General features: G+C 42.6%; 1 protein-coding gene across 1 annotated transcript; it reads right to left on the bottom strand.

Moving 5' to 3' along the window:
- Positions 1 to 64,012: 64,012 nt before the first annotated feature.
- On the bottom strand, positions 64,013 to 120,867 carry KBTBD11 (kelch repeat and BTB domain containing 11). Its single transcript, XM_082251767.1, has 2 exons — positions 120,464 to 120,867; positions 64,013 to 67,935 (listed from the first exon to the last, which is right to left on the bottom strand). The coding sequence occupies exon 2, from the start codon at positions 67,199 to 67,201 to the stop codon at positions 65,267 to 65,269; it is 1,935 nt and encodes a 644-aa protein (XP_082107893.1). The 5' UTR covers positions 67,202 to 67,935; positions 120,464 to 120,867; the 3' UTR covers positions 64,013 to 65,266.
- Between the last annotated feature and the right edge of the window lie 23,312 nt (positions 120,868 to 144,179).

Here is a 144,179-nt window from a genome sequence, read left to right as displayed (position 1 = left end):
TCCATTTAGTCAAAGTAGAGCACCCCTTTATCTCTTCTCTATATCCAATCATGATTATAATTATAATTAGGTATAAGGCCCATACTTACTTCTGGGGCAATATAGATTGGTTACCCTGCTTATCCATTAATTCCTCTAGTCACATTTACTCCCCTCACTGACATTCCAAAATCCGCAATTCTGGAGTGGCTGGCAATATCTAAGAGGATGTTTCCTGGCTTCAGATCTCTGTGAACGATCTCCTTGGCATGCAGGAAATGCAATGTGGCATCTTTATTAAGTGCTTCCTGGGGGAATTCTGGAAAACTGGACAGTGGAGAAACGTAGACCACCATCGCTGGAATATTTTTATTACTACTAGTTTTGTCTGGCTGTTAAGTTGATCCAATGACTTCCATACTTTGGCTTACCATCCAGGAAAATGCATGTAGATCAGGAGTCCTGACTTCTTGTCTTGCTAGTTGCAGACTTCTTCTGGCTCAGTGACTCAAAGTTTTGAGGCCAGAGACAGACAGGTAGCTAGCCTCTACTCTGTACAGTTTACTTCACCAAGCTCCACACTGTCATCCCATGGTGAAAAGGGATGCTTAGCCTTGTGTAAGGTTTGAATCCCCAAAAAAGTCACTATTTGCATTACTATTGTAGAGGTTCTGGAACAGTGCAGGGAAGAGATGAAGAAATTGGGAGAAGAAGGTGAAGCTTTCCACATATAGTTTGTATGACTGGCCCTTCCTGACACTGCTGGATGGGACCAGTTCAGGGTGTCTTCTTGTTCATAGTGGGGATGGGCGGAGTTGGAAAAGATTTTTTACTTTCAACATCCCTGTATCCGGAACTTTCTAAAGGTTAGTGATTCAATGCTTCACTGTTGAATGCACACTGTAGATTCAGCTCAAGCAGCATGGCTCCAAGATGTGAAGCCACCACAGATGATGGTTTGAAAGTCTTTTCCTCTTTCTGGAGCTGGCGAATTAAGCCAAAAATATGTTTTCAACTTCACTCCTTCTAACTACTTTCACTAGTTAGAAGGAGTGACCAGATTTTGCTGGTCCTCCTTAACTTTATCCAAATTGGTGAGTTTATTCTCACTGGTGGATGGAACCAGTGTTTTCTCACCTTCCATGGTGTATGAAGCGACCAGACATTGCAGGTCTTCCATTACTGTGTCCAGTTTGGTTATTATACTCTCACTGGTGATAGTAGCCAGTGGGGTTTTCTCACTGTCCTTTGGGAATGGGATGACTAGATATTACTGGTCTTTCACAGTCAGAGAAACATAGAAACATAGAATGTGTCGGCAGATAAGAACCATTTGGCCCATCTAGTCTGCCCAATATATCTGAATCCTATGAATAGTCCCTGGCCCTATCTTATATGAAGGATAGCCTTATGCCTATCCCATGCATGCTTAAACTCCTTCACTGTATTTGCAGCTACCACTTCTGCAGGAAGGTTATTCCATGCATCCACTACTCTCTCAGTAAAGTAATTCTTCCTCATATTACTTTTAAACCTTTGCCCCTCTAATTTAAAACGGTGTCCTCTTGTGGTAGTTTTTCTTCTTTTAAATATGCTCTCCTCCTTTACCGAGTTGATTCCCTTTATGTATTTAAAAGTTTCTATCATATCCCCTCTGTCTCTTCTTTCTTCCAAGCTATACATGTTAAGGTCCTTTAACCTTTCCTGGTACGTTTTTTCCTGCAATCCATGTACTAGTTTAGTAGCTCTTCTCTGAACTCTCTCTAGAGTATCTATATCCTTCTGGAGATATGGCCTCCAGTACTGCGCACAATACTCCAAGTGAGGTCTCACCAGTGTTCTGTACAGCGGCATAAGCACTTCTCTCTTTCTACTGCTTATACCTCTCCCTATACATCCAAGCATTCTGCTGGCATTTCGTGCTGCTCTATTACATTGTCTTCCCACCTTTAAGTCTTCTGAAATAATTACTCCTAAATCCCTTTCCTCAGATACTGAGGTCAGGACTGTGTCAAATATTCTATATTCTGCCCTTGGGTTTTTACGCCCCAGGTGCATTATCTTGCACTTATCCACATTAAATTTCAGTTGCCAGAGTTCTGACCATTCTTCTAGTTTTCCTAAATCCTTTTCCATTTGGCGTTTCCCTCCAGGAACATCAACCCTGTTACATATCTTTGTGTCATCAGCAAAAAGACAAACCTTACCATCGAGGCCTTTTGCAATATGACTTATGAAGATATGAAACAAAATTGGTCCCAGTACAGATCCCTGAGGTACCCCACTGGTAACACGACCTTGTTCTGAATGTTCTCCATTGACTACAACCCTCTGTTGTCTGTCACTCAGCCACTGCCTAATCCACTCAACAATATGGGAGTCCATGCTCAATGACTGCAGTTTATTGATAAGTCTTCAGAGATACTATGGTTGCTTCATCCTCACTGGTGGAGTCATAGATATGTCATTGCCTCTCTGTCAGTGGTGGATTAAACCAGTGCAGATTTTTCACCCTCTATGGTGGATGGGGTGGCCACACTTTGTTGGTCCTCCAAAGTCATAGATATTGCCATTGTCTCTCTGTCACTGGTGGATGGAACCAGTGCAGTTCTCTCATCCTTAGTGGTGGATGGGGTGACTGCACTTTGTTGGTTCTCCAGTCATAGATGGTGTTGCCTCTCTGTTGCTGGTAGATTGAACCATTGCAATTTTCTTACCCTCCATGGTGAATAGGGTGCCTGCACTTTGTTGGTCCTCCACAGTCATAGATGATGTCATTGCCTCTCTGTCACTGGTGGATGGAACCAATGCAGTTTTCACACCCTCCATGGTGGATAGGGTAACTGCACTTTGTTGGTTCTCCACAGTCATAGATGGTGTTGTTGCCTCTCTGTCACTAGTGGATTGAACCAGTGGGTTTTTTTGTCACCCTCCAGGGTGGAAGTGGAGCATCTGAGAGATGATGGATCATTTTTTCCTGGACAGAGAGAAAAAAATGATTATTTAATTTCTTCTGAGGACATTAAAATGTATTTTCTTGTTGCACGTTAATAGCTTCTATATACATGGACAATATTGTTATTATCAGTCCGGGAGTCCATTCCCAGCGCATGGCTTTTTGTGGCAGAACAAGTTAATGTTAAAGTGCTTTAAAAAGTCCTCATGACATCCCTAACAGATATTCAACCCCTGAATGTCCAGACTTAAACTTTTAAGCCACCAAGACATAGCAATCCTAATGTGATATCTCACCGCACTGAAATCTTGGTGCCAGAGACCACTAATCTGCTACAAGGGGGGCGCCAAATTGATTCATTATGTATGCAGGCTGTGCTGTCTGCTTAGTAGTGCTTGTGCTGTAATGTTGCTTCCCCTCAATGCAATTTCATCATTCTGATAAATCCTAAATAATATTGATCCTAGTATTCTGTATTTGTTTTTTTTTCAGTAGTCATGCAGCAAGGGTGCTATCTGAACTTTTTGCGTGCTCTAAATATTAAATTTTTAACCTGTAATGTGTGTATCGCTCCCCGCTGAGAGAGAAGGACGGTCAGCTGTTGTAAGCACAGCTGACCGTTGTTCTCTCTGAAATTATCACAGAGCGCCTGTGATCCTTCTATATAGGAACACAGGTCTTTATGGTCATTTCACAAGCCCCTCCTCCATACAGTTAGAAAACACCACCTAGGCTCACACTTAACCCTTTGATCACCCCCCGGGTTAACCCCTTCCCTCCCAGTATCATTATTACAGTAACAGTGCATATTTGTAGCACTGATTACTGTAGTAATGTCACTGGTACCCCCAAAAGAGTCAAACATTTCAGGGGTCCAATCTGTCCGCCGCAATGTCGCAGTCCCGCTAAAAATCTATTAATAGTAAAAAAAAAATAAAAAAATAAAAATTTCATAAATCTTTCCCCTAGTTTGTAGACGCAATAACTTTTGTGCAAACCAATCAATATACACTTATTGGTATTTTTTTTTACCAAAAATATGTAGCAGAATACAAATTGGCCTAAAAGGATGACAAAATTAGATTTTTACATTTTTATGGGGGAATGTTATATAGCAGAATGTGAAAAACAATATTTTTTTTCAGAATTGTTGCTCTTTATTTGTTTATAACGCAATAAATAAAAATCACACAGGTGATCAAATACCACCAAAAGAAAGCTCAATTTGTGAGAAAAAAAGGACATTCACTTTTTTAAGGTACAGTCTTGCATGACCATGCAATTGTCCTTTAAATTAATGAAGTCCTGAATCACAAAAAATGGCCTGGTCATTAAGCGGGAAAATCTTCCAGGGCTGCGGGCATGGTGCAGGGGCTGCAGGCATGGTACAGGAGATGCAGGGGTTGCTGGCATGGTGTAGGGGCTGCGGACATGGTACAGGAGATGCAGGCATAGTGCAGGGACTGCGGACATGGTACAGGAGATGCAGGGGTTGTGGGCATAGTGCAGGGGCTGCAGACATGGTACAGGAGATGCAGGGGTTGCAGGCATAGTGCAGGGGCTGCAGACATGTTATAGGAGATGCAGGGGTTGTGGGCATGGTGCAGGGGCTGTGGACACAGTACAAGAGATGCGGTGCTGCGGCATGGTACAAGCATGGTACAGGAGATGCAGGGCTGTGGGCAGCATGGTACAGGAGATGCAGGGCTGTGGGCACTGGGCAGCATGATACAGGAGATGCAGAGCTCGGTTTGGGAAGGTAAAGAAACTCCCAAATTGCACCACAGCACCACTCCTCTCTTCTGGCCTCAACCTTCAACATGATTCCCCGGGTAACATAGGGGTAGTCATAGCAATACTCCAGGGCCACCTTCCTCTGAATCAGACGCTGGCATCTTAAGAACCTGGGGAGGGTTTGTCTCTTTCCTCTCCCAGGTGGGGAGTTAAGGGTCTCTTGTCTCCTGATGAGTTTTTCATAGGCCTCATTTTGATCCCGAGCCCGGGTGTAGGTATGAGGTGGGGACAGATCTGAAACCCGTGTAGCATAGGCCTCACAGAACCCCAAATTCCTGGCACACTGCATGCGTACCATTGCATCCCTTGTCTCCTCATCAGGAAAACTGGGACTTGTAGAGCTGTCCCTCTCATCTGCTCCCGAGTCCCACTCTGTCTCTTCCTCAGACTTCCAGACATCTATCCCCTCCTCCAAGGATCCAAACCGATGCTGAAAGCTGGGGGACCCTGTGTCAATAGCTCCAGCCTCCCCTTCACTCAACACATTGGGACCCTCTCTCTGTGCAGCCCATTGGTTCCCCTCTGCTTTGATAGAAGCTGTGGACTCTGCTCGTACAGGTGTGACTGGCCCTTGGCCGCGACTTGGCCTGTACCACCTGGGTACACTTTACCTCGGAGGTGTGAGTCTCCCTGGTCTGACATATGGCAGTGTAGGTCTGCACTACTGGCCCCGGCTCCAGCAGCGCCCTCAGCACTCCCCTACCTCTGCCTACAGGGATCTTCATGGGCACCAGCAACTCCTGAGTAACTCCGGTCTCCCAACTCACATACAGCTTCCTGGGCCGACACTTACTCTGCACCGCCTGTATGAGCATATCACCACAGTGTCCACACTGACTCCAGGCCTGCAGCCGCATAGACACATTCAAGCACCAGTGTAATGTTCCGGTACCTTTGGTACCCTAATTACTCTTTTCATAAGTGTATGCGCCCCACCATTCTCTTTTGGAAAGGTGCGCATACACCTTTAAGACTGAAGCTGTCATCACTCAGCGCCGGACTGGATGGCTATTTAGATCGCCGGCTCTCACTCACATGTGTTCGTTCAAACACCCTTGTTACCTAGATGCTAACATAGCTTGAAGCTCTCGTGCTTGCAAGCAGACCTCGCTGACGGAACCACGCTGCGCTGATCCCTGTATCCCGCTACTGGATCATCCGCTCTTCTTGAACCACCCCATGGCTATATTGCTATTAGTGTTAAGTACCCCGCAGGGGAGACCTCTATAACTTTATACTAAAGCTTACACTATCTAGCTCTGCATAGTAAGGACTGTTATCACATCTGCATGTCTAGATTGCTAGCTCTTGAGATTACTGCTAACTATTCCTGCACTGGGTTGATCTCTCTTGTATGTCCACCTGCTACTCTGTCATCTGCTACCATACATGATTGCTAAACCTATCTGCATCCATCTGCTACTATCTTTCCTTCAAGTGTCTGTCATCTACCATCTCCACCCAACCTGTCTCTTCAGTCTAACATCACTGTGTTACTATATACATAAAGTCACTCTAGGAACCATCTTGTAGAGTGTGTGTATTTACTGGCTGAATTAAGACCTTCCACACATGATGAGTCATTGAGGGTTGGGAATGGTATCTCAGCATTTCTCTTACATGACTACTGAAGTGGAATATTTCTGCAGCTAAAAATCCACACCATACATGAAACGCAGGAGCGTTACAACCAGCTACATACCAGCCCGAGATGCTCCTTGTCCTTCCCGCTGCACAGCGCTAGTCTTCCACTGCGCACCTTCCGAACTTCGGTGTCCCACAGGTCTGATTCAAGTGATTCTATGAGTTTCACATTTTCTCCACCAACATGTGGGATAGCCCAAGCGCTCTGGCTCACTCCGGCATCTGCCATCATGCTCCTCCACACACATTTCTGCTCCTCAGCTACACCCGAAGGCGGAAGTGATTTTTCATCTCTTTTTCTCCATTCGCAATGGCAGTCTGTGGGCACCAACCCCGCCCAAAACTCCAGGCTAGCTGACTCTCTGGGGGTGGCTCCTCCTGTTAGGCAGATCTCTTCAGTGCGTGCTTTCCCGCGCGGTGCAGTAACCTCTTCACTGCTGCTCTTCTGCTCAGCCAGCATGAAGATCACTGCCTAGCAGATTGTGTTCCTCAATCCACACACATCCGCCATCTTTGTCTGTACTTGGGCCTCAGCTACACTTCCATCTCGCCAAGCCAACTGACCTCCCACACTGTTTATGAAAATTGTCCCGCTGCCAGGCATTGCACGGTCGACACTTTTCTCCACAGCACATGTACAGACATGACTTCCCATACTGTTTCAGAAAACAGTCCCGCTGTCATAAATTGCACTTTTAGATCAACACTTTTCTTTGCAGTATATGCACAGAAATCACTCTCCACACTATTTAATCAAATTGTTCCGCTGTCATAAATTGCACGGTCAACACTTTTCTTCATAGTGCATGCAGGCTGTGCTGTCTGCTTAGTAGTGCTTGTGCTGTAATGTTGCTTCCTCTCAATGCAATTTCATCATGACCCCCGACACACCAATGACCCCCGACACACCAATCCCTGTGTCCCGGGTCACTACTTTCTTCATCCACACTTGCACCGATTACTGTAAAGCAGACACAGTCCTTTTGTACAATACAGTTCATCTCCTCTTCATCAACTCTCCTGCATTTTACTTGTACAGACAGGCTGTTTCTCTGACGAAAGTCCATCATTGCAAACTTGACTTATCATCCCACTCTCCCTAATCCCTGTAGAGCAGACATCACTCTTTCCGCTGGCACTCCAGTACATTTCTTGAGAAAGCATGACATTACTTTGCAAGATTTTCCAGCTGTTGCCGTTAGCAACCGTTACAATAACCCAGAGGCGAATCCTGGACGACGCAACTAAATGTAGCACTGCCCCCTTGAGGACTGCTGGATTGTTCACCTTGGGATCCCCCTGGGTTACTGATAGCAACTGCAGCATGCACAATTTAACTCTTTACTCTCTGGCTCAGTCAATGAACAGTCTAGGGGATGTAGTTGTTTTTGTGGTTTTATTTAAATTGGGGATGGGAGAAGAGAAGAGAAGAGTGGGATACCCCAACTTGAACTATTCACAGATGAGGACAGCCAGGCTGCAGATTCACCTTGCCACTTAGATGAATTTAGGATTAAGTCTTTCACTCCACCTTCTGACACCCGTCTTCTGACTATCCTACACCGGGGTGGCCCCCCTCAGGTGAGGCCCCTAGACACGATCCCCTGTACTTAGGATATGATTTTTTCTAGGGTGTCCAGTGTCTCTACCCCTTCAGTTAGCTCTCATGGACCTCTGGGTTCAGCTCCTTCCTTCTGGTCCCCTGGCTGACTGCCTGTGACTGCGTGGCACTGCTACAACGGGGGAGGCAGCCGCCACCCTCCCTCCAGGACTCTGTTCACCAGCCAAAGACCCCGCAACACATGTGCTCCTGGCTTTTATACCACATCCACATGCACTGAGACCATCAGTACCCATTGGTCAGATTTCAACAAAAATACTGACCTAAATCAGTGAGTCAGCGCTCACTGTACCACAATGAAAGGAACCGCATGAACGGTGGTACCACAGATGTGGATAAAAATTGTAAATTCAAATAAAAAATAAAATGAATATGGAGGAATATAAATGAAAATAAATTAAAATAATATAAGACAATTGAAGTGAATACAGGGCAGTCATAAATGCATGAACCTCAACTGTGAAGAAGTCCTTTTCCATCATATGGCTGTCCTCTGGAATGCCTGTTTTTAACATGTAAGTTGCTACATTAAAATTTTAATTTGTTCATTCACCTTTGTGACTTGGCGCCCTTGTTCCTTTTCTTTTTTTGCTTTGCATTGGTCAGATTTCCTCCACTGTCCAATATGCCTCCCTATTGGACCAGTGTGAAACACTCCCTAGACCAGATGAATCCCACACTGGGCACTATGAGCAGACCTAACTCACAGATCCTGCTCTCTGGCAGGCAGAATGCAATATAGATTTGCCTGTTGCTCCACTGATAGGCAGACAGAGCCAAAATCTATACTCTCTCACTAGCACCTACCTAGGAGGGTGCCACATGTTATTTTCTTGGTAGTGGGCTAATTAATCTATTTTCTCTTCCTTTCCCTTTTTCTCCAGTGTTCAAACAAATAGTTACTGAAAAAACACAGCTAATGGTTGGTGCAGATTTCCAGAAAAAAATATGTGTGACAATCTCAGAAAATGGAAACACGCCTATTTCAAATTTTATAGTGATTTTGTTACCCACACCTAAGGGCATTATATTAAGCATTGTCACGAAAGTTAGAGGTTGGGAGTCCGATATTGGAATGCAAATGGAAATATATTGTGTTCAACCAAAATCAGATAGTTAATTTGACCAGGTGGCCCTTGTTACATCCAGGGAGGTTAGCCAGACACTATAGTGAGAATACTCTGAAAAAAAAACTGGAGAAAAAGTCAGCCTGTGCAGGCCCAAAAGAGGAGCAAAGCCCCGTACACACGTACCGATTGTCGGCCGTAAATATTCGGCGGTAAATATTCAGCCGACGACCGATCTGCCGATTGTAGGCTTGTTAGTATGATGCTTCTGACAGCTGACAGCCGACAGCGCATTTTCGGCCGAACAGAATCTGTCGTGCAGGCATTAAAATTTTTGTTGGCCAACACCAGAACGGCCGATTGTTCGCCAGTCAGTACAGATTTCGGCCGACAAACAGCAAATTAGCAAGACTGGGCATGCTCAGAAAAGAAAAAAGACAAGGAAAGTTAACCATCACATGACATCACTTCTGCAGTCGGCTGTTGTTGGCTGACAAAATTCGTGTGCAGTCTTTTGCAGTTTTCAACAGACACGACAGCCCTGGACAAAAGATGGCCGATCGTTCGGCCGACGATCAGTACGTGTGTACGGGGCTTAACTAATCAAAATGTGTTAAAACATTTCTATTAATTTACGTTTCAAATATTAAAAGATCATTGATGTCAACATGAACATCTATAATAAAAAAAAAAATAAAATAATCGAGCACAACAGCCACAACGATGATGTCCTCATTTTGTGGTCTGGTTCGATCCATGACTTTCAGGAGTTCTTCCACAAACTTGAAGATAACTCGTTTAACCTGAAATTTATCAAGTCATACAGTAAGAAACAAATAGATTTTATAGACACAACCCTGGTTTTGCAAAAAGATGGGTCTATTGGTACTTCTCTCTATAAAAAAACCTATGGCAGAAAATACTATATTACACGTCGAGAGTGCACATCCACATCCACTTATTAAGAGTTTTCCACAGGGCAACTCTGGCTCAGGCCCTCTGCTCCCTGCTAAACACAAAAGAATGGCTTCAGTGTTTACAAGTGACAGCTTGTCTTCCAATGGCTCCCACAGATCTGATCTCCTAAGTGGCTTACTGCTGAGTGTAGGATGGGCACAAGGGATATGCAGGTGCTCAGGCATAGCGTGGATGTCTACACCCCTACTGGATGATCTCCCTGCAAGTGAGAGAGGCAGAGATCATCCAGCTTAATAAAGGAATAAAAGTAAGACATATGGAAGATGGTGGAGCTTTAAAGGAGGGGAGAAGATGGGGGCAGTGGAGGACGGGGGGGGGGGGGGTTGGCAATCAGAGGTCAGAGCTGAAGAGGGGTGAAAGTGAGATGGGGATAGGGATGGGGAATGCAGGGGTAAGCATGTGTGGAAGAAGGCTGAACTCTGCACTCTATATGCACTTTTATGTACTCTACACTATACATAACGCAACCCTACACTGTACATAACGCAACCCCAATCTCTGCACATAGCGTTCCCCTTCTGCACTCTGTGTGTACACCACGCCAAACTCTGCACTTGGTACCCAGGGCACTCCTTGGGTTTGGGGGATCGTGGTTAAGTTCCTGCACCTATTTTCAGAGAAAAAAAAGCCCTGGTTTTCCAAATTCACAACACTTAAGGTTAAGGCGCAATTGCTCTTCCGATGATATGTTTATAACTGAAGCTATTAAATTATGCAACAGCCTGCTGACTAGAGGTTACACTAAAACCATACTACAAAAAACCTTTAACAAAGCGAGATTAAATCTTGACACAAATTACTCTTTAATAAGGACACAAAACAAAATACTAGGGGTGAAAATGAAAAAACGAGATTGTTTACCACATTTTAAAATCAACATATGCAAATTAGGAACATATTGCAAAAAAAACAAGTAACCCAATTCCCAGTAAATACTAGGGGAACTTACTGGATGATCCACTTTGTTTAGGGACCGGATGGTCCGCAGCCATTATAGTAGACCGAATATGAACAACAATGAAAATCTTGAACAATTCAAATGTGGGAGATGCTTGTTTTGCCCGTGGATCTTGGTGGGATCATCCCTCATATTACCAAACGGCAAAACTCTATTAGTATGCGTATGTGTCTAATCATCAACGTGGGTCTCGCACGCTCACATATGGCTGCAATGGATTGTACTATGTTATATAAACAATGTAATTAGATCACATGCATTTCTAAATATGATTATAAATTGCATTTTTTTCCTTCATAGATGAATACTGTTTGGTCTTCATAGGCCCTGATTAAGCAGTGGCGAAACATGTCAGCACGTGAGGCCCTACAGGTCAGTGCTCATTCTTTTGCTACATAATTCTTTGCAGTAAACTGCTTATTGTGGCTGTTGTACTCGATTATTTTATTATAGATGTTCATTTTGACATCAATGTTCTTTTAATATTTTATACCTAAATAAATATAAATGTTTTAACAAATTTTGAATGGCTACTCCTCTTTTGGGCCTGCAGAGTTTGACTTTTTCTCCAATTTTTTCTACTGTATACATCACGAATGATGGCCATGAATGTAACTTCTACTAATTAATACTCTGATAATCACTTATTTGCTATTTAAGAAGCAAAAATGTACTGGGCAAACTAGTGGCTAATGTGATCTTTTCATTTCATTCATTTTTCTTTTACAAGAACCTTTAGGTCTCCTTCATACGGGCGATGACAGGTATACCTGAACAGTTGCTGCCTGCAAACAGTGATGGCTCCTCTCAGCCTGTCATTGTTCTGCACAGGCTAAGAGGCCGCTGCTGTTCGCATACACCTGTGATTCCATCTTCAAAAATCGTGTTTCTTGCTGATGGAATCTGGTGTATGCATGTAATCACCCTTAAAGTGAAAATATAGTGTATTTTTAATGAGCACATGTTCTGGGTTTTGGCTGTGGTGCTTTCTTTTTCTGCACTTGCTCTCCCATTACCAATGTAGAAATTTGTAGATTAGACTAACCACTAGGCAGTTTAGTTTAGCCTCTATATTCTGTTTTACCATCCTACTTAACAACTGTTGAGATAAGACAGCGGCCTAATGGATAGTGCATTACTTTTCTTGGGACTGAATTACAACCTACCTCAGGCCTGTGATTGGACAGTGATGAGGTATCCTTCATCTCACCCTGTTGTGTCCTCTTGTCAGAATTCCCCCGGGTCAGATCATGTGCACTGATTGACTCTTTTAAAAAGCTAAAATATATAACAATTATGTTTATATCTACATGTAATGGAACAGGGTGGAAATAATTTGTATATGCTGATAGTGGAGACAGAAAATATCAGTAATGTCTGATAACAGTCCTACTGAACGTAATCCTATCACGAATACGCACCATGGTCAATGAGTGACTAATAAACACAGCTGGAAGATGACACACATTCACAGTAATCATACCAGGTGGACTAGGGTATAAAACAGCCAAATCTTTTTCGATCTGATAACCCACAAGTTTGATATAAAGTGGACCTGTATTTCATCCTTCAGGATTACGGTGATAGCGATATACAAGGCCACCTTTAGAAATCATTGGGCCTCATACAGCTTACCCGACAGGGCCCCCCTCCTTTCCCCCTCTTGACGTAACTGTAGTGTCAGCGCGGATCAGGAGTATCACATAAAGGAAGGTATTTAAAAAAAAAAAAAATACATAGGGGGGCCTCTGTGGGATGGGTGATCACTAAGAGAGAGAGCCTGAAACTTGGAACCCAGAGTTGAGCAAGAAGAAAAACAAATTGCCTGTGGAGTCCTAGCAATAGGCTACAGCTACGTATATTATTTGAATTGATTGTTAACAAAAGATATAACTTCTTGTTGACAGAAACTTATGTGATACATTGATTTCAATTCAACTGCAGCTGAGAGCACTAGGTAAATGTTAACACGTGATTTAACTCTCACATGTTGAGTCTGAAAACATTTGTGAAAATCATTTCATTTGTAGCACATTATTTTCAATGTGTTGCAAGTGAGGACATACCCAAAAGGCCAGTGAATATCTTAAAGTGGAGTTCCAGCCTTAAAAGTCATTTTTCCCCATCTGCTTGCTCTCTTTCACCTGAAAAATAAATGGATTTTTTTTTCTTTACTTACCTTGTTTTAGAAGAAAATATACTCACCTTACTTCCTCTTCCTCTCTCTTCGGCCGTGGCCCGCGCCGTCACTTCCTACTCGCACTGATTCCTGGGAGCTGAGCGTCATCCCTCCCAGGAATCAATGCGCCTGCACCGGCCCCCGCTTGTCAGTTCCGGTGCAGGCACGTCATTCACTGCTAAACAGCTTCTGGGCATGCCCAGAAGCTGTGCAGGAATGACGTGCCTGCACTGGACATGACGAGCGGGGCCGGTGCAGGCGCATTGATTCCGGGGCGAAGAGGACACAGAAGAGGACCCAGAAGAGGACGCGCTGGCTTCAGCTGCCCACACCTGAGATGGCAGCGCTGGACAAGACATTTTCAAGGTAAGTATTTCTTCTAAAAGGTAAGTGGGACCCGGGACAGTTCAGAGGCTATCCATTGTGGAATGCACTAGCCCTGACTGTCCCGGGGGTATTTTTATTAAAAAAAACTTTCCGAGGGTGGAACTCCGCTTTAATAGCACTGTTGTGATGGATACATTAAAAAACAAAATAAACACCTAGCAACATTTATAATATATATCGGTTGTGTAATGTACTGACTTCCTGGAACTGCTAGCGGGAAGATTCACCATGAAAATGAGTCAGAAAATAGTCAGTTTAGATAAGAAAAAAAAAATCATTGGTAATTATGCAATACATCTTCCTTTTGTCCTTTAATATTGCTTCATGCATTTCACACTGTTATGTAGTTTCCTGGGAAACTGTGTTTTTTCTGTCTGTTCTATTGCCTCATAGTATAAGTGGGTAGGGAACAGCTATGTATTGCCAACAAGTGTATATACCAATAGTTACACCTAGTAACCCCATATGGTGCAGATATTAATCTGAAAACTGTTTTATAAGAAATTCATTTCATATTCTATTGTCAAATTAAAAATATCATCACATCCACCCAAGATACTGCTATAGAGCACTTATGGTTTAGTCTAAAACCTTGTACTGTATGTCTCTTTATTTTTTTTTTTGCATTCTTTATTTATACATAAACACATGAAGTAAAGAGAGCAAGAAAAACAACAGAAAAAGATAGGGCGAATAAATGAATCCATGTATAACATGTAATGTTTAACATACTGCAAATGGCTGATGTTGTAATTGTCAATTTTATTTTGAACTTATAGCTGCAAGTAAGTGATGCCGCCACTGACCACCAAGGTAAAGGAATATATAGTGGTGCATTATAGACCATAGTCAGCCACCAGTGTTTAAAATACAGGTTTAGCTTTACAAAAACTTACAGAAACACACACACACATGCACATGCACACACACAATCCTTTTGCTATCTTGGGCGAAACTGCACTAACCAACCACATCCTAGCTGCTTACTCACCTCTGTGTCACAGCTGTGGCCTGATACATTGTCTACTTCCTCTGCAAATAAATTATTTCCGGTGCTAGCCACTTAGCCAGCCCCATTTTAAGTCCCCATAAACTTGAATGGGGCTGTGTAGGAAGTGGCCATGTTGCAATTCCTTGTGTGGTCACTAGAGAGCTCCCATTTTCCTAGAGGAAGGTATATATGAGGCTGTGAAGTGGGGGGTCGGAGGATTTTGTCTCTGTGCCAGATGCAGGTAACTTGGAAAGAGGGCTTTCCCCAGCTGGGGATCACCCTGAATATCTACCTCATTCTCTTTGGGTTTAGCCAGGGAGGCAGTAGTTGTGATGCACCCCCATGACAGGGCAAGTGGGAAATATCACCTATATTATGAATGGAAATATGTGGCTGATCATGTTCTGTGTTGGACAGTGGTTATACTAAAGATGTCTGAATTTCTCTTGTTACTCAGTATAAGGAAGGAACCATTGGACTGGACTTTACTTTGTGTTGTCGCCAATAACTGGAAAATTGTAAGTAAAGTAAGCCTATGAATCTTCCATAGAAGGGGCAGAAGATGATGGTGCTTATACTTTGATTTAAAAGGACACACATTTTTGATACATTGACCCCCTCCGGGAGTAGAGGGTTCATATTAGTGCACCTGGAAATAGTACTGGCTAATCATATCTAAGAAGCCAAAGTGGCATACTTGTTGTTATTATTATTATTTTAATTGTAATACAGGATTTTTATAGCACCAAAAATTTGCGCAGTGCTTGTTCTCTTGGTCCCTTCCTACAGCTGCATACTGGGACTGTGGACTTTCAGTGTAGGGCCCTATTTAAATTATTTGGATGTGTGGAGGCTCGCAAAGGCACAGGTAGTGCCGAAAAGGACTTCTTAGCATAGGAGGAAAACACTGGAGAAGGCTGCTGATGTAATACAGAGGTAAGAAAACAGCTGGAATGGGGAAGGGATTAGTATCAGAGGTTAACATAATATCTGTACAGACTTTGCAGCTGTAAAGGGCCTTCTAGGAGTGAGCAATATATTTATACTATATGTGGGGCACCAGGCAGGTGCTGGGATCTGGGTGGCCTTCACTGCTTGGCCCTAGTCATATATTAAACCCTTTGAGAATGTTGTATACCAACAAAATGCGTTCCTTATTTGTAGCATGCCAGAGGAGATGAACAGTGTGGATTAGTCAGAAGTGTGAGAGCGGCTGCTTACATTGTGTACACTTTCTGACAGCTGCCAAGATCGGATAAGTCTGTTGCACTGCTATCTGTATTCTGGTCATTTTGCTTGGTTTTATGTGAGTGCAAATTTTAATAAAAGTAGTAAGCTTTTGACGGTTTTATGCTGTGAGGTTTTATTATCTCTTGGGAAATCCTTGTATGCTTGGTAATGAGGTGACGTTGGGAGAGACCTAGAGTGAAGATTGAATGGGAAAATGTGGTGTGGCTTCAATCAATCAATCCATCCATATGAGATCTCATGCTGTTTGAACCCAACTTACCCCAATTTGGGCATTCCTAGCTGGTCAGTGCATGTCCGTATTTTGATGGTGGGCTGCACTTGTATATTCTGGTTATGGTGGTGATAGCAAGAAATAAAAAACAAGAAGTCACTCTGAGTTTGCTCACATAGAGGTAAATGTGGATGTGGGCTTTGTTTATGCTAAATGGACACTTTGTTGTATTAAATGGACACTGAGTATTTATAATGATACCATGTATTTGAGTGTGTTACCATTGGGGGATTCAGATTTTTTTTTATATAGAATTTTTTTATGTTATTGTGTTTCATTATTGAAGTTTTGGAGTACACATATTTATTTTTTAATAGAGTGACAGATTTTTTACATATTCTATTTGGTTATATAGTGCTGTATAAAATAAGGGATAGCTTTATATAGTTATCATCATTCAAGGGTTTTTATATACGGCTGCTATTTTTCAGAGTTTCGAATGTGTTAGCTTTTACTTTTTGAGCGTGAAGTGGAGACCTATTTTATTTATTTTATTGAGCATGGAACACAGTTTGTCATGGATCCAGCTGCCTTGCTCCCAACACCATAGTGACCAATGATGCTCTATAGCCAGTATGCATGGGGTCATTTTTCGCTATGGTGATGGCATCCATCTTGCCCGCACAATGGCAATACATGACTCTGATCCCAGGCAAGAGGCTTGGAGGATTTCCCCCAGCATTCAGGAAAAGTTGAAATTACACCTCCTATAGACCTCCTCCACCTCTGCCATGCTGCTGAAGTTGAAAGGTAGGGCTCTGATATGAAGTGATTGGAGGGGAAGGTTCTGTAATCGGGAAATCCGTGATTGAGGGGCTCTGTTGTGATAGTGGACTCTGATGTGATAGGGAGGCTTTGATGTAATGGGGGATTCTGTTGTGATCGGGGAACTCATGTATAGGGGCAACTCTGATATGATGGAGGGTTCTCATGTATAATGGAACTCTGATTTGTTGGGGGGTCTCTGGTGTGAAGCAGTGACTCTGACAGGAAGGGGAGGTTCTGATGTGATAGGCAGACTCTATTGTGATGGGAGTATTTATGTGTAGGGGCCTCGAATGTACAGGGATAACTCTGATGTGATGGGGGCTCTCCTGTATAGGGGAAACCGATGTGATTGGGGCCTCTCTCTGGGAAGTGGGGACTCTGGTGTAAAGGGGGGCTCTGATGTGAATCTAACTTAATTTAATCAAGACAGCTGTATGCATTGTCCTAGGTTAAGAGTTCTGGTTGATAAGGAGTATTTACCTTTTTTATATTTGAGACTGGGGTATCTTGATATTTGGAATACTTTTTTAGGGTGCCATGAAGAAAAGGTTGAGAAACGCTGGCTTAGATAAAGATAAACCTTTCTTTTAAGCAGTTGTTATTAACAAAGCAATATAGGCCTCGTACTACCAGTTTTAAAGGTGACTATTAGTCCATTGATAATCAACTGACTTACATATAACAACTGTGGAGACACACAGATTATGCAATATTTTTGTGAGCTGATTTCCATTACCTTACTGTTGCTAATAATTAATGAGAATGTTGAAGAATGTACAGTAACCACACTGGTTTTCTATATTGGCAATGTTAATATATTCTGGAAAATTCAATAAAATGATTGAAAAATAAATGTGGCTATTATGAAGGAGTGCTATATATCCTATAGAAAAAAATATATTTACTTTCCATTTCAGGATCAAGAATGAAACAATAAAGCTGTCATGCAAAGCAATTAGGTATTGCTCATGTAAGAAAAATCGTAATGTTATACAGATCAAACATTTTCATTTCCCTATTTATTTTCCAGGGCTTATCACAAGCACATCATTTAGGTATCAGGCCATTTAATGTGACACAATTCTGATTTTTACTCACTGGTATGAAGGTTTTGCTCCAAAACACTGCCACTTAAAGTTGCAATGTGAAATGTAAAATTTTAACAAGAAAACAGACTTGTAAAAACAGGAAAATCCAATGAAATGGAACAAAATCAAAGGAGAATTTCTCCAGGTATAGAATGGCATAGCTTTTTGACATGCTTTTTAGAAGAAAAGGTAAAAAGTTTATGTTGTACTGAATTTTCCTGGATTATGTTCACCTTTGGTAAAACCTAGCAAATTGACGTTAGAAATTGCAAAGATGCTTCATAAATTGGTAAAACAGCTGCTATCAGTATTTTCCTAAAATATATAAATGCCCCCATAATGTATTATCTTGGTTATTTTCTCTCTCCTTACTAAAGGTAATGCAGCACGTTTTATCCGGTACATTATTACCTGACACAGAATGCCAGGTGTAATTCTGTATGTAGGTCATCTAATGTGTTTAGCTGTGGATTATAAACAGAGCTGGAAGATTTTTCCATCAATGACAAATAATTGTAGACTGTCCCTCATTTTTTTTTTTTTCTTGAGACAGCTTCAAGTTTGATAATTTGACCTTTGAAATTTTCCTTTTTTTGGCTTTGATCCTTTTGACCATTATTGATATTTTTTTAAGTTTTGAAATCCATTTTGGTAGGGGAGCTTCTTTTAAAAGCAATATAAAAACACAGTTGGGCATTTATCTTTTTGTGGTCATTTGAAGACCATGTAAAGCATTCCAAGCTGACACACTTAGTAGCTGAGTTTCCCTGGATTTTTTTTTTCACATGTTGGCAACTATATTAAAGAGATTATGTTGCCAGACCATATAATTTAACAACAGTCTTCCCATAAAATTGAATGCACATTTACCTATTTTATGCATTTTATTCACTTGCAAAGACCTCCCTTGTGTAGACATCCAAATGCCCTGAGACTGCTGCTGGATACTGCCATTTTGGATGCAATGTCAGAAACCCCAGCTGACTTAGAGCTGTCACTCAAGTCAAACATAGTATGTTATGCGTTCCCCGAGCTGTGATTAACCACTTCAATACCGGGCACTTTTACTCCCCTCCTGCCCAAGCCAATTTTCAGCTTTCAGCGCTGTCGCACCTTACACTGTACCCATATTAAATTTTTGTCCTTTTTTCACACAAATTGAGCTTTCTTTTGGTGAGTTTTAATCACCACTGGGTTTTTTTTTTTTCTTCATTTTTCAATTTTTTTTTTCCTGTTAAAACATTTTGCAGATAAATCTTACTTCATAGATGTATGCCAAAATGTATTCTGCTACATTATTTTGGTGAAAAAATTAACCAAATTAGTGTATATTATTTAGTTTGAAGGAAAGTTATAGAGTCCACAAACTATGGTATAAAGCAGGGGTGTCAAACTTAATTTCATTGTGGGCAGCATCAGCATTAGGGTTGTCCTCAAAGGGCCGTTTGTATCCATAAAGCCTTGTACTCACGCACCGATTGTTGGCCGTAAATTTTCGGCCAACGTCCGATCGGCCAATTGTCGGCTTGTTAGTATGACCAACTGCGATTTTTCGGCCGAACAAAATCTGGTGTGCATGCTATAAAATTTTTGTTGTACAGATTTCGGCAGACAAAAATCAGATGAGCAAGACTGGGCATGCTCAGAGAAGAAAAAACACACGGAAGGTAAACCATCACGTGACTTCACTTCTGAAGTTGGTTTTTGTTGGCCGAAAAAATTTGTGTGCAGTTTAGAGCACATTTCAACTAACACAACAACACTGGACAAAAGTCAGCCGATCGGTCGGCCAACAATCGGTGCGTGTGTACGAGGCTTTAGACTATGCATCTACTTAGATACTTAGAAGTATGCAGTGTACAGAGTGTAGAGTTCATGAGTGTGCTACATACAGATTGCAGAGTTAAGGGGTGTGCTATCTACAGACTGCAGGGTTGAGGAGTTTATGACATACAGAGTGCAGGGTTTATGGGTGCGCTATGTACAGAGTGCAGAGATAAGAAGTTTGCGGTGTGCAGAGTTCAGGAGTGTGCGGAGTACAGAGTGCCTACCCCCCAAAAAGCTTCCTTACATCTCATCTGCTTGGCTCTAGTACTCCCGGCAGTGTAGGTGCCTCTGTGTCTCTCTCTCCCTCTCTCACTTGAATAGAGATCATTGGTCAGCACTGCTGTGCCCTGCTGTGAGTGCAAGCAGGGTAGGCAAGGATCTGCAAGAGTTGGAAGTGGCAGAACGGAGTTCCACCATGTTCCATGTTCCAGCTGAAAAAAGCACTGGGTGCGAGGGCCACATGAAATTGCCTGGCGGGCCTTGTTTTTGACACCTGTAGTATACAGTATATCTGAAAATCGATCTGTCCTGATGTACTGATGGCTCATTTTCTGAGGCCTGAAAGTACTAGGACAGTACAAATATCCCCCAAATTACCCTTTTTGGGAAAGTAGAAAGTTTAAGGTATTTAGTAAGAGGCATGCTGAGTAGGGTTGAGCGGACACCTAGATGTCCGTGTTCGACGGGTTCGGCCGAACTTTAAAAAAAAGTCCGGGTCCGTGTCCCGGACTTTTACCGAACTTTTCCAGGACACCGAACCCCATTGAAGTCAATGGGGACCCGAACTTTAAGGCACTAAAATGGCTCTAAAACACCAATGGAAAGGGCTAGAGTGCTGCAAATGGCAGCAAAACGTAGTTAAGAGCATGGCAAGTGCTCTGCAAACAAATGTGGATAGGGAAATAACTTAAAACAACAAAAAAAAAAACAGAAAAATAAAACAATGTTCTTCATCTCTGAAGGACGAGGCCCATATGGAGTAGGAGGGAGGTTGAGGTGGTGGTGGATGTGGCGGTCTCATAGGCGTGCGCACAGGGTGTGCCTGGTGTACCTGGGCACACCCTAATCACCTAGGGCACATAGCATTATCGCTCTGTTTGCCAGTGAGGAGATGGGAAAGATCTCCCTCGCACCTGCTCTGCTCTATTTCTCTTTGCCAGCAGGGAGAGTAATGTATCGGGGCCATGTACATGTAGGCAAACACATGCATGTGTATTTCAACTTTGGGGTGCACACCCTAATGCAATAGGCTGCGCACACCTATGGGCGGTGTAGGTGGAAGCGGTGGTGGAGGAGGACCAGGGCCGGATTAAGAGCATCATGGTCTTGGTGCTGAGGATTTTGAAGGGCCTTAAGGGCCGTGCCTTGGCATGCACCCAGAGGAGGAAGGGTGCAGCCATGCATGCCTATTTCAACATGGGATGCTGTCTCTGAAGCCCATAAACACATCCATGCATCGGCAACTGTCCCTCCTTGTCCGGCCTTCGCGCTGTGTGGGGAGGTTCTGAGGGTGCTGCCTGGGGAAGCGAGCATAGAAGCCAGACTTCTGTGTTTACAAGTGACAGAAGAGCGGTCACAGTGAATATGGCCAACCCGGGGCCTATATAAAAGGTAGGGGCCTGCATGGAGCTGCAGCTCCAATAGCCCCTACGTTAATCTGGCCCTGAGGAGGAGGACGAGGTAGCCAACACTGCTTCTTTTCACAAATTTTAAATGAGGGTACACCCCAAAAGAGTGAGAAAGAGCAAAAATGGAACAATGGCTGGGTAAGGTCGGTATCCATTGCTATTCTGCACAAGGTACGGAAAAGTCCCGTGGGATCCATGCCTGGTTCATTTTAATGAACGTGAGCTTGTCCACATTGTCTCTGGACAGGCGGCTGCGCTTGTCTGTTATAACACCCCCAGCCGTGCTAAATACCCGTTCAGATAATACACTGGCTGCAGGGCACGCCAGCACCTCCAAGGCGTAAAGGGCAAGCTCAGGCCATGTGCCCAATTTGGAGACCCAGAAGTTGAAGGGGGCAGACCCCTCATTCACTACATGTAGGCGTGTGCACACATACTGCTCCACCATGTTGGTAAAATGCTGCCTCCTGCTAAGACGTTCCATCTGAGCTGCTGGTGCTGCTGTTTGTTGTGGCGTGCTGACAAAGCTTTTCCACATTTCGGCCATGCTAACCCTGCCTTCTGAGGTGCTGGCGGTGCCCTGGTTGAGTTGGCGACCTCCTCCTCCTCCTCCTCTGCCTTGTGCTTCCACTGTGGCCCCGCTGTCAGATGGGAATGCCAGCAGCATCGCGTCTACCAGCGTGCGCTTGTACTCGCGCATCTTGCGATCGCGCTCCAGTGAGTGAATTAAGGACGGTACGTTGTCCTTGTAACGGGGATCCAGCAGCGTGGCCACCCAGTAATCAGCACAAGTTAGAATGTGGGCAACTCGGCGGTCGTTGTGGAGACACTGCAGCATGTAATCGCTCATGTGTGCCAGGCTGCCCAGAGGCGACGAAAGGCTGTCCTCTGTGGGAGGTGTATCGTCCGTGTCCTCTGTATCCCCCCAGCCACGCACCAGTGATGGCCATGAGCTGGCCTGGGTGCCACCCTGCTGTGAACATGGTTCCATCTCCTCCTCCAGCTCCTCCTCCTCCTCATCCTCCTCATCCTCCAGAACTGTGCCCCTGCTGGACAATTATGTCCCTGGCGTTTGTGTGTGCAGGAACCCACCCTCGGAGCCCCTTGCGAATGACTGCCCTGAAAGCCTTTGAAATGTTACCTCTTCATCCTCCTCCTCCTCCTCATCCTGTGCCACATCCTCTTCCATCATCGCCCGAATTGTTTTTTCAAGGAGGCATAGAAGTGGGATAGTTAAGCTGAGAACGGCGTCATTGCCACTGGCCATGTTGGTGGAGTACTCAAAACAGCGCAACAAGGCACACAGGTCTCGCATGGAGGCCCAGTTATTGGTGGTGAAGTGGTGCTGTTCCGCAGAGCGACTCACGCGTGCGTGCTGCAGCTGAAACTCCACTATGGCCTGCTGCTGCTCGCACAGTCTTTCCAGCATGTGCAAGGTGGAGTTCCACCTTGTGGGCACGTCACATATGAGGCGGTGAGCGGGAAGGCCGAAGTTACGCTGCAGCGCTGCCAGGCGAGCAGCAGCAGGGTGAGAACGCCGAAAGTGCGCACAAACGGCCCGCACTTTCTGCAGCAGCTCTGACATATCGAGGTAGTTTTTAAGGAACCTCTGCACCACCAAATTCAGCACATGCGCCAGGCAAGGGATGTGCGTCAAACCGGCTAGGCCTAGAGCTGCTATGAGATTTCTCCCATTATCGCACACCACCAGGCCGGGCTTGAGGCTCGCTGGCAGCAACCACTCATTTGTCTGCTGTTCCATACTCCTCCACAACTCCTGCGCGGTGTGTGGTTTGTCCCCCAAACAGGCAAGTTGTAAAACTGCCTGCTGTCGTTTACCCCTGGCCGTGCTGAAGTTGGTGGTGAAGGTGTTACGCTGTCCGGATGAGGAGGCGGTAGAGGATGAGGAAGCGGAGTAGGAGGAGTTAGGAACAGGAGGCAAACTGAAGCGCCCTGCAATCCTCGGTGGTGGAAGGACATGCGCCAAATTGCTATCCGCCTCAGGCCCATCCGCCACTGCATTTACCCAGTGTGCCGTTAGGGAGATATAACGCCCCTGACCGTGCTTACTGGTCCACGTATCGGTAGTTAGGTGGACCTTGGCACAGATGGCGTTGCGCAGTGCACACCTGATTTTTTTCCCCCACTTGGTTGTGCAGGGAAGGGATGGCTTGCCTGGAAAAGTAGTGGCGTCTGGGCATGACGTACTGTGGGACAGCCACCGACATAAGGTTTTTAAAACTGTGCGTCTCCACCAGACGGAATGACAGCATTTCAAAGGGAGCAGGGTGCAGAAGCGGAGCGGCCGTGCCCTAGACACTACGCCCGCTACTGCCCAACGCAGCAAGGGAACGAGCGCACCAAAGTCAGCTCAAAGGAGTTCTCTAGCGTGGAAGTTCTTTAGAAAATGTGCTGATGACAGGACACGAGTGGTTTGCACCCTGTGCAATCAGAGCTTGAAGCGAGGCATAAACCTTCTCAACCTGAGCACAACCTGCATGATCAGGCATCTAAGTGCAAAGCACGAGCTGCAGTGGAGTACACACCTTCAAAACCAAGAAACGTCTCTGGCTCATCCTGCTTCCTCTTCTGCTGCAGTCTCGGCCGCTCCAGCCACATCTGTAGTGATACCGGCACCTGCCACCCCGCAAACAGACGATCTGTCAGCAACACCACCACCTGGGTCACCAACAACCATCTCCACAATGTCCCGTGGAAGCGTTCAGCTTTCCATCTCCCAAACACTTGAGAGGAAGAGGAAGTACCCCCCTACCCACCCGCGATCCCTGGCCCTGAATGCCAGCATTTCAAAATTATTGGCCTTTGAAATGCTGTCATTCCGTCTGGTGGAGACGCACAGTTTTAAAAACCTTATGTCGGTGGCTGTCCCACAGTACGTCGTGCCCAGCCACCACTACTTTTCCAGGCAAGCCATCCCTTCCCTGCACAACCAAGTGGGGGAAAAAATCAGGTGTGCACTGCGCAACGCCATCTGTGCCAAGGTCCACCTAACTACCGATACGTGGACCAGTAAGCACGGTCAGGGGCGTTATATCTCCCTAACGGCACACTGGGTAAATGCAGTGGCGGATGGGCCTGAGGCGGATAGCAATTTGGCGCATGTCCTTCCACCACCGAGGATTGCAGGGCGCTTCAGTTTGCCTCCTGTTCCTAACTCCTCCTACTCCGCTTCCTCATCCTCTACCGCCTCCTCATCCGGACAGCGTAACACCTTCACCACCAACTTCAGCACGGCCAGGGGTAAACGACAGCAGGCAGTTTTACAACTTGCACCCCACAAGGATTGTCTTCACTGCACCCCACAAGGATTGTCTTCACTGCACCCCACAAAGATTGTGTTCACTGTACCCCACAAAGATTTTGTTCACTGCACCCCACAAAGATTGTGTTCACTGTACCCCACAAAGATTTTGTTCACTGCACTCCAAAAGGATTGTCTTCACTGCACCCCACAAAGATTGTGTTCACTGTACCCCACAAAGGTTTTGTTCACTGCACCCCACAAAGATTGTGTTCACTGTACCCCACAAAGGTTTTGTTCACTGCACCCCACAAAGATTGTGTTCACTGTACCCCACAAAGATTGTGTTCACTGTACCCCACAAAGATTGTGTTCACTGCACTCCAAAAGGATTGTCTTCACTGCACCCCACAAAGATTGTGTTCACTGTACCCCACAAAGGTTTTGTTCACTGCACCCCACAAAGATTGTGTTCACTGTACCCCACAAAGGTTTTGTTCACTGCACCCCACAAAGATTGTGTTCACTGTACCCCCCAAAGATTTTGTTCACTGCACCCCACAAGGATTGTCTTCACTGCACCCCACAAGGATTGTCTTCACTGCACCCCACAAAGATTGTGTTCACTGTACCCCACAAAGATTTTGTTCACTGCACCCCACAAAGATTGTGTTCACTGTACCCCACAAAGATTTTGTTCATTGCACTCCAAAAGGATTGTCTTCACTGCACCCCACAAATATTGTGTTCACTGTACCCCACAAAGGTTTTGTTCACTGCACCCCACAAAGATTGTGTTCACTGTACCCCACAAAGGTTTTGTTCACTGCACCCCACAAAGATTGTGTTCACTGTACCCCCCAAAGATTTTGTTCACTGCACCCCACAAGGATTGTCTTCACTGCACCCCACAAGGATTGTCTTCACTGCACCCCACAAAGATTGTGTTCACTGTACCCCACAAAGATTTTGTTCACTGCACCCCACAAAGATTGTGTTCACTGTACCCCACAAAGATTTTGTTCACTGCACCCCACAAAGATTGTGTTCACTGTACCCCACAAAGATTGTGTTCACTGTACCCCACAAAGGTTTTGTTCACTGCACCCCACAAAGATTGTGTTCACTGTACCCCCCAAAGATTTTGTTCACTGCACCCCACAAGGATTGTCTTCACTGCACCCCACAAGGATTGTCTTCACTGCACCCCACAAAGATTGTGTTCACTGTACCCCACAAAGGTTTTGTTCACTGCACCCCACAAAGATTGTGTTCACTGTACCCCACAAAGGTTTTGTTCACTGCACCCCACAAAGATTGTGTTCACTGTACCCCACAAATATTGTGTTCACTGTACCCCACAAAGCTTTTGTTCACTGCACCCCACAAAGATTGTGTTCACTGTACCCCACAAAGGTTGTGTTCACTGCACCCCACAAAGGTTTTGTTCACTGCACCCCACAAAGATTGTGTTCACTGCACCCCACAAAGATTGTGTTCACTGTACCCCACAAAGGTTTTGTTCACTGCACCCCACAAAGATTGTGTTCACTGTACCCCACAAAGATTGTGTTCACTGCACTCCAAAAGGATTGTCTTCACTGCACCCCACAAAGATTGTGTTCACTGTACCCCACAAAGGTTTTGTTCACTGCACCCCACAAAGATTGTGTTCACTGTACCCCACAAAGGTTTTGTTCACTGCACCCCACAAAGATTGTGTTCACTGTACCCCCCAAAGATTTTGTTCACTGCACCCCACAAGGATTGTCTTCACTGCACCCCACAAGGATTGTCTTCACTGCACCCCACAAAGATTGTGTTCACTGCACCCCACAAAGGTTTTGTTCACTGCACCCCACAAAGATTGTGTTCACTGTACCCCCCAAAGATTTTGTTCACTGCACCCCACAAGGATTGTCTTCACTGCACCCCACAAGGATTGTCTTCACTGCACCCCACAAAGATTGTGTTCACTGTACCCCCACAAAGGTTTTGTTCACTGCACCCCACAAAGATTTTGTTCACTGCACTCCAAAAGGATTGTGTTCACTGCACCCCAAAAAGATTGTGTTCACTGTACCCCACAAAGGTTTTGTTCACTGCACCCCACAAAGATTGTGTTCACTGTACCCCACAAAGGTTTTGTTCACTGCACCCCACAAAGATTGTGTTCACTGTACCCCACAAATATTGTGTTCACTGTACCCCACAAAGCTTTTGTTCACTGCACCCCACAAAGATTGTGTTCACTGTACCCCACAAAGGTTGTGTTCACTGCACCCAACAAAGGTTTTGTTCACTGCACCCCACAAAGATTGTGTTCACTGCACCCCACAAAGGTTTTGTTCACTGCACCCCACAAAGATTGTGTTCACTGTACCCCACAAAGATTGTGTTCACTGCACTCCAAAAGGATTGTCTTCACTGCACCCCACAAAGATTGTGTTCACTGTACCCCACAAAGGTTTTGTTCACTGCACCCCACAAAGATTGTGTTCACTGTACCCCACAAAGGTTTTGTTCACTGCACCCCACAAAGATTGTGTTCACTGTACCCCCCAAAGATTTTGTTCACTGCACCCCACAAGGATTGTCTTCACTGCACCCCACAAGGATTGTCTTCACTGCACCCCACAAAGATTGTGTTCACTGCACCCCACAAAGGTTTTTTTCACTGCACCCCACAAAGATTGTGTTCACTGTACCCCCCAAAGATTTTGTTCACTGCACCCCACAAGGATTGTCTTCACTGCACCCCACAAGGATTGTCTTCACTGCACCCCACAAAGATTGTGTTCACTGTACCCCCACAAAGGTTTTGTTCACTGCACCCCACAAAGATTTTGTTCACTGCACTCCAAAAGGATTGTGTTCACTGCACCCCAAAAAGATTGTGTTCACTGTACCCCACAAAGGTTTTGTTCACTGCACCCCACAAAGATTGTGTTCACTGTACCCCCCAAAGATTTTGTTCACTGCACTCCAAAAGGATTGTGTTCACTGCACCCCAAAAAGATTGTGTTCACTGCAGCCCACACACAGAAAAATGGATGTGGATCACTGACACCTGCCTATCTCCTATCCCACACCACACAGCAATATCGATTGTAGTTTGTAGAACACACTTTCCCTAAAATTCAGCAGACTCTGTCCCTAACAGGATTGAGAAGAGATCGTAGATCAGGAGAACTAAGTGCAGACCCCACCCCACACAGCAATATCGATTGTAGTTTGTAGAACACTCTGACCCTAAAATTCAGCAGCAGCCTCTCCCTAACAGGATTGAGAAGAGATCGTAGATCAGGATTGAGTGCAGACCCCACCCCCCACACAGCAATATCGATTGTAGTTTGTAGAAGACACTGACACTATAATTCAGCAGACTCTATCCCTAAAATGCCTACAACTCGCCCTGCCTAAACACTCCGACCTGTCCCTCAATTCTATCCGGACACAAATGTTTTTTTCCTGCCTATCTTTCCCTAATCAGCAGCCAGCACGTTGATGTGTGCTCTCTCCCTGATCTAAGCAGCATAATGACGCCGCTGCGGCTGCCTCGAACTTATAAAGACTTGGTCACATGCTTCAGACGGCCAATCACAGTTACTGAGACATTTGCAGGCATGGCTGGGATGGCTTAAGGCACACCAGTTAAACGATTGTTGATTGGCTGTTGAAAGCCCGCCATGAAAAGAGCGCCAAAGCATGCAAAACCCGGAAATAAAACGACCGAACACGGATTTTTACCCGAATATACAGTAAAGTGTCCGTGTTCGTGTTCGGGTAACAAAAATCCAATTATTCGGTACGAACACGAATAATACAGTCCGTGTTCGCTCAACACTAATGCTGAGTTTTTGGAGTTGTAATTTTTTGTCACATTTTTTTGAAAAATAAGGAAATTTAAAAAGAAAAATCACTTTTTTTTAAAAATACTTTTACTAATGCAGTACTTTGTTATCATATACAGGTGCATCTCAAAAAATTAGAATACCATCAAAAAGTTAATTTATTACAGTAATTTCATTCAAAAAGTAAAACTCATATATTTTTTATAGATGCAATACAAACAGAGTGATATTTTTCAAGCATTTCCTACTTTTAATTGTGATGATTATTGTTTACAGCTAGTGAAAGCCCAGTGTGTGATGGTTTGGGGAGCCATGTCATCTGCTGGTGCTGGTCCACTGTGTTTTATCAAGCCAAAAGTCAGCACAGCCCTCTACCAGGAAATTCTAGAGCACTTCATGCTTCCCTCTGCTGAACAGCTTTGGAGATGTGGATTTCATTTTCCAGCAGCACTTGGCACCTGCCCACACTGCTAAAAGCAGGAATACCTAGTTTAATGATCATGTATTACTGTGCTTGATTGGCCAGCAAACTCACCTGACCTAAACCCCATAGAGAATCTGTGGGGTACTGTCAAGACGAAGATGAGAGACACCAGACCCAACAATGCAGATGAGCTGAAAGCAACTATCAAAGCAACCTTGGCTTCCATAACACCTCAGCAGTGCCACAGGCTGATCACCTCTATGCCACACCATAATAATGCTGTAATTCATGCAAAAGAAGCCCCGACCAAGTATTGAGTACATACTATACTGTACATGGACATACTTTTTGGTAAGCCAACATTTCTGTATTAAAAATCCTTTTTTTTAAATGGTCTTTAATTGGTCCTTGGTCTCTCATAATATTCTAGTTTTCTGAGATACTGAATTTTGGGTTTTCACTAGCTGTAAGCCGTAATCATTAAAAATTAAAGGAAAGAAATGCTTGAAATATATCACTCTTTGTGTAACGCATCTATATAAAATATATGAGTTTAACTTTTTTAATTGAATTACTGAAATAAATTAACTTTTTGATGATATTCTAGATTTGAGATGCACCTGTAATGGGTTTGATGGTGATCAGGGACATTGGTGACAGTATGTAAAAAAAAAAAAAAATAATCATTTCTTTTCATTTTGGTTACATTATTTTTTCTCTCTTTTTATATTTATATTTATATATATATGTATTGGGGTTTATTTACTAAAGCTAGAGAGGGCAATTAGTCACAGTTCTGCAGAGAAAACAATCAGCTTCCAGGTTTTATTGCTAAACCATATTTAAACAAGCTGAGGTTAGAAGCTGATTGGTTTCTCTGCAAAATTGTGACTAATTTTGCCCTCTCTAGCTTTAATAAATAAATACCACTGTGACAAGAGCAATTCGGTGTTACCATAGTAACATGTTACTACTCTGGGGAAGTGATCAGGATTTTTTTTTACACATTATGATTGTTTATACCAGTGAATTTAACTGGTATAAGCAACCATTTTTACTAAATACAACTGATTCATTCCGTGTGTTTTGTAGTGATTAGCTGTGATTGGTCACAGCTAATCAAATCACATGGTACAGATGGGCTGTGATTGGTCCTGTTTGTACCATGTGATCACTGTGACCAATCAAAGCCAACAACACAATTGTGCACAATGAATGGCATGAAAGGAAGCCATCCATTGTTTACAAATGTGACCAATCGCAGCAGATCACATGACACACTGATCAGTCATCAGCTGCATCCAATGGACACAGCCTGTGACAGATCATGCCACAGCAAGGCCCCACCTGGGAGGATGTCATATGAAGTCCTCCTGGATCGACGAAAGTCCCAGGCGGCCATCATTTTGCTATAGGCTGGGCAGGAACTGGTTAATTGACTTCCCAACTGATGGTGTCTGCATAGTTCTAAGTCCAACACCACTTGGCAGAGTCAGTGGCATAAATATAAGGGTGGCATTCTAACCACCATTATAAGGGGGCACACTTTTTCACTGATCACCAATATAAAGGGCATATTACCAATGAACCCTGACTGACTAATTTTAGTAGGGGTTCCCTAAAAGCTGCAAATTATTTGAAGGGTTTCTCTGGGGTAAAAATGAGAAAGGCTGCTCTATAGTATTCTCAAATGGGGTATAATGTCCTCTCCTCAGCTGTTATTGATGAAGCAATTCACATCCCAAGGCTTTCAGTTTGATCAGCCCAGTATACAGCCATCCTTCTGTGGTTGGAACATACTACTCTTGAGATCCTGTTTGCTTCCTGTCTTTTACCTTTGTTCAGTAAGGAGATTGGAGTGTCACTGTGGTGGAGTGTTTTTCCACCCACACTGAAACTGATGCGGGGTCTTATCTTCATTCCCTCTTTCCTCCATCTGTATTATGGACTGCCATTATTATTCATTTTTTAGCGCTGCATTCAAACTTTTTATTATGATGCAGTGACCTCTGGGTGCGCTCTCCTCCAACAGTTCCCCAAAAGCTCCCAGCATTCACTCCATTCCTGCCGGTGCCATGTAATCTTCCTCTTCCTCCGGTTAAGCTGCCTTCTTGCTCTGCCCACTGGACAGGCACTGATGATATAACTCCTGTGCATGCATGCTGGATTTAAATAATTTGGAACTCAGATGCCATACCAACATTTGTAAGATGCCGGGATAGTACGATTTACTGTGTATGCACAGCAGTTAGTGTACATATTGGAAAAAAGTTGCTAGGAGGTAACTACCTGCTAGGAAATTTGTTTTCTGAGTTTATATCATTTTTAAGGATACCACCAGACTTATATATACTTCGGTATGCTTATAGGAAGTTTACAATCAATATCCAATAAGGTTGTTTTTCAGTGTCTGAAAATATTTAAACTGTACTGTATAAAACTAAAAACACTGTATAATTAGAATGGAAATATATAACGAATGAGCTATGATGTTTGCTTGTATCACTCTGTCATGTAAATTTAATAAAATGCCGATTTAGTTTTAACCTGTCCAGCATTACCTTTATTTGCCAGTCTAAACTCTTCTTGTATTTTTGCACTGTTATAAAATAACTACATAAAAAGGTCACACGGGAGAAATTATAGAAGGTTTTTGATCCTGCCTGATAGCTATTTTTTTGGAGAAGCCTTGGCCAGCAGTGTGTTTTTAGGTACACAATGTACAGTACATGAGATCTCCTCCCAATCTGATAAAAAATAACAGCTTAGATGACTGCTAATGTCATCAGAGCTCCATAAACTGAGATTTTACAAATGACTACCAAATACAGAAAACATTGTCATGTGGGTACTTAATACAGTAGGAAAGATAAAAACGAGAATTCCATTAGTGGGCTTACTTTTCTTATTTCTGAGAGACACTTTAAAACATAATCTCTAATGCCACTAATAGTTCTTTGGAACTGTGTACATTGCATATACAGTACCAGTCGCTTATAATACTCTTTTCTCCTGGTAAATTTCTATCTCCATGTCCCGTGTTAACTCACTGTTAACCATCCTTTAGTAATATGTACATTTCCAGGTCCCCCTTGTCATACAGTTGGGAAAAAAAGTATTTAATTCCCCACTGATTTTGTACATTTGCCCCCTGACAAAGAAATGATCAGACTATAATTGTGATGGTGGGTTTATTTTAACAGTGAGAGGCAGAATAACAACAAAAAAACTCAGAAAAACGCATTTCAAAAAAGTTAAAAATGTATTTGCATTTTAATGAGTGAAATAAGTATTTGACCCCTTCGCAAAACATGACTTAGTACTTGGTGGCTAAACCCTTGTCAGAGGTCAGACGTTTATTGTAGTTGGCCACCAGGTTTGCACACATCTCAGGAGGGATTTTGTCCCACTCCTCTTTGCAGATCCTCTCCAAGTCATTAAGGTTTCAAGGCTGACATTTGGTAACTCGAACATTCAGCTCCTGCCACATACAGTATTTTCTGTGGGAGAAAGGTCTGAAGACTGGCTAGGCCATTCCAGGGCCTTAATGTGCTTCTGCTTGGGCCACTCCTTTGTTGACTAGGCCGTGTATTTTGGGTCATTGCCATGCTTGAATACCCATCCATGACCAATTTTCAATGCCCTTGCTGGGGGAAGGAGGTTCTCACCCAAGATTTGACGGTACATAGCCCCGCCCCTCGTCCCCTTGATGTGGTGACATTGTACTGTCCCTTTATCATAAAAACACCCCCCAAAGCATAATATTTCCACCTCCATGTTTGACTGTGGGGATGGTGTTCTTGGGTTCATAGGCAGCATTCCTCCTCCTCTAAACACAGCGAGTTGAGATGATGCCAAAGAGCCTGTATTTGGTCTTATCTGACCACAACACTTTCACCCAGTTTTCCTCTGAATCAATCAGATGTTCATTGGCAAACTTCAGACAGGCCTGTACATGTACTGTTTTGAGCAGGGGGGCCCTGCAGGCGCTGCAGAATTTCAGCCCTTCACGGCGTAGTGTGTTACCAATTATTTTTGTTGACTATGGTCCCTGCTGCCTTGAGTTTATTGACAAGATTTTCCTGTGTAGTTCTGGGCTAATTCCTCACTGTTCTCATGATCATTGAAACTCCAGTTTCCAATTGTTGTCACCCTCTCATCAAACTGGTCTACAATCTTGTCCCTGACATCCTTGGACAGTTTTTTTGGTCTTGGCCATGGTGGAGAGATTGGAATCTGATTGATTGATTAATTGCTTCTTTTATACAGGTAACAAGCTGAGATTTGGAGCCTCTTTTTAAGAGAGTGCTTCTAATTTCAGTTTGTTACATGTATAGAAGACACCTGGGAGCCAGAAATCTTGCTGTTTGATAGGGGATCAAATACTTATTTCACTCATTAAAATGTAAATCAATGTATAACTTTTTTGAAATGCGTTTTTCTGGATTTTTTGTTGTTATTCTATCTCTCACTGTGAAAATAAACCTAACATTAAAATTATAGGCTGATCATTTCTTTGACAGTAGGCAAGCATACAAAATCAGCAGGGGATCAAATACTTTTTCCCCTCACTGTATTACCTTTGCATTCAAGAATGTACTGGATAAATGGTTGGGGGTTGGGACTTTAAGTATTTAAATGACACCCCATCTAAAATTTTATCTTGAAAATCTCTTAAAATAGAACACGAAAATGTCCAGATCTGTATTTCCCATGATTTCTTCTGTCTCTGAATCAGACTAAAAGAAGTCTATGGGACACCCAGGTACAAGAAGCTGGGAGACAGTTGAAGTGCAAGATTTTTACAGTTGCTCTTGTTAAACATGTTTAACAGCATAGACAAGTAAAGGTACACATCAATCCGATCAAGAGGTCAATAAACAACAAAATAAACAATTAATTGGTCAGAGTTAAAAGAAGAGGGACAAGGAGAACAGAGGGGTATGGTAAGTAAGGGGTAAAGGAACAAGGGGGAGAAAGAGAGGGGGGGGGAGAGGAAAAGGGGAGGGGAGGGAGACTGAAGAGAAGGGAGGGGGGAAGATGAGAAGTGCAAGATTAGATTAACAAACAACATTGATTCACAAAACTCATACTTTCTACCTGCGTAAAATACAATTTATTATTCATTTTAACAATATTATAAGATTTTCTAATCTTACAATATATTACTGATGGTTTGCCAGTAATGCCTCTCATGTCCATGATATACGGCATAACTATCTTTCACATCTTTCTGGAATAGAGTACATTAGTAGGACCGAGAGAAGAAAAAAGGATATTCAGTGTATTGAACATAGCAGTCCATTCAATTCATGCTGTCATTTTTCTAGTAGAGTTAGAAAATGCATGCAAACATTTTATTTGTTACCATGTACAATGCCCCCAATTTACTTTTCTCTCTGACAGTTGTGATTGTAGACAACAATGGACCTTTGAACAGAAACATGTGTTGGAGCCACTATGGTGGGTTGATTTACTAAAGGAAAAAGCAAAAAAAATGTTCAATTTCCAAGGGACGTTTCACTTTGCAAGGACATTTCCCCCAGAGTTAAATAATTGAGGCAAAGTTCTGCTGACTTCCACACCTCAAATATTTACAAGAAAACTAAGTTTGTACACGATTGGGTATTCTTTGCAAATTGAAATTCCACCACATTCACTAAGCCCCCTTGCAAAGTGCACCTTTCCCTGCTAAGTGAACAGTGTATTTGCCTTTGGTAAATAAAAACCTTTTTTTTTATGTTCCTGACCTTCCTACCACTTTGTGCCCATTCCCTGTCATGTGCCTGGGTGTGTCATTGTCAGTGTAAAAAGTATTGTTCACCCTTCATCTATAGAATCAAAGTGGTTGTAAACCCCATTCGTATCGTTTCTCTCTGGTGCTTCTGTTATCAGTATGAGTCACTTCTGACAAGTTCTCCGACACATGAGAAAACATGAAAAAAGTGTGAAGCAAGACCAGGAAAACGAAAAAATGTGGGAATGAAAAGATCCTAAATTGTTATGAAGACCCGCTACTACTCTAATGTCCCAATAAACAAGGACTTCTCAAATATAACAAGATATGAAAAGGTGCTTATCTCATACCAATGTGCAAAAAAATCTATAATAAATTTAATCAGAGGTTCCCCTGTTGACGTCAGTGTTTGATGAATTGAGTAGGGGCATAGCCTACACCAGTGATGGCGAACCTTGGCACCCCAGATGTTTTGGAACTACATTTCCAATGATGTCCAACTACACTGCAGAGTGGATGAGCATCACGGGGAATGTAGTTCCAAAACATCTGGGGTGCCAATGTTCGCCTTCACTGGCCTACACCATTGAGGCATGCTTCGATCAGACTCAGTACTGTTGTCGGCTGCAGTTTATGTGTTACACACTTGAGGAAATCTTCTGTATGTAAGCGCAATACTTGATGGTATTAAACAATATTTCTAAAAGAGGAGTGAGTAGAGATTTGTAAGCTGTTTGCTGAACCTGAGATAAACACAATTGTTTGCTGCTGTGACAAGCACCTCTATCTGATCTCATGTGTATTATGACCATTCGGAATTAAACAGTCATGGTGTTCTGGTAAGCGGCTCGTGATCTCTTTTTGCTCAGTGGTGGAGTTACACAGAAGCCTAACTATTGGTTTCCAGCTTGGGACACAGGTTCTCCTTTTCCATCTGGACTTTTCTAATACATATAATTTTCATATTTAGAGTATATGGACATTGCTTTATATTATATGCACGTTGCACTTATGCTTGTAATTTATGACATAGCGCTGTCTATGTCTATCTTTTACCTGAATTGATTATCCCTTGTATTATTAATTATTTGTTATGTCGGTGTATGCACAAATTGCACTTTATGTAGGAATCAAAGATTTTTTTCTTAATTAATCTTATTATCAGACTTTTTTGCACATTGGTATGAGATGAGCATATGAGATACTATGAGCTCACAATTTGTGGGAGAGGGAGATAAGCAGGAAGCTTGTCTATTTAGAATACCACTCTGCATGTTCTTTTGTTCCTCTGCTCATGTGGAGGGGAGGGTGTGTCCCTTTCCTTGAATAAGCTCTCACAGAGTGTAAGTCCAGTCTCCCCACCCACCCCTATGTACTATTGAAAGATGAAGAACATTTTTTAACACAATCTGCACTTGTCAAAGGGTGTAGAAAGGGGACGACAGCAGATATACAAGTAAAACTTATGTAGGAAGATCAGTTTAATCTCTGTGTATCATCTGAAGCTGTTCACTTCACTGGGTATATGTAAGGATTTACAACCACTTCAAAGTGATTGTAAACGATCACCTTGTAAAACAGCCCATTCAGTTTAAAATTGAAAGAAAAGGCAAAACATTTGTGTATAGATATTAAAAAAAAACATTATAAATTTAAGGCGCATTGTAACTGAAATGTGCAGGTTTACTAACACATTATCAAAGTTAATTTTTATTGCAAGAAGTTCCTTTTTTCTGCCACAAGATGGAGCTTTATGAACTTGGATTCATCATCAGTTAAGAGGATTGCATTTTGGGAGTTGTGGTCCCAGACAGAAAGAACTCCATGGTTAAATAAACACAAAAAGACTTCAAAGTCCAGAATTCTGGTATAGAGGAGGGGTTATATGAATTAGAGAACCCGTAAAGCCAGAGGGGGGGTCTGGGAAAAGAGACTGGTGTGTAAAGAAGAGCAGGCCCTGTCTGGGACAGAAACAGGGAGAAAGATACAGGAGAAGACTGCGCCTTACTGTAGAAACGGTATTTGCTTCTACAAATACTGTGCTGTTGGTTAGTGGAATAGTAATCCTTAGTGTCACACTGACTGACTCTGTAGGGAAATCTATTGAAAGACAAAACACACTTTCCCTCCTAAAGGTACCACCAACTATCCCTTGATTTTCTGCAACCGTTTTGCTGCTCAGAATTTTAACCCTGAACATCTGAGATACATCTAACATTATATTCCTGATAATTAACCCTTTGCTGTACACTTTGCCACTCAGTACCCTAAGGAAATCAGTGCTCTAGAACCGTTTCTTTATTGCAGAAAGCATTCTCTTTATTTCTTAAACTTCTTCAAGAGCTCCAACGTGACTGGCCGAAAAATTTACTTTGAAGACTGCGTTAGAGCGCTTGTTACCCTGTTCAGTCAAGAGTTTATAGTTATTGTAACAAAAGAAACACAGCGCTAAAGACAGTGTATATATTGAAAAAATACAAACTGTGCCTTACTTTTTGAGAATAGGTGCAAAAAAATGTGAGCAATAGTGCATAAATATATATGCACTCCCAGTGCTATTGAATACAAAATGAGGTTGAAGGATTGTAAGAGGTGCATGAAAGTCAGCCAGCCCCCAGTCTGATGTACTCACCCTCCAGTCTGTCACCAACCAAATAAAACCTGTCTCTTGGTACAAAGAACAGGGGTTTAGTTGACACACATTTGCAAACGCATGTGAAAGCTGCAGAGCCACTTCACGGCACCCTGTTAAATCTGCAGTCCTACACTCTTAATTTAGTGTCCTCACACTGGAGGCACATGGCCGCTAATGGATGGATGGGGAACAGGTGAGAGGGAGACAGCCCAACCTCCCCCAACCCATCCACGACTGGCTGTGGTCTCAAAGACTCAAATAATTAGGTTATAACCATGGTGCAAACTGGAAAAGACCAGCTGAAAAGCATTACACCTCCATCCCCTTGGTGGATGCAGTATATAGATAGGAAGGGATTTTATGTATGGGGCATGGCCTGTAAACCCCTGTTCTTTGTACCAAGAGACAGGTTTTATTTGGTTGGTGACAGACTGGAGGGTGAGTACATCAGACTGGGGGCTGGCTGACTTTCATGCACCTCTTACAATCCTTCAACCTCATTTTGTTTTTTGTTATAGGGATGGAGACGCCGGGCAACACCAGCTTGGGTCTCATTTAAAGTCCCACCTAGTCCAATATGTTCAAGCAACCAGGGATGGAGACGCCTTGCTTACAGCTTGGTGCCTCATATAAAGTCCCATCGTGCGATTTTCGTGCATTTTTGGTGGATGCAGTTTTGATTTGACCTTTAGTGTTTTCCGTATATAGGGATGGAGACCAATAGCATGACCTGCTTGTCTCACATAAAGTCCCAAAGAGGAAATTAGGGATTTCAAAGGCAGTGTGCTTTACAGGCCATGCCCCATACATAAAATCCCTTCCTGTCTATATACTGCATTCACCAAGGGGATGGAGGTGTAATGCTTTTCAGCTGGTCTTTTCCAGTTTGCACCATGGTTATAACCTAATTATTTGAGTCTTTGAGACAACAGCCAGTTGTGGATGGGGATGGGTTGGGGGAGGTTGGGCTGTCTCCCTCTCACCTGTTCCCCCATCCATCCATTAGCGGCCATGTGCCTCCGGTGTGAGGACACTAAATTAAGAGTGTAGGACTGCAGATATAACAGGGTGCCGTGAAGTGGCTCTGCAGCTTTCACATGCGTTTGCAAATGTGTGTCAACTAAACCCCTGTTCTTTGTACCAAGAGACAGGTTTTATTTGGTTGGTGACAGACTGGAGGGTGAGTACATCAGACTGGGGGCTGGCTGACTTTCATGCACCTCTTACAATCCTTCAACCTCATTTTGTTTTTTGTTATAGGGATGGAGATGCCGGGCAACACCAGCTTGGGTCTCATTTAAAGTCCCACCTAGTCCAATATGTTCAAGTGCTATTGAATAGGTGGATATAAATGTGCTCCACTAATAATTATATTGCAGTAAACCATATGAATGAATTAATTATACACTCCCATTACTATTGAATAGGTGGATATGAATATATGCCACTAAAAACAAACAATGTATTGCAGTAAATCAAACAAATACCAATAAGTGTCCAGTGGTCATCCAGTGATTAACGTGACTGGTGCTTAAAAAAAATCAGGAACATCCAAGTGACTTCTTAGTGAATTGCAGATCGTGGATCCCCTGTTCACTCCTCCCCCAACAGTAATTCCACTTACCAGAAGGCGTGGACCCCTAGGCCATACAACATAGGGGTCTAAAAGGCTTGATACTGGTAAGCGGTTGAAGGTAGGGACCCTCTTTAAGTAATCCCTTAAGTAATATCTTTTTTCCCCCTTTTTATAAGTGATCACATTCTCTCTGTTCTCAGCTGCATAAGAACTGGGGGGAGGAGAATCAGCAGAACACTGAGCTTCCCAGTGATTGGCTGTGCAGGGAGGGCTTCCAGCACAGATATATACTGCTAAGTGATGTCAGTTTTTAATAGGAAAGCAGATGGACTGGCAGGATCGCCAGGGGTTTCAAATAAAGGAAGCAATATAAAAAGAACAGGAAACTTTCTCATACAAGTACATGGTACAGCAGGCACATGAATATGAAATGTTGGGGTAACAAACACTTTAAATCTTTAAATCAGGATACTGTCTGCCCCCAGTGTCCCTCTCTTACTGCAGCAAGCGGCTTCTCCCCTATGAAATTCTCTTTCTGCATAAAGCATATAGTTATATACGGTAAGGAATATTAGAAAGGGGGCTAAATTAGCCCCTCTTTCATATGGGATGGTGGAAGGGATAACCTAATATAGCATGGGTTAGTGTTTAGTGGATGAGGCCCATATCTCTCCTCAGTTAGGTTTCACGCCAGGAAGGGTTACCAGGCAGGTTTAGTGGGGTCTCTTAGGTGATAGGTAGTTGTCAGGCAGTTTAGGGTTTCTCTCAAGGGAATTAGCGAATGAGCCCCTTTCTCCGCCCGCTCACCTCAGCCTATGAGGTGGAGGTTACCTCAGGGAGAAGCATATTTAAGGTGCCTCCCGCCCCTCAGGGGCTCAATCTCTTCATACCTCTCATCTGGATTTCATCTGTTCCTCTCATCTGGATTTCCCCTCCCTCCCTCCCCTGGTTTTGTCGCGGCTTCTAACAAATTAACTGGTTTGGGTCACCTCTGTTTTGAGGGGGACGTGTACTTTTATTATATGTGGTGATTTATGTTGGTGATGTATTGTGGATGTTGATCAATTGTTTTGATCTACTGTGAATGACAACCCGAGTTGTTTATGACTGGGTTGGTCTGTTATTTTATATTGATATTTATAAAGATGGTTATGTTATATTGATACCAGTTAATAAAGAAGCCGCGGCCGTTTTATCCAATCTGGAGTCCGAGTGCCTTTTTTCTAAAAAAAAAAAAAAAATGTTATACATGTTATAAGGTATAGTGTATAGGGTTATATCATTTTTAGAGGAGCATTTCTCCTTCCTACCATCCCATACTATTCCTCAGCCCTCAGCATCTTTAAAAAAAAGGATTGTAATTACAGATATGAAAAGGCCACTACATGTTTTTACTCATTCTGAGCAGGTGTTTAGTATTTCTCTTGCCTATCCGTAACCTCCTACACTTTTGAAAAGTGTCTGATCTGCCCCCTCATTTCTTCAGGCAGAAAATCTCCCTTGTGCAGCTTAAAACCTATTTGATATGCTCTACAATTCATGTCCTGTAATAAATTAACTTTCAAGGTCATTCTCACATATTTTTGCTCTGCTTCTGTTTCTGCTTTTGCTCCATGTAATCTTTTTCTGTTTAGAAAGTGGCATAGTAACAAGTATCATACTGAATCACTGAACTGATTAGGTCTGAAACAGACAGAATACATTTTAATGAAACCCTCTGCTTCAATTACAGTGAGACCTCTCCTATTGCTACCTGCACAGAGCCTTATACTTACAAAATGGTAGCATAGCCTTTCCATTTCTCTCTTAACATGAGACTATTATAACTCTGAGTAGGACTGGCGGCCATCTTGAGCTTTAGTCCAGTGACTATGCCTAGGCTAATGTGATCTCATCAGTCTGCTGGGGGCGAGGTAAAATGTAGTCAGTCTGCTTTCCCATTATTGATCAGACTTCATCATTACTATGTTGCAGCAAGCCAGTAGATATGAGGCTGCTAGAGGGAGTGATCTGTATCAGACATTTGAGAAAACACAACTAGGAACTACACAACCAATGGGATTGACACAATAATGTTACATTTGAGCCAGTATCTCAGTGCAGGAAATATATTGGCTCTGAATAGTACCTATACAAAGATGGCTCCATCCTTCTGATACAAAAGTAATAAATTCCTGCAACATTTAACACAATACTTAGCATGTGTATGCTTAACATGACAAAACAAATCTAGTGCCAGGTCCACCTTAAATTGTTCTTGTTGGTGTAATAGAAAGCCAAGCATTTAAAGTGACAATAACTTGTGGAATGGTGGCCAATGGCTTCAATACTTACTGGTCATGACCACCATTCAAAGCAAAAACCAAATATGCAGTAAAATATTTTCATTATGTGTATACATAATACACTGTATGTGTAGCACCCTCCTAGGTAGGTGCTAGGAAAAAGTATAGTTTGCTCTGCCTTCTTCACAGGGGAGCCTGATCAGTAGTTAGACCTGTTGCATGTGTCCATGTGTGATTCATTTGGTCTGAGGGAGTGTCCCCACTGTATCCAATAGGGGAGCCTGTTGGACAGTGGAGGAAACCCAGCCAGTGACACACAGGCTTTTATGACTATCCCAGTCGGTAGGCACAACAGTGGTGCATCCTGGGATATGTTATAAAAGCCATGGGCACATGTGACAGGGTGTCTTTGGGCGGGAAGCCACGTTCCAGGAGGAGGGTGATGGCTGTCTCTCCTCTGCTGCTGAGGAAGGTGGTCACAGGCGGTCTGCCTAGTGGACCAGAAGTGTGGTGCTGAGCCAGGAGGTCCTGTGGATGCTGACAAGGGAGTTGGAGGCAGAGTGACCCAAGGAAAAACAGTGTTTGTGAGTACCAGGAAGCTTGCCAGAGGTCTGCCCAGGAAGGGGACCACACCAATAGGGTGTCAATGGACAGAAGGTCAGCGCACACAGTCAGTGAGAAAGGGGGTGCCAAGTTAGATCCTGAAGAGGAACTAAATGAGAGTACATGTTCTTTATCTTCACTTCAGTGGCAAGGTGAAGCAGCGGCCTTGCAGCATTCTTCAGTGAGTTGTCCTCAGGAATTGTGCATAGTTCCAGGGGAACCCAAGAAGTGTAATTCTCAGCAGCTCCCTACATATGCAGTGCTACATATGCAATTAATACTTTTAAACAGGGGTCAAGTCCTGGGAAAAAAAAGTGTGGGAACTCACCCAAGATTACCACCCCCCAACATCAAAAATAAAAAAAGTGTGTGTTCGTGTATGTATACCTCTTGAGGAGCGAGGGCCACTTTAGCGACTTGGTAACAGGTTGCGGGCCACAATGAGCATAGCAGGCAGATCAGATGAAAGGTCCGTGTCAGCATATGCAAAGCAGACACGGACACAGCTTGCTGTACTCTATGGGCCCTCCAATCTGAACCGCCCAGACAGAAGTGGATCGAAATGGGTTTCTGCAGGTATTGCTAGCTGCTGCTGTCCCCCAGGCGCGTATGGCTGGTGGCTGCTAACTGGTTGTCCTCCAGGGCTGGTACTGGGTACTGCTGGCGGGTACTGCTGGTGGATACTGCTGGCTGGTACTGCTGGCGGGTAATGCTGGCGGGTACTGCTGGTGGCTACTGCTGGTGGCTACTGCTAGTGGGTACTGCTGGCTTCTACTGGTGGTGGGTACTGCTGACTGGTACTGCTGGTGGCTACTGCTGGTGGCTACTGCTGACTAGTACGGCTGGTGGGTACTGGTGGCTTGCACTGCTGGCGGGTACTGGTGGTGGGTACAGCTGGTGGGTACTGCTGGCAGGTACTGTTGGTGGTTACTGGTGGCGAGTACTGCTAGTGGGTACTATGGTGGGTTATGTATACATTGAATTGGAAATTTGCAGTACGGGCGTAATTTATATCAGTTAGACATAACATTATTAAAGCCCTGGATCTGCCACAAATTTCTTTGCAAAATAGACTTGATTTATATCTATATGGATTTTGTTCAGTAGCACATAGGCTTCTTTCACACGGGCGGTGCGCCCGACGGAGTCCATTTTGCTCAGCGGGGATCAATCCGCCGATCCCCGCTGAGCAGGCAGATGACAGCTCCGTCTCCGCTCTGTGTGAAGAGACGGAGCTGTCAGACCCCCGCTCTCTTCTATGGGAGACTGCCTGTCCATTTTTATCCAATCTTATCCGATCCGAACCTCCAGATGGATGGAAAATAGGTATTCCATCCATCCAGATTTCACGGACAGGATCAGATCGGATAGCAGTGGGTGTCAGCGGACATGTCAACGCTGACATCTGCTGCTCCATTGGGCTACATGGACATCGAACCGATCCGGTCCTGAAAAACTGACAGGCGGACCAGATTGGAAAGTCCTTGTGAAAGGGACCTAAAGTCATATCTCTTTTGGTTCCCCTGTAACTTTCTCTCTCTTTTTATTTCCTCCCTTTTCTCCCTCTTTATTTTTCCTCTCTCTATCACTCGCCCCTCTCTATTCGTTTTTTCTTTCTTTCTTTTTTCTCTCTCTCACTTGTTCTTGTTTTTCTCCCCAATCCCTTTCCCTCTTTCCATCTTTCTCTTTATATCGCTCTATTTCTATCTCTCTGTTTCTTTCTCATCTCTCTCTCTCTCTCTCTTTCCTTCCTCCCTCTCTCTCTCTCTCTCTCTCTCTCTCTCTCTCTCTCTCTCATCTCTCTTCTTCCCTCCTCTCTCTCTCTACCTCTTCTTCCCTCCTCTCTCTTTCTCTCTCTCTTACCTCCCCGGCTCCCTCTCATCTGCAGGGCCGATGCTTCCTGTATGGCTCCTGTGCCCTGTCACAGGCAGAGGCGGAGTTCATTTGGTATCACTCCGCCTGTGACAGGAGACGGCCCTATACAGGAAGCATCTGCTCTGCTTCCTGTAGTGCCAGCTCAGTTTACATTGATGCTTGGGGAATGGCGGGTCAGGAACCCACAATCTGGGCTTACCGACCTGCCATCCCAGAGCAGTAGATGGCGCTGGGATCATGTTGGGGCTCGGGGGGGGGGCGGCGTTCCTGCTGTAGAAAAAGTACAGAAATGCCGTCCCCATGCATTCCCACAGGACTTGAGCCCTCCTTTAATTAATGTTAAAGTGTTACTAAACCAATAACAGTAAAATGAGTCTATATGCAGTAAAGCATGCTTATTATACTCACCGTGGAACCTAATCCTAATCCTCTGCATTGTGTAAAAAGGCTGTTTGATCCTGTATGCACAGATCCTGCCCTTCTTGCAATCTCTCCAAAACATGTCCGGATAAGACAGAGTAACTGGAGTCAGGCTGCACATGATCAGTTTGGTGTGTGTTGCTAGAGAGTTGTTTTTTTCTTGGGAGAGTGCATGTGATCAACACAGGGCCAATCAGCACTATCCAGACAGAGGGTCAAGGGTCCTGCATCCTGATAGGACAGCCAGTGCAGTATGAAAACTCCTCCTACAAGCTTTAACCAGGCACTGATAGAAGTCACAAGACTGCTTTATACTGCTCAAGAGAAAAGGTATTTAGCAGTTTATATTTACTAAATTCATTGCATTTCCATGTTACGCATTACTTCACAGCTCTAACCAGCACTGCAGTCCTTTACAAATATTTTATCTCACCCAGCAGGTCACACTCCACAAGTGGAGCCTTCCACACAGTGTCTCTCTCCAGGAAAACTCTCCACCTATTCCCCGCCCCCCCTTCCCCCCACCCCGTTCGAGGCCAGGGGTCTGGACATCAGAAGCAAAATGGCAATAGAGCATCTGTATTCGGATGTACCTTCCCTCGTCTACTACAAAGTTGAAGTTCTGTAGGGTGAGGAACCACCGGGAGATTCTGGAGTTCTTATCTTTATTTTGGGCCACCCATATAAGGGGTGCATGGTCTGACACTAGCTTAAAGGGTCAGCCCAACAGGTAGTAGCCGAGTGTCTCCAAAGTCCGTTTTATTGCCAGACACTCCCGTTCCACAATTAAATAATTCTTCTCAGCCGGTGAGAGCTTCCGGCTCAAGTACACAAGGGGGTGCTCATCTCTCCAACCATTTGGGACAGGACTGCACCCAGACCCAACTTTGAAGCATCCGTTTGTACCAGAAACTCTTTTTGGAAGTCTGGAGCTACTAGTACTGGTTCCTGGCACAAAGCTTGCTTCAAATGGCAGAAAGATACTTCTGCTTTAGCACTCCACTGAACAATAGTCAAATTCCTTTCTTTTGTGAGATCTGTTAGAGGCGTTGCTAGGCTGGCAAAGTTGGGGAACAAACTTTCTGTAATGCCCCACAATGCCAAGGAAGGAACGCACCTGTTTTTTGTGAGTGGACCACTTCTGGATGGCCTCCACTTTAGTTAGTTTGGGTTTAATCACCCCCTGCCAACCACATACCCCAAACAGTGGGCCTCCTCCAACCCAATCTTACTTTTTTCTGGGTTCACGGTGAACCCTGCCTTTCCGAGTGCATCCAACACTGAGTGAACTTTCTGCAAATGACTCTCCAAGTCCTGACTAAAGATGATGAGGTTGTCAAGGTAGGCTACTGAAAATTCGGATTTGGTTTGTTCCCTGGTGGGGATCAAAGTGGGGTCCATCATCTAAGCACTAAGGAAATCGACCCGGGAGCCCCAGAGATCTGACAAATCTGGCTCAGAGGAGGTACTTTTCGCTTCCAATTCCGCAAATACCTGCAGGGGACCGGGCTCACTTTCTGCAGGTTCAGCCAACTGATACCTTTCATCAGTATTAACATTCTGCAACACAGTATTAATCACAACCTCTGTGGGTTCTTGCTTTTGGGGGGAAACCCCCCCAAAGCTTTTGCTCATGTGAGTCTCAAATTATGGGGCAATCTCGCCCGATTAGTAAGTCATGAGGCAATCCTGGGACCACCCCAACTTTTAGTGTAGCAGTTCTTGCTGGTGTACACAGAGTCACAGAGGCCACTGATAGTCTTTAACATTGCCATGCACACAAATGACCCCGACCTGCTCCCCTGGTACCAGTGTTCTCTGCAACCTGTCCGGATGGAGCAGGGTGAGAACACTCCCAGAATCAAGGAGCGCTACCACCTATTGTCCATTGACCCACACCAGACACTCATGCAAATTCAGGCTGGCTGCAGCACATACTGCATAGGAATACATGGAGCGATGACGACCTATGTCGCACTTTATTGGTTCTTCCCTTCTTGGGCACTGGGCCTCCAGATGACCTTGTTGATGGCATGACCAACAGCGAACCCCACAGGGTTTCCCCTGCCGGCTCTCAGGATAATTTGGCACTGGAGTGTTCCTGGCAGTTGTGTTTTGCACCCGAGCAGACACCATCAACAGGTGCCATCCTGGTGTTGAAACACACTTTCTTGGAAAAGGCCAGCTCTTTGATGACAGAGGGACTCTCCTGGAAACTTTCCGCACAGCTGTAGCCCTCAACAGCAGCAGCCATCTCATCCAAGGACTGAGGCTCGGACTGAGCCACCTATCGGTGGATCTCCCTGGGCAGCCCATGCAGGAAACAGTCCAGTGAGACTCGTTCCACAATCTGAGTGGGTGTCTTCTCCTTAGGTTTCAGCCAGTTCTGGAAAAAATTTATTAGGTGGCCCTAAAAGTGCCAGTCACTCCCAGCCTTGCTAATATTTCTGCTTTCAGCAGCTTATAGTCCCCTGCTGATTCTGGGACCAAGTCACAGTATGCCTGTTGGGGATCTGCAGTCAGAAAAGGAGCCAGAACATCTGCCCAGTCTCTCTCAGGCAGACCTTCCCTTGCTGCGATCTGCTAAAACATTACTAGGTACCATTCAACATTGTCTGAGGCTGTCAATTTTTGCAGGGTCCGCTGCACTGCCTTCCGTGGGTCACTCTTTACAGTGGGGTTATCTCTCTCTCTCTCCTCAACCCCCCCCCCCCCCAACTCCACTGACACTTTCAGACCAGCTGATTAATAAGCATGTCTGAAAAAAAAGTACCTGCCCTCTTCACTTAACGCTTTCTTAACCCTGCCCCAGGCTGACTCTACAACATAATAAAGACAAAAATAGTAATTAAAGAAACCAATCTTCAAAAGTCTAAACCTACCGTATGCAGATCTAGTGCCCTCTATAGTTAGGCTGCTAGGCTTAATTTAGTTTTTGGCTTCACTGTAATAAGTGGAGCAGTAATTGTTTGTTTTTCTCTAGTCAGGGTTTCCTAGCTGGGTGTTCTATTCCTCCCACCTGCTTCTGGAAGAAGTTGCCAGAATATATGGCAGGAAATCAAATGACCAGTAGAAATATTTATCATGCCCCAGCCAATCCCTTGAAGGAGGTGTCGGGAAGGTCGTTGGGGAAGGCATAAATGTTTGGGGAGGACTTTCCACAGTGTTCTTTCATTTCCAGGGAGAGTTCCAGTTCTCTTGGGGCTGCTGCCCCTGGTAGATTGTGAGACAAGACATTGCAGCCTGGCCTACAGCAGGTGCTGCGCTGAGGGCCTGGAGAAGATTTCTAAAGGATTATTTGGGAATGCAGGTGCTAGAAGATGCATTATGGACTGGGACTGCTTTTATATAGTGCTAGATATACTGGATATCCCCTGTTACCTCAGGAAAGGCTGATTAGAGAAGATTAGTGAGAAGCTGTCCTCCTATAATTTATGCTATTGTTTGGAGTATTCTGATCCCTAAACCCCTCTCCTAATCAAGTTATTCAGCAAAAAATTCTAAAAAAGACGTCCCCTAGACTGAGCCCGTGTTGTCGGTGTGCATGGAACTGTGTCTGTGACAAGGCACCTGGGTAAATTCTCAGCGGCCCCTTTCAGGGTGAGTGGTACACATAATTTCATTGATCCACGTACTCAATCATAAAGTCTTTGAGACAGCTTTAACCTGCAAACCCTCCATTATCTGGATCATGTTGAGCAGTTCAAGAATAACAGTTCACAATCTTCCCTTGCACTTTCATACGTGAGACAACGATATATTCTGTGTTCATTTTAGGTCCACAATTTAATTTAGCTAGCTGCGTTGGTACATATCCTGATTCAACCCCACTACCACAATACAATTGATCGTGGAACATGATCTGAACAGACATAAAACGCTCATTTCGATCACAAACATATTTTGCCACTGTTTGACTATAAATTTGGTTTTTGGAATTCCAACAAAATGTGTTCAAATAAATTCTTCATATTAGCATTTTAAACACCGGACACACATAAAAAAATTTCCTTTGGTGACATATATTTGGATCATCTTTCACCACAAGCAGCTTAGGAATCTTGTGGAAAACTGTTACACTAAGTAAGTTTTGTGGATAGTTTGTATAAAACTTTGGAACAAGTCCAGTGTCTCATTTTCAGGAAATATTCCAATCTACCTATGTAGGTTACACATTGAGTCCTTTGTACAGAACATGACCACAGCCGGCTCCATGTCAAAGATGATTTGTAAAGCTGAGGCCAAATCATAAAGAACACCCCATGTCAAAATACCATATTATTCGTTACAGGAAAACTTACTTTATCCATTATTGAATTCTTTGCCGACAAAAGAAAATGGGCTGCTGCCAAGATGAAAGTATTTTTTATTGTGCATGATATAAATTACTTTGATTTCTATAACTGAAAGAGTAGATTTTGTTAGTCCTACTTTGCAGAAGTCCATGGGGTGCCATCAGGATATGATCATGGGGGTTGTCTTAATAAGCTTCAGTAGAACAAAGCCTAAAATATTATCCCCTATGTGTATTAAGTGTGTTTCAAGTAATTAAATTCTAATTTCTCTAGAAAGCTATTACAAAAGGGCAGTGAAACCAAATATAAGTGATTGTGCCTAGAGAATTCTGCTAAAAAACAGAGGGACTTTGTAAATTGTAATTTTATTGGCCTTATTCATTATAAGGGCTTGTTCACACAATGTCTATTGAACTGAGTTTTTTCTGCACACTGCTGTACTTGTATGGTGTGAACACAGCACATAGAAAACAATTGTTTTCTTTGTGCTCTGTTCTTGGCATAGATGTGCGGTGGTGTGTAGAAAAACACAGCTCAATGGACATGGAGAGAGCTTGCCCTAACAATTCCTACAACTTAGTTATTCTATTGAGAATAACCAGATCAAATAGTCACATACTGTATAAATTAAACTAGACAAAGAGCTGTGGCATGGAGGGGGCTTGTCTTATCTCAATCATCCAATCATGTTGGAGAATTAGAAAAAAAAAAAAGTTTTTCTCTTGCACATGACTGGATGTTTGGAATAAACACATACACACTGGTAGTAAAGGCCTTTGCATTTAATTGAAGTATATGGCATATTTTTGGCGCTAGACTTAACATTTATACTGCTGCAATTTCTAGCTCTGCATTAGTCACATAGAATTATTGTATTACCAAAACAACTACAAAAAAGACTAATCGCTACTTTGCTAAAAAGAATAATCAGATAATTACACCATCTGCTTTGTGTATCTGCTTCCAAATGCAAAACCAATGCTTTTCTGCTATTGTTCTTTTTTCATAGATTTTATTACTCTTTTTTTTTTTTTTTTTTTTGGATATACGACTTGATCTACTTTCACACCAGACTTGTGCATTTAACACATTTTTGCCACAGATGTTTTCCATGTTAGAAGGTCAAAATGGCAGTGAATCAAATATGGACTTTTCATTATTTTGTATTCTAAAACACATCACTGTTTCATTGATAACATGAAGAAGAATAGTGGCAAAGAAGCAAAAACGTTTTATTTGTCTATGTTGGCCCTGGTTGTTAGATATATGGGGATAGTATAAAATTATTGGTGGATGATGTCACTGTAGTTAAAACTACAGTAGCTGCACTTTCAGCTGACTAAGCTCCCCCAAAAAAGTGGAAAGTCCCATACCAAAATGAAGAGATATCATTGAATTGTGTCCAAAGATAAAACAAAGAATCACATTTAAACAATCTGTTTATTCTGCAAATTTATTCATAGATACTTTACAAATGCTCTAAAACTAACTGACTAAAACTGTTAAACCTGTGTGTTTAGCACAAAATTCAACTTTATGGTCAAGCTCTTCTGCAAGATATCTGCTTAAACAGCTAGCAGGGATTAAGCCCACAAACTGAAATTGGTGGAGAAAAAAAGATGAATGAAGAGTGCAAACTGGACTCATCTCAATATCTACAATCTTCAAAATTGTGGTTTGAGATGACTTCTAGAACCTAGTCTAGTCTGTCAGTTGCTCTACTAATGCCCCATACACACATGCAGATTATCTGAAGACATTTGTCTGCAGACTTACCGAAACCATATAATATGAGGTCAAACCTAAACACTTTAAATTTGTATGCAATCCGGCAGCCCCTTGCACTACATAGAAAAGGTAAATCTGAAGACAAAAGTCTTCAGATAATCTGCACGTGTGTACGGGGCATAAGACTTTTATTGGGGCTGGTGGACTGGATAATGGAAGAGATGGATGTTGATGTGAGAAGGTATTTAAAATAAAACTATAGGAAAACTTTTCTTTTTATCTTGGAGTAAATAGGGGTTATACCCTTGTCAGTTTTTTGTCATTTGTGTCCAATTGGAAGATTTACTTCACTTCCTGTCCCACAGACAAAACAGGAAGTGAGATGAAATCACTCCAAAGAGAGGGAATCCCCGGTTGTCATCAGAACTAGTGCCCCCAGATTGCCCATCTATGTCTTTTCTGGTAAGAATCCAAAATTTGGGATTTTTCTTCACTTTTCCTTTTGATGATAATGGTAAACATGACAAATAGGGAGCGTGAATCCCCCTAATGTGGACATAGACAACAACAAAAAAACAGACAGATGTTCTAATCCATCTCCATTCTATCCAAAACTAAAATAAAAGTTTTGCCTTTAGTTATACATTAAGGAATAGATTTAAAGTTTGGGGACTGTAAAACAAGTGATGGGCAATGGACAAATGGGTTTATACAAAACACAGTGTCAGGAAAGAAGGTTCTAAGTTTATTTTAGTGACACTGTGCCATTATTTGATGGATACCCTTGGCAGGTTACTGAGCAATGTTGGTTGCTTACTGAAGTTGCTTGTAGTTCTCCTTGTATAGGTAAATATGAACTTCAGAATAAAGAGGTCCTGCAAGGAGAATTCGACTGGCAACAAAAGTGAGTACACCCCTAGCTAGGTCAAAATTGGACCAAATTAGCCATTTTCCCTCCTCGGTGTCATGTGACTCGTTGGTGTTACAAGGTCTCAGGTGTGAATGGGGAGCAGCTGTGGTAAATTTGGTGTTATCTCTCTCACTCTCTCATACTGGTCACTGGAAGTTCAACATGGCACCCCATGGCAAAGAACGCTCTGAGGATCTGAAAAAAAGAATTGTTGCTCTACATAAAGATGGCCTAGGCTATAAGAAGATTGCCAAGACCCTGAAACTGAGCTGCAGCATGGTGGCAAAGACCATATAGTAGTTTAACAGGACAGGTTCCACTCAGACCAGGCCTTGCCATGGTTGACCAAAGAAGTTGAGTGCATGTGCTCAGCGCCATATCCAGAGGTTGTTTATGGGAAATAGAGGTATGAGTGCTGCCAGCATTGCTGCAGAGGTTGAAGGGGTGGGGGGGGGGGGGGGTTAGCCTGTCAGTGCTCAGACCATACGCCGCAAAATGCATCTAATTGGTCTGCATGGCTGTCGCCCCAGATGGAAGCCTCTTCCAAAGATGATGCACAAGGAAGTCCGCAAACAGTTTGCTGAAGACAAGCAGACTAAGGATATGGATTACTGGAACCATGTCATGTGGTCTAATGAGACCAAGACAAACTTTTTTGGTTCAGATGGTGTCAAGCGTGTGTCGCGGCTACCAGGTGAGGAGTACAAAGACAAGTGTGTCTTGCCTACAGTTAAACATGGTGAGGGGAGTGTCATGGTCTGGGGCTGCATGAGTGCTGCCGGCACTGAGGAGCTACAGTTCATTGAGTGAACCATGAATGCCATCATGTACTCTGACATACTGAAGCAGAGCATGATCTCCTCCATTCGTGGACTGGGCCACAGGGCAGTATTCCTACATGACAACCCTAAACACACCTCCAAGACTACCACTGCCTTGATAAAGAAGCTGAGGGTAAAGGTGATGGACTGGCCAAGCATGTCTCCAGACCTAAACCCTATTGAGCATCTGTGGGGCATTCTCAAAGATGGAGGAGCGCAAGGTCTCTAACATCCACCAGCTCCATGATGTCGTCATGGAGGAGTGGAAGTGGACTCCAGCGGCAACCTGTGAAGCTCTGGTGAACTCCATGCCCAAGAGGGTTAAGGAAGTGCTAGAAAATAATGGTGGCCACACAAAATATTGACACTTTGGGCCCAATTTGGACATTTTCACTTAGAGGTGTACTCACTTTTGTTGCCAGCGGTTTAGACATTAATGGCTGTGTGTTGAGTTATTTTGAGGGGACAGCAAATTTACACTGTTATACAAGCTGAACATTCACTACTTTACATCGCAGCAAAGTGTCATTCCTTCAGTGTTGTCACATGAAAAGATCCAATAAAATATATACAAAAATGTGAGGGGTGTACTCACTTTTGTGAGATACTATATATATATATATATATATTATCACATCAGCGCCTTTTGTTTTATGTGCATCATATTGTGTGCCATGTTAAAAGTTGAACTCCAGGCAATGAAATACACATATACATACATATCTAAAAATGTCCAATTACTGTTATGCTTCATGTACACTGCTGCTGATAAATGAACGTTTAGGAGCAGTTGGGCGTTTGTTATCTTATCTGTCCACGTACACTGAGATGTTTCTTAGTAGTTTAGAGGCAGTTGAGTTTAGTGGCATTTTTTATAAAGCAACAAATTGTGTTCAGACGGAAGTTTATTGGCATTTGAAATGCCAAATGCTTGTAACAGCATGCAAATGCGTCTAAACGCAGTAACTTGTGTTTATAAGCATTTGGTTTATAGGTGTTTTCAATGGGGGATACATTTCTGACCATTTTACAATGTATAAATGCTTCTAAACACAAACGCGCATAAACGCGGCATGTAAACGCGGCAAAACAGACATTTTTAATCGTCGGTTACTAGCTGTCAATTTCCAGTGTTCAGGAGAGGCTTTCGAATGTCCCGTGTACATGAAGCCTTATTCATCTGTTCAATAATGAAAAATAACCACACCAGAGAGTTTCTTTAGAACACTGTTATTTTAATATTACAAGTTTGTCTTATAATACAATGCGTTATCTTATAACATTTATCAGAACTGCATGAGATTCAACATACAGAGAAAAAAGCTGAAAGGATGGTCCACGACTAAAATGTGTGTACATATTTACTGTAAATCACGTAGTAAAGCAATACTGAACTTTGCAGTTCTCAGAAGGTAAAATAAGTATGTGCAAAGGTAAAACTACTATAACAGCTTAGCTGTCCAATACAAAAACTCAATTAAGAATCATTAGCATTTGTAAATTCTTACACTTGGAAATTAGCTATTAAAAATCACATATTTTTAAGGAAGGTAAGTGAAAAGCAGGTACAAAGAGGAATTACAATGCATAATAAATGCTGAACTATTATTTAATGCATAGCATTGTGCAGCTTCACAGACCAGTAGAAATACAGAAACATGCCAAAAAATGGCTACAATAAACCAAATTACCCCAAAACAGATCTAGATAAATAAATGCTAATTGTTTCCAGTTCTCTTAAACTAAATTTTCCCAAAAACCTTACTTTTAAAAAATGTGCACTGACTTATAAAAAAGTTTTTTCTTTGCAAATGCATGGCTGTAAACAAGAGCTTCAAAAGTGTGAAATAAAACAGGAATGGACACATTGTAAGCAAACACTGAGACATACAAGTATTTTTTACATAGTAAAGCGTCTGTAATGTAATGTACGTAGACAGTAGTGGGGACTGACAAACACATTGCTTTTCATGAGACTGTAAAATAGTTTTAATGTTTAGAAGCTTCACACTGATTTATATACAGGCCCCCGCTGCCAGGGCGGGTGGAATCTAATGTTAGACGTAGAAAAAAAGCATTTTAGTTAAGAAATCATGTCAATTACCACGTAAACATAAATCTTTAACTTCCAAAAGCACTACCTGTGCTATGAATTTTAAATGTAGTGATTTTAATTTTTAAAAAAGTGCTTTGAAACCCCCTGACTGACCTAGCCTTAAAGCTGCACTCCAAGTTTCAGTTAAATCCATTTATTTATTAAAATGTATTAAAAGTATAGTCAAATAACTGGCATAAAAAAGTAGTATAAATCAGGTCTCATTTCGCCTCCTGTAGTCCTCCCCATGCAAGCACACCTCCCAACTCAACAAAAGTACATTTTTCATTTGACTTATGTCAAAGGAGCCTGACGGTAAATGAGATGCAATGGGATGCAGGCACTGTTTGGGTATTCTGATAGCCACGGGTGCAGCTGTCAGAGTAGAATAGCTGGTGTTGCAGATTCATTCATACATGCTAAACATAGGCGTGCGTACAAGGTGTGCCAGTTGTGCCTGGGCACACCCTAATCACCTCTTGCATACTGGCATTGTTGCTCTGTATGCCAGCGGGAAGATGGGAAAGATCTCCATCATTCCACGTACTCACTTCTCTTTCCCTGTGACAGCAGGGACATTGATCTCCCTGCCAGCGCCATATATATGTAGACGCACGTGTGCTTGAGCTTTGGGGTGCACATCCTAATGCAATAGGCTGTGAACATCTATGATACTAAACAAGGGGAATTTAGTGATTTTTTTTTTACACAAGCCAATCAGGTTGTTGCTTAGCACAATAATGTCAGTCTAAAACAATAAATGTGCTCACAAAAGTGCAGACTACAACAATGAGTGCATCTTTATGCATTGCTTAGCGCATTGTGGTCTGTAGAGAGATCATAGACCTTTCTTGTGTTTTCTGGTAGAAGCAAACCACAAGTCTGACTGAACAGAATTACAAATCCTTTGCTAGATAAACAGTTCACATTTATATCATTCAGTTGTGCATTTAGTTGCTTGGAGTACAGCTTTAAAGAAGGAAGACAAATAATCCAGTCTTTTGAATGTAATTTTCCAGTGTCTACTACAATCTTGTTAACAATGTCAGCTTTGTTTTCATTGGTCCCTTATAGCAGTGGTCCTCAACCCTGGCCTACAGGGCCCACTAACAGGCCAGATTTTCAAGATAACTGAAATACATCCCAGGTGATAGCATTTGCTGCTCAGTGATTGCAGTACTCTAGTCTGCATCTCCCCAAGATAATACCTAAAATCTGGCCTGTTAGTGGGCCCTGTAGGCCAGGGTTGAGGACCACTGCCTTATAGATTTGACTTCACAACTTCACCATGTAATAACATGCTCTATTGCCATTGTCATTGAACATGCAGATCTCCATGTCTGTAAAAAAAAAAAAAAAACTGCACTGCATATAATGTTATGTTCCCAATCAATTGGCCATAACCTGTTTGGTGGCTGATGGCCCACCCAACGCTGACTACTCATGTTTTTTCAAGCAGTCAGGGCATAGAATAGCTGTAAATATAAATGATATGCTTTTTTTTAATTCTCTCCTTTCTGGATTTTATTGTATTACCCCTTTTTTTATTTTGGCACAGTAAATCAAATATATAACCTTTTATTTCAGAATTTTAAAGTAGTTTTAAATGCCACAATGCGTAGATTTACTAATAAAGTATTTAGGATAAACAGGTTCACAGGCCAGCTTAAACCAGTTTGACTCCTTATTTACCTTTGTACCAAGGATATGTAAGCCTGTGACCTACTGTTACAATTTAAATGTCTTCCGGAAACAAAAATTGTTTTTCTTTCTTTTGTGGTTTGACGCAACGATTAGCAAAATAAACTGAATAAATACATCAAACAACACTCACTTGTGCACATTACCAAACAACTTAAACCTTAGAGCTTTACACATACATATAAAAATACTAATCAATACATTGGTAGATATTGGATTTCACAAAATAAAGGAAACAGATCAGGAGTTTCTGATTAGGGATGATACCAACAATTGAACATGTGGAAAGTAAAACCATATTCAAACCCACCAATCAGCCCTAGATGATGGAAAGTGGAGTCCTCCAAAATCCTTTAATTCCTTATAATATATGATCTGCCATGTTGATCCAATGGCTTTAATACTCTCCAAGGCACAGACCTGCAACAACCATACGTATCTGAAATAATCATTTTTAATATGTATGCTTGTTCTGAATCATTGATTGATAAATTATGGAAGTCGGAGAAAGCCAGGTACCTGGTATCTTTTTGCAGGTGGTAAGATACAGTCATAGAAAGTATGAACATGCCATTAAAAAAAACCGAAGTCCTAAACAGAAGACAGATAATTTTGGAGAAACACTATCCATGTAGTTTTTAGAAGCTGACAATGGCTGCATGGCACTTGATAAGAATAATAGCTATAAAAGAATACTGGTCCTTATATTTCTCTCAGTATGGGTTTTCTTTAGAGCTTTTTCACATGGCTATTCTTTGCCATATACTGCCCAGATCAGCATATTCCTGCAGCTTTACAGCTGTCCACATCCAATCACAGAGTCAGCCTGTCTTTGATTTGTGCAGTCTTCCTAGTCACAGTTAATTGGAAACCCCCTGGCCATACTCGTTGCAGAAATAAGCTGATCTGGGTGGTGTATGGTCAGGAATGACCAGATGAATGAGCTCTTAGGGGTTAGTTCACTTTTTGGAACAAGTTTCATGCAACACCCACTTCAGTGTGTAACGCGAAGTATGGTTACACACAGCGTCCACTTAACCCTAACCGCCCTCTTTTATCTAAATGGCAGGGTGCATCTTCCAACAGTATTCTGTTGTTAATAGAATTTAACATGCTGTGTGTGGCTTCACCCACACAGTTGTTTCATCAAGGTATGGAACCCATCAATTGTAGAAACTACAAGTCCCATCTACAGAGTGTTTTGCAATTGTAGTCCATTCAGAACTTTCCCCAGTCCCATAACAGAAGGTCTGTACTTTCTGCTATAATGCAGGAGCCTGTGTATTGCACCAGTGATGCACTAATTGCAGTTATGATCTTTGGTGCATGTATTGCATTTTTTCATTAGGTTGACCAGTTGTAGTTTCTCACACAGAGAGCTGTGGTCTGCAGCCTATTTTGAGAAAAACTACAATTGGGCTATAAATAGTTGCTTTCTGATTTACATTGTTTTCAAAGCCTGAGTCGAATGCTTTCATTATAATGCCAGAATAGAAATTATTTCTATTTTCCTGGACCCTTTCTTGGTAGCATGCCATCTTAGGATCTTCACATGGCAACAAACATCAAAGTGCCAAGGTAAGAAACAATAGTTTTTTGCAAATGATATGTGTAGAGCCACCCGGATTGGTTTCTTTAAAAAGAGGGTAACAATGAAAAACAACTAGTTCTGCTGTGCAAATATGAGTCATATTCATGTCCTTGTTCATGCATGCAAAGCTTGGCAACATCTATACCACATGCTTTCAGTTCACCTTCAGCCACTGTATCTAGGTGTTGTCAATTTGTCTTTGACATCTATAAGTTTCTGAAAAAGTATAGAAAGTGGTGGATAAACAGGAGGATAGAGTACTGTACAGGACTGTTAAGGCTGCATTCACATGTCAGCGTATGGATCACGGGCAGAATCGCCACAATTCCGCCCGCGATCCGGAGATCGTTGCAAATCGCGGGACGCCTGTGCGTTGCCCGTGATTTGCAATAGCACCCCAAACGCTGAGCGATGTTGCCGCGATTTCCGCCTGCCGAATCACGGTAACATCGCGCAAAAAAAATCGCGGGACGCATTACACCCAAAAAAGTACAAGAGCTTCTTTGGAGCGTATATCGTCCCGCGATTTTTTTTTGCGCGATGTTACCGCGATTCACCAGGCGGAAATCACGGCAACATCGCTCAGCGTTTGGGGTGCTATTGCAAATCACGGGCAACGCACAGGCGTCCCGCGATTTGCAATGATCTCCGGATCCATACGCTAACATGTGAATACAGCCTAAATAGTGGTTGTTGTGGGAATGGCAGAATGAAACAGAAATATAGTTACATGGCAGACCAGCTTTCACATACTTTCAGAAATGTTTTACTCATTAAATACTGCAGGTTTACTGAGAAAGAGGAAACCCTCCCTTAATATGTTCTCATAGTAATAGCAAACCCAGTGCTTAGAGAAGCCTTTCTCAACCTTTTTAACACAGAGGAACTCTTGAAATAATTTTCCAGTTTCAGGGAACCCCTTCTAAAAGCTGCTATATCTACAACTCATGATACATTAGTGTGATGGACAGTCAGAAGAATGCTTCTTACATTTGTGGTCATTGGAAAGAATTAACCCCTTACAGATAACTAAAACATTAATGGTGTAAGTAAAAACGTATCTGAGAGGTAGAAATTGCTCATTGCTCAAGGAACCCCTAGCAACCTCTGGAGGAACCCTGGTTGAGAAACCTTGGCTTAGAGTTTACTCTTTGACTGAGTTGTTGGATATGTGCTCTGGGTCCTACTATACAGGCCAGGCTTGGGTCAGTGCTTACTCTGGGTTCCATTGAACAGACCAAGTTTTGGTCAGTGCCTGCCAGGGGTCGATCAATAAACACTTACAATTTTATTTATAGAGAAAATTATCCAGTCGCATAATATGTGAGAACATGCCAGAAGAGATCAAAATGATGAACTTAATATACACATACAGTATGTATTGTGTGAGATCATTCAACTAGATAAGTACCCTACAGAATTTATAATTGGTGGACTTATTAGCATAAAGTGCAAGTTACAATGAGGTTTAAGTTGGTTCTAGTGTTAGGTAGGGTACAGGATAGGGTACAATTAAAGTAAATCCTCCATTGGGGAAAATTGTGCAAGAAGGAAACTTTGGGAGATTTTCTCTAAACGTCACATCTCTGGGTAAGGAATTGAAATGTCCCCAATAGTACGAAGACAGCAAAAATAACCTGGTAGGGGTTTTAACGCTTCCCTTCTCTATCCAAGACTACAAAAATGGCTATGCATACAATTGAAGTTGTTCTAGTACACATATAGTGATTAGACCAGTTTAGGTGTCTTGGCTGCTCCACTTGGAAAAGTGACACCTCTAAAACATGGCTGCAGAATGTTTCTCCAAAATTGTCACTTATCCATCTGGTACATACCTGCAAGACTGTAGACCCACACCTCCACATTACCTTCATCACTACATAGCAACATTGATTGACAGTTGACCTCCTTCAATATAAGTGATGCAAAGGATCAGCGTTAGATATCCTTTTTCTTACTCTCATTATGGCAAAGATTCATCATGAAACATTAGACTGTACAGTATCTCCGTGCTAGAAAATAGTATATCTTTCATTTTTGATTCTGGATATAAACAGATACAGTCTAATGCAGTATCATAAGATATTTGGGAAGCTGGGTAAACAGTAAAATTTATAGTATTCTGAAGCAAAAGACTTTCATTAGCTTCTTAACAGTGCATTCAGAGCTGTGCAAAAAGTTTCACGTTGTAAAAAATCCTTGGCAGCAGTTTATAAGCTTTAATCACTTTATGGTGAGGGTGGAAGGGTTTGTCACTGAACCATTAAGTTATGAATTACATGAATTGTGGATTGCCTGCAGCCAGCAAGAATGAACACTTGGTTTATGCAGAACATGAGATTCTCAGGGCTTGGATTTGCCTAAATGCAAACCGTATATTCCTTTTTTTCTTTCTTTTCTAAAACCAATCAATTTTCTATTTAAAAGGCTACAAAACTGAATGTAAACTAATTCCTGTAAAAAAAAAATCAGTGGAATATTATATCACAAAAGAATGCGATAATCCACTTGATACTTTTATGTAGAGTTGCTCTCTGTGGTTTCAGATAATATGTTGCTTATACAAGAATGTATAAAAAAATCAATACAATAACTCATTATAGAATGTAAAAAAAAAAAAACTCCAGGTAACTAGTAAAAATCTTGCTGAACTGCCAATCACAGGAACTGACAACTGTCCGAGAAATATCTCTACTTTACTAAGAATCGAAGGTTCATTCGATAAACCTTAAAGAAGGTAGCTGCAGTGTCAGGCAGCCATGTGCCAAGTGTGGGTGCCCTGTCTGGCATTACAGCTTGTGCAACATGGCTTAGATCTGTACTGAGGGAGATCTGTTCTTTAGTGGAAGCCTTCCTTAAATCTGATTGTTAGGTGGGTTAGTGGGCTAGAGGACTTCTGGGGGGGGGGGGGGATGGAGACCTGTAAAGGGTGGTATTTGGGGGAAACTCTTTCTTGTAACTAAAGGCTTCATTAACCCTGACTGGTAAGTTGCCTCCTGGGGGAGATCTGAACTTGGGGGGGCTCTGTCTTTTATTGGAAGCCTTTCTTTATTTCTGACCAGTAAGTGGACTTCAAGGGTGGTATCCGTACTGGGAGAATGGGGGTGGGGGGTTCTTTTAATTAAAGCCATCCTTGAATCTGACTGGTAAGTGGCCTTCGGAGAGGGAGAGGGGAAGAAGATCTGAAATGGGGGGGGATTTTTTTAAAATGTGTCTGGTAAGGCAACTTTGGACAGGATATTCGATAGGTACTAGGGTAATTTGGGAGGGGCTCCTGCTTAAGTGAAGCCTTCTTGTCAGTGAACTTCGGGGGAAGGAGATCTAGTTTGGTCATTATATACATACAAAGATGTAGGCATATTCAATAAGATGCATTGGTAATGCACAAAATGATCTAACTATAAAAACTTTATTGGATGGAATGGGTTACTGCCCTTGGCATGTTACCACTAATGAATTTGCCTCACTAAACAAGTCCTGTGAAGTCTACATTGGACATAATAGGACTGAGGTTTTTCAGCATGCAAAAAGATGATTTGCTGGGGTGTACAGAAACATAAATTTTACTTTTCACTATGGAAAACCTTTTCTTTTGGAAAGGGAAAACATTCGGCAATCTTTTACAGCTAACACTACAAAAGCAATAGTCATTGTGTTACCTGAAGCCCAGTAACTACTGGAGGGTGGGCAGCTTTTAGCTACCTACAAATCTGCATTTAGCCCACTAGAGGGATGGTTTCTGATTAGTTGTTGGTTATTAATCTTTGCATATGCTTACAGCTTAATGTACTATCATTCTTATGTTGACCATGCAATATACAATCTGATTGTACAATCTCCTTTAGATCTGCCATCAACTATGTAGTGAATTGGATTCGAATTAAAAGGATTGTTTGTTTGTCGGTATATTACATAGCTTTGGTAAATCTAAAGAAGCCTGTATGGAGATTGCAGAGTGTAGCGTGTACAATCACCTCAAGTTCCCTAGTGCTAACACAGTACATTAGCCTGGAGCCTTCTAAAAATTAGGCATTCTGTTTTCTTTTTTCCATTTGAAAACAGGAACCACATACTCTAATTGCCTACTCAGATTTCTAAATCCTCAGGCTTATTCAGCTAAGCGGTGCATTCAACACTAAGGGGGGTTTTTGTTAAAAAAAATTGAAGAGCTTTTCATTCTATTAAACTGCATGTATATTCATTATGTGAGAATAGGGGTAAATACTGCATAGCACATCACATCTGGCCCTTTGACTGTCCCTATCCAGCCCTTCATGCTTCCAGTGTCAGCATGTCTCTCTGAGCCTTAGTGAGGAAGCTGATAGGCTTATAGAGGCATGCTAACAAATGTCCTTATGGAGAGCTGCATGAACTGAGAGGAGAGAGCCTGAGAAGCTGATCAGTATAGCGGGATAGCTTGGTTCTGGCGGAAGAGCATTGCCTAGGCAATGTCTCGACACTCTCATGCCACCCTAATACCCGGCTAAGTTCTTCCTGTGTTAGGACCTACATGCGACAAACCCCAGGAGCCATGCACCTGTTCCTCACTCCAGGTCAGCATCTGCCAAAATCCCTGCTATACCCAATCTCAGGCCTCCTCTCTATCTGTTTTACCCCAACACTACGCAATCCTGTGCATTGCACTCAGTTACAGTACAGCCCCATTGAACTCAGTGGGTAAGTTAACAAACAATGTCACTTGTCAAACTCTGCTCCCCAAGTTAAAAAAACTGCACCTGCGAAGCTGAGCACTGCAGCAGCGGCATATGAACCGCCCCATCCAGCTGTTTTTTTTTTACTATTTAGGTGGGTGGCCAGGGGGGCAGTAAAACCGCAACCCAGCCACTCGTTTTCACCACTCCCAACCACCTGTCTGAAAGCAATCTATTTCATGAGCAGTTGTACCTAAAATTCCTAGTGCCAGGCGTTTGTTCTCTATGAACGGAATTCCCAGGTGCAAAATTAATAATGGAAATAATAAAGTTTAGTCTCCCACAACAGTCCCAGTTTCTCATGTGGCTCTTTGTAGAAATGAATTACCAACCCCTGCCCAATGTTATAAAGAAGGGGAGAGGCACCTCTATAGATACAGTGAAACAGGTAAGCATTGAAACCCTAGGACAGGAAGAAGGTTACTGGAAGGATTGCCAGGTGAAAATAATGGAAAATTCCTGAAAAAAAAAACAAAACAAAAAAAACAAAAAAAAAAACAAATGTAGCCCCTGTATTTAAGGACTGGTAAGATGCAATATACAGTATTTGTACTACCAGCATAGGCTTTAGAAGCAAAACCATCTTCCAATTTCCCTTATGAAATAATGGCCAAATAACCTCATTTTTCTGAGTAAAGGCCATTTATAATATTTTTGGTTCAAATGCAGCTGTCCTTTAAATTCCACCTCTAAAAAGTGTAAGCTTGGATCACTTTAGGAAAAGAATGTGACATAATGTAACAAAATGCTGGTTATTTCTATCACTGTTTCCACACTAACAATTTTGGACATGTAGCAGCATATCATGGTACGTATGAATAAGAGAACTTGTAGTAATATAATACAACAGAAAAATGTTAGTGTTTATTAACCAATAACCTTGATAAAGAATATCCAGTTGTGATCTTAGGAATATATGTGTTCATGGACGTATTTTCCAAACCCATTAAGTTAGCATAAACTAAATTGCTTTGTAATGGAATGTGTAATTGATTTTCCAGTAAAACTGTTTTCGCAGTGGGGGCTTTTCCATTCCAGTTCTTCCATCTTACTGCACTTACAAACAAGACCCAAATACGTCTCTCTGGGACTACATGTGACGTAAGTACCACTAAGCAGCATTTATTTTCCAGGACAAAAAAAAAGCAATTTTTACACAGAAATGAACATGCTACGATAAGCCATTATGTATACCCAGTGGCCTAACATGTAAATATTAGATCCTCAATATAGTCTGATGAACTGAACGAGAATCTGAATTTTCCCCTCTATGAAGGTCAGAACATTTTTCTTAAGTATTCTTTTAATGCATGCCTTTCACAGGGATATTTAACATTAAAGCTGAACTCCAGGCAAAAAAATAAAAAATATTTATGTATAAAGTAGAAAACCTTTAAAGTGTTTGTAAAGTCACTATGTGACTTTACATGTATCCCCCCCCCCCCCCCCATAGTATGCTGCCTTTAACGATAGTGTATGTGTTTTTAAAATGAAAAGGCTATATGCGGTTACGTGATCCCCCTGTACTTGTCTTCCTCGATCTATAGAGAGAAGCGGGATGTCAGCCATCCAACAAAGGGGATCACATGACCGCACAGCGGCAGTGTAGTAAAAGTATTTAGCCTTTTCATAAAAAAAAAAAACACATACATTATCGTTAACGGTAGCATACTCTGGAGGGGATACAAGTGTATTGGCTGCCAGCTGACTCAGTCGTTGTTAAGGATGCGGCACCGGCTTCCCGACCTGCTCCTTACCAGCTAGCTATTCCGCAGCCATGATTACCGTGGTCAGCACAGACAGGGGGACACAGGAACAGGCAGGATCAACCAGGAAGGGGAAAATTACACAGCACAAGCACTTACATGATTGGAAGGGAAAAATTACACAGCACAAGCACTTACACGATTGGAAGGGGAAAATTACACAGCACAAGCACTGCGCTATAGACCATGCCTTAAAGGAACATGATCATAGTTTTTGGGGGGAGGGGGTTTTTAGGGCAACAACAACTTTAAATCTTTTTTTTTATGCAGAACTAGCACAAGAACCTGAATTGTTTTTTAATATCAGCCTCCTGCATACCTACGTAGAGTGGCACAGAAATGTCCATGAACATGGCTAGATGAGGGAAGAGCAGAGGGATAACCTTATTAGTGTGTTGCTTGCTGCTCATTATTTGTGCAATCAAACTGGGGCAGTTCAAGGACAAGGCTGTTTTGATTAACTGCAGTAAAGTCTTTGTAAAGACTCTTGGGCTTGGCTGACCTGGTGTCTGCCATAGATGACTGAATCAAAAGACTGGCTGGATAATTGTGTGTGTGTGTTTGCCCAGAGTTTAGCTTTAAATAAAATATGTATTCATGCTTCATATCCCTCCAGGGTACCTTTACAGGCAACAGGGTTACCTTTATCTCTGTTTTTGTTAGTACCCCAGAAAATTAAGTACATCCATTAAAATATAATTGTACTCTAAAGAGCACACTTATATTTGGATCGATGAACTGTGATGGCCATTTGACTTGATCGAAAATAGTCCATAAGCTATTGTAACAACAATCTTTGCAGCAGTATGGATGTTGGAAGCATGAATAGAAGATAGTTGCTATTGACTTACATGCGAATATCTACAAACATCAAATAAAAGACATTGGTCCTGGGGTAACGTGGCTACTCAGTTCAAGCACCAGATAATTCTTAACTGGCCTACATATAGATGAAGCCAAAGTTCATTGTGTAATCACATATAATTAGTATCTGCTGAATTGCAACTAAATATCACCAATTGCATGCATAAACTTTGCAAGCAGCAAGATTTGGCCAGTCCAGCAATGCAAGCACTAAAAGCATATATTAGTAAGAGCTTAATGTCAGGCAAGAAAAATTCCTGCTGTGTGTCTCAGCTGTACTTTACTCTCTGTATAATGCCAGCAATGGTGTAATCAGGCATGCTTAACTGTGAGTGATCATATCTTATGATATAAGTATGTAATACTGCAGTATACGAAGGTTAAAATTAGTGCAGTTTATTTAATGAAAGTTCCAAGATTTAGTAGCTTTTCTTAGACATAATTTATCTGCATTTGACTGCTTCACTACAATTGAAGTTCTCACCACATGGCTCATTTTAAACACAGTAAAATTACTACTACATGCAATAATATCCTGATAAGAATTAATGTGCTGGTTTTAATTTACAAAGATGCCTACTTAGTTATCCATGATACCTGTACAGTGACATGCATGATTTGCGATACTGTGTGGACTTGGTCTATATGTATGTATTTGGTCATCCTAATTAATGAACATTAAAAGACATGCCAATGGAGAAATATAAGTATGCATATGTAGGCTGTTAATGAACTGGCTTGCTTTCAGGCAAATACAGAACAAATGGATAAAGGACCCCCTTAGCCTCTTCTGGAGAGTGGGAGAGCTCCGGTTCACAGTTCCACATATTTCCCCCACTGCCCTCTGGTGGCAAAGGTACTTTCATGGTGACAACACGATTTACACAATAAATGTTACCTCCGATCACTGTGCATCGGAATGGTAAACTAGGGGTTGGTGGTCCTGGGCAAGGGCGTAAATTGACCCCTTCACTCCAATGCCTGGCCATGGAATTGTAGGTGAACACACTAAGACCATGCTCCCGACTGACATCAAAACGGTAGATGCAGCCTTTATGAGACACCATACCAGCAGAACGCCTTCGACTATTGTTATAAGGACACTCCTGCCATTCATTCCTTTTAGGATCATATTTCAGAAGACGGTAGAAAAGAGTCCCACCTGACACATATATTTCACCATTACAGGTTGTAGCTTCATGAGCCACAGCAAATGCACCCTTAGGTAATGGAGCTACTGGGCTCCAACGGTCCAGTCGAGGATCATACTTTTCCACTGTGAAGAGGCACTCACCGCCAATAGCATATAGATAGCCATCAAGGGCCAAAAGTTTTAGCTGGGAACGAGGCTGTGTTAGTGGTCGGATCTTTTCCCAAGAATCAGTTAATGGGTTATAGCAAAAGACCTGGTCTGAAAGTTTTGCTCTTTCACCACTACCTTTAATGCCCCCGGCAAGGAATAGATAGTTATAAAGAACACACACCCCACAGCCTTTAGTGTTTACTTCTTCTGGTAACTTAGTCAGGGACCTCCAGCGCCCAGTACTTTCATTATAACACTGCACCTGATAGGTAGTTGCATCATCCTCCAGTGACACAACTGAGGAGGGACTCTGGGGTCTGCTGCTCTCCCGGCTTTGGGGTCTACTACTACTGCTTAGTCTCTCAAAGGCATCATTGATTTCTGCCACTACCAAATGCTGTTTTCCATCCAGTCTGCGTTGCAGAATCAGGTCTCGCTCTGCCCCAGTCAGTCGACCATAGACAGCTGGATCTCTCAAAACCTGAAGGAAGTTGTCACTCATGAATTTGTAAGCTGCCTCTTTAAGCTCATTCAATCTCTGCTTTTTAGCAATGTAAAGTACTTGATAGCAATTCTTGAGTGATATCTGGGATCTCATGCTATCCATGGCACATTGCACAGCACATGGGATCTGTAGGAACTTTGCCCCGCTGATTACTTCGACCACATTATCTTGCTTCACCTCAAGCTTCATGCTATATATATAATCCACAAGTAACTGTAAAGTCTGATAACTTACACCCTTAATCTTAAGAATGTCTCTTGAAGAACGAGCTCTAAAATAGTCACTTTTCTCTGCTAAAATGGACTTATGAGCTTTGATTCTCTGCCCCCCAGTCACTTCAATCACAAGGTCTGGCTCTCCCAGAGGTTCTGTGGATGATGGTATATCTCTTTTTTGATTACAGCTAGGCTTATCCAGGTCATGGTTACCAAAGTTTTCCTTTTTTCTGCTTTCCCACTGTGGTCTTTGCACTTGTTCCTGCAGATTATCACTGATTGATACAGATTCAGATATACTCCTTTCCTCACTATCCTCTTCAAATTCATTGTTCATATCCCACTGGCTTCCACTCAACACCATGCTTCCTTCACTGAGTGGTTCTGAAACTGATATGTCCTCAGCATCATTGAAAGATATTTGTTCTGGGCTCTCCATGTTATGCAAGGCATGCACAGATGGACTGGTTTTGTGACTGTATCCACCATTGGCCTCTACATGATGCATTGAGCTGCCACTGGCCTCTACCCCACCACTGGGGACATTACCGTACTCACATGTCCTTTTCGGTGTAGTCCCTGCTTTCACATCATTCAAATTTTCAGTGTAAGGTGCAATAGACACTGAGTTTTCCATGTCCTATAGCTTCTTGAGGTTGAAGTTACATAACATTTGTATTTTCTTGTGGATTCTATTGCTTCAGTTTTCTTTCACAGGAAAAATACCAAAGAGGATTTCTTTCAACACTACACCTTTCTCAAAGGTTGAGAGCCAAGAGGTGTGTCAGAGATGAAGCAGTTGCAAATAAGACTGAACTCTTGAACTTTACAATATTTTCAACCCTCTAATGTTTGCTCAGAAAGGATTTTTTTTTTTCGCTTATTGCTTTTCTTTTCAAATTAGCAACGTTCACATTTTAGGCCGAGATCGCTCTGTAATAGATTTCAAATGGAGAACTGTATTTTTAAAAAAAGGAATTACAGTTGCCTGCGGTTGACTGTTGACATTGCCCAATTCTACATTACACATAGAATGTAAATCAGGGATTTTGAGCTTATCAAATAATCCATTATTGTGCAGAGGACACAAGTAGAAAAATCGTGGTGGTCAGAAGAGTTCTGTATTATATACAGTTATCTTTTAGCTGGAGAAGCGCCATGATTATGAATGACATTTGATTATCTTTAAGGTGACACTGCTGGGACGGATATACCTCTCTTCAGAAGTTAAGCAGCTTTCAGTTATACTTGTCAGCTTGATCACCATCTGAGTTCAAGTTCTTTGCCATGCACTTGAGCGTCCACGCTGCTAAAATTGTCTTGAAAATCTTACATAATATTCCGCTGGTCTTCAAAGAGTTTTAGCTGGCTCTGTAATATAAAAAAAAAACAGTCTTATACCGTCGAACAGGCAGTACCAGTATAACATGCATGACTTTTCTATTAGACCAGCATACAAAAGCAACTTTTTGTCAATTACACCGAAAAAGTTGATATTTTGTTTTGAATAGATATTGGTAAGCTGCATCAGACATCCTTTTTTTTAATCCCTTAGATATCTAACCAAGACATTTTGCTGCAAATATGTGCATCTCTATTCACAAACTTCCAATAACAAGTGTCACCATTAGTTAACCTTGCAATCCCCACATTCAATTTACGTTTCCACATGCACTTTTACATGTATTTTTATTGCATTTGTATTGCATATCATTATTTTTTTACTTGAAAAATGCATTCAAGAACAACCTTAAAAGAGAAGTACAGCCAAAGTTTGTTTGACTGTACTTCTCCTGTGGATCACAGGAGTGCAGTTCTTTTTCAGCTCTCGTTTTCAGCTTCGGGCTGAAGTCCACTCTCTGCTTACGTCACAGAGCTGGTCCAGGCTCGGGCGTCATAGAGTTGGGTATCCGCCAACATGAGTCGGCCACTCCTGCCCCCTCCACAGCCCAGCGCTCCAGTGAGCGAGGAGGGGGCAGAGCAGAGAGCTGCTGACTGACAGTCAGCAACTCTCTGCTTACGGAGCTGTGAAGAACTGAGCGATCGGCAGTGTTCTCAGTGTTAGAGGCGCTGGTAGACAGATGCAGCATCGGACCGATGCTGCATTCACCTAGGCGAGTATGAATAAAAAAAAAATTACCCATACATCTCTTTTAAAGTGGTATTAAAGGTTCGGCTTTTAAAAAATAAAAACAAAAAAAAAACAAACATGTCATACAGTACTTACCTGCTATGTGCAGTCCGTTTGCACAGATCAAACCCAATCCTCTTTCTCTTGGGTCCCCTGGCTCCTCCCCCTTCACCAGTGCCCCTCATAACAAGCCAATGCTATGGGGGCACTGGTGTGTGCTCGCTCCAAAGAACTGTTCTATTCGTCCATAGGACACATAGAGCTGCGACTCCCAGCAAACAGGGGGCTGGATGAGCAAATGTTTGAGTGTTTGACTGAATGCTCCAACAGCAGAACAGCCAAAGTTTGATCAGAACCTAGGTTTGGACCAAACCGTTGGCTCATCCCTAGTGGTCTGGCCTAGTGGCTGACTAGAAGGTAAACCTTGTTTTTCCTGATAGATTATTTGGACTCTCGGTAAAGAAAACAAAATCCACCATGTACGAGCCCTTCCTTGTGTGTTGCCCCCCCCCCCCCCCACACTCCCTCGTCACTGGCTCTGATTGACAGCAGCTGCATCTGAGCCAAAGAGGAGTAAGAGAGCTGAGAGAGACTCAGATCTCGTGCACATCACTGGATCGAGTTCTGGCTCAGGTATGCATTTAGGGGGGCTTCAGGGGGAGCTGCATGCAGAAGGTTTTTTAACCTTACTGCATAGAATACAGTAAGGTAAAAAAAAACCTTCTGCCTTTACAGCCACTTAAAGGCATATTTTGTGGAACATGCATATAGTGGTTATAGCTTGTATGTAATTTCAGATCACGTCAACATCTACTGCATGCCCCACGTCTTTTTAGGAGACACATAGTTGGCCTAGGTCTTTTGAAGTCTCAGCAGCAGTCCTTGCCAGTGATGTCTGTTGGAGTTTAAGATTGCCAATGAGCAGATGAATCACCACTCAATCCCCTGAAATCCTTAGGATCAGATGATGTTAATGTAATGTCTTTAAACTGCCTGATGTACAGTATGAAACCAATATTGTTGGGAAACGACACCACAAGAAGATCAATAATATGCTCCTGAACTAGGTGACAGGATAACGTTGCAGAAATTTATCATACACCATGTGATGGCCTTTAGTTCAGTGTAACCTGTAACAGATACGTTATCATAAATCAAACTGCTGACTTCACACAAGAAAGAGGAAGTATATTCACATCATATTGTTGCTTATAAGCCAAGTTAGCTTGACTCCAATGTGCTTTTATTACTGGGAAACTGTGTCTTTCTTATTAATGGAGAAGTACTACTTCTTCTGTGGATCACAGGATTGCAGTACGTTCTGCACTCCTGTGACCTGTTTTTTAAAGCCTGCTGTCAGCTGACATGGCTCTGGAAAGATTGTGACCATATGTCATATGTCAGGATCCACCCACATGCCTGGACTGGCATCTGGCTCAGCCTCTCAGCGAGCCAGTGAGAGCCTGAGTCGGCCCGTTTGCCCCCTACACAGCCCAGTGCTCCAGTGAGCATGCGGGGGAGGGGAGGGGGGGGCAGAGCAGAGAGCCGGTGACTGGCAACCAGCAGCTTTCGGCTCAGGGAGCTGTGAGAACTGAGCAATCAGCGGAGTGATCTCTGCAGGACCCAGTGAATCACAGATTATCTGTGGTAAAGGGAAAATCACAGTGGCGATCCCTCCTTCCAATGATAAAGGCGATCACTTTGTCAATAAACCAGCATCATATCTGGCTCAGCTCTCTTCCCTCCTTACACCAATACAGCTTGTGAGAAGAGGAGAGAGACACCCTGCAGAAGCGTGAGTGGGCTGGATTTGGTGTCCCTCACAGTGCTGATCCATGCCAAATCAATGCTGTCACAGTGCTCATCAGTGCCACTTCAGTGCCATCACAGTGTTCATAAGTGCCATCGCAGTTCTCATCAATGCCACATCAGTGCCATCACAGTGCTCATCAGTGCCACATTAGTGCCACATCAGTGCCATCACAGTGCACATTAGTGCCATCACAGTGCTCATCAGTGCCACATCAGTGCCCTACATTGCCATTACAGTGCCATCAGTGCCACTACAGTGCTCATCAGTGCCACATCAGTACCCCACTGTGGCATCAGTGCCCTACAGTGTCATCATTGCCCTCAGTGCCACTACAGTGCCATCAGTGCCCTACAGTGCCACTCCAGTGCCCTACTGGTGCAACTACAGTGGTCTTCAATGTCACTACAGTGCTCATCAGTGCCACTACAGTACTCATCAGTGGCCTATTGTGCCACCAGTGCCCTACAGTGCCCATCAGTGAGTGCTTATCAGCGCCCTACAGTGCACATCAGTGCCATCAGTGAGTGCAAACGAAGGAGACAGGGCAGATGAAGAGGCAATGAGACAAGAGAGATAAGAAGACGAGGAGACAGGGCAGATGAGGAGACGAGGAGACAGGGCAGATGAGGAGTGGAGAGAGACAGGGCAGATCAGGAGACGAGGAGACAGGGCAGATAAGAAGATGAGGAGACAGGGCAGATGAGGAGACGAGGAGACAGGGCAGATGAGGAGACGAGGAGACAGGGCAGATGAGAAGACAGTGCAGACGAAAAGACAGGAAGACAGGGCAGATGAGAGGACAAGGAGACAGGGCAGATGAAGAGGCAATGAGACAGGAGAGATAAGAAGACGAGGAGACGGGGCAGATGAGGAGACGAGGATACAGGGCAGATGAGAAGACAAGAAGGCAGGGCAGATGAAGAGATGAGAAGACGGGGCAGATGAGAAACAGTGCAGACAAAAAGACAGGAAGACAGGGCAAATGAGAAGACAAGGAGACAGGGCAGATGAAGAGGCAATGAGACAGAAGAGATAAGAAGATGAGGAGACAGGGCAGATGAGAAACAGTGCAGACAAAAAGACAGGAAGACAGGGCAGATGAGAAGACAAGGAGACAGGGCAGATGAAGAGGCAATGAGACAGGAGAGATAAGAAGACAAGGAGACAGGGCAGATGAGGAGATGAGGAGACAGGGCAGATGAGGAGATGAGGAGACAGGGCAGATGAGGAGACGAGGAGAGAGGGCAGATGAGAAGTGGAGAAGACAGGGCAGATGAGAAGACAATAAGACAAGGCAGATGAAGAGATGAGAAGACAGGGCAGATGAGAAGACAAGGCAAATGATGAGATAAGGTAGATGAGGAGACAAAGCAGATTAAAAGGCAAGATACATGGAAGATGAGAAGACAATGAGACAAGACAGATGAGAAGACAAGACAGAAGCAATAGCGTGGCAAATAAGAAGACAAAAAGACATTGCTATTGAGAAGACAAGAAGACAAGGCAAAAGCAATGACAAGGCAGATGAGAAGACAAGAATACATGGTGGATGAGATAAGAAGTCCCCAGTGGTCCTGCATCAGGATGCTGGTGACCTCTTGTATTCTCATCCAGTTTCTAGATACTGCATGGCACCATCTGTTGCAATCATTACATGCCCCTATTGACTACACCCCTCTCATATTGTAAGGAGTGCAGCTCTAACACAAACTGTGTAGGAGACAAATGCATGGAAAGTACTGCTGTATGTTATTCTTACAATGGTACACATCGGACTTGGTGTTAAATGACTAACATAACACATTTCGCTCATAAAGGATTTTAGACGGGCCAGCTTTATTGTCTTTTAAAATGATATCACAAAGCCAGCAGCTGTGTTGTCCCAATGCCCAGCAGGTGCTTGTGATATTTTGGTTTTCCTGACAAAATAAATGTAAAACTGGATATTCTCTATAAATCCACCGTGATGGCACAAATGTAAAACACATAACAGAGATTAGGTAGAACTGTCTGTTGACATGTTGGTAAACACTTCCCCTTTGACTAAACTGAAAAACAACATCACTAAACCATATTCAATAGATAAGCAACGGGCACTTTCAACGTCTCCTAAAATCGTTTTCAGTAACAGGATACAATCTCTCATTTTTGTCATAGCATTATATGTGGAATAAATGAAAACATTAAATCTGCCAGAGAAGAAAAAGCTTACACAAGTTTTGTTTTACCAATCAGAAAAGTATGTCTCATCAGAGCTTACAGGTATATATGGAGTGCACCAAATTAGAGCTTACAGTGAAATTACTGTTTTTGTCAAAATATGGCTAAAATTTGCCTTAATTTTCTAACAAAAATCACATGGCTTTGTTGATAAGCAAAGAGGTAACATTGGGTTTCCTCTGTGTCTCAGTATCAAACATCATGTTTCCAGCTAATAAGGGACCTTTTGAGTTGAAAAGAGCTTCTCTAACTTTCTGTAAAAATGACCTTAAAGAAGAACTAAAAAAATAAAAAATAAGTAGCAAACCAGCTTCTGTTGCAATGTTCCAGAGAATTCTGCCACAGTACTTTTTCTGCCACTAGATATCCTCAGTTTGATGGCCAGCATCATACAACCCATATCCCCTCAGCCTAGGCCAGTGATGGAGAACCTTGGCACTCCAAATGTTTTGGAACTACATTTCCCATGATGCTCAACTACACTGCAAAGTGCATGACCATCATGGGAAATGTAGTTCCAAAACATCTGGGGTGCCAAGGTTTCCCATCACTGGCCTAGGTCATACTGGACACACCCCAGCTTGTGATTGGTAAAGTCAGAAGTACAAGAAGACAGTAAAAGAAGAAGTACCAATGTGATGAACTCATCCCTTTGTCACCGTTTTCTCTTCCTATCAAAATGCTTTTTGCAGAACATTAACTGATTGGCTTCTTGTGCTGTTTCACAATCCAGCCCTGCTAAACAGGGACTACAAGAGGTTCATATCATGTGAAATTCAGATATGTATATTGCTTGTATTAAATAAAATACATTTACTGATGTATTATTGATTACAAAATTGCTTTAATGTGTGTCTTTTTTAGAGTTCAACTTTAATTTATGCTTTCCAACTGACATTAGTGTGTTTCATCTTATTTGGGAAACTTTATGCAAATTATAAATATTTTGGAAATTTCCAATTTTTCACTTAAAAAGCATCAAAATGAATATTCCAATCTTTATACTCGATTGACATTCTACTAAAGGTACAGGTTAATTGAGCTTATTTGCATTTAGCATACCACTAAACCCCAATTTTCACAATATGAAAATATGTTAAATAAATTAATAAATTAAACAAAACACACTAGGAGTAGCCATGTTGAAATGTTCTCTGCAGGATCCAGGCACAGAGCGCTGCAAACTCCAATCAAGTTCTGTGCAGTTGACAAACCATCTTCTGCAAAGACTCAGGTGCTGGCAGAAATAAAAAGCTTGCCATTGTTGACCCCCCATCTAAAAATGCTAGTTGCCTGGCTGATATGCAGATTGTATGACTATATCAATACATTCTAAATCACTGGGTTGGAACAAGCATGCAGCTTTTGATGCCAGAATGAAATCGGAATTCCTGATCTGCATATTTGTTTTTTTGAAATAGGATTGCGATGAAATGAATAAGACAGCCAGGTATCATTCTCAATAAAAGTCAGTAATGGCACCCAATGTATTTCTCTAGAGACAAGCTTCCACATGGTATGTGATTTCCACATGGTCATTCAGCAATGGCAATATGAGTTTAAAGTTTAAAGGAGATTTCTGTGTTTGTCAGTCTACTCTACAACACTGTGACAGATGCATCACATCTATAAATCCTTCTTCTCATATTTCTTATTTATTGTATAAACACATTACCCCATTTATTCAAGTCTGAAATTAGATTTTCCAATAAAAATGACATATTACCACACCAACATATTGTTTCTGAGATTTCTGAATCACTGGGTTGCATATTATGCCTATGACAGGTCAAGGCATCTATACACTGGGCCTGATTTACTAAAGGAAAATGAGCAGATATAAATTGTTATTCTATGATTGCATGAGCATGCACATTTATGTGCACATAGCTAACTCAATCCCTGATCCTGGAAAACTGTACGCTGATGTTCAAAGTTTATGGTTCAGCCCTAGTTTGCTCTACACGTTGAACATTCAAATAATGCTGTTTATTTGCCATCTCATCAGACAAATTTTCATAATTTTCCCCATATATAAAAGAAAATACAAAAAAAAAAAAAAAAGAATGTTAAAAGCATCATGATTGCTTACTTTAGGCATGAAATGCAAATGTGCCAGGGAAAGCAACAGGTCAAAAAAAAAAATCATGTGCTATGCTGTTGGAGCACTAAAGATGTACAGGAGTCTATCTCTGGAACTTTCATTCCAAGCATCGGTGTATGAAATTTTATACACATGACTGCAGCAGCCACTTTGTACTTACTGTATATGCGCACTATGATATCCATAGCAAAGTGGCATTATGGCTTATTTTACTTTTACTGGGTTTTTTTTTTTCAGTCGCCTTTAAAGGGGTTGTAAAGGTTCAGATTTTTTTACATAAAAATAACAAACCTGTTATACTTACCTGCTTTGTGCAAGGGTTTTGCACAGAGCAGCCCAGAATCTTTTCTTCTGGGGTGCCCTGTCGGCGCTCCTAGCTTCACCCCTTCATCGGATGCCCCCATGGAGAGCTGCTTTCCATGGGGGCACCCGTGATATCCATAGCAAAGTGGCATTATGGCTTATTTTACTTTTACTGGGTTTTTTTTTTTTTCAGTCGCCTTTAAAGGGGTTGTAAAGGTTCAGATTTTTTTACATAAAAATAACAAACCTGTTATACTTACCTGCTTTGTGCAAGGGTTTTGCACAGAGCAGCCCAGAATCTTTTCTTCTGGGGTGCCCTGTCGGCGCTCCTAGCTTCACCCCTTCATCGGATGCCCCCATGGAGAGCTGCTTTCCACGGGGGCACCCGTGCAGGGGTGCTCCCGAGTCCTGCTGCTGCGTCCATTGACACAGAAAGCGGGACTCTCCCCCTTCTCCCATGTCACTGGATTTGATTAACAGCAGTGGGAGCTCCTGCCGCTATCAATCTATCCAATGAGGACAGAGACAGCAGCTGGAACCATTGGGCTTGTGCATATCGCTGGAACAGAAGGGCTCAGGTAAGAAAAGGGGGGGCTCTGGGGGCAGCTGCAACAAAGAAGGTTTTTCACCTTAATGCATTCTAAAAACCTTGAGACTTTATAATCCCTTTAATGATATTTGTACAAATTTAGTGCAATTTTGTTCCTACATGGGGTGTAAATGTAATATCATTAACAGTAGTCAGATGGACCCAAAATGTTTTTTAAAAATACCATTTTTTTTTTAGTCGCCTACTTAGTTGGTGTACATTAGGAGTCTGGAGTGTATACTGGAATGTAACCAAAAACACTCCTCGGACCCAGAGTAAATATTTTGAGGATATGACCTGGTTATCAGAGCACTACGATTGCACCAGTCACCCACATACATGCATAAGGAATAGTGAATCAGGTTTATTGATTCTAGTAAAGTGTTTTCTCAAATTTAAAATTAAAAAAGGCACTGGCAAAACTAACGCTTAATAAAAGAAGTTGAAGTAACTAGCCTCCAGGGTAGCATAGTAAACACCACTATATCGTCACTTATGCTCTAGAGAATCTTGGGAGCCCTGAAATATTCTAATATGGATATAATTACTTCAACCAAGATGTCAATGCTTTAGTCCACTTCCTCCTGCCTCCTAATGCGCATTAATGATCACTAAGCTAGCTTGTAATATTGATGGACCAGGTTCGATTTTACATAGTGGATTATGAATTATAGTTCAACTTTCATGGGTCTCCTCTTGGCTCTGGTTATTGTTTGCCTTTGTCTGCTGTTGGGTTGGTTTTATTGCCGGGAGCGAGTATAAATATTCAGGAGGGATCCTGAGAAATCAGTCATCGCCAAGGCTTTCTCCCTAGGGTGGGGATGTAGGTGGTTGTAATATTCTCTCAGGCCTATTGCCTGAGGAGGGTGACCATTTGCCTGGTAAGAGACTTAAGTTTTAAGCCTAATATGCTGAACAAGGTGATTGAAGCACCATGGAGGATTGTCATCCTAATCTGTGTACCTGAAATGCTTGGTTCTCAACTGGAGTGTGGTAGATGAACCAACCAGTGTTTCATTGTCAACAGCTGTTTACATAGAATGTAGGGTTAGCTTGAAGGTCGTCATTCTGTGAAGACTGTAAGAACTTTTTGTCCAACATCTGGAGTCTGCCAAGTCCATGGGTGTCCTGTACCGTAACCTTTCTCTCTGAGGAATGTTGAGTGAGAGTCAAGAAACTCCTTGTTTGCTCTTAGAAGTAACTGGCGCTCATCTGTTCACATTAATCCACTATTGCCAAGGACTAGATCTTGAGGTGAGATTTTAGCTCACCCTGCCTCTAAAATACCTCATTAGCTTTGGGGGTCAGGGGCGTGCTACACAAGCAATGAACTTACAGACCCATCTTTCAACAGACAATAATAATTTGACAGATATGAAAAGGAAAAAGTCCATAGCTACGCCTCATAATTCCCTGTTACTTTAAAATCTGCTTATTTACGTGTGCCAAAAGAGACTGGATCTCTTCTGCGTGTAATTAATCCAAACACTTATTTATAATTTTTAAGTTTCCACTAATAAAATGTGACTAGAGGTTCTAAAACTTTACCCCAAGCCAAAGTAAGCTGGTCTCCATGTGGCCTTCAGACACTGTATCACAACTGGCTGTAATCTCTGTCAAGGTCACAAAATTAGTAGAAGTGAATTGGCAGAGGAAAAGTCACACATAATCATGACGTACTTGAAAGTTTTCCCAGCCAGGATATTTATCTGTTTCAGAAACAAAGAATGGGTATTGTCCGACTTATAAATACCACAATATCCTATTAAATATTAATAATACATGTGCTTTTATACCCTTGAATGATATTTCTTTAGGCACTACTGAGCCTCTGATTTTATTAACACAGAAAATGGCCAAGTTTATTTAAAAAGTCATATGTAACTTGTAAAGCTTGGAACAACATTTGTTAGGGCTGTTAAATAAAACTGATTATTATGTATCCACATAATACTCTTTCTAGTGTAATGACAGTACTCAATGACAAAATAACCAGGGTTTCAGTAACAGTATGTTGCCCAGTCAAGCCATAAAATGAAAGCTTCAATCAGAGGCTTCTCATAAATAGATTTCACATTGTGTTAGAGTCCCTTTAATTGCTGGCAAATGTGTATTTACAGCAAGTAAACTCTAGGTAGCATTTTGCCTTAAACCAGCCCCACAGACCGTGGGATCATCTGAGGTTAGATAGGTCATCTAAAGACCTGTTTTTTTTTTTTTTTTATAAAAAGAAATCCATCAATGCAAGAACAATATCTACAACATGCATGAACAGGTTTGTTTTTCCTAATAAGAGAGCCCCACTGAGCCTTCTCAGTAAAGGCTGATACACATGGTAAGTAAATTGAGGAGCTCTGGAAGAAGTCTCTGTACTAACTATGAGATTTTAGTACAGCGATCTCCTCGCTGAGCTATTGTGTTTTGACAAGGGGACCATAGACACCCCCTCCCCCGCCAAAACATACCAGTCAGCGCTCACAGCCATTGGCTAAAAGCGCTGATTGGATTCCGATCGACTGATGGTTTTCCAGCAATAATGTTCGACAGAAGCCATCCATTAGGTCATCCTTTGTAAAGAAGGACTCATACACACGGGCCTAATGTCAGCTGCTATCTACTGTACAGAATGATTTGAGATGATATTTGGCCCGTGTGCACGGGGTTTCCTGAATGCTTCTTCAGATTAAAGCAGTAGGAGAATCCAAACTAGTACTGTCTCTCACAACTGATGGAAGAGGGGAAGTCATTCTCCAAGTTAAGTCCCATACACACAAGCCGAATATTGGCCAATGTCAGCTAGTACAGAAGATATCAGCCGACATTTGACCCGTGTGTACGGGTCCATGTTTGACAGAAGCCAATATCATGGCCCGTTCCTTAACAACCAGCAATTACTGTACCCTGATTGGGCAAAGCTTTACATACAAACGTGCCCAGCAGAGTCTGGTCTTACATTCAGGAGTGCCCAGTAGAGTCCCCCTTTACATCAATATGTGCCTAGCAGAGTCCCCCCTTAAATTTCAGGTGGCACAGCAGCATGGCAGAAGTCTGGGGGGTGTAGCAGGTCTAAACAGAGGAAGTCTGCTCCTCCTGTAAATGCTGGGGTGAGGGCAATAACATTACTGGTTGCTTGGATGCTGGCATTCAACCAATCACAACAGAGGAGAAAATATACGCTAGGGACTGGCTGGGAGTGGATGCACAGATCGGCACATCCACTGCTAGCCAGCCAGAGTTACTTTGGACTGGCAAAAAATCTCGTAAAGGGCCACTTTTTTTCTGTGCGCTGTAGTTTGGAGAGCCCTGGTTTAACAAACAAACATTTAGTACATGGCACAGCATTAACATAGCACTATACAGTAATTTCTCAGCCCTCTGTATGAAGTAGGATAAAGGAGGAGTGATAGGAAGTCACTACTCTGGTTCAATCACATTTACCTTGAGCTACTGAGCTCTGCAAACAACAGACCTTTTATAATTAAAGAGTAAATGAGATAAAGTAGAACATGTAAAGGGGCTTAAATCCCCACCTGCTTGCCTAAAAAGGAGAATACAAAATATCAATGTAGCACCCTCCTAGAGTAGTATAGGCCGTAAGGTAAATTTAGTTAGCTTCTCCGTAATCAATGGAGCAAGGGTTGTTTGATTAGGTCTGCTCAGTATTTCACGGGGGTGAGTCCAGAAGGTAATGACAGAGCTTATACATAGTCTGGAGCCTGAGGCAGAAGCAGCAGAGTTCCTGGATCCTGTCCTGCTGGAGGAGACCCCTGGGGCAGGATTTCTGAGGATGCCATCTAGAAGACATTGAGGTCCCAGCTGAGGCTTTAGCTGGGCGGCCTATTTGCAAAATAACATTACTGAAACTCATTTCATTTGGGTCTGGAGAAGCTCACTGCAGAGTGCCAGCAGGAAGTTGGAGAAAAAAATGTCCAGCTGTCTTATAGTGGAGTGGTTTTGTGTCTCCCTCACTAGAAAATGTCCTGTGGGTATCAAAGGAAGGCAGCCAATGGTCCTGTGGCCATGTGAGTAACTGATACCAAAGCTGGAAGTTAGTGACTGTGTGCAGCTTTATTCTGGTCCATTGGTACAAGTCCTAATCTCCTGCTGCGCACTAGAGATTCTGTGGGACATTCTTTTGTGTAGCTCAACAAGCTAGAGAAGAGTCCTCAAAGTGTCCAGTATCCCATGCTACATCTCTCCATCCATGTTCTATGTGCCAATCAAATCCTAAAAAAAGACACCCCTAGACTGTTCCTTTGAGCCAGTGAAAGAGTGAAGAAAATGCTATGCACCTGGCTGCATGTGCCCTAACTGGGGGGTTAAGGCTAGGTTCACTAGCGCCTCTTTTTTTGGGTTACCCTACATTAGTAAGCAATATTTTATGTTAACCTGAAAAAGGTGGAACTCTAAGATTTTTTGGGAACAGCACAAGTGAAAAAAAAGTTGCCTCTGATGATGAGTAACCCATACCTACATTGGTTGCTGTGAACTGCACAAATCCTGTGTTCATTAATGCCAGATAATACACACAGCATGCTTGTTCCGGTGCTGCGACTGAAAGTTCTGGCTGTAGAGTGTAGAGATCATGTCCTGTAGCTGCCTACTCCTCCTTAACTGGTATTCTTTTTACAATACAAGGGATCCTGTGAATGAATGAAAGGAGATCCCATTGTTTACCTGCCCTCCTCTTCCCTTGGCAATTTACAGATAGTGAAAAGATGACTTTTTGTGAATAGATAATAGGAAAAGAAGGGGCAGTCACACGAGCAATCGAGAACTCTCACTCACAGTGCCAAAAAGCACTGCGTGTAGCATTCTACATCACTGAAAATAAAAAAAAAAAATGGCTTTAATTCGAGCAGAGAATACTCATTATTGGAGGTAACTCCTTTTACTTGTGCTGTTCCCCAACAATGTTTTTTTTTCCTTTGCTTTAAGTTTTGCAAATGTCATTATTTTTTAAGATTCTTATTTTTTAATCATGATGAAGATGAATAGAAGAGTGTATATCCCCTTTAAGCTCTAATTGCTAGTAGCTTATGTATCCCAGTACTGGGAACGTAATGAGCACTGCGGCAGGATGACAGCTCTGTCTCTCCGGTAGCTCGCAGTACGCTGTCATTGCTATAGCAACAAACACAAAGCAGCTCTACATTGTCATTCAAATATGTAACATTTTCTCTGTGTCAGGAATATTGCATAACCTCCAAAATGAGGAAGAATACTTCCCTATGGGTAAAAAAATATTTACTCCGCAGTGTCAAAACATGTATCCGTACCGTAATAAATCTTCATAATCTGCATAGCACCAGTGTCAATTATAAAGAGACATTTATCTTATAACAATAATTAGGAATCCTTATACACTGCCCTTCCTGTTGGCAGAAAGTAAATGTTACATTAAAATGGTACTGAAAGTTTCTTTCACCCAAAGATGTGCAATCCATATTCTTTAAAAACACATTGCATGGGTAGTAAGGTCAAATACAGCAACATGTTAGTTTAGACATTGCCAAGATTGTATTTCTTCATTATTTGGGTGATTTCTCTTCTTTTCCTTTATGGTCAGAAACAGACAGTGAGCAGAATTTCTCCAAAAGGGAAATAGGCAGCAGTTAAAGCAGCCTTTTTTTTTTTTCCAGCATGGAGGATCCCTAAAAATGACCTTTTCTTTTCAATCTGCAGCAGAATGTGAGGAAAAGGGGGATAGCAGTTTCAAGGCCCCCCTTTTCATCATGGTAATACCGCAGCCGATGGAGGTTTCAAGTCCTCCTACAGGTGAGGGCGTGGTCTCTCGGGGGGGCTTGACACCAGATAGGTTAGGTAGGTAGAAGGTACTAGAAGCTGCTAGAACTTGAGGGGATAGTTATAAATAGGGGGTCCTGACTGGATTCTGTGCCAGTCAGCGCGGGAAGCATCAAGCAACAGAGCTCGCCCAACCCTCCCTCCCTTTTCCCGGCCTTGTTAATGTGGTGGATCACCTTTTCGTGTGAGAAGGGGGACAGTTTATTTAATATTAAAATGTGGTTATTTGACTCGAGCTGTAATAGCTGAGTTGGAAATAGTATGGAAGTAAAGTTTAAAGTGGTTTTGTGATGGATAAAGTTGTTGTTTAAAAATGATATTTGAAAAAACCAATTAATAAAGGCCGCGGCCATTAGTTTTTGCCAATAAGAAGTGGTAGTGTTATTTATTAACCTTCTCCCATCCGCGCTACAGCCTATATACAGCTACAGCGCGGACTCACATTTTCGGGAGGCCGTTTTTAAACGGCCTCCCAGAAACAGTCTCCCCGCGCGCTCCCGCGAGCGCGCATCGGGGAAAATCTGTGTCGGCCGTGTCCCTTGGACACAGCCGATCACAGATCGTGGTGAATGGCCAATCACAGCTGCCATTCACCACGTGATCGGACCGTCCAATGAGAGATGATCTCATATGTAAACATATCATATCTCATCGCCAGCGCTCCTTCCTCACACAGAGCCTGCGTGTGAGGAAGGAGGGAGAGCTGCCCAGCGCCGGGGACACAGAAAAAAGTAATCAGGGCACCGATCACCAGTGCCCTGATTACTAGAGGTACACCAAACACACCTTCAATGCCCACAGTGCCCGCCATCAGTGCCCCCCATCAGTGCACACAATCAGTGCCCATAGTGCTGCCAGTCAGTGCCCATCAGTGCCTGCTCATCTAGGCACTGATGAGCACTGACTGGCAGCACTATGGGCACTGAGTGTGGGCACTGATGGTGCTGCCCATCAGTGCTCATCAGTGCCGCCCATCAGTGCTCATCAGTGCCACCCGTCAGTGTCCATCAGTGCCACCCACCAGTGCCCATCAGTGCTGCCCGCCAGTGCCCATCAGTGCCACCCACCAGTGCCCATCAGTGCCGCCCGCCAGTGCCCATCAGTGCCGCCCATCAGTGCCACCTCTCAGTGCCCGTCAGTGCCACCTCTCAGTGCCCAGCAGTGCCACCTCTCAGTGCCCAGCAGTGCCGCCTATCAGTGCTCATCAGTGCGGCATATTAGTACCTCCTCATCAGTGCCACCTCATCAGTGCCCATAAGTGCCACCTCATCAGTGCCCATAAGAGCCACCTCATCAGTGCCCATCAGTGCAGCCTATCAGTGCCCATGAGTGCCGCCTCATCAGCGCACATCAGTGAAGGAGAAAAATGTATTTATTTTCAAAATTTACTTGCAAAAAATAAGAAAAACTTTTTTTTTTTTTCAAAATTTTCTGTATTTTTCTTTTTTTTTGTAAAAATGAAAAAACCCAGAGATGATTAAATACCACCAAAAGAAAGCTCTATTTGTGTAATAAAAATGATAAAAATTTCATATGGGTACAGTGTAGCATGACTGCGCAATTGTCATTCAAAGTGTGAGAGCACTGAAAGCTAAAAGTTGGTCTGGATGGGAAGGGGGTTTAAGTGCACAGAAGGCAAGTAGTTAAGTATGCCTGGAGGTTGCTTGGGTATGAATGCTGCGTGTTTTACCATGTGTACTGACCGCACCCCAGAAACATAATTTCCTGCTTGTGTGATTGAATCACCAATTTTCCCAGAAGTCTGCCTAAAATACAAGTCAGATTTCTGGCATCCCCTGCAACAAAAAAATCAGCGGCGGTACACTCGGGTACACTCGGGGATACCCTTCAATACGAGGAGAGAGACAAGCCCTACAATAGGGCTTAAAGGGAAGAAGTTTACCGATTTCTCTTCACCTGTTAGTTCAGGTACATCCAATCACTCTGAGGTTCAGGGGTTTATCTGACAACTAATAATTAACTACACGGACAGCAATGATGTTCAACGTCATATCCATATGATACCTAATATATGAGCATTCTATTTGGCATATACTCCCTCTCTCCATGTGCCAAGAACTGCTTTCCCCATGAGCTTGGAAATGCAGTTGTGCAAGTAAACCCCTTGACAGTGACCATCTTCATTAATTTTCCTCTTCCTATCATTTTGATGACATAGAGTCACCTGGTGACTCAATATACTCAGTGATTTTTTACTACAGGGCTTTTTGACCCTCTGTCCAACTAGTAAAAATCTACCATTGAATCTGATATGAGGCTTATTTGGTTGATTGCCAGCTTTCTTTAAGAAGGTAAATAAAGTGTATCCAACAAGGTTCCCTTTTCCGCGCCTTCTATGTCCGCCCGAGAGGCATTTGCTACACCCCTTGAGCAGAAATTTCTGATACAAATCGGTCCTTTAGAAGCATGCTGCGAAACGCGTAGACCCATTGATCAGATATGATTCTGTAATGATTTACTGACCAGATATGACAGTGCAACATGTTTAGTATTCCCTTCACAGTCTTTCCACTGGTTTCTTTGAACCACTTGGGATAGAAACTGTTTTGGGTTACTATTTTAGCAATGTTTTTTTCTTTCTCCTTTTTTATGTATGTAATTTGAATGAGGACTGTCTGTTTTTTCCTCACTCTTTTAATTATTGTCTTTATAATAAAATTATATTTTATCAATTTTGAGTCGCATTGATTCATTGTACGAGGTGCCCTAGAAAGTTCAGTTTTTCCTTGGTGAAATTATGTGGTTGGTTTTCCAATCATATGTTTTCATCTTTTTTTCTCAATAATTTTGGATGATGGAACTTATTCGGTAGTTAATTTCTTTTTCTCACAGCAACATGTTAGTTTAGACATTGCCAAGTTTGTATTTCTTCATTATTTGGGTGATTTCTCTTATTTTCCTTTATGGTCAGAAACAGACAGCGAGCAGAATTTCTCCAAAAGGGAAACAGGCAGCAGTTAAAGCAGCCTTTTTTTTTCCAGCATGGAGGATCCCTAAAAATGACCTTTTCTTTTCAATCTGCAGCAGAATGTGTACTGACCACACCCCAGAAACATCATTTCCTGCTTGTATGATTGGCTCACCAATTTTCCCAGAAGTCTGCCTAAGATACAAGTCAGATTTCTGGCATCCCCTGCAACAAAAATATAATTTTTGGTGAGATACTCCCTATAGGAACACGTCTAATGGGATGCAGGTCCAGTAGCTTTCCTCATTACAGCCCTGCAGCTGCCACGGCTGATAGATAATTATGAAATCTCTCTCATTAGACCCACTCAGCACAGAGGAACAAACAGTGATTTCTTCAGAATAACATAAGGTAGGAATCTGCAACAAAGTTTGTTAAAATCCTTGTAATGTCCAGAGATCACCCAGAGGGGAATGTTTTTTTTCTCTCAACAAAAGTGGAGTTACACTTTAAAGTGACACAATAAAAAATGATATTCAACTACAGGTATATGTTTTTAATACAAAAAAGTACCTTTTATTGCTCTCAGCGTCTTTGAAATGTCAATTTGTTAATTATTTTTTCTTGATGGGATCCACTTTCCTGTTAGAGGGTGGTTACATTTTTTCTCCATGATCCCACTGTATGCAGAAGTGTACTGTAGCTACCCTCTCTTGCTTGCTCCTTACTTAGATGGACTAGGGATTATGGACTATGGGATTAGTAATCTGCATTGAGCAGTGCACATGACTGAGACTAACGTGCATTGCTTGTGCCAAACAAACGAAAGTTTAGGAGCCCATGGAGGATGATACAAGAAGGCAGAAACATACAATAAGAAATTATTTTATTAACCACTTGCCGACCGGCCACAGTACATATACAGCAGCAGGTTGGCTCTATTGCGCAAAACATCGTACCTGTACGTCATTTCGCGTAATAGCCAGTGGGGCTGATTGGCCAGAAGGGGAGCCAATCAGCGGGTCCAGCAGATGCGATGTCCGCCAGCCACCCGCGATCATTCCCCATAGAGACAGAACGGCAGTCTGCCTATGTAAACAAGGCAGACCGCCGTTCTGTCAGAGATGAACACAGTGATCTTGTATTCCTGCTATTTAGGAACACAGATCTCTGTATTCATTTAGTGAGTCCATCCCCCACACAGTTAGTCCCCTTTCACACATGCTGTCCGTTTTTCAGCCATCCCTTGACGGGATAAAAAAAACTAGTAAAAAAACAAAAAAGCAATAAAAATGCCATAAATCGATCCCCTAGTGTGTAGACGCTATAACTTTTGCGCAAATCAATCAATATACCCTTATTGGGATTTTTTTTTTATAGCAAAATTATGTAGTAGAATACCTATTGGCCTAAATTGATGAAGAAATTTGATTTATGTTATAGTTTTTTTTATTGGGTATATTTTATAGCAAAAAGTCGTCCTTTTTTTGTTTCTAACGCAAAAAATAAAAACCGCAGAGGTGATCAAATACCAGCAAAAGAAAGCTGTAATGTAAGCTGGTACTGTAATGTTACTGGTACCCCCAAAAGTGTCAAAAATGTCAGTTAGGGGTCCGATCTGTCCGTCGCAATGTCGCAGTCCCGCAAAAAAAAATTGCAGGTCGCCGCCATTACTAGTTAAAAAAAAACAATAAAATGACATAAATCTTCCCTGTAGTTAGTAAACGCAATAACGTTTGCGCAAACCAATCAAAATATGCTTATTGCAATTTTTGTTACCAAAAATATGTAGCAGAAAACAAATTGGAATAAAATTTAAAAAAATTAAGATTTTTACTTTTTTTTTTTGAGAATTTCATATAAAAGAATGTGAAAAATATTGTTATTTTTTCAAAATTGTCGCTCTTTTTGTTTATAGCGCAAAAAATAAAAATCGAACAGGTGATCAAATACCACCAAAAGAAAGCTCTATTCGTGGGAAAAAAAGGACATCAATTTAATTTGGGTACAGCATCACACAACCGCGCAATTGTCCGTTAAAGTCATGCAGTGCCGAATCGCAAAACAGGGCCTGGTCATTGAGCAGCCAAATCCTCCGGGGCTTAAGTGGTTAAGGGAGTAAAACCTTCCGAGGCTGAAGTGGTTAAAATAGATTACAGGACCAATAAAGCGGAGTTCCGAACAAAATGTTTTTATTTTGGTAAAAATACCCCTTGTTAAAGTGAGGGTATTGTGTTGTGCTGTTTTGTGTTTGTGCAGAATGTATAACTTAGCTTATTTTGGTCCTGAACAGCACGGCCATCTGCAGTGTGGGCATCTGAAGCCACAGCGTCCCTCTTCCGGGATTCCATGCTCAGACCAAGCCTCTTTGGCTCCTGATTGGAGGAGATGCAACCTCCCAAACACACATACAGTGCTATGCATGGCCAACCCCCACCCCCCTCTCCAAAAACAAACCTAGGCCCCTCCCCTAGAAGTGCCAGTACTGCCAATCTCCCATCCCCCTCTCCTTCCCTACAGCTGAGCAGAGCAGCCTAGGGGCATGTCAGTATCAGGGGGGTGGAGCTGGACGCTTGGTTCTGAAATTTCCATGCAGTGTTGACGTCTCATCAGCTGTTCGTGATGCGTCCGCACCAAAAGTGACGTGGTCAGCAATGCCCATTGACTCCTGGGATTGATGACACTCATTTCCAAGGAAATGACATATGTTGCTGCAGCCATATAAGAAGGAAGAACTGATGTTTTAACATAAATAAGGTAAAGGAACTGACAAATTTGTTTTTAGCGTGTACACAAATGCTGCACGGTGGCAAGTCCAAAATGTGGGTGGAACTAGTAAATATGAACAGATTATTTTTAGAGAAGAAGGATATTCTTTGGTGTCTACAGTTCCCGGTACATTCGTGTGGAGAGTAAGTTGATATAGAAGAATGAAAATAGAAAAATAGAAAATAGAAAAAATATAGAAAAAAAAAAATATATATATATATATATATATATTGCATATATGATACCCAGGATTGTTCTATAGGATAGAATTATTTTCAGCAAAATATTGGAATGAAACAAATAATAATACTGAACAGAAATGAAAGGCAGACAATAACTGACAGTCACTGCTCTCCGCTCAGAGCTGACCCGAAAACTGAGCGATCAGCGGTCATGTGATCTCGGACTTAGCTGGAGAGGGGACAGCTGCAGCACTAGTCCTAGGTAGGGAGGTAACTATGTATGTTTGTTTTTTTTTACTATGCCCACACTTCTCCTTTAAACGAATGTAGGCAGGGATGAACTGTCACATTTTCTGGTCCTTTGTAACCATATACAGTATATATCAGTGATTGCTGAGAGTATAGATTACTGTAGGTTGCACAGAAATGTTTGCCTTGTTAAAGCAGAGCACCACCAAAAAGAGGAAGCACCACTTGTTCGCACCCTCCCCCCCCCCTCCACTGCCACATTTGGCACTTTTTTTTGGGGGGGAGGGGTGATGGATACCGCTCCCACTTCCAGGTAAGATCGGCAATCTACAACATATCCGGCCTCTCCTCCTTTCCCCAGCTGCCAAAAGGCAACGGGGGAAAGGGAATGTGGAATGGGGGTTTGATTTGGTGTTAGCACTTCAGTCATTCCAGCACCATGAGTGATATGGTGTAAGGATGATTGAAGCACATTATTTAAATTATTTAATTGTAAAATATTTTAAAATAGTAAAACTCACCATAATGCAGCTTGCTACTTGCCACCGTAGCCTGTCACCAGATGCAGCTTGTCACTGCAGTCTGCCATCGCATTCCCCAGATGCAGCTTGTCACTGTAATTTGCCACCGCAGCCACCAGAAGCAGCTTGTCACAGTAGCCTGCCACCGCAGCCACCAGAAGCAGTTTGTCACAGTAGCCTGCCAGCCCAGCCACCAGAAGCAGCTTGTCACAGTAGCCTGCCAGCCCAGCCACCAGAAGCAGCTTGTCACAGTAGCCTGCCACCGCAGCCACCAGAAGCAGCTTGTCACAGTAGCCTGCCACCGCAGCCACCAGAAGCAGCTTGTCACAGTAGCCTGCCAGCCCAGCCACCAGAAGCAGCTTGTCACAGTAGCCTGCCACCGCAGCCACCAGAAGCAGCTTGTCACAGTAGCCTGCCACCGCAGCCACCAGAAGCAGCTTGTCACAGTAGCCTGCCAGCCCAGCCACCAGAAGCAGCTTGTCACAGTAGCCTGCCACCACAGCCACCAGAAGCAGCTTGTCACAGTAGCCTGCCAGCCCAGCCACCAGAAGCAGCTTGTCACAGTAGCCTGCCACTGCAGCCACTAGATGCAGCTTGTCACTGTAGTCTGCCACCACAGCCACCAGAAGCAGCTTGTCACTGTAGTCTGCCACCGCAGCCACCAGAAGCAGCTTGTCACTGTAGTCTGCCACCGTAGCCACCAGAAGCAGCTTGTCACTGTAGTCTGCCACCGTAACCACCAGAAGCAGCTTGTCACTGTAGTCTGCCACCGTAGCCACCAGAAGCAGCTTGTCACTGTAGTCTGCCACTGCAGCCACCAGAAGCAGCTTGTCACAGTAGCCTGCCACCACAGCCACCAGAAGCAGCTTGTCACAGTAGCCTGCCACCACAGCCACCAGAAGCAGCTTGTCACAGTAGACTGCCACCGCAGCCACCAGATGCAGCTTTTCACTGTAGTCTGCCACCGCAGCCACCAGAAGCAGCTTGTCACTGTAGTCTGCCACCGTAGCCACCAGAAGCAGCTTGTCACTGTAGTCTGCCACCGTAACCACCAGAAGCAGCTTGTCACTGTAGTCTGCCACCGTAGCCACCAGAAGAAGCTTGTCACAGTAGTCTGCCACCGCAGCCACCAGAAGCAGCTTGTCACTGTAGTTTGCCACCATAGCCACCAGAAGCAGCGTGTCACTGTAGTTTGCCACCATAGCCACCAGAAGCAGCTTGTCACTGTAGTATTCCACCACAGCCACCAGAAGCAGCTTGTCACTGTAATCTGCCACCGCAGCCACCAGAAGCAGCTTGTCACTGTAATCTGCCACCGCAGCCACCAGAAGCAGCTTGTCAGCAACCATATACAGCTTGTCAGCCCCCAGATGCAGCTACCACCTCAGCAGGAGTGGGAAAACGAAAACTGGCAAATGCACCAGTGACACAGGGTTCCATGAAATGAGAATCAGGAGGCAGACCCTACAGCAGTGATGCAGATGGTGATGTCAGCAATAAGTCTCACCCGCCGCTCACATTCTTCATTGTGGCCTGTGTGGCCAGGCCTTAAACAGGCAAGAGCCTGGCACCAGGCCATGGCTCAGGGGTTGAGGACCCCTGCTTTAGAGTACAGGAAGATATTCAATGTCAGTCTTCTTGCATGTTAAAACAAACAACAAAAATAAAATGTCAGGTGTACATATTCTCCAGCATGTTCGTCCTCAGCTAGAGAGGATCATGGTATCCGAGTCATGGCTATTTGGATGCATATGACTTGTGAAAACAAATGTGTTTTGTTGATGGTTCAATGTGCAGCGCTATCAAATAAGTGATGTGAACAATGTGACAAAAATGGTAAAATACTTCACCAGAATCATATAAAAGTGATAATGTGACAATCCTGTGACCATAAAAAAACAAAGTCCACAAGTAAAGCAATTGCAGTCCATAGACAGTGAAGGCTAAACACCCAAAAGATGCACCATAAGTCCCAGCAGATGTTAATAGTCCCGGAGGGGTCTTTCCAGTGTGAGGTAGGAAAAGGACAACACCCGTGGTCAAAATTGCATATATCTAGCTGCTTATCAGAAGCTTATGGCCATTCAACCTAATGAACTGGCCCCTAACGCAATTCACTGAGCCGAGACCAGGGTGGTCTCTCATCTCCTAGCATTGAAGCCTGAAGATGGTAGAGATGACAGTGGAGGAAGCACTTGGTTTGGCCTAACAGTTGCAGGTTTTAATGAAGATCTTCTTTAAGGCCTTCCACGGGTCTCCCTTCTCTGTATTGCCTTGAGACCACTTGAGGAGTGACCGGACTGGGATTTGTATATCGGCTCAGTGAATTGCGTTTGGGGCCAGTTCATTAGGTTGAATGGCCATGAGCTTCTGGTAAGCAGCTAGATATATGCCATTTTGACCACGGGTGTTGTCCTTTTCCTACCTCACACTGGGAAGACCCCTCCGGAACTATTAACATCTGCTGGGACTTATGGTGCATCTTTTGGGTGTTTAGCCTTCACTGTCTATGGACTACAATTGCTTTACTTGTGGACTTTGTTTGTTTATGGTCACAGGATTTTCACATTATCACATTTATATGATTCTGGTGAAGTATTTTACCATTTTTGTCACATTGTTCACATCACTTATTTGATAGCGCTGCACATTGTACCATCCATATTGTTTGATTGTTTCTATAGATCAGTGCAAGCAGCTTTTCCTTCATAATCAATTTATTCTTACCACTTGATTTTTACACTTAGCGCAGAATATTAGTTTGTTTTTTAAATGTGTTTTGTTGCTTAGGCTCATGGTTTGTGAAAACAAACACGTTTCTACATAGATGAAGGGCCTGCTAAAGTGACGTCTATGCTGGCACACACACTTATGTCTTGAAGCTTCCCTTTTTCTACCGTGTGTTTTTAGAAAATAAATCTTGAAGCAGGGGGCCAATTACCTAGAAAACATTACACAGCAAAGAGAACAGTGATCTATGCAGTGATATCAATATTGGACATAGCAGAGGGCACAAGACATCCATTACTTCATTGATAGCTATTGTTCTGAAACACCAAGATTCAATAAAATTCAAAACACTGAATCCTGGATTCACCTAACAAGCACGCCAACTGTGAGGAACAAATTTTAGTAAAAGGTCAAATACAATACTCTGTAGCCAATATCATTTTAGAGGCAGCAGGGACAGAAGCAGCATCGGACCAATGCGGCATCCACCTAGGTGAGGACTTAGCGGCGGTTCACACTACCGCGACGCTACTTTGGGTGGCGACCTCCGAGGTCGCGGTGCGAGCAGCGCGCCGCGACCTCGGAGCGGCCGCCACGGACTTCATAACATTGAAGTCTATGGCTGTCGCCTCCTGGTCGCACCAAAGAAGCTCCGGACCCTTTTTCTAGGTTGGAGCGACTTGTGTTGCTCCTATTAGAACGGGTCCGTAGCTTCCCTATGGGAGGCGACCTGCGGCGACCTGTGAGGCGACCAGGTCGCCTCACAGGTCGCCCTAGTGTGAACCGGCACTTATTTTGCTTCTCCCATGGTCGAACATTATTAGATGGAACAGGTGGTGGGTGGTTCTCCTTGGGTGGAGTGTCACCCTTTGAAAGGCTGACAAGCTGAATTAATGGTTAGAGGTATGCAGAGGAGAGTCCTTACATTCCTTCGGAGATAAAGGCCTTGGTTGGATTTTAACCCTAAGGGCTGTGGACCCATTGAGGTCTATATTTCTGGTAAGCAGGTTATTCTGTCTTGGGCTGGCCCAAGACATTGTGCTGCCTGGGACCAATAATGAAATGCTCCCCCCCCCCCAAAAAAAAAAAAAATAGGACCCAACAAAAGGCCACCACATCCATTATTTTATATAAATATAACATTTAGAAAATATTATATATACTGTTATCGTCTTCCATAACTCACCACCGGACCAATCCACCAAACACCCACTGTCTGTCCTCAGTCCTCCTGTCACTCCTGTGTCTGCAGTTCCCACCGCCCTAGAAGATCCAGCCTGCCCTGCGTAAGATAGTGTTCCCTGATGTCTGACATCATTGCACACACCAGGATCACGTGAGGGACCGGAGGAAACCCTTCGCCTCCTCATACTCATCAGTTTGCACTACGGGCGGCGGTATGTAATACACTACAAATTAATGACACACAAAACTGCTGAAAAAAAAATCTTGGGAGTTAATTTGCTGCCCCTCTCCAAGTTTTGCCTGGGTCTCATGGACCCATCGGGACCCATGGAAGGGCCGGCCCTGGTGGTGGAAGAATTCTCATGGGGAAAATCCATGTGTGAATTACATGGTTGGAGATATACGTGTTTACATTTTGTTGGACTTGCACAGGTGTTCACATTAATCATGCTAATGGATCACTTTTTTGTTTTATAATGTCACGAATAATGTTTTTATGTCAGAAATACTTTTAGTCTATGCTATTTTCACTTTTATGTTCAATTTTTGCATATAGCGCAACTTATAATTTTTTATATTTTTATCATTTTAGAAATGTTCTACTGCAGTTCTCTATGATCCCTGCAAACCCCCCCTGGAAGCCCTGAATCAATATTAGAGTTCAATAGGAAGGTGGAGCTAGGCCTTGAATCTTTTGTTTTGCAATTGGCTAGCCACTGTCAAAGGCAGCCTAAGTAACCAATAGCCAGGCATGGAAGGTGGAAGGGTATTAGCTTTGACCTCATAGCTAAAATCAATATTTGCATTTCAAAGCATCTCCTTATTCAGGGGTTCCAAGACACTCTGCAAAGAAGCTGAAGTTACCTGAAAACACCCAAAAGTATCTGCTAGTGCACTTTAGTGCTGCTAGATTAGGGACCCATTTAGATCTATGTGCATAGAGGTACATTATTGCAGTGCTAGGCAGGTGTGTTGTCACGTGCCAAGGTGCGCTTCCTTTGTACCATGATATGTGTTTTATTGTGCATTTTAAATGTTTTTTTTTAATTCAAAATTTGGATAACAGATAGGGTTACCAGCCATTGACCAGGGTTTGGTAATACCTACTGTCAGTGCATCAAGACACATGTTGCATGGGGAAGTTAGACAATGTTTAAGCGTGTTGTAATGCACAAGATAAAAACGCAATAGTTTAAACAGGCCCTAAAGGTCAGCTAACTAGAGATTTAAGTTAAGCTGTTATCCACTGTGGCACTGTGCTATAGGTATCATTGTTTAATAGTGATACCTGATAACCACAACAGGTGCAGAGATTTATGAAACCAGTCATGTGTAAAATGGCACTTACAAAGTGTTAGTAATCTGCTTTAAAGGGAATGTATTGTTCCTCTGTACATATTTTATTTTTATTGCGCTCAGGGGTAAAATCAGAATTATAAAAATATGTAGGAAAGGGAAGACCCACCCTTCTTTCTCCCTCAGGAGAAGTAGGGGTAGAAACAGAGGGGTTTTAAGGTGCCAGGCATAGATTGACAAATAGATAATATTAAAAAACAATTAATTTTATTGATATCAAAATATTAAAATTTAATAGCATCTTGAACAATAAGTTTTTCCAAATTATGTATCGCACTAAGCTCAATCAATTACAGCAGATGTGTTTAATTCTGGATCTACACGTTTTGCCCAAACATGAGGGCTTCTTCAGGATTCAAAATAGATGAATTAACACTACTTAAGTCTTTAGCAAGATATATCGTAGCCTGGACGGTGAAATTACCACCAGGTGTGATTGTCCAAAATAAGATCCACCGGAAAGGATATATAAAATCAGTGCAAAAAAATAACAGTCTGTGATCACAGACTTATTAATGAGCAGTTTCCTAGAAAGGAAGGCATAAAAAAAACAATGAAACCAAAAAATAATGAAAAGGCTTCCAATAGGCTTTTCCATGTATAAATTGATTGAATTTAGTTTGGTAAAAAAATCCACCGTATAACTCTTATTGTGAGTGACAGTGGAGCTAGATAGTCCCCATAAAGAGGACAAATCCAAACTGAGTTGTAGCAACGATCTGTTTTGCTCACAAGCCAGCCGGTACAACGATCATCCCTCAGCGCCCTCAATCAGCCGACTGAGACCAAATATATGTATTTCTTTGTAGACAGGTTAAAAATAAAAATAGTGGACATGAATGTTTCATATCAAGCAGTTATAGCCAACAGGTGGCGCTCTACAGTCTGCTGACAGCAAGTTATCTTCAGTTCTTTACACTTTCACTTTAAAGAGGCTGTAACATGATCCCGTTTAGCTTTCAACCACAAAATTGAATGTGTCAGTGGAGAGACACACTCCTTTCCTGTCTCTAACTTAGAGAAAATATTTTGAGTCTCAATTAGAAAGAGACAGTTCAAAAGCAGGCAGGTTCTTTTGGGCTATCTTAGTGAATACATCAAGGAATGTCAAGGAAGCACCCTGTATTAAATGTTTATTTCTTGTTCAGTTGTTTTTATTGAATTTTCATAACCTCAATAACAAAATGCAACGTCATATCTTGACAGACAAATACATATTAAAAAAGGATGGACTGGGGGAGAGAAGGGGGGGGGGGACTGGGGAAGGTCCCTGGCAAGGTAGGGTTCAATGAGAGGGGGGGTAGTCAGGGATGAGTCAGGCTGGGGAGGCTTCAGGGGTATTGATATTTCTAGAGAATGTTTTAGGCTTGTCATAGATTCAGGAGATTGCGATCAAAGTGTCTTGGGAAGGAATGTTGTAATCCAAGGATCCCAGGTTTTGGTGTTCTGTAAGCATGATGTCAACTTTTCGTTTATCAAGGACCAATGTATTCTCGATTTCACTTACAAGAAAGGAATGCTTGGAGCCAGGCTTTAGCTATAAGTAGCTTAGTGGCAGTCAGAACGTGGCTCGTCAGCGCAAACTATAAATTGGATAGTCCTAGTGGCTTGCGATTTTGTAAGGTCTCAGGTGGATCTAAATTTATGCTGGTGTGAAAAGGGTCGTTTAGGTGTTGATGCACTTGCTGTCAGAATCACTGAGCCTCCAAGGGGTTTTATAGACAGAAGAAAGTGACATAAAATATCAGGTTATACTGCAATATTCTTGTTATTGTAGCCTACCCAATCCTTGTTTCTATGTATTTCCTCTACAATAAAAATTTGTTAAAAAAAAAAACAGGTTAAATAAAGGTAAAGCAGTATTAAATGCAGGAAATATTTATTATATTGCAGCTTATCGATTCTTAGATGTGATGGCTGCATCAGATTTCTTGTTTAGGCTTTCTTTCCTTTATTTTCACTTGGTAAACCAGCCAGTAAGTCTGTTGCTTTTTGAAAGAACAAGCTGTCCTGCATATGTAGCAGTTACAGGGATGAGAAAAAACATTTACTACTGACAGGGGTGCTTCCAATAACCAGCTTTTATTTATTTATGCAAAACCTTTATCCCAAAAGAAAAAAAAATGTTTGCGGTAACTACTTATAAAGTGTTAGCTGAAGTTTGGTTTCAATTTGTTAGTGTATTTAAATCTGCTAGTGCATCTAACATCCCCTCGCCCCCATCCCCGACTGACCATGTTGTTATGCTGTTGTCAAAATGTGCCCCCTGTTTTCCTTCATCCTGGATACAGGAGGTGTGCTACTGGCCAGATCCCTAGGTGAATATAGAGGGGGAACACTAAGAACACTAAGGCCTCTTACACACAATACTACTGTTTGAGCATCTACTTTTTCCAGACTTTTTTTTTTTGTATGTATTTGCGTGTATTCTTGCATATTTGCGTGCATTGAGGCTTAAATCGGAGTTCCACCCTCGGAAAGTTTTTTTTAATAAAAATACCCCCGGGACAGTCAGGGCTAGTACATTTCATAATGGATAGCCTCTGTACTGTCCCAGGTCGCACTTACCTTTTAGAAGAAATACTTACCTTGAAAATGTATTGTCCAGCTCTACCATCTCAGGTGTGGGCAGCTGAAGCCAGCGCGTCCTCTTTGGCGTCCTCTTCTGTGTCCTCTTCGTCCCAGAATGCCCAGCACCGGCCCCGCTTGTCATGTCCGGTGGAGGCACATCATTCCTGTACAGCTTCTGGGCATGCCCAGAAGCTGTTTAGCAGTGAATGACGTGCCTGCAACGGAAGTGACAAGCGGGGGCCGCTGCAGGTGCATTGATTCCTGGGAGCGACGACGCTCAGCTCCCAGGAATTAATGCAAGCAGGAAGTGATGGCGCGGGCCACGGCCGAAGAGAGAGGAAGAGGAAATAAGGAGAGTATATTTTCTTCTAAAACAAGGTAAGTAAAGAAAAAAAAAATCGTGATTATCCATTTATTTTTCAGGTGACACAGATCAAGCAGATGGGGCAAAGTGTCTTTTAAGGGTGGAACTCCACTTTAAATTACTGAACAAAAATGCAGATTTTTCTATTTTTTTCTTGCACAGGCACATTACAATTGATGGGCTGTATTTTAGCTCAGAAAAAAAAAAAAGCTGTACTGAGTTTTTTCAAGCTGCGAGATGCTCAAACAGGAGTATCGTGTGCAAGAGGCCTTAAGCTGGATACACACTATACAATTTTTTTTAAATTTTTTTCCTTTAGATTTATCAAAAACATATAGTATGAGGTCAAACCTAAACACTTTCAATTTATATGCAATCAGGCAAGTCCCTTTGAATGTAAATCTAAAGGAAATTGAACAACAAAAGTTGTATATTGTGTTTCCAGCTTAACTCAGCCATCACACCCATTAAGCTGCAATATAATATATTATATTATATATATATATATATATATATATATATATATATTATTATATCTTATTATTATTATTCTTATTCTGAACCATATGACCAATCACGATTGTTCTGAATTGTTCCTGATCCATTACTGTCATTGATATGTAATGATATGTAATGTACTCAACTAATTCAACCTGTTTTTATCTATCAATAAAGTTTTTTGTATTTTTTATACAACTATGTGTGCTCACTTTTGCCATGCCCGATCCACTAAAGTCCTCTGCTTGTTAATCCACTGTAGTACTAGGTCCCATACACAGTGAGATTTCCACTTCATGTGTTCTACTTTAACTAAATTATGGATGTGGATATGGATATGGCATCTCCTTGATTGGTTGCAGCTTTATTATAAATTTCATCTTATTATTATATTAATAATATATATATATATATATATATATATATATATATATATATATATATATATATATATATATATATATTGTAAGCTGCAATATAATATATTTTTGGTTTTGGGAAAAAAAGGAAAATAAATGTTTGCTGTAACTACTTATAAAGTTTGGTTTCAATTTTTTAGTGTATTTAAATCTGCTAGTGCATCTAACATCCCCTCCCCATCCCCAACTGACCATGCTGTTGTCAAAATGTGCCCCCTGTGCTCCTTCATCCTGGATCCAGGAGGTGTGCTACTGGCCAGATCACTAGGTGAATACAGAGGGGGGGGGGGGGGGGGGAAGCCTAAAAAAGAACACTAACCGAGCCATCGCAAGTAATGGATGGTAAGCTGCAATGTATTACATTTTTGGTTTTGGGCTTAATACCGCTTTAAAAAATGCCGGTAAAAAAAATAATAGAACCATTGTTGCTTCCCCTTGCCAATTTACAATCTTTACTGACTGTGGGTATATGGCACTGTCCTATTGCTTGCCCCCGTTCCCTAGTCCTTTAAAACTGCTGTTTTACAGAGCTGATATATTTCTGGCAGACCGGAAAATAATAAGTGAATAAACAATTGTTGGAGCTGGTGCGGAGTTACAGCAGAGATGATGAAGTGTCTTTTACCTCTCATTGATTAGGTGCAATAAACAAGTCATAATAAACAGGCAATAATGAAGATCGGTAGAGGTAAGGAATAGGCTTTGTTGGAGAATTGCATGCAGATTCCTGTCTGCTGTTATTGAAAGGATTTACAGTTAAAGTATCTGTCTAGTACTAACAAATGATATTTGGAATGGAACAATTAAATGTGCAAGCAAGATACCCTTTTCATATCTCTACAGAGAAGAACACAGACCTCCTCAATCACTGATAGTTTGATTGCTGGCAGAATGGCCCACTTCTTCGGTGGAAACAGAGAGCCTCTGTTCATTGCCCACCTACACTGAATAACAGTCATTTTGTTAAAGTGGCACAATAGCACAGGAAACAAGTGGAAAAAAAAACAACCCCATTACATTGGAAATGCAAACGAGAGATTGCACTTCCCAGTATTCCAGCTCCTATTCATCTATCAGAAGGTCAGTCTACTTCTAAAGATAAAGGATCACAGAGATCAGGTTCTACATGTGAAAGGGAAGCTCAGATGGCTAACCTTCCTTGGTGTGACCATTTATAAGGTATGAATATCGAGATACTTTACCGGGTAACACCTGAACATATTCTGTGTATTTGGCATACATTGTGGCATCTATTTTGTAGAATGCTTCCAGTTCTTTTTTGATTGAAAAGGCCAAATAAACCATGTGGACGGATAAATGATAAATGATAGATAAATAAATACAGGATAAATATTAAATAAATTCAAATAAAATTATGACACGTAAAAATATAATTTATAAATGATAAATAATGGATAAATAATAAATCAATTCAAACAAAATTATGACACGTAAAAATATAATTTATAAATGATAAATAATGGATAAATTCAAATAAAATGGTGACACATAAACATATAAATAATAAATGATAAATAATAAATTAATAATGATGAATGATACATAAAAAAATAAATACATATTTACATAATAAATCATTGATAATGATAAATAAATGATGTGCCCAACTCCAGCTAAATTTTGGATAGAGTGGAGTAGAATTAGAACCCCTGTAAAGCTTTTTATTGCTGTCTGTTTCCCCATTAGGGAGATTCACTCTCTCTATTTGTCCTGTTTACCATTATTGTTGAAAGTAAAAGAAAATCCCACATTTTTTTGTCCAAAGAAAAGTAATAAAGGGCAAATCTTCCAATGGCTGACAGTAGTTCTGGTGACCTGGGAGGGCTTTCTCACACGAGTGGCTATGCGGCAGTAAAAGCAGGTGGTGGTGGAGCCATGGTTTTACCGTTCACCTGGAGCCTACATTAGAGCTGGGGGGGGGGGAGCTGTTCACATGCTGTGACCACCCTGCTTTGTGTTGCGGCCCTCACAAATGTAAACTAATTCTGAAGGAAAGATTCTTTTTTTCTTAAATAATAAACATGTTATACGCATTGCTGGGACAAGGTCATCCAGCACCCAGGGCAAGATGCCAAACTGTGCCCACCCTTCCTTTATGGTTAGGGTCAAGGCGCCTCCATCCCTGCAATAAACCATTGCCCCCAAGGGCAGTCGCCCCTCCTGCCCATCCTTTGTCCTGGCCATGGTTATACGTACCTGCTCTGTGCAATGGTTGTGCGCAGAGCAGTCCATATCTTCATCTTTTTGGGTCCCCTGCCGGTGGTCCTGTCTCCCTGCCCCCTGCCGAATACCCCCAAGCCTCTTGCAATGAGGGCATTCAAGCAGGCTCACTCCTGAGACATGCTCCATGTGTGAATAGACAGTTCCCCGCTCCTGCTCTCTTCTCATTGGTTCACTGTCTGTAAGTTGACAGCCACAGGAGGCAATAGCACCCACTGCTGTGTGAGCCAATGATGAGAGAGTGACCCCTGAGAGATGCTGCTCTCATTCACATCGCTGGATCGAGGTGGGGCTCAAGTATTTATAAAAGGGGCTGGGGGGGGGAACTACACAATGCCTTACAAATTGTTATTCAGCAAAATATAAAGGCATTCAGAGGTGTCAGGATCACCTACTGAACACCTAACAGCAGCCAAGCGATCCACCATAGAGCTTAACTTTGTAATAGCCTGATATTGTTATCCCTATAGGCAAGACTAGTAAAATGAAAAAGAGGTAGACCCAGTAAATCCCGTCACCCTAATTCCTTTTTCTGAGGTCATAAAAGAGGGAGAAAACCTTCCAAGTGGATTCACAGATACAGTATCTCACAATAGTGAGTACACCCCTCACATTTTTGTAAATATTTTATTATATCTTTTCATGTGACAACACTGAAGAAATTACACTTTGCTACAATGTAAAAGTAGTGAGTGTACAGCTTGTATAACAGTGTAAATTTGTTGTCCCCTCACTCACAGCCATTAATGTCTAAACCACTGGCAACAAAAGTGAGTACACCTCTAAGTGAAAATGTCCAAATTGGGCCCAAAGTGTCAATATTTTGTGTGGCCACCATTATTTTTCAGTACGGCCCTAACCCCCTTGGGCATGGAGTTCACCAGAGCTTCACAGGTTGCCACTGGAGTCCTCTTCCCCTCCTCCATGACGACATCACGGAGCTGGTGGATGTTGCATTCCTCCACCCTCCATTTGAGGATGCCCCACAGATGCCCCACAGATGCTTAATAGGGTTTAGGTCTGGAGACATGCTTTGCCAGTCCATCACCTTTACCTTCAGCTTCTTTAGCAAGGCAGTGGTCATCTTTGATGTGTATTTGGAGACGTTACCATGTTGGAATACTGCCCTATGGCCCAGTCTCCGAAGGGAGGGGATCATGCTCTACTTCAGTATGTCACAATACATGTTGGCATTCATGGTTCCCTCAATAAACTGTAGCTCCCCAGTGCGGCAGCACTCATGCAGCCCCAGACCATGACCATCCCCCCACCATGCTTGACTGTAGGCAAGACACACTTGTCTTTGTACTCCTCACCTGGTTGTCACCACACTCGCTTGACACCATCTGAACCAAATAAGTTTATCTTGGTCTCATCAGACCACAGGACATGGTTCCAGTAATCCATGTCCTTAGTCTGCTTGTCTTCAGCAAACTGTTTGCAGGCTTTCTTGTGTATCATCTTTAGAAGAGGCTTCCTTCTGGGATGACAGCCATGCAGACCAATTTGATGCAGTGTGCGGCGTATGGTCTGAGCACTGACAGGCTGACCCCCCCCCCCCCCACACCCCTTCAACCTCTGCAGCAATGCTGGTATCACTCATATGTCTATTTCCCAAAAACAACCTCTGGATATGACGCTGAGCACGTGCACTCAAATTCTTTGGTCGACCCTGTTCTGAGTGGAACCTGTCCTGTTAAACTGCTTCATGGTCTTGGCCACCGCCCTGCAGCTCAGTTTCAGGGTCTTGCCAATCTTCTTATAGCCTAGGCCATCTTTATGAAGAGCAATCATTCTTTTTTTCAGACCCTCAGAGAGTTCTTTGCCATGAAGTGCCATGTTGAACTTCCAGTGACCAGTATGAGAGAGTGAGAGCGATAACACCAAATTTAACACACCTGTTCCCCATTGACACCTGAGACCTTGTAACACTAATGAGACACATGACACCAGGGAGCGAAAATGGCTAATTGGGCCCAATTTGGACATTTTCACTTAGGGGTGTACTCACTTTTGTTGCCAGCGGTTTAGATATTAACGGCTGTGTGTTGAGTTATTTTGAGGGAACAGCAAATTTAAACTGTTATACATGCTGTAAACTCACTACTTTACATTGTAGCAAAGTGTAATTTGTTCAGTGTTGTCACATGAAAAGATATAATAAAATATTTACAAAAATGTGAGGGGTGTGCTTACTTTTGTGAGATACTGTAACTGTAAAAAAATGACAGAAGTTCTAACCCTTTTTCACTTCCAAACATCTTGGCTGGAGTAACATTTTAAAATCTTGAATGACAGGAACTGACATATTGAATGAGGCGATGACACCAGCAATTTTTAGATGCTAAATTCCAAATCACTGCATCAGCAGCATATGCACTCATAGATATGTAATGAATAACTAAGGTATATCATATTAATGTACTGTACGGTCATTTACAATCCTTGTCAATAAAAAAAAAGTTTTGATTCCTGCAAAAAGCCCCGTTCACAACAATAGAGGGCTAACAGCACCCATGCATGTCATCAAACACGCAGTGATTACCTACAGATATTCAGTCCTGGATACAGACTACTGCGGCTATTTGCCGGAAACCCTACCCGAGTCTCTTTCAGCTATTCGCAATCAGCCCCACATGCAAGTGTGAGTAAGGCCCAAAGGAAAAACTTTTTCTTTCGTTTTGAATAGATTGGAGAGGGATGAGGCAACCTGTCAGGTTTTATTACTGTCAGTGTCTATATCATCTTCATCTTCACTAATTGTCCAGTTTAATGTTATCCTTAAGAATGAAAGTCAAAGAAAAAACCCAAACTTTGGATTCTCGCCACAACAGGACCAGAGGGAAAATTTTCCAATGGGGACACTAGCCCTGGTGACAATAAGGGATTCCCTAACTTCTCCTCACTTCCTGTTTTGGCTATGGGGTAAAGGAGATCTCCCCAGTGGGACTCAGATGGCAAAATAAAAAAAACTGACAGGGAGTAAAACCCTTCCTTAGTCTAACCAGAATGGAAAATAAAAGTTTTGCCGAGTTCTACTGTATTGCCAACGGTCCACTGCCACTCATTCAAATACAAGGATATTTTTCCAAGTATCTGTCTTAACCCTTCAAACCGTGCTCTCAAATACTCCCTATTACCACCTCTGTACTGCTGAACATAGTGGCCTCTCACAATGGATGCCACTTAGGCCAGTAAACAAGGAGGGTATATTTATACCAGACTGCATTGGGTGGCAATTCCAGCACAGTTCCAACGCACAGACAAAGCAACATGCCATGTCTCCTATGTATGTGCTTTAAGTGGGCAGGTATGCACTGGTACTCAGAACCGCCACTTCCAAATATGGCTCTTGAGCATACCGCCACCTCTCTGTGCGCCTTAGCGTACCAGTACGCTCATTTTGGACATCTGCGCCCTCAATTGCCCCCCCCCCCCCAAGAATATTTCCCACTCCAGAGTCAGACCAGTCACCACCAGGGAGTCCCCCTGCTCCGGAGTCCCAGCCCAGGCCAGGGGGGGGGGGTGCTCTGTGGGGACCCTGATGTGGGGTGGGGTGGGGAGGGGGCAAAAAATGTATAGGCTTTAATAGAGTACCGGCACCTCTTTAAGGCCACTTAAAGCACTGCTCCTATGTATGTGCCTAGCACTGCAGGCATGGTGTGCTGAAAAAAGTATTAAAGCACTGTGCGAGGCAGTCCACTGAGTGGCCGCCAACTGAACTTTCTCAGATGTCTATGTGACATCTCAATAAAGTTTGTCTACAAAAAAAAAAGGAAACAGTGTGGTCTGCCAAGCTTAGCGCTTCATCACTGCGCTGAGCTCATTCAGATGGCACTGTACACCAGCTGCTGTGGTGTGAACCAGTCTCGGAAGCCTAAAATCCTCCATTTGATATTTATGTGCATTGGAATCTCTGTCTGCCATAGTTATAAAAATAGTTCAGTTGGTTTCACTTGTTAAGCAGAATTTCTCTTTAAATGAAAAAAAAAAAAAAATGGCAGATTCCATTTTGTACTGCAGAAAAACCAAGACTTGACATAAACTATTAGCATCTAGTGCTTTTTATTAGCGGAAGGCAGTTAGGCTTTTATTATGCGTATAATAATAAAAAATAAATATAAAAAAAAAACATCTACTTCATTGAGAAAAGCTGTAATGCATATTCCTTACCAGTTCTGTCATTAAGCCCCTATTCACACCTGTGCAACCTGTGCTCTTACAAATCGCACCTGAGGTGGCACCTGATTTCTTTCTTTGGCACCATCGTAACAGGTGCGATTTGAAGTAGAGAGATTTCAAAAATAGTTCCTGCACTATTTTTGGCGATTTCATGTGTGACTTGCATTGACATCTGTGCATGAAGTCGCACAGATGTTGGCAAACCGCAGATGAAATCGCACTGTCCTGCAGCTTTGAAATAGCACAATTTCAAAGCATATATGGGGGCTTAGTGTATGTAAACTCCAACAATACATTTCTCTTATTTGGTCTGGTGAATATACCACTGAAAATGTTTTATTATATTTGTTCTACAAAACAATAATAATAAAAATAATATTAAAAGCTGTTCATGTAGCCAGAAATCTTGTGAGCTGATAATTGCCTGTACTTTCTGCCCCTGGCCTGTTATCAGTTAGCATTGTTCCTTGCTATTTCTGTTGACTACAAAAACTCTCCCCTTAGGCTACGTTCACATGTGGGCATAGCGGATCACGGGCAGAATCGCAGCGATTTTGCCCGCGATCCGGAATCATTGCAAATCGTGGGAGGCCTGTGCTAGCCCGTGATTTGCAATGGCACCCCAAACGCTGTGCGATGTTGCCGCAATTTCCGCCTGCCGAATTGCGGTAACATCGCGCAAACAGAATCGCGGGACGCCTGTCGCCCAAAAAAGGTACAAGAGCTTCTTTTGGGCATCAGGCCGCTGCTTCCTTTATAGTTCCCGCTCTTTCACAGGCGGAGTGATATGAAATCCGCCTGTGACAGGAGCCATACAGGAATCAGCAGCTCTGCTCTCTACTGCAGCCACTGCTTCTTCAGTATCCGTATGACCAGGCTTCCTCTCTCTGGTAATTTTGGAAAGAGATAATACCATCGTCCTGTCACTTAGGGAGACACTCTGCTCCCTCAAATGCATTCTATGGTACTGTTCGCTTTATGAAGGTGCAGCAAGATGGCGGAGACGGAGTGAGTGCTGGCCCTTAATTACTTCCGTATCTATGATAGATAGACATGAGACTGAGGGGGGAGGGGGGCCAGGGACTGTGTGTCTCCTCCACTGTCATCACTGAGGGGCCCCTGAGTGTCCCCCTACTGACACCACTGAGGTCCCCTGTGTGTCCCCTCCACTGTCAACATTGAGGGGTTCCTTTGTGTCCCCTCTACTGTCATCACTGAGGGGCCCCTGTGTGTCTCCTCCACTGTCACCACTGAGAGGTTCCTGTCTGTCCCCTCTACTGTGAACACTGAGGAGCCCCTGTCTTTCCCCTCTACTGTAGACATCCCAAGTCTCCCGAGACTTGCGGGACTCTCCCGCCTTTGGCCAGTGGCTCACGGACACCCACATGTGCCGTGCGATCTCCCGGCTGCCGCGGGAGACTTAGGATGTCTGCAGTCAGAGAAAGAGCGGCTGCTTTCTGTATAGTTCTGGCTTTGTCGCAGGCGGAGTGATATGAAATACACTCCGCCTGTGACAGGAGCCATACAGGAAGCAGTGGCTCTGCTCTCTATTGCAGCAGCTGCTTCCTCCAACAGTACCCGACATCATGACCAGCAGTACCCGCCAGCAGTGCCAACAGTACCCGCCAGCATTAACCCCCAGCATTACCCACTAGCATTAGCAGCCAGCAGAAACCACCAGAAGTACCCGCCAGCATTACCCATCAACACTACCCGCCAGCAGTACCCATCATCATTACCTGCCAGCAGTAATCGCCAGCAGTAACCGCCAGCGTTACTTGCCAGCAGTAACCACCAGCAGGAACCGCCAGCACTACCTGCCAGCAGTAACCGCCAACACTACCCACCAGTGGTACCCACTGGTGCCACCTCCCTGAAATGAGTTTTTGCAGGTTGGGATGCCTGTGAACTAAGCCTAAGGAAAGAAAAGCTGCAATACATTCCCTTTTTGTCCCTGAGTTTAGAAACCCTTTAGGAAGGCATGTTAATAATTTCCTAAATGTACAGAGACAGGATGCCATCCAAATTGTCTGTGTCAAAAACTTAGAACAGCAAATAGCCCCATGGCAAGCCCAGCAACTTGGGATGGCTCCTGTGCTGTACTGCATGTATAGGTGAGTATAGACTGCTTAGCTACAAACAAATTACAGTAAAATTACAAACTCCACACTTGGATATTTTACATTAGCATAACTTAATGTCCATTGTTCTATTGTATTTGCAAATGTGTCTATATTATATGTACTTGCATACCATACCATGGAAGTTCTCTGTTCCCAGTCTGACACTGATTGCGAGTGTGTTTATCTAAAAGAATGGCTGTTTTACAGCCCGTCTTACAGAAGTGCTGTGTCAGTAGGCCCTCCCTCTGCTCCTTCACACTGACTTGTGAAATCTGCTTCTTAATTATAATATGAAACAACAGCAGCCAGTGACACAGCAGAAGCACAAAAACCTCTTCACTAGTTAGAGCTACAGGAATTGCCAGCCGTCTACAACACGGCTTCCTAATCTGTTTTAGCAACATTCACATTTGTCAAATACACCGCTCTGTATTAAGACAATCACCGTTTACCAAAATGTTATGAGTTTACAAAATCAAAAACTAGGACGAAATTTTTTTTTATTGATTTTAGTGAAAAACCAGATGCCCTGTGATTGTTTTTTGCTTGAACAGGAACAAGTCTACGGAACTTTGTAGCCACAAGCCACTTGACTGTGCTTTACCCTTTCCAAGTGAGTTCAGTATGATCAGTGTCACATTAGTGGTTTGAAGGACTGAGCTGGGGGTAAGGGAATGGGGCTTTACTAATAAAATATGTTGGGCTGATGGCCCTAAGTGGAGATGTGTTACCATTAAGATCAGAGTATGACACTTGTTAGTTTTTATATAGCTACCTGCTTTCCAATCAGACCTGCAAGCCCAGCATCAAGCACTGGGAAGCCTTCTATCATGAAGTTCTTTTGCTGCTCTGGGTAACGTGACAGAATGCCAAGAGTCACATAAGAAGCTTATTAGGGAAGGAAAGGCGTGTCCAAATAAACCAAATCCTTTAGGAGAACCCACCTTTAAACATGTCCATCAATCACTACAGTAACATGGCGCACGTTACATGGTAAACTTTCTTGTATACAAAATTCTGTCTCTACCATGAAATGGTAGTGTATGTATGTCCCCCAAGGCTAAAGGTCCCCAGTATTCTCCAGTTCCAGGACTGCATGAACTAAATCAATGATCTGGAAGAATGAACTTCCTTTTTCATCATGTAGGGCAGTAGTCTCCCAACTGCAGCCCAGGGGCCTGATGTAGCCCTTTGCTTGCTTTTATTCGGTCTTTGGGTGCTATTTTATTCACTGACACCAATGAAGGGCACAATTTCTCCCAATGACACCAATGATGGGGCACAATTCCACCCAATGACACTAACAATGGGGCCCAATGACACCAATGATGGGGCGCTATTCCTCCAAATGACATAAACAATGACACCAATGATGGGGCACAATTCCTCCCAATTAAGCCAACAATGGAGCCCAATGACACCAGTAATGGGGCACAATTCCTCCCAATGACACCAACAATGGGGCCCAATGATATCAATGATGAAGCACAATTCCTCCCACTGACACCAGTGATGGGGAATTGTTTACTCTGAAGTTGGGACATTTTGTACTTGTACTGCCACAGACCGACCCTCCAAAAGTCTGCAGAACAGTAAACCGGCCCTTTGTTTAGAAAGTTTGCAGACCCCTGATGTAGGGCATGGAGAAAAAAAATTCATGTGGCAGATGTTGTCTCCCTAGGTGGGAAATTTTCCAGAAAGGTTGCACCAGGGAGTAGCATCAGACCAGCCCGATAGGCAACAGTAGAAGCATCAGATCGATGCCTGCAGCCATCTAGATGAGTATGTATATTTGTTTGTGTACATTTCCCAACTTCTCTTTTAAGTAAGATCTTGGATTACCATACCTTAGGTATCTTATGGTAAAATAATAGTTTTCTAGAATTGAATAAACTGGTGCATGGATTGCTGATCCATGAGTAAAAAGTAAATGTGAAAAAAACACAGCAAGACGTCAATCCCACAGTTGCCCCATAGTGGGTTGAGCACTGGCATGGAATCGTCCCCTCCCAGTCACCCATCCTCCTTCCGATTCCCATCACTGATACCCATACTACTGATTACTCCTTTTTCTTACTTTCTTTTTCTCTCTTATTTCTTTTTTTCACTTCTTTTTTCTCAGCCCATTGGTCGTCCTACATCTCCATACGTTACGCTCCTCTATAAAAACCCTTATTTCTTGGGTTCACATTCTCTGACACACTAGCTGGGTCAAATGAGTCCAATTCAATACAAAGTGACTATGTCCCCCCACAGATTACTTTTCTCTTGAAAACAAAGAGGACTTTTGTTTTTGCTATCCAAGGATATCTGTTGGAATTGTTTAAATTTACGGATTTATGTCTTAGCAATATTCTCATATCTGGGGTAAAAAGATTGTGAGTGGATCTATGGTTGTATGTGTTAATTTTATGGTGATGCACTGTCCAACTTGATATGATGTAATACTTTCAAAGGTTTTTACATTGCTACATTATGTAAACCTTTCATAAAAATGTATTAAAAAGACAGAAACTTCACGAAACGCTGGTACTACTGGCACGAATTTACATTAACTGCGGAATACCGTGATTTGCTGCTTTAATGCTCTAATGCTATGGGTGCCACTGGGCCGCGCGGTCCCCCCCCCTCCCCCCTCTTCTTTCCTTTCCTTTTCCCTCTTCGCTGTCTCTTCTATTTTTTGGTTTGCTCTTCAAGGCATATTTCCCTAGTTGTATGTTAGATCCACATCTTGTTCCCGGTCGGACATACTGATGCCAGTCCCCCCTGTCCCTTAGGAGCGATTTGAGGGCCTCTGGGGGGCGGCCCCCCGCGCACCTGTTACCGGCCATATGTTAGATGCCGGTGGTGTAAGCGTGCTGTAGTGTCGGGGGGTATTCACCCTCAAGTTCCACTATGTTGTTATCCTGTTACATGCTATTTGTGTTGACCGAGAGCTATGTATTCTGCTTTTATATTGCTACTGCTCACTGTATTTATCCTGTGACTTGTCCTATGCCTTATTTCTGTTTAAATAAACAAATTTATAAAAAAAAAAAAAAGACAGAAACATGGATAACTGAGATCTACCTATTACGAGTTGGTAAGTACTGCATTTATGTGCTCCAAATATAATGTAAATAGGAAGCCTACACATACCGCCCATTCACTAATGCCTATGGGATACATTGCTAACTAAAATTTTAAAGAGCAGTTCCTCTTTTGATATAGATCAAAATATATTTTCTAAAGACATACATAGACACAGATAAAAGGAAATGTTTCAATCTAGCAATGTCACACAGAGCACAGAAAGATTATGTTAGCATTGCTCTTATCTCTTACGTAAACCTCCTACTCATCCACAAGCTCAAAGAAAAACGTAAACATTTTAAACATATGTTTCCATGTATTTCTGACATATCACGCTTCTGTTTTTTTTTACATTCCATTATAATTGATTTTCTAATACATCTTTTACAGTTAGGGCTAATAGTGGAAATGGAGCAGTGCTTATGTTATGTGCAAATCACAGGTTTACTTACCCAAGCCTCGTGGGTATACTGTATATTATCACTTTACATATTTATACCTGCATGAATCAGACTGTACCTATATGATGACTCAGCACTCAGCACTCAGTGCTCTGTAATCTATAGCTGGGCTTTTAACAGTCCCCGCTGAGTAAAAGGCAAAAGGTATATTTATTCCTGTTAGTCATAAGCTGTCTTGATAATCACTTTTATAACAAGTACTGCAAGTGCAAGGATTTTCCCAGCTGCCTACTGCAGCATGCCTATTGTTCCATTGTGAAATAAAATATAATTGCAATGACAGGTAATTAGAGTTCCCCCCCCCCCCCACTATCGGGCAATTAGAATGACTACATAGACTAGCACTTGATTCTAAAACACATCTAGTATCCTCCAATAAGGTTAATACTATGTTCAGACAAAATAATTCACAACATATTCGGGGGTTCTTAACAGACCACTAACACTGCACAAGTGTTCACATGTGTATGTCAGCTTTGCTCAATGTCTGCTTTAGAAGAGAGGCCTGTAGACTATTAAGCCACCAAAGTGTGTGAGGGCTCAGTAATCACTTAGAGGGGTTGATTTAAATACAAACAGGCTGCTCACTTTGCTGGAGAATTCTCCCTTAGCTTAGTGAACAAGGCGACTTCCATCATCCAATCATGTGCAAGCAAAAAAACATATTTTTTTTCCTTACATGTGATTGGGTATTATGTGAAAATTGAATTTTCACCATCTGCTTTACTAAGTAAGAAAAAATTCCTTGTAAAGTGAACAGCCTATTTGCCTTTGGTAAGTCACTGCTAAGTCCCAATACTTCCAAACTGGAACCTTGTATCTCTGGTTTGTGAGTTTTTAAATGACTCTTCCGGTGTATGTTAAATCTGGGATTTCCACGTTTGTGTATATAGAAAGGCCACACAGGCCACAGTCTTGTTAAAACATTTTAGAGTTGTAGCTAGATGCTAAATGTTTTTTTTAGAAGATTGCAAATGCGAGAAATTTCACAGACACTGAATATACTGAAGAAAAGTGGAGATCTGTGGCAGGCAGCACCAACTGACCTGGGCTTTCATTTTTATGTCCACCTGCCTAGACAGACTTCAGAATCCAAGGGAGGACTTGTGTTCAAGAATTGGCATTGCATCTGCATGTCACATTGGGATGGCATTTTGAAGTAGCGACTAAACCATATGGGAAGGCTGCACAACTTTGTGGGCTATGAGTTTGGCACTTTCATGAAATGTTACAAGGTTTTATAATTGTACAAAGTGTAACTTTATTGTCAAATTCAGTGGTGGAAGCAGAGCGAAATACAATATATAAAATGGTATGAAGCTTATAATATATCTACTGGAGGACACATTTTGCACTGAGAATATGGGTCAGGAAGTTCAACACTCATATACTGTATCTGTTCATTTAAATGGTTTTCATTTTGCCCAATACAGAGCAACGGAGTTGATATTCAAATCCCACTCATTGTGCCCCTCCTATTTCCCTATAAAAGTGTTTACTAAAACCATTATTTACCCTGGAGGTCCTGTTTCTGTGACCTTTCCATGGCTCATCATGGCAGCACACCTTCTACTGCACCTGCACAAGTGTGCAAAATGTTAATAGGTGAGCCATCTATCGCCTTGCAACCTAGCCAATTTATGTAAGTACTTATATGGGGGAAGGGGGGGGGGGGGTTGTTCAGAGGGGGGTACAGAATGGGGGACTTGATTATCATTTCATTTACACTTTAATTTTTCACAGTAAATTGATTTTGTTAACAAATTACATTCTAAGCCAGCCATTCTCAACCAGGGGTTCCATGGAATCCTGGGGTTCCTCCAGAAGTTGCTAGGGGGTCTTTGAGCTGTAGCTGACTGACCTCCTATCTGATGGACCCTGCATTGTTTCAGGCCCAAAACCACTCAGAGGAGACAGTAGCACGACTCCAATGATCTTATTATCTAAGGGTGGCATTCTGATCACCACTGTATAGGGAGCATTCTTCCATCTGATCACCAATGTAAAGGACATTCTTCCTTCTGACCTCCAATATAAGGAACATTCTTCCCACTAACCACCAATGTAAGGAGCATTCTTCTCACTGACCTCCAGTGTAAGGGATATTCCCCTGACTGATCACGAATGTAAGGGACTTTCTTCCTACTCATCGCCAATGTAAGAAGCATTCTAACCACTAACAACCAATGTAAGGAGCATTCTTCCCACTGATCTCCAATGTAAGGAACATTCTTACCACTAACAACCAATGTAAGGAGCATTCTTCCCACTGATCTCCAATGTAAGGAACATTCTTACCACTGACCATCAATGTAAGGAGCATTCTTCTCACTGATCTCCAATGTAAGGAGCATTCTTCTCACTGATCTCCAATGTAAGGAACATTATTTCCACTAACCACCAATGTAAGGAACATTATTTCCACTAACCACCAATGTAAGGAGCATTCTTCCCACTGACCCCCTATATAAGGGACATTCTTCACATTGACCTCCAATGTATGGAACATTCTTTCCAGTGATTACAATGTAAGGGGCATTCTCCCACTGACCACCACTGTAAGGGGCATTCTCCCACTGACCACCAATGTAAGGGACATTCTTCCCACTGACCACCAATGTAAGGGACATGCTTTCCATTTAATTTTACTTGGGGTTCCAAGAGGTCTTAAAATTATTTCAAGGGTTCTGCTGGGGTAAAAATGTTGAGAATGACTGTTCTAAGAAGGCAAAAAAATAATCTAATAGTTCTGGAGTTTTCAGGCTTTCAGGAAATGAGAACTTATGGAGTGGCTGCATTTACATAAAATGGTTTATAAAAACTGGATAAAAGCAGAACCTTCGTATATAGATTTGTATGTTTGGAGAGGTATATTCCCATGAACAATGTTCTTTGTAAACAAACAATTGCCCTACATAACTATTTTTTTTTATAACATAGAACAAAAGGCTTTTTAGTTTTTATTCTTTCGAAAATTGAACCATTCTAGTTTTTTCCAATGAAAATATTAATTCTGTCATAAAAAGCTTTTCTGGGCAATTTCAGTATCATTCTAAACCTGGCCTTTGTCTTCAATAAAGGAAACAAGGGGAAATAACATTCTTCAACATGACATTATTGTTTTCTTTTTTTATCTTCCTAACACTTTACCAGTTTTATGCTGTTATTTTGACCCGTCTACCTAGTTAATATAAAATGGAACAAAAGCAGCCAAAATTTGGTAATGACATATAGCATAGGATGGCAGGATGGAAAGCGATGACCTCTATAAATAGGACTCTAAATGTGTTATATTTACTGGGATCCCAATATACTGTACTTTAAACTCATCACTTCAAAGCTCTGCGGTTTCCATGGTAACCCTCCCCCAGCTTGGTGGCATGACAGCTACGGCAAGAAGAGCCTGTGTCAGTTGTTGAAGAGGTATCCCATTACCATGGAAATGAGAGCTCCTCACTTCTAAATGTGCATTCCCTAACAATGTTCTCTTGTCCAAAAGAAAACTCACACTTACTACACTCACACCCTAATAAAGTGAAACTAATCGGTGTGATTACCACTGTTAGGTTTAATGAAACGTCATTCCAGTGGCTTTTATTCTACTTCGAGAACTAACTTTATTACTGTTCTAGCTGTTAGAATCGAATTAGCAATCAATAATCCCTTTTAAGCATTTTAAACATTTATACAATTATATTATATAACATAATATTAAATGGTTAACATTATATAAAGTACAGCTGTAACAGTTATCATAGCTGCCAGAGTCAAAGCTAATCTGACATACGAAATCAGACCATCCTGATGCTGTAAATTGGCCTAAAACAAAAGACTTGATATATCTTTTCATTGTTATATTTATGCTGAGCAACTTGCATTGAGAAATGAACAGTTCTGACAACTATGCACATCGCCAAAGCGTTAGCAGAAAGCTTCATAGGTCCGGGAAAGCTTCATAAGTTGGGGAACCAAGTAAAGCTGGCCATACACATATACAGTTTTTCTTTGAGCAGCCTGCTACCGTACTTGCTGTCAAAATACTTGAACAGTCCTGCATTGGTTGAAGCCACTGTTCAACTGACATTCTTTTGCCCAGTTCCTTCGATTTTGCATTCAGGCTCGGTTCACATTAGTGCAATGTTAGACATCGCATGTGATTTGGCGCGCACTGCTCTGAAAATCACATGCGATGTCTGTGCGATGCCATACACATAGAATGTTAATTGATAATTGAGGTGTCTGTGGTCATCTCAGAAAAAAGAGAAAAAAAATGGTACCACCGTCCCTAATAAATTAGATATAGGGGAAAGGAGTCTCTACGAGGCAGGGGGACTTTGAAGGTACAGTAAAGAAAAAGTATACCAGATCATAAAAACATACAAATTTATTAAATCACATTTATAAAAAAGAAAGACAGAAATACATATACATATAGTATTGCATTGAGATCAATCATAACTTAAACAACAGACTCTCATGCTACCACTATGAACATTTTGCTCAATAAGTGTAGGTCTTGCCCAACATGTTTTGCGGTATATCGTCCGCTTTCTCAGGGGTCTTATCCTGACAGAGATTGTTTTACAGTTATTGAAAACTTGTATTCATATCTATTAGGAAGAGATAAAATCATGAATACAATAGCACATACAGAAAAGAGGGGGTTCAACGGCCAAGGAGGAAAGGAATCTCCAGCCGAATATTATTATATCGTTACATACAAAGCTTAAGGAAGGTCTTGGTATCCACAGTATTTCCAAATGGTCAAATCTGGTCCCAGAGATGAGACTGGGGGAGAGGCCCCCTAATTTAGCCAATTTTCTTTTTTATGCATGTGATTTAATAAATTTGTATGTTATGATCTGGTATACTTTTTCTTTACTGTACCTTCAAAGTCCCCTGCCTCGTAGAGACTCCTTTCCCCTATATCATACACATAGAATGGCTGAATTCACATCTGATTCGGCACAAGCTCGCACAGGACCCTTTTTTAGGTCCGCAACAAAATCGGATCGCTTGGTGGTTCACACTTATGCGATCTGATTCATGTCTGAATGTCAGTTCACACTGCGATATGTGAACTGATTTGGGTTTGTCGTTAACGTTGAATTGACACCCCCAGCGATTCGCATATGGCAGTGTGAACTGCCTGCGCTGGGAATGTGATGCGGGAGCCCGCAGTAGATTCGCAGGGTTCCCGGATCGCATAAGTGTGAACCGAGACTTAAGCAAGAAGCAGCTGACTGAAGCCACCCCACTGAGAATTTTTGTGATGGGTTCACTAGGAACTGACCAAAACTATCTCTAGTTTCGGCCAGCTTAAAGTGGAACTTTACCCAAAAGGAGAAGTTCCACCCTTCCTCCTCCTCCCTCCCTACTTTGTCATATTTGGAAAGTTTCTTTTTTTGGAGGGTGGGGAGCAGTTACCTAGTTTTGACAGGTACTTATTGCCACTAGGCGATCCGAGCAGAAGTTCTCCTTTCCATCCCTGGAGTCTTGTAGGACACGTAACAGGTCCCAGAAGGCTGCAGGAACATTCAAAAAATGCAGTGCTTGTCGCAGATGCACAGTGGGCAGCTGGCTGTGAAGCTGCAAGGTGTCACAGCTAGCTGCTCACAGGTAATATGTTGGCACCAGGGACCTGAAGACAGGAGAAGAAACTGGCTTGGGTAAGGACAGCGCTGGATCCTTGGACAGGTAAGTCTCTGTTTATTAAAAGTCAATAGCTACAGTTTTTGTAGCTGCTGAATTTTACTTTCAGGGCTCCATTCACACTTGTGTGACTTGTCATGCAACTTTGGAAGTCAAAGTTGCATGACAAGTCATTCCCCATGTTTTCCAATGATAACCATTCATATATGCGCATTTTAAAGTTTCAGCAACTTCTAAGTAGTTCATGCACTACTTTGTTCTGACTGTAATGCAACTTGAGGGCCATAGACTTCAATGTTAACCCTCAGAGATTGCATGAAAGTCATACCTGAATGTTATACAATGCAAAATGTGTGCAACAGTTGTCCATTATCACTGCTCAAAGCCAAAGTCATATCCAAGTTGCTCCCATCCAAAATTGCATCAAAGTTGCACTCCAAAGTCAGCGCAACTTTGGAGCCATACAAGTGTGATTGGAGCCTTATTGAAATGACCGAAGATCCTTTTTAAGGCTGGCCATAGATGGTTGGAATCTTGGCCAGTTCAGCAGGAAATGACCGAGATTTGAACCATGTATGGGCAGGCTGAATGAACCCAAGTTGATTGATCTTTTTCTCTTCAGTTCTGTTATATACAGGGATGGAGACGCTATATACAGTGCTCACCGATGTCTCATCTAAAGTCCCAAAACTGCCCAAATTATTCAATCACCTTGGGTACAACCAGCCTGACGATATTACATACGATTATCACTACTGACTCGTAACGCCGTTAGCAATATTCACTATCTTCTTCCAGTGGGGATGGCTCGCCCTGCCCCCCCCCCCCCCCCCCAACACAATGGCTCACTGGGAGGGATTCCCCTGTGGTTCCAGGAAAGAAATTTCCTCTGTGTATGGCCTAAATATTGCCCTGCCCGATGCAGATTATTACTCATAAAAATACTATGACATTGAAGCAACAGGCTAAACATTGACAGACATGGTGGAAATAATGAACTGGTGATCTGATGCAGTTAACACTTTTTCTGACAAAGGTAGGGGTCATTTTCTATAAGGAATAGAGACTGTTCACTTATCAAATATAAATATGAATTTAGCAAAGTCTATATTTACTTTGTCAAGTGCATGTTAGTAAATAAAGAGATGCTGTTTACATGACTGGGATATCAGCCCCGGTTCACATTTGTGCGAGTGCCGGGTTCGCATGTAATATCGGAGCGCACTGCTCCGACATGACATGCGATCAGCTGTGCGGTGCGAGTTTAGCCATACATTTTGTATGGCTAAATTCGCATCGCACCCGGAGCAAACACGCACAGGAGGCATTTTTGCAGCCGCATCAGGATCGGATCGCACAGCGGTTCACACTTGTGCGATCCGATCCTGTGCGAACTGCACGATCGCACTGCGATATGCGATCAAACTGGGGGTGTCGTTAAGATTACATTGACACCCCCAGCGTATCGCATATGGCAGTGTGAACTGCCGGGGGTGCGTGTGCGATGCGGGTTTAGCATTCCCATACAAGCCTATAAGAATGCGAATCCTTCTTGAAGCAGGCTAAAAGCAGGTAAGAAGGAGGTCACCTGCAGGTCACATTTTGAAATTTTATGCACATGGACTAAATCGGTATTTTGATGCTAGTGTAGATGTCTTGGTGCTTTACCACGCCTGGGGAGTCACTTGTGTTTAGCTGCACGATTAATTGTTAAAAAAATTGCGTTCTTGATTCAACCCCCCACACGATCCTAATCCGGCATGTCTATGCATACAGTGCAGAGCTGTTCTCTGCTCACTCACAGCTGTGCTGTAAAAAAAAAAAAAAAAAAAAAAAAGCCTCCCACAAATGTTTACCATCATTGCTAAGCGCTGGGAGATAACTATAAACATGTTTTACAATGTATCATTTTGTTCTTTTAGATCAAAGGGTTTAACTTCAGTCTGCAAAAGAGGTCAGTTTAACCACTTAGTCTCGGTTCACATTGGTGCGATGCGGGAAACCCTGCGAATCCACTGCCGGTACCCACATTGCACCTGACTCACAGGCAGTTAATACTGTCCTATGCAAACTGCTAAGAGTGTTAATAAAAAGTTCATGACACCCCCAGATCAGTTTGCATATCGCAGTGCGAACTGTCAATTCAGAGAGGAATCCACACCTATGCGATCCGATTCTGGTGCGGACCAAAAAAAAAGGGTCCTGCACAAGTTTGGTCTAAATGCAATGCAAATTCAGCCAATCTGTATGGCTGAATACACATCGCACTGACATCACATGCGATTTGCACAGCAGTGCGGTGCGAATCACATGTGATGTCTTCCATCACACTAACGTAAATCCAGCCTTAAAGACTAAGCTTTTTTCTGACATTTGTTGCTTACAAGGTAAAATCATTATTTTTTGCTTGAAAATTACTTGGAAACCCCAAACGATAGATAGATAGATAGATAGATAGATAGATAGATAGATAGATAGATAGATAGATAGATAGATAGATAGATAGATAGATAGATAGATAGATAGATAGATAGATAGATATTTTTTTTTTTTTTTAGCGGAGAGCCCAGAGAATAAAATGGCGGTCATTGCAATATTTTATGTCACACTGTATTTGCGCAACTGTCTTTCAAACACAGTTTTTTGGGAAAAAATATACTTTAATGAACTTAAAAAAAAACGAAACAGTAAAGTTAGCCCGATGTTTTTGTATAATGTAAAAGATGATGTTACGCCGAGAATCGTGATCTTTATTCTAAGCAAAAAAATTGTGATTCTCATTATATCCAAAATCTTGCAGCTCTAGTGTACAGCCTGCCATACAAGTGAATGCCTTACTTTAATAAAAACGTTGATGCATCCTTTGCATTTGCCCTTGCCTATGCAAGCCAGATTTCTTTTACAAACATGGAAGCATGCGTCTGGGAAATGCGTTGAACGCACATGTGCATAAACCCTAATGCATCAGCGTTTACAAGAGTACAGCCACATACAGCTATTCACTTGTATGGCAGGCTATACGTGGCATGTTAAGCTGGATACACACTATACAACTTTTGTTGATAGATTTCCTTTAGATTTACCTTCAACTATGTAGTGCAAGGGCCTGCCTGATTGCATATGTATTGAAAGTGTTTAGGTCTGACCTCATATTATATGGTTTTGGTAAATTTAAATGAAAAAATCTAAAGAAAATGGTATAGTGTGTATCCAGCTTAAGACTCCTCAGGTGCACATAACCGCCACGAGTTTGACACTAGGCATAGAATATGCCTATTTTAGTGCGTATGCATGAACCTTGAATCACCTCAAAAGTATCCTAAACTTATTTCAAACTCATGACATCGATACAAGCCCAAAATCTGTATATTCAGGCACCTAAAAAGGTAATAGTGTACTTATTCAGCGCTTGAAATCTGAAAAATGTCTGTATATATATATATATAGCTGGCCATAAAGATGCCATTAAATGGTTCCGCCTATTATGATAAGATAATGAACAAACGTATTTTTTTAACCTAGGCTGACATACCAGAAATAGGGCTAAGTTCACATTGATGGCTCAGGGGCAATAAAAACATACAGCTGATCCACATTTTTATGACCTGACATAAATCACATTATGACACATCCCTTGACCGGCCACTTGAGTCTAATCACATTGCCAAAGCCACAACGTTTTGCAATATAAACTTGCCATGTCAAGTTTGGCAAGTAGTGCCATTTTCCATGCTTGCCCATTGAAGTCAATGGGACTAAGGTGCATTTGTGTGCCCAACACTTGGCATGTGGCCGCGGCATGGTTTTTCAATGTAAAATCCCCCTTGAGACCTGGAAATAAATAGGCATTTAGTAAGCAGCAGTATTGCCTTCAGACATTTGAAAACTGCCTTTTAGCTGCCTCTGAAAAGCGATCCACTGCAGAACCCTTTTCAGTATGGCTTTAGCACTTGTCACCTATGTGAAAAAGACCTAAATGCCATCTATTTGAGGAATATAATACTGTTCCTTACAGCAATTTTGTAGAAGTCTTTCCAGTCTCTTTTAGCCCCCCTCCCCTATATTGACACCTTGTAAAATCTTTGGGTTGTAAGCCATGAATCTGAATGTAACAGGTTGGGTAATGCTATAGATTTACACATATCAGTAATCATTTATTTTCACACTGTTTTCAGAATCGGATTCTTTTTTACATCATTTCAGATTAGAAAAACTTTCAAAAGAAGTCGCATGACGTGGGTGACATCATCACATTCCAATTATGAGACCACACTCATGTCTTAGTAGTGACATCACACTACCTGTTGAGTGTGTGTATGTATGTGCATGCATGCATGTGTGTGTGTTTGTACATGCATCTATGTTTATGTGGTATTAACATGTAATACAGTCAGCACTCTGTTATGTACACTAAATAAATTTATCTTATTTACCATCTTTTAATTTGTTAAATAGACCATTGAAAGTGTTTTATTATATCCGTTCACCATGTGCAATACAATATCTTTCTATCCAGCCAGAAATCCTGTATGCTGATCATTTCCCATGCTCTCTGTCTCAGGACTGTTATCAGTTAGCATTGTTCCCTGCCATCTCCATGGACTACAATACACAGAGAAGAGAGGGAGGTTTTATGTAGTCCTAACACAGTGTTGTGTAGTCTCCTTATAGGGTGACAACGCTGCTCAGTACAGTTGTCACCCTAGTACAGGAAGTGAGTTAATGGCAGGATTACCAAGAAAAAAAAGTGTAAGAAAATAAATAAATAAATGCCAATTTATTGAAAGACTGGTAAACTGCAATACCATCAGTTTTTTTTTTTTTTTTTTTGAGGGGTTAGGTATACAAATATAAAACAGTATACTTAAGCCAAGACAATATAATTAAAAGCATGATCCGTGCAGCAAAGAGATAACACCCCTGTGAGCATGCCTGAGCAGTGGATTACCAGGCAGAATTGTTGGCACTTATGGCAGGACAGACCCTGTAAGCTCCTTTGTGTAGAAGTCCCAGAATGGGCTTGTGTAATGATAACACATCTTGGCATGTCTGAGCCTTATACATCCACTTGTGAATGATTGGAATATGCTGCAACAGAAGCCTGCTCCCTGATCCTGCCTGCCTGCCTAGCAGGGGAATCTGAAGACACAGATCATGTCTGATCCACGTACTTTGTGCTTTTCCCTGTCATTAGTCTGCATTCTGTGAACTCCCATGGAACCATGACAAAGTGATTGCATGTGTTTACAATGTAGCCAGCCTCATCAGGGGCACACAAGCACTGCAGGTCAGTAGAAGCCAGCAACAAATGGGTGCAGTAATTGGATGTGCTATCTATAGCATGGCACAGCATGCTGAGCCCTGCTCACCACTATGTCATGATGATGAAGATGATGATGATGAGCACTGCTGTCATTTAGGTTTCCTCACCTTAGTGTGCAGCTTTTCCTGTCATTGTCATCTGGAGGGAGAGCACTGGAGCCCAGGACTGCTCATCCTTCTGCTGGGACTGTACAGTTAGGGAGGGATCAGATGGCAATCCTAGAGATCTGCTGGATTCCTGCCTTGCTCAGACCACATCCGTCTTATGGGTCCCCATTCCAGCAATGCTGCACCGAGCTCAGGCTCCCCACCTCTCCGATGACAGCACCATCACATCGCCAGCCAGTCTTTTGTCTTGTAGCAGTGCAGATTCCGATCAGGAGGATTCTACACAGCAAGCCCTGATCACCATACACAGCGTGCACACTCGGATGGCCACCACCTATTGTCTTCCTGGAGAGTTGCCTGCTACAGGGGGTGTGTAGGGAAGGAAGGGAGCAGGCAGGTGCCTTCCAGGGATTGCAGGGGAAGAACTGACTGAGTGCCAGCTCTCCTCCCTTCCCAACTCACTGGGGCTGCAGGGAGAGCTGGTGAGGTCATAGGAGGTGGGGAGGAGAGAATGCACTGCTTCTCACAGCTCTGCCTCTACTGCTCTATCTATCCCAACCCAGATCAGCCACAATCTCATACACTGCACACTGCACACACTGTCATACCCAGCACACTGTACACTGCACACACTCTCATACCCAGCACACTGCACACACTGTCATACCCAGCACACTGCACAGTCTCATACACTGCACACTGCACACACTGTCATACCCAGCACACTGTACACTGCACACACTGTCATACCCAGCACACTGCACACTCTCATACACTGCACACTGCACACACTGTCATACCCAGCACACTGCACAGTCTCATACACTGCACACTGCACACACTGTCATACCCAGCACACTGCACACTCTCATACACTGCACACTGCACACACTGTCATACCCAGCACACTGCACAGTCTCATACACTGCACACTGCACACACTGGCATACCCAGCACACTGTCATACCCAGCACACTGCACACTCTCATACACTGCACACACTGTCATACCCAGCACACTGCACACACTCTCATACCCAGCACACTGCACACACTGTCATACCCAGCACACTGCACACTCTCATACACTGCACACTGCACACACTGTCATACCCAGCACACTGTACACTGCACACACTGTCATACCCAGCACACTCTCATACACTGCACACTGCACACACTGTCATACCCAGCACACTGCACACTCTCATACACTGCACACTGCACACTCTCATACACTGCACACACTGTCATACCCAGCACACTGCACAGTCTCATACACTGCACACTGCACACACTGGCATACCCAGCACACTGCACACACTGTCATACCCAGCACACTGCACACTCTCATACACTGCACACTCTCATACACTGCACACTGCACACACTGTCATACCCAGCACATTGCACACTCTCATACACTGCACACTGCACACACTGGCATACCCAGCACACTGCACACACTGTCATACCCAGCACACTGCCATACCCAGCACACTCTCATACCCAGCACACTGCACACACTGTCATACACTGCACACTGTTATACCCAGCACACTCTCATACCCAGCACACACTGTCATACACTGCACACTGCACACAATGTCATACACAGCACACTGCACACACTGTCATACCCAGCACACTGCACACTCTCATACCCAGCACACTCTCATACCCAGCACACTGCACACAATGTCATACCCAGCACACTGCACACACTGTCATACACTGCACACTCTCGCACACTGCACACTCTCATACACTGCACACTCTCATACACTGCACACTCTCATACCCAGCACACTACACACACTGTCATACACTGCACACTCTCGCACACTGCACACTCTCATACACTGCACACTCTCATACCCAGCACACTGCACACACTGTCATACACTGCACACTGCACACACTGTCATACCCAGCACACTGCACACACTGGCATACAGTGCACACTCTCATACCCAGCACACTGCACACTGAACAATGTCATACCCAGCACACTGCACACTCTCATACATTGCACACTGTCATACCCAGCACACTGCACATTCTCATACACTGCACACTCTCATACACTGCACACTGTCATACCCAGCACACTGCACACTCTCATACACTGCACACTGTCATACCCAGCACACGTTCATACACTGCACACTCTCATGCCCAGCACACTGCACACTATCATACACTGCACACTTTCATACCCAGCACACTGCACACTCTTACACTGCACACTCTCATACGCTGCACACTGTCATACGTAGAACACTCTCATACACTGCACACTGTCATACCCAGCACACTCTTATACACTGCACACTGTCATACCCAGCACACTGCACACTCTCCTACACTGCACACTGTCATACCCAGCACACTGTCATACCCAGCACACTGCACACTGTCATACCCAGCACACTGCGCACACTGTCATACCCAGCACACTGCACACTCTCATACACTGCACACTGTCATACCCAGCACACACTGTCATACCCAGCACACTGCACACAATCATACACTGCGCACTGTCATACCCAGCACACTGCACACTCTCATACACTGCACACAATCATACACTGCACACTGTCATACCCAGCACACTGCACACACTGTCATACCCAGCACACTGCACACACTGTCATACACTGCACACTGTCATATCCAACACACTGCACACACTGTCATACCCATCACACTGCATATACTGTCATACCCATCACACTGCACACACTGTTATACCCATCACACTGCACACACTGTCATACCGATTACATTGCACACACTGTCATGCCCATCACACTGTCATACCCATCACACTGCACACACTGTCATACCAATCACACTGCACACACTGTCATACCAATCACACTGCACACACTGTCATGTCCAGCACATTGCACACACTGCCATACCCATCACACTGCACACACTGTCATACCATCACACTGCACACACTGTCATATCCAACACACTGTCATACTCATCACACTGTACACACTGTCATACTCATCACACTGTACACACTGCCATACCCATCCCACTGCACACACTGTCATACCCATCCCACTGCACACACTGTCATACCCATCGCACTGCCAGACTCAGCACACTGCACACACTGTCATACCATCACACTGTCACAAACAGCACACTGCCCACTGCCATACAAGGAAATCACACTGCACACACTGTCATACCCATCACACTGCCCAACACATCACACTGCACACACTGTCACAAACTGCACACTGCCCACTGCCATTTAAGGACATCACACTGAACACGCTGTCATACCCAGCACACTGCACATGCTGCCATACAAGGACATCACACTGCACACACTGTCATACCCATCACACTGCCACACACTGCCCACTGCCATACAAGGACATCACACTGCACACACTGTCATATGCAGCACATTGCACACACTGTCATACCCAGCACACTGCCATACAAGGACATCACACTGCACACACTGCTATACCCATCGCACTGCCAGACATAGCACACTGCCATACAAGGACAAAACACTGCACACACTGTCATACCCATCACACTGCCAGACACATCACACTGCACACACTGTCATACCCATCACATAGCCACAAACAGCACACTGCCCACTGCCATACAAGGACATCACACTGCCATACCCATCACACTGCCACAAAAATCACACGGCCAGACACATCACACTGCCATACAAAACATCACACTGCTCACACTGTCATACGCATCACACTGCACACACTGTCATGTACATCACACTGCACACACTAGCATATGCATCACACTGCATGCACTGTCATATGCATCACACTGCATGCACTGTCATGTGCATCACACTGCACATACTGTCCTATGCATCACACTGCACACACTGTCATACCCATCACTGCACACACTGCATACATACCACACTGCACACTGTCATGCACACCACACTGCACACACTGCCAGAAACATCATACTGTCCTACAAATCACACTGCCAGAAACATCACACGGCACACACTGTCATACACATCAGACTGCACACACTGCTATACATATCGCACTGCCATACACATCACACTGCACACAATGCCATACACATCACACTGCACACACATCACACTGCACACACTGTCATACACATCACACTGCACACACTGTCACACACATCACACTGCACACACTGTCATACACATCACACACTGTCATATGCATCACACTGCGTACACTGTCATAACCATCACACTGCCACAAACATCACACTGCACACACTGCCAGACCCATCACACTGCCAGGCACATCACACCACACACACTGCCATACACACCACACTCTCATATACACACCACACAGTACACACTGCCAGCCACATCAGACTACCATGCACACCACACAACACACGCTGCCATACACAACACACTCTACACACTGCCAGACACATCACACTGCACACACTGCCATACATACCATACTGCACACTGCCATACACATCACACTGCACACAGTGCCAGACACATCACACTGCCATATACATCATACTGTCATACAAATCACACTGCCAGACACATCACACTGCAATACACAGACATCACACTGCACACACTGCCATACACATCACACTGCACACAATGTCATACACATCACACTGCACACAATGTCATATGCATCACACTACACACACTGTCATACACATGACACTGCACACACTGTCATACACATCACACTGCACACACTGTCAGACCCACTACACAGCCACAAACATCACACTGCCATACACACCACACTGCCAGACACACCACACTGTACACACTACCAGACACATTACACTGCACACACTGCCATGCATACCACACTGCACACTGCCATGCACATCACACTGCACACACTACCAGACACATCACACTGCTCACGGTGTCATACACATCACACTGCATACACTGCCATACACATCACATTGCACACACTGCCGTACACATCACACTGCACACGCTGCCATACACATCACACTGCTATACATATCACACTGCTATACACATCACACTGTACACACTGTCATACACATTGCACTGCACACACTGCCATACACATCACACTGCACACACTGTCATACACATCACACTGCACACACTGCCATACACATAACACTGCACACACTGCTATACACACCACACCGCACACACTGCCATGCACATCACACTGTACACACTGCTATACACATCACAATATAAACACTGTCATACACATCACACTATCATACATATTACACACCCAGACACTTCAAACTGCACACACTGCCATACACATCACACTGCACACACTGTCATACACATCACACTGCACACACTGCCATACACATAACACTGCACACACTGCTATACACACCACACCGCACACACTGCCATGCACATCACACTGTACACACTGCTATACACATCACAATATAAACACTGTCATACACATCACACTATCATACATATTACACACCCAGACACTTCAAACTGCACACACTGACATACACATCACACTGCACACACTGCCACACACATCACACTGCACACTCTGTCATGCACATCATACTAGTATACACATCAGACTGCCACACACATCACACTGCCATACATATCACACTGCACACACTTCCAGACACATCACACTGCACACACTGCCAGTAACATCACACTGCCATACACTCCACAATGCCAGACACATCACACTGCCATACACTCCACAATGCCAGACACATCACACTGCACACACTGGCAGATATAACTCTGTACACACTGCCATACACTTCACACTGCACACACTTCCAGACACATCACACTGCACACACTGCCAGTCACATCACACTGCCATACACTCCACAATGCCAGACATATCACACTGCACACACTGGCAGATATCACTCTGCACACACTGCCATACACTTCATACTGCCATACACACAGAGATGTATAGTAACTAAGTAGAACTACTTCACTACTGTACTTAAGTACCGAAAGGCGGTATATGTACTTCCCTAGAGTAGAATTTTTTTCTCCTACTTCCACTTTTACTTCACTACATTTTTTTCAATGATTTCAATACTTCTACTCCGATATTTTTTTTTTGTGCTGCATAGTTACTCGTTACAATTATAAAAATTACCACTGCCAGAACAGTAGATGGCAGGTTTCATGAAGTTCAAAACATGTGTATTATCAGCGCATACGAAAATAAAAGCTACTGTATGTATAAATAAAAGCTGCATTTGAAATAACAAAAAACAATATGATGGTCAAACTTTTGACTTCTTTCTTTAATAACTACATAACAAAGTACTTGTACTTTTACTTTCAGTACTTGAGTAACAGTTTTTTTTCAAAACTACTGGTACTTTTACTTTCAGTACTTGAGTAGCAAAATTTTTTAAAAACTACTTGCAATACTTAAGTACAAAAAATGTTGAATACTTTAGTACTTCTATTCAAGTCACTTTTTGATCGAGCACTTCCACTTCTACTCAAGTCACTTTTTGATCGAGCACTTGTACTTTTACTCAAGTATGGGTTTCAAGTACTTAATACAACTCTGCATACACATCACACTGTCATACACTTCACACTGCCAATGACATCACACTGCACACACTGCCATACACATCACAATGCACACACTGCCAGACACATCACACTGTCATACACATCACACTGCTCATGATGCTAGACACATCACAATGCGCACACAGCTAGACACATCACACTGCACACCATTGATAAAAAATTTATTTTTATCTTTGTTAGCTCATATCTTGTCAGGAGGCAATTACACGATGAAATACAGCCCTTCAGTCCCAACTACCCCTGTATAGTGAATTCTCTCTCTTCTGGCCAGGAGATACGACAACACAGAGCACTTAAGCAAAGCGTAGACACATCTAATTTTATTGCAAGTTTCACTCTCATTTAAAGGAAGTTTGAGCGGCAAAAACTGCTTTAAACCGGTTACAATTCATGGGTCAACTTAACAATAGAACATATCTCACAGAAACAGTACATGAAAAGGCCCTTGTGTTCCCTATACATCTGTGTCAATATGAGGTGTCTTGTGTCTGAAATTGTGTTTTGTGGGAGAGCCGATCCGTCTGTGTTCAGCTGTCATGTAAGCAATTGTCAATTGTGTTCAGGTGTTGTCTGTCATCTCTATGTGAAACCTAACTTGTTAAGTGTCCAAATGAATGCATGAAAAGGTGTTTAACATGTAAACTCCTGTCAATGTCTTGTCGTCTATATGCAAAATATCCAACTGCCAGGTGTAGTCTGGCTCGTTAATATGTAAGTGCAAGGGGCCCACATTCCATTGGAAAGTGGGCATGAGCTGAAATATATATTTTAGTAAGGCACGTTGATACACTCTTTCAACCCAACCTTTGATCCCAACTTTATTCATAAGGGTGGGATCACCTAGAGTCTGTGAATAGCACTATGTGCCCTCCTGGGATATATGTCCAACTATGAATGAGCTGGACATTCTTGACATACCTGGGTTGTGTTATTGTATGAGTGCATGTCATATTATTGGTAACTGACTTGCACAAAACAGGTGACATTATATTCCAAGGTGTACGTAGGCTGGTGACTTGGTTGTGTGCACAAAGGGATATAACTTCTTAGAATTCTATCAAATCAAAAACAGACATGTTCAATGGGGAAGGCCATAGCTTGCAAGAATCTATGGCCTGAAAAATCTAAAACTCCATATTATGGCAATAAAGTCACTACAAATCCTAAAGCCTTTGCCAGGAAAGGGCAAAAATAAACCCCCACGTTCAATGGGAGGAAAAAGTTCCCTTTCGACCCTCGTATCACCAGAGCGGTCAGACTAAATCCCTGGCGGCTACAACGTTAAACAATGTCCTTTGTGTCCAATAGGCTTGACTTCGACTGTAAAGTGGAGACATGAATGTCTCGTGTCTCTCTCTTTTCCTGGGGTGAGCAAGGGCAAAATGAGGAGAGGTTCTCCGGGTGGTGAGCACATGTTGCAAGTAACCAGACAGTGGCTACTAGTGTCGAGCTTGCTACAAAAAGTACCACTGCTGTATGAATAGGAAGTCTTCCAGGAGTAGGGGTGTCCGTTGGCATTGTACCAATGCGTCTGTCTGGATCCAACTGGAATTCGTCTGGTGCTCGTCACAATCTCTGGTCCGCAGTCGTGGGGTCCAGGGGTGGGGCTTCCGTCTGTCTGGATCCAACTGGAATTCGTCTGGTGCTCGTCACAATCTCCGGTCCGCAGTCGTGGGGTCCAGGGGTGGGTTGGTGCACCTGTTGGCAAACGAAACGAGAGCGAAATATCACCATAATCACTGTTTAATTTTTTCAATTAATTCTGCCACATATTCCTCTTGCAAAATCTCTAGATATGAGAATTTATGGATTCATGGGGTTGGGAACGGTCTCCCCATCAAAATTTCAAAGGGAGATAGCTTGGTACTTGGGTCTGGAGTCATTCTGACTTCAGCAAGAATAGCAGGTAAGTACAGAGACAAGAATACAAGTTTTACAAGAATGGCAGGAGTATATTGCGGCACTGGGCTTCTGGCCTTACAGGCAGGCAGCAAAATAAATGCTAGTAAGAACCACTCGCAGCACTGGGGTTTAGGGCCTACAGGAAGGCAGGTAATTTTAAGACAGGAAGGATACCTAATGGCACTATTTTGGGAGAACACAGCATGTCCACATATGCAACAATGGTGAGGGCCCTTGGAAGGGTTGAACTGCCTTGTATTCTCCAAAGGTGGAGATGGGTTAACTTGCAGTCCTCTTACTCACTCAAGCAGGCAGCTACCTAGAACTAAAGGCCAATAGACAACTGAGAATCCCTTGCATGGCTAAGATGCTGTGATCACTGAACAGCAGGGAGTAAAATTCAAGCTGTCTTGTGTACATGGACACATAGAGACACACAAAACAGCTAGAAGTGAGTACCCATGCAAACATAAATTTATAAGAGATTGCACAGTTGCTCAGTGACACTGAGCAGGAAATTGAAACTAAATAGCCTTGGAGACACAGGGTCTGACTTCAAGGACCATTTATATGCAAAGCCTGGGGCAATGAGTCACCTTAGAGTGAAAAGAGATGGCTTAGCTGGCCATGCAACTAATTGAATTCACCACAGGAGGTTACCTTGTCTTAAAGTTTAAATCTTTAACAATATCAAAGTAGTAACGCTGGCATAAATTCATTATAATTCTTAGCACACTATCAACAAGTTATCAAATTCCATCCTATTTTTTTTTTTCAAAACGGTTAGAGGAATTTAACAATCTTCTTTGCATGTCCCCCTCAGATCTACAGCGACTGCCCTTCCAAGTGCACTTGTAGTGCACAGTGGATTTGCCTTGAGTAAATAACCCCCACTGTCATATACATAACACTGCCAGACACAACACACTGCACACACTTTCATACTATTCACACTGCCATACACATCACAAACATCACAATGCATACACTGCCAGACACATCACACTGCACACAATGTCATACACATCACCCTGCCATACACATCACACTGCACACACTTCCAGACACAACACACTGTCATACACATCACACTGTCAGATGCATGCACATTGTCATACACATCACACTGCCAGATGCATGGACACTAAAAGAGAGAGAAGTAGTAATTTAAGCCAATCAGAGCACTGCTATTTTGTACTTGTTAATCCAGTAATAGGCTGGGAGTGGGATAGTGGTCGGGATACATTACATAACTGCAGTAGAGAAAATGGAGACCACTGACCTGGCTATGCTATCTAGCAGGAGTGCCTGGGTCACAAGACTGGCTGTATGTAGATATGAGGCTCTGGTTTGGTCTACCATGTGTTCAGAGGGAACTCTGTTCACAGTTTGCGGTCCCAGTGAACTAATGCAGGAGCATTCATCAGCTAGTTTAAAAGGGCAATAACGGGGGTCTTTATCATGTGGGGCAAGAGTTTATTTACTAAAGGCAAATAGGCTGTTTACTTTGCAAGGGAATTTTCCCTTAGATTAGTGAATGAGGTTCACTTTCATCACCCAATCATGTGTAAGCAAAAATACTGTTTTGTTTTGTTTTTTCTTATACATGATTGGGAAAATTGTGTAAAGTAAATTTTCACCACATTCACTAAGCTAAGGGAAAATTCTCTGTAAACGGTAAATTCCCCTTCAAAACAGCCTTTTTTACTTTTATTAAATGAACCCCAATGTGTCAGTGTATTGGAAGTTGCTGCAGGGAAAGGATAAGGAGAGCTAACAAACTGTATAAGGAAAGACTGGGGTGAGTTAGAAAACTGTTATTTAACCTCTTGCCGCCGACGTAACGCATAAGCATGATTGCAAAGAGGGTCGAATTTAACACCCAAACACACAATGCACATTTGCCTCCATGGGCGGGAGAGCTTTTTGTTCTGAGAGTGCACTCACTGCACGCTCCTGGCACAGTGCCAGAGCTGTCAAAGACAGGACCGGATCCCGATAATATGACCACTCTGGCAGCCAATCACAGTGGTCATATCATTGGTTGGTCTTCCTCAGAGCAAAAAGACCTTGTTAAAGGGATGACAAGGCTGGGTGGGAAGCGGTTCATTTTGATTGCTAGCTATTCAGGCAATCAACCCCTTTTCTTCCTCTTTTGTTCTTGTTATTGAGAGCCTATCTGTCCTTAATTTTTTAATTTTATGTTGATAGAAACTTTCCATTTTGCAGCAAGGCTTCTCATTCATAGTTTGGGCTTTTGTTCCAAGGAATAATATTTTGGGATTTTCGTTTACGTGGGGATGTATTCATATTTATTGTATATTGATAAGGTCTCTTTAGGTTAAACTTTTTTTTTTGCCTGCCTTTAAAAAAAAAAAAAAAAAAGTGGCCTTTTTTCAATCATGTTATTTTTGAAATTTTCGCATCTTAAAAAGACAAGGGCCTTTTCCCTCAACATTGGCACAAGGGCACATTGCAAGGTGAAAGTGACCTGAATCAGATTGGGGTGCTGCTGCTGTATGTAAATATAAAAAAAGAAAATCTGTTCCACGACTGAATACACACTGCCAGCATGCGCTGTAGAGGCTGTCTGTGAAAATTAAGCTGTTCTGTAACACCACGTAGAGCTTAAAGCAGAGCTCCACCCAAAAGGGGAAGCTTTGTTTGTTCGCACTGCCACATTTGGCACTTTTTTGGGGGAGGGGGAGAAGGTACCTTGTTTTGACAGGTACCCTCTCTCGCCTTCTGGTAAGATCGCTGCACTGTGATCTACATCCTGCTCGGCCCCTCCTCCTTCCTCACACAGGTCCCAGAATGCAGCGGGACCATTCAGAAAGTGCAGTGCGACTCGCACATGCGCAGTAGGAAACTGGTTGTGAAGCCTGAAGGCTTCACTACTGGTTTCCATTACTTGCAATGCCCGCACCTGCACCCAAAGCCAATGGCCAAATCGGTTTGGGGGGGGTCAACATCGCGAGATCCCTGGACCGGTAAGTGTCCTTATATTAAAAGTTAGCAGCTACAGTATTTGTATCTGCTGACTTTTAATTTTTTTTTCCCAGACTGGAACTCCACTTTAAAGTCATTAGCCATGTGTTTTTAAAAGATTGTCTATTTTAGGTTTAGATATCCTGTAAGGTGTAAATAAAAACAGTTTTCTTTAGATTTGGTTAGAGTGGGGAAGGCATACAAGCAGGGGTCAAGTCCTGGGAAATAAAAGTGTGGGAACTCCCAAGATTACCACCCCAGCCTCAAAAATAAAAAAAGTGTGTGTTTGTGTATATATACCTCTTAAGGAGCGAGGGCCACTTTAGCAACTTGGTAACCTGTCGCGGGCCACAATGAGCGGAGCGGGCAGATCAGATGACAGGTCCATGTCAGCATATGCAGAGCAGACACGGACACAGCCCACTCTACTCTATGGGCCCTCCAATCTGATCTGCCAAGACAGAAGGAGACAGATCCCCTTCTGTTTTTTTAAGTGGATCGAATTGGGTTCCTGCAGGTATCGCTGGCTGCTGCTGTCCCACATGCGGGTATGGTTGGTGGCTGCTAAGTGGCTGTCCTCCAGAGCTGGTACTTCTGGTGGATACTGCTGGTGGGTCCTGCTGGCTGGTACTGCTGATGGGTCCTGCTAGTGGGTACTGCTGGCTGGTACTGGTGGTGGTTACTGCTGACTGGTACGGCTGGTGGGTACTGCTGGCGGGTACTGGTGGTGGTTACTGCTGGTGGGTACTGCTGGCAGGTACTGCTGGTGGGTACTGCTGGTTAGTACTGCTGGCAGATACTGTTGGTGGGTACTGCTGGTGAGTACTGCTGGTTGGACACTATGGTGGGTTATGTATACATTGAGTTGCAAATTTGCAGTATGGGCATGATTTATATCAGGTGGACACAACATCATTAAAACCCCGGATCTGTCACATATTTCTTTGCAAAATAGACTTGATTTATATTTACATGGATTTTGCTCAGTATCACTAAGGGTCCTTTCGCACGGGCGGTGCACCCTACGGAGTCCATTTTGCTCAGCGGGAAGCTATCCGCCGATCCTCGCTGAGCTGGTGGATGACAGGTCCTTCTCCGCTCTGTGTGCAGAGCCCCACTCTCCTCTATGGGAGATCGGATGATAACGGACCGCCTGTCCGTTTTCATCAGATCTTATCCAATCCGATCCTCCAGACGGATGGAAAATAGGGTTTTTATCCATCTGGATTTCAATGACAGGATCAGATAGCAGGGGGTGTCAGCAGGGATGTCTCCGCTGACATCTGCTGCTCCATAGGGCTGCATGGAGCATCCGATCCGGTCTGCCTGAAAAACTGACAGGCGGACCAGATCGGAAAGCCTGTGTGAAAGGGACCAAAGGCATATCTCTTTTGTCCCCCTGTTTCTTTCTCTCTCTTTCTCCTCGGTCTCTTTTTATTTAGTCCCTCTTTCTCCCTCTCTATCTCTCGCCCCTCTCTATTCTTTCTTTCTTTCATTCTTTCTTCTCTCTTTTACTTGTTCTTTTTTTTCCTCCCCATCCATCTCTCTCTTTCCATCTCTCTGTTTCTTTCTCATCTCTCTTTCTCTCTTCCTACCTCTCTCTCCTTCCCTCATCTCTCTCTCTCTGTCTCTCTCTCTCTACCTCTCCTTCCCTCCTCTCTCTCTTTCTTACCTCCCTCTCATCTGCAGGGCCAATGTTTCCTGTGTGGCTCCTGTTCCCTGTCACAGGCGGAGGCAGAGTACATTTTATATCACTCCGCCTGTGACAGGCGCCGGCGCTATACAGAAAGCATCGGCTCTGCTTCCTGGAGTGCCGGTTCAGTTTACAGTGATGCTCAGAGATGGCGGGTCGGGAACGGCTTACCGACCCACCATCCCAGAGCAGGAGGTGGTGCTGGATTCGTGTCGGGGCCCGGGGGGAACAGGAACGGCATTCCTATTGTAGAATAAGTACAGGAACGCTGTTCCCCGCTGGACTTGAGCCCTGGTTACAACCATTGTTATGTATTTATTGCTGTCTGTGTCTCCATTACGGAAGTTCACTCTCTAACTACCCTGATCCTCTATGGCAGGGATCTCCAAACTTTCAAAAAAAAGGGCCAGTTTACTGTTCTTCAGACTTTAGGGGGTCAAGAGTGTGCCCAATGGGAGTAGAAATTGTCCTGGCATCAATGAGAGTAAACTGTGCCCCATCTTTGGTATTAGTGAGAGGAATAGTACTTCATCATTTTTTTTTTACTCAATTTATTTTTATAAAATTTTCATTGACAGAGAAAAAGGTACAAAAACAGAAAAATAAGTAAAAGATAAAAGGGGAGAATACAAAAATCCTTCAGTATCAATATTTCCTCTTCCATAAACATAACCATGTATAAAACTGAATCATATGTATTTCTATACATGCCTATATATCTTTCCATCCATCTTAGATAAATATTAATATCATCATTATTTTTCTAAAGGCAGAAGGTTTTTTTTATCCTAATGTATTCTATACATTAAGATAAAAAAAAAAAAACATCTGTGTGCAGCAGCCCCCCTCAGCCTCCCATACTTACCTAAACCCCATCTCGATCCAGCGATGTTGCACGAGAGACTCAGCCGTCCAGGACTCTCCCTCCTGATTGGCTATTGGCTCCCGCTGCTGTCAATCAAATTCAGTGAGCCAATGAGGAAATGGGGGGGGGGGGGGCAAGGCGCAGCTCCATGTCTTAATGGACACACAGAATAGTGGCTTGGCTTGGCTGCCCCCATAGCAAGCTGCTTGATGTAGGGGCATTTGGCAGAAGGGAGGGGCCAGGAGCATAAGCGAGGGACGCAAAAAGAGGAGGATCTGGGCTGCTCTGTGTAAAACCACTGCACAGAGCTGGTAAGCATAACATGTTTATTTCTAAAGGAAAAAATACAAGACTTTAGTATTACTTTAATGTCAGTGTGAGGTATAGACCCTTATAGTTGATGTCAGTTTAAGAAACAGAAAGACATGAGACATAAATGGTGAAAAAAAAACTGGCAGCGGTTTTAATCATCCCCTAATGTATCCAAAATGGGCCAAAATAAGTTTTGCTTTTACATATACTTTAATGCAGATTTATATTTAATAATAAATTCTCAGATGTACAGTATTTTTTTATGTAAGCAGTGTAAGTACCTCAAGTTTACTTGGCATCTGCCTGTTGCAGTCTCTCTACTGCAGAGCTTGGACTGGGATAGGGAGAACCATAGCAAGAAGCCATTCAGCTGTACTGCAGTGCTAATGTGGTAACAAGGAATGCACATCTAGGAGGAGAGAGCAGATGATTAAGAGAACAGCTGATCAGTCAGCTGCTACTCATTCTACTGTTGTCGGGATCTGGTGCCCTCTACTGTCTGTAATTGTAAGCAATTGTGCTTCTGTCAGTTATGTATGTATGTCACTTCCTGTCCCTGCTAGCTTAGTCAGAAACCCCATATTGGAGGACTTTGATATATTTACAAAGGGGAGTTTCCAGAAAGTAGACTGAGAGAGAATTAAGCCACAGGTCCTGTCCATGGAGTTTCTGCTGTTTTATTTTTACCCAGATCAAACAAGACTATTATAAACTACTAGGGAGGGACTAAAGCACAGAGTAGAGAGGCTGACTCTGAGTTCCAGTGCAACACCACAGTTCCTTCGGGGGGGGGGGGGGGTCTGGTGCCCTCTATTGTCTGTAATTGTAAGTGATTGTGGTTCTTACTGTCAGCTATTTATGTATATTACTTACTGTTCCTGCTAGCTGAGTCAGAAACCGCAGATTGGAGGAAATTACTATCTTTATAAAGGGAGTTTCCAGGAAGTAGATGGAGAGGGAACTGAACCACAGGTCCTGTCCATAGTTATAAACTACAAGGGGTGGACTAAAGTGCAGAGTAGATAGGCTGACTCTGAGTTCCAGTGCCACACCACAGTTCCTGCCGGAGAGAAATCCCATTCCAGGCTGATTGGTCAACAGTTGAAAGATACCCTCATGACTGCTGATCTTATCTTCAAGTCTCTGACACACCTTATTGTCTGCTGTGATGCTCCTAACCAGGGTTGAAGGGTACTCAGGCAGCATGGGTTTGATTATGCATAAAAACATGTGCATAAATGACTAGTAACATGACCCCTAATAACATGACTAGTAAAATGACCATGATCACGTTTGTCACGTGATGCTGTGGAGGGACTCGCATTAACCCCACCATCCCGACCAGGGATGGTGGGGTTAATTTCCATCCCGCCCTCCACCTGGGTGTCCACCCAGTGTTGGTAGGGATCCTGTGATGGGCATGCAGAGCTATAAATAGGAGGGCTCAGACACCAGTGTATGCAATGCCTCCCAGGTGGATGGACACATGTTATTTTTGGTCAGCACTATTTTGATCCTGGTAGGTACAAAACCTCTCCTTCACTTATTTGTCACACGTATTTACTTTTTTGACCCGATTTGACCTTGCACTACTGGGCTAACCCCATGCAGTATTATCACTGCCTCACCAAGTTGCATTTTATACTTTATAACAAATACACTTGTGGATTCTCATTTAATTCAGCTGTCACTTTCACCACTCCCAATTGTACCATGTGTTTGCTTATGGCCATTCAATCACCATTATTTTAATATATTCTCACTGATTTTTTACCTTTCCATAATTTTTTATTATATTTTTAATTTATTGTGCACATCACCACCCATTTACACTCCCCTTTTTTTCTAGCCACCATCCTGGCAGGTCATGTTGGACAGTTCTGTTTGCCTGTTCTTCCATCTGTCCTGTTTTGCGCTGCTGGCCCATTTTGGATCCTTTACCCACATCTTCCGGGTCAGACGTCTCCGGTGGCTGTCGGTGCGACTCTGGCATGCAGCATCCTGCATCTTTGTGAGTGTGGATCTCTTAGTCTGATTCCCATATTCCAATCTACCTGATACATTTCCATATTCATTACTATGTTATATTTTTTTAACCATTTTACTTCTTAGAATATGTCTATGCATCAACCCCTGAAGAATGAGACTGAACTCATGAAATGCGTCGATTCACCATAGATGCTATGACACATTTACTATTTGGACTATTTGACATGGACATGGACATGAACTATTTGATTAATGTATGTAACCATGTAATAGATTTGAATACTTGGGCCAACTGTTTGGCATTATGACACTTTTTCCCAGTTCTATTGTTGGCATATAGTCAATAAACATATACTATGTTTTTTTTACCGGTTGTGTGGCGCTTCAACTAAAGTCCCAAGGGCAAAACTCTGCAATTGTATGTACAATAGGGATGGAGGCGCCTCGCAGGGCACTACCAACCCCATTTTGTTTCTTAGAAACATGACCCCTTGTGCTCACCAAACTGCGAAAATTTACAGGATAGGACTACAGTCTTGAATAGATAATGGCAAAAATTATGTACATTAGCATTCAACGCAAACAATCTGGAGCTGGTAGTATTTAGTGTGGAGGTATTGTGTGCAGAAAAAATAAATAAATAAAACTTTCAAATGCCTTGATTATCAATGAGATTCAAATTCAAGTTGAACACAAGACTATTGTTTTGAATTAACTATGGAATTTTAATTCATTCAAAATTATGAATGGCATTTCTTTACATTCTCATGCACACTGTCACTCCAAAAAAAGCTGCTTTTACAGGCATTTGAGATTTTATTTAAGCTTGAAGAAGCTTGTGCTTTTTTGTGCTCTTTAGCACATTTTTATTGAACTTCATTGAGCTTTTTGAGCAGAGCACAAAATAGCACAAGCTTCTTCAAGGTTTTAGGCAGAGAAATAAAAGCTCAAATGCCTGTAAATGCAGCTTTTTTTATAAACTGCAGTGTGCATGAGCCCTAAGCGTTTTTTTTTTTTTTTTTTTTCACCAACCTTCCCCTCATTTTCCTATTTCTTTTTGCATTCTCAAGCTCTGTTGAGTTTTTTTCACACTTTTTCAGTTTTTCTCACTTTTTCGCACGTTTTTTGGCACTTAAGCGTCTTTTCTGCTGGAAAGCTCCTCTCAAAAACGTGAGTATGGGGGTGTTTTTCTACCTGTAAGAGCTTATGCCTGTGTACACTTGAGCATGGGCACATTGGCTAACATGAAGGGGAGTTTCCAGGCAGAAAGAAATGAGAGCTCCAAAGCCTGTAGGAGCAGCTTCTTTGAGCTTTTTGAGATGCAGTGTGCATGAGCCCTAATAGTTTTCCAAATAATTTTTGTGGGCACTATTCTTTTTGAAAAAAAAATAAAAATCTTTAGGGAAAAGAAGGAAGTTGTGATTTCCCCAGTTCACACTTTGATCTTAATAGAATTAATCTAATTGCTGGCATTTCTGTACTTTGATCAGTCTGCCTCTTAGATGCTCATAATGCAGATGATAGTACTGTTTATATAAGGATGTCTCCCTGCTGTGATCTTTTTCAATGAATGCACACACTTCCAAGACAGAAAAACACAAATATAACTTACTCATGTTTCCTTTATTTCCCTTATACCAAGAACAATGACAAAGACTTCATCCTGTATAAAATACAGGTTTTTTTTTGTTGCAATAAACCTTTATTTAAACATGTAATTATTAATCCCTGTAGCAATTGGAAGGATCGGATTTATTCGTTATTCAGGAGGTAATATTGATTTTACCAGGCTTTTCATTTCCAAGCACTTCAGAGCTCACATTACAGGGAACATGAATAAATATTTTAATAATAACATGACACAGCTACAGTATTTTGCTGATGTAGGGTGAAAGCAAAATGTCACCATTTGTTTTAAATCTAATTTCTCCCTTTGTGATGCATATTAGTTTTCTTGGCATATCACTGTGCTTAATTTTCCACGATTGTAACAGCAAAATCTATTTTTCTAATGAATTTATTTCACCAAACAAAAAACAAGCTAAATGTAGGTAATTTTGTTTGTCTGCAGGCCAAACAAGTGAAAAGTGACACTAGACTATATGCCACCCAGAACTCAGTGCTGGGACAAGGTCATCTAAAGCCCAGGGCGAACATGCCAAACTGTGCCCCCCCCCCCCCCAAAAAAAAAACTGAGCACTAATCTACATGCTTACCCTCTAAACACAACCCACCCCCTTCCTCGCAGGACAAATCCACCCCCCCTGCTGAATTCTGCTGCATCCCCCCACCCAGCACAAATCTTTGCCCCCCCCCAGCTCAAATCTTCTCTCTCTCTGAAAAATCCCCCAGCACAAATCGACCGCCCCAAAAAAATCACTTCTAGCACAAATCCTCTACCCTTCAAATTTCTTCTCCCAGTGTACATCCCCCCACTCTAAATTCCCCCTTCCAGCACAAATCCCCCCCCCCCCCATCATTCCTACTAGCACAATCCCCCCCCCCTCAAATCTACTTCTCCCTCTACCATATCACCTTTTCTAGCACAAACCCCCCAAATTCCCTCTCCTAGCACAAAACCTCTTCCCCTATCCCCCTAACACAAATCCCCCCAAATCACAACTCCTAGCACCCCCAAAATTCCCCCCCCCTACAACAATTCATGCCCCCTGCTGCCCCAAATTACCCCTCCTAAAACAAATCTCCACCCCCCAATCTCCATGCTGCTCTCCCTTCCACCTCTCATGATACCACAGTGCCCAGGGCAGCCATCCCTCGTGCCCACCCCTTTTCCCAGCTCTGCCAGAACTGGGTGAACACTTTAGGATGTGGGCACCAAAAATATTCTCTCTCTCTTCCACTGTCTTTCTCCTTTCCTATTTACTTCTACACTTGTGGTGTCCTAGGAAGTGCAGAATGAACAGAATATTTTCTTAACCAAACTGGAACTTTAAATCATGCATGTGTTATGAAATTAATGTCACAGTAAAAATATTTAAATCTAGAACTAAATAAATAATTAATAGATATTGGTATGAAACCTGGAGATACATTATTTTCTCTGTATCAGGCATGTGCATTAACAAACCATTTTTGTTAAAAAGTATTAAAAAATAGTATCCCTGATTAAACAGTATACCACATACTTATCCTTTTTATCATAGTAACATCTTTGTGCCAAAACTATGTTGTAATGGGAGTCGTCCATATAAATATTAACTTTCACAGTACATTGTTCTCACAGGTAAAATATTTTAAACGGAACACAAAATGAATACATGGCCTTGTGGAGCTATTATGTATAGATCACAAAAATGTAACTTGGGTTCTACTGGTCTAATTAATTTAGTCCGTTTTTTGATGACCATAGTGTTATTTTTATTTTATTTTTAGTATGAGAATTGGCAGCTTTGTTAGCGCAGCAATGTGCATGGGCTTGTGAAGTCAAAATCCTTCAACTTACCTTGAACATCAACACATAAAGGAAAAGTTTTACACCGCTAAATTTCAAGGCAGTATTTCTGCCCTCAACTAGAACCTGGAACATAGGACACATCCCTGCGGACTTCTTTGCAGCAACTGTTGATTTCATCTCATCTATGAGAAACATGCATATTTTTTGCTAAATTTTGTGGGTTTTTTTTTTTTCTTTTATCACGCGCATGTAGTTTTGCTGTTAGTAACTGTATTCCCCTCCCAGAACAATTTAAGTAGATCTCACATTTTGTTTTATTAATTACTGGATTTCTATGTATACCAGTACTTCATAATAATGTTTAATTTCTTTTTTCATTTAATAGAATAAGGCCTATTCATTAACAATACAATTTTATATTCTATGCTTAATATCCTTTTGGAACATTGTATCATTTATCTTAAAATGAATTAACCCATTATTTCTTTTTTTGGAAGCAATGGTAATACATTCGTTCCATCCAGTATAAGGTGTGGTGGAAGCAGTGTGATTGTTAGGTACATTTAGGTGTCCTTCTCAGTGCCCAAACGTCTCTGGTCTTAGGACACTGTTAATAAAAAAACATATGCACTAATAGCTCAGGGAGAACAGCAAGAAAGGAGAAAGAGATCAATGAAAGAAGAGAGATAAAAAAGGTAACAGGGGAGCAAAAACATTTTCATCTATTTGCCCAAAATTGCTTCTGTTTTTCTTAATCTAAAACTCCATTGATCTCATAATAGAGATGTTTGTAGGTTTTGGTCAATGTCATGTGGAAGTGAACACGTTGTCAATTGTAAATAGTTACAAGGAGATACAACATTAGGTCCAGGCCGTTGTCTACCATTTTAACCAGAAAAATTGGAAAAGTAGAAGAAATACAGTGCATCCGGAAAGTATTCACAGCGCTTCACTTTTTTCACATTTTGTTATGTTACAGCCTTATTCCAAAATTGATTAAATTCATTATTTTCCGACTTTGAAATTTATGGAAAATAATGAATTTAATGTGCATAATTAATTACATATACAGCAACACAGTGGTGATATAGTGACATAAATATGAACATATATAATGTGAATAGATACAGTTCAAAATGGGTGACGAATGAATCTCCACTGGTGAGTTTCTGAAAGCATAAACACTTCCTAACACAGGTCAGCAGATTCCAACTTCCCATGTAACACCATGTGACTCAAAACACTCAAGTGAGATAGCTCCTTACCAACTTCCCATTATGTAGCATATGGATAACCACATCCAATTGCTGGAAAAGGGTACAAGAACCAAGGTGCATCCCCACCTTGTAATAAATAATAAGATTGCTTCTTACCAGATGGCTATTAAGCATAGGCGGGAAACCATATATTCCACAGAAGAACCCCTGGGGTAGACACTTCTAAGGCTTGGCTAACGCTCACCACACAGATGAACTCCTTCACTCAAGTTAGTACTGCGTCCCCCAGAGTAGATGGTCACAGGACTGGATGTGACACTCTCCAGTTAGTTAGACAAAACCAGTTAGTATCTGGTGTAACCACCATTTGCCTCACCCAGTGCAACACATATCCTTGGCATAGAGTTGATCAGGTTGTTGATTGTGGGCTGTGGAATGTTGGTCCGCTCCTCTTCAATGGCTGTGCGAAGTTGCTGGATATTGGCAGGACCTGGAACATGCTGTCGTATACGCCGATCCAGAGCATCCCAAACATGCTCAATGGGTGACATGTCCAGTGAGTATGCTGGCCATGCAAGAACTGGGATGTTTTCAGCTTCCATGAACATAAGTATTCACAGCTTTTGCCATGACACTCACAACTGAGCTCAGGTGCATCCTGTTTCCACTGGTCATCCCTAAGATGTATTTACAACTTAGTTGGAGTCCCCCTATGGTAAATTCAGTTTATTTGACAAGATTTGGAAAGGCACACACCTGTCTATATAGGATCCCACAGTAAACAGTACATGTCAGAGCACAAACCAAGCTATGAAGTCAAGGAATTGTCTGTAGACCTCCAAAACAGGATTGAATTGGGGCACAGATTTTAGGAAGGGTACAGAAACATTTCCGCAGCATTGAAGGTCCCAATGAATACAGTGGCCTCCATCATCTGTAATGAAAAAATTTTGGAACAACCAGGACCCTTCCTAGAGTGGGCCGCCAGGCCAAACTGAGCGATCGAGAGAGAAGGGCCTTTGTGAGGGAGGTGACCAAGAACCTGATAGTCACTCTGACAGAGCACCAGCATTTCTCTGTGGAGAAAGGAGAATCTTGCAGAAGAACCAACTATCTCTGCAGCACTCTACCTATCAGGCCTGTATGATAGAGTGGCCATACGGAAGCCACTCCTCTATAAAAGGCACATGACAGCCCTTGGAGTTTGCCAAAAGGCACCTGAAGGACTCTCAGACCATGAGAAACAAAATTCTCTGGTGAGAATGATGGAACAGAGATTGAACTCTTTTGCCTTAATAGCAAGCATCATATCTGGAGGAAACCAAGCACTGTTTATAGCCTGGCCAATACCATCCCTACAGTTAATGCTGTGGGAATGTTTTTCAGTGGCAGGGACTGGGAGACTAGTCAGGATTGAGGGAGGATGAATGCAGCAATGTACAGAGACATCCTTGATGAAAACCTGCTCCAGAGTGCTCTGGACCTCAGACTGGGGTAAAGGTTCGTCTTCCAAAAGAACAATGACCCTAAGCACACAGCTAAGATAACAAAGGAGTGGCTATGGGACAACTCTGTTAATGTCCTTGAGTGGCCCAGCCAGAGCCCAGACTTGAACCCAATTGAACATCTCTGGAGAGATCAGAAAATGGCTGGGCACTGATGCTCCCCATCCAACCTGAAAGAGCTTGAGAGGTCCTGCAAAGAAGAATGGGAGAAACTGCCCAAAAACAGGTGTGCCAAGCTTGTAGCATCATATATTAAAAGACTTGAGGCTGTAATTGGTGCCAAATGTGCTTCAACAAAGTATTGAGCAAAGGTTGTAAATATGTACGTACATGTTGTTTTTTTTTTTTAAATTTGCAAAGATTTCAAACAAACTTCTTTTCAGTTGTCATTATGGGGTATTGTTTGTAGAATTTTGAGGACAATAATGAATGTAATCAATTTTGCAATAAGGCTGTAACATAACAAAATGTGGAAAAAGTGAAGAGCTGTGAATACTTTCTGGATGCACTGTATTTTCAGACTTTCCCACATATCTGTCCTTTTCCTACTGTCACAAAGTTTAGGAACCATTTCCACCAACAGCCTTAGCTCTACAGTATATATATATGTATGTATATATATATATATTACAGTATCTGTGTTCTCTTCATTCATCTATGGATTAATAATTAGTAAATCTCTTATTTTGTTAAAAAAAAATTTGCTCATGGTTCCGTTGCGGTGTTTTCCAAAACGATTCAGCAATAAATGAATCATTTTCATTACCTTGAAGGCGGAGTATAAGTATAACTTATGGTAGCAGTAAGCTACTGTGTATTTTGGAAGAACACCATAACTTATTGAAAATGGCTTAAAGCTGTATTAAAAAGACAAAAATGTATTCAATTACAGATTACCAATTCTTACATGTGGTAGATGTATTCTTTTGTTTTTTTCAGGATTTTTCCTTTTTTTTTTACCTGGCGATCTGGCCAGTAAGTGTGTTATTTTTCAACGTACTTTAAAGTATCATTAAACCCACACTATGAAAAGCTCTCATTACTTGTTATATAACAGAGTGTGCATACGTACAAGGCCACTAAAGCATTTGTTTTGTGTAAAGTGAAGTATACCTGGTTGATCCTCCCTTCAGCTGACCCTCCCATCTTCTTTGTGTCCCTATTGCAGCCTGAGATATTTGTAGATCAACTGTTGTTATTTACTGTTAGTAAGAC

The sequence above is a fragment of the Pelophylax lessonae genome (assembly GCF_965119305.1).
Source record: "Pelophylax lessonae genome assembly, chromosome: 3".
Classification (NCBI taxonomy): Eukaryota; Metazoa; Chordata; class Amphibia; order Anura; family Ranidae; genus Pelophylax; species Pelophylax lessonae.
The sequence above is the reverse complement of the archived record's forward strand: the minus strand, read 5'-3'. Positions and strand labels throughout refer to the sequence as shown.

Coding starts and splice junctions, on each gene's coding strand:
- KBTBD11 (XM_082251767.1), bottom strand. CDS start 67,201: ATGGAAAACTCAGTGTCTATTGCACCTTACACTGAAAATTTGAATGAT.